Consider the following 142,528-nt stretch of genomic DNA (forward strand, 5'->3'; position numbering starts at 1 on the left):
GTAATAGAGTTATTGAGAGGGCGCAAACATTGATTGATTTGTATTGACTTGCTCGGCAGACAGCCTCATGTGGTTGTGTGGGAGTAAAGGTTTGGGACAGGGGATCATGGATAAGGGACAGGGACTCACTGGCTACTTACTGGGCACCCCAGAGCCAACCCCACTGACCTGTCCTGGAAGTGCAGCTGCAACGTGCTGGGCCACATCCCTGCCACTGGCATTTGGTTGCTGGCTGTGAGCAGCAGCAGAGCCCAGTGTGGCCCTGTCCTGGTGGCACTAGCAGCTACTCGTTGTCAGGTCTGTGTGGGCTCTGCCTGGTGCCACTGGTGCTCAGTGATCCCCGAGGCAGATGCATGTGCCTACTGCAGCTAACCCACACCAGATGGTGGCCTGCTCTCTTCATTCCAGCCATCCAAGGCGATCACAGAGCTGCTGCCAGTGTGTGGGCTAAAGGGGCAGTGCTGGAGGGAAACTTGTGAACATATTTCTTGCCAGCATGACTGATGGCAGGACTAGTGCCCTGCACATCTCTGCTCCCACCACACAGCAGTAATGAGGTGGATGCAGAACTGGGATCACTGTCAGCAGGGCCAGAGGACAGGAGCTGTGGGAGCAGCCAGCCCAGCTGCCACAGCAGCAGCCAGCGAGGGAAATGCCTCCTCAGCTGGCAGTTAGGGGCACGGGGTACGGGTACAGGCTGGGCTCCAGCAGCCCATCGCCACCTCCTTCCCAGCAAGGGCCAGTCAAGAGCCCGTGAGAGAGGGCGAGGGGTTGAGTGGGTTCAGGGGACCCTGCCCACCACACCTGGCTGCACAGGGCCATGCAGAGCTGCAGCTCTGCCTTGCCCTGTCCACAGCAAGAGGGGACCAGCCTCACGCCAACACCTGCAGTGGCAGCCTGCTCGGATGGGGACACCCCCTGAGGGCAGTGGGAAGCTCCTGGGCTGGTGGGTGGGCTGCCCCTGCTCCTCTGGTGCTCCAGCATGTGCTGTGGCAGCTCCCACTGAGTGGCACCCCATGACATAATTGAATTCATACTTGGGTTTAACTCATTATCCTGTCAAGATTTTGGCATTTCAAATGATTCATACTTGCTTCAGTTGTAAGAATTGGGGTTTTTAGACAATTCTACCCACCCTGCCTTCCACCCATCCCCTGCCTGGTGTTCCTGGCTGCCAGGTGTGTAACCCATCCCTGCTCCAGCCCCCCGGTCCGAGGAGGGTCTCCCCTGGGATTCAGCCCTCCCTCTTGTCCCCCTCGCCTGCCTGGGCATACTGAGTGTGGCCCCTCGTGAGGGCCCCATGGCTGTGGTGCAAGGTGCTGCTGGGGACCTGAGTGGTGCAGGCACTCCCCTTCCATCCAGAAATGAGCAGCATTCACTGAAGGCAGCATCCATCCTGGAAGTGCCCTGCAGACTTGCCAGGAAATTAATAGCTCTGTTTCCTCCTTCTGTGGTGCAGAATTGTAATTCTTCTGGCACAATGAAGAGCTCTGCCCAGTGGTGCAGGAGGGACGGATCGGAGCAGGCTCTGCAAAAGGACATTTAGAACTGAACTCTGGAAAACATTTATCAGCAGGAATAATGAATAGCTCCCTGTGCACATATGGGACAGGCAGGAGATGAAAGCTGTGGACAGCCCCTGCACGGTACTGGGAGGTGCTGTTGGAGCCCACGGGCAGCTCTCGTGACCCCCTGGGATGGAGAGCAGTGCAGGGTGTTGGAGGGAGGGAGGGCATCTCCGTGCAGGAGCTCCCTCATTCTCCTTTAGCCACCTCACATCAATCTCCCAAATCCTCCCCACAGATCCCACACCTCTGGGGCCTTCTGAGGGCACGAGATCCTACCTTGGTCTGTGATTATTTTATCCAAATCACCAGGTTGAAACTTGAGGCTTATAAGTACCCAGGACCAACTTTGGAGTGTTTAAATGAGGAATCAAAAAACAATTGCTAGTTAAGAAACAGTTACAGCATTTGCTGCTTCCTTGATGTTTTAATTAAATTCCTTGAAAAGAGCCTGAACATTTCCTGCCTGAATATCACAATTTGTGGCCTGGGCAGTCATTGGTCCCTGCTCCACAACCTCTCCCTTCCTGTAGGAGCCCAACTTTGGGTCTGATCAGCCCCAAGCCAGGAATCTTCCTCCAGTCCCCCTGAAATCACTGCAGGGGGGTGCAACCAGCCCCAGCAGCTTCCGTGCCCTGGGCCAGGGGCTTTGGTGAGCTCCAACGCACACACAGGGACATGCCCCAGGCAGGCAGGAATACAGGCTCTGGGGCAGTTTAATGCCAAGCTCATTTTTGGGTTTTATTCCTTCTTGCCCATGTTGCCCCTCCCTTTCCGTGCTCTGACAATATAAACCTGCATCACAACTCTACACTGGGCTCTGAAAGTCATCAGTCAAAAGCGTGTAAAATATGTATTTGTAACAGGAACACAAATTCATCATCTTTGTAACAAGTAAATACTTTCTATTTTGAGTTCCATGACAAAGTGTGCATCAAGACATATTACGTGAAATGGACAAGTTAAATTCAATTGGGCCTGAGTTAACATCAGCATTAGAAACTTGACTTCTGCAATTCCAAGATTTTGAAATTTCCAGTCCATAATTTCACTGGTGAGGTCACATGGAAGAGATGGCTGGTCTCGCACCTCTGGCAAATCGAGGAGCAGTTTCATGCAGCATGTCCTGCTTCTCTGGGAACAACAGAGACAGCTTTCTGTAATCATAAAGGAATGCATTCTCCTGCAGACTGTTAGCTCAGACCCCGTGGTGAAAGTGTGCTCGTTGAAATGCATCTCAACTCTTTAACAGAAAAGGTAGAAATTCCTCTGCTGTTCATCTTCAATGTTTATATAACAAACTGCTGAGCTCCAAGCACTGATCTCAAACAAATACTTATTCAATACTCAAGATTTCAACATTACTTTTGAAAGCATAATTGTTATTTTCCTTTTTATACTTTAGAGAGGCAGAGAGAGGCAGGGTGGCTTTTCTGGCCTATACCTAGCTTCACTGTGGGCTGTGCTCCCACAGGGCTCATCCTGTGCCCAGCCAGGACCAGGGCTGTGCTGATTTTCCCCTCCTCAGTCCCTGATCCACTGCCAGCATGTGGGGTCACTTCTCAGTGGGCAGGCCAGCCCTTGCCTGAAGCTGAGAAAGGGTCCAGACAAGAAGTTTTGCTGCTGCTGATTTCAGAGCAGAGCTGGGGATGAGGTGAGGGCTGGGACCTGCTCAGAAGTGAAAAGGCTTCAGCATGGTGGATGCTCTAACTCATGGTGGGGATTTTGGAAGCAAGTTGTGACATGCAGTTGGTCTCAGCTCTTCCAGCTGGCAGACACTGAGTGGCACCTGAGGATAGTCCATAAATGTCCAGGGTTTCTGTGTTGGCTTCTGAGGCATGCACAGAACTGTGTGAAGTTCCACAGCCTCTGGAGCTCAGTGCGGAGCTCTCGCAGCCCTGTGGTGCTGGCAGTGGGGCAATGGGGGGTTCCCTGTGAAGCTGTGCCCTTGCACAGCCTGGAGTGCTGTCCCCAGTGTGCAGCTCCACCACTGCTGCCATGGGGTCTGGGGCTGCCACTGGCACCCTCCCTGCAAGCACCCTCACAAAGCAGCGGGCAGCGGAGCAGCTGAGATTCATTTGGCCTTAAATCCTAGCAGAGCGCAGACAGGAGCGCAGCGTGTTTGTTTTTGAGCAGGGCACATGTCACAGTAAATGCCAGCGGCCTTGGTGCTCAGAATAATAAATGTGCAAACAGCAATTAACAGTTGCGTCTTCTGCGCACATGCAAAGGACATAATTAGCCAGTTCCATCTGTTAATTATACCTGCCGTGGTGCAGATATTCATATCCCAGCCAGAACTCAGAGGAGGAAGGTGAGCTTGTGCAAGCAAAGCTCCTCTCATCCAAACATTGGATCCTTTGAGCCTCTCGTGTGTGTTGCTCAAAGCAGGAGGGCAGGAGCTCCCATTCCCTGCTCCAGCCCCTCGCTGGGGCTCTCCTAGTGGCATTTCTCCACTTTGTGAGGCTCCAGCAATAGCTTCTCACTGGAAGTACCTGCAGAGCCCTCTGCAAGCGTTTTCCAGAGATAACTTTGCTCAAAGCCCATCCAGGGTGGCTTTGAACTGGGAGGATCCTGTACTGCAGCAGAAGGTCTGGGTCAGAGCCTGGGGACTGATGAGGCTGTGCCCGGCTCAGGCAGAGCAGGAGCATTACACGGTGCCCTGGCAGTGCCCCGTGTGAGCTTTTAGCTCCAAGGAGCTGGAGGATGCCTGTGGCCGTCCTGCCACACGCCAGCTGTGGGTGAGGGTGGAGGCAGCGCTGGGGGAAGGAGTTGGAGACCGTGCCAAGGAGCCAAGCTTCAGGGATGCTGCCTGGGGGCCATTGCTCCAGCTCCCACCCCTGCCAGCTCTACCATTAAGAGTAGCTCCACTTTCCAGTGGGGAGGGCAAAGACCGAGCCCTGGCTCACAGCCCCATTTCTGTGTGCTAATTTCAAACAGACTTGCAGGATGTGCTCTCATGGATCTAAGCAAGCAGCAGAATCTTAACTATCAGAGCTCCTTGCTGGCTGATAAAATATGGATAAAGGAGCCATCACTTCAGAGCAGCAGGAAGAAAAATAATTGCCAAGGTTGGCTCTCATTTGAATATTGTTAAAACCCTTGTAGCGTGGTGATGGCTGCTGCAGGTTCATTCTGCTTCTGGGAATAATTTTGCCAGACAAGATTTCACTTGGCACAGAGCAGTGGTAACAAGGGGTGCCTGCTAATTGTCCCAGCAGCCCCAAGTGGTCTGCCTGCTCCAGTCAGGTCCCCTCCACGCTGGCACAGGGGAACCTCGGGTATCACAGCCCCACGCACCAATTGGGAGGCAGCCCTGGCACTGGGCAGCAGCAGGAAATAGTGTGAGCCATGGAGGAATGAGCCACAGAGAGAGGAGCCGAGTTTTGGTATAATTTGGTTTGGTTTGAACAGGCTTTTTAGGGCGGGTTTTTTGTTGCTTTTTTCCCCTGAGCTGGTGCAGAGGCTGACAAGGACGGTAAAGTGACACTGACTAATTGAATTCTGAACTAGCAGGAGCAATGCAAATATCTGACAAATTGATTTAATTGCATTCACGTACAATAAAGTTGAGATCTAAAAGGTCAGCTAGAAAATGGAAAGGGTCCCTGGAGTACTAACAGGAGGAAGCTGACTTTAATACACATTCATCACATTTTATCATCTAATTAGTTCACACAATGCCAGACTGATAGACAGAGGCCTAAACAAAAGTATCGATTGATTATTAGCCACATATCTATCATATTGCCTGGAGCTGGCTGTCAGCACGGCTGGCAACTCCTGCCCAGTGTATCAGCAGAGGGGGGCATTTGATATATAGTTTTTCTATAGCAGAATTTAGACTCTGGAAAGTGTTTTACACAGACACTGAATGATAAAGATCCCTGCAAAAGCTCTCTAGCAAAACCACCATCAAAACCCAGCCAGTCTTGCCTGCATTGAGAATATTTATGAGTGTGTGGGCAGCCAGCCCTGCTCGGTGAGGAGTGTCCAGCCCCAGCATTGCTCAGCACCTGCTCTGCGGTGCTGGTACACTGCTCTGCCCCCTCTAATTCCCCGCGGTGCCAGCAAACCCCCGGGACACCCGAGCTCCTTTCCCGTGCTGGTCCAGAGCCAGCGCTTCACCTTTCGTGGCTGGGAGCCTCCCTGCAGAGCCGGGCAGGAGCGAGGGCAGCTCCAGGGCCAGCTCGGCATCCGCAGGTGCTGCGGGGCTGAGCCCAGCACGCGTCCGTGTGCTGCCGGCAGAGCCCCTGCTCCGCTCTCCCGGCCCCTCAGCCGCGCTCCCCGGGACTGTATTTACTCCTGATTAGTAAAACGGCAAACTTGTAATTCCGTCAGGAGCGGGAGTGGCTCCAGGGTGGCCGGAACCGGTCCCTGTCAGCCGGGGGGAGCTCTGGCATCGCCGGCAGCTCCGGCCTTTAAAAACCCACCCTGGGGCTCGGGCAGAGGCGAGGGGATGACTGCCGACAGCGGCTCTTCACTCCCCGCTCCATCCGCCACCCACAGCTGGCTCTGGAGCCACCAGAAACCGGTTCTGCCGCAGCCCAGAAGCCGCTTTGGAGGTGTGAGGGGACTCCTCCGAAAACATCGCGCAGAGCATGGGCAAACCAAGCACTGAACCGAGTCTGCAGAGTCACGCTCCAGTCCTGCCGCACACCTAAACCTGCTTTTATTTGCATTATTTTTGTCAGAACATATGGGATGGGACCTTGCTACAGCGGCTCGTTTTCCCTTTTCCTTTTTCTCGGGCTTTATTAATTTGTATTCAGGATTATCTAATCATTTGGGCTTTAAATATCTACAGTTAGAAAAAAGAGATTTGACTATGGCCTGATTCAGAAGAATTAGCTTCTGCAAAGATTGACGTGTTCAACAGCTGCCAAAATAACATCAGACTTGCAAAGAAAATGTCTTCACTTTTTATTGTTAAAAAGTGAGTGGAGTTAATAATGGGGATGGGGGCATTGGATCTGCGCACAGACTGTGCTGGATCCAGTTGTTAATTAGGCTGAGATCAGACCCCAGAAGCAAAGCAGCTCTCAGTGTGAACGTTCAGCCGGAGTGGGGTGCAGGCTGGAGCCCTGTGGGGAGCCCTGGTCACACCTGGCTCACCTGCGGGGCAGCACCTGCAGCACAGCAGCCACGTCTCGCTCCCGAGCCGGCCTCAATGCGGGGAAAACCTTCCCTCGGAGCCCTGCTCTGCAGCAAGGCAAGGCTGGCCAGGGAGCATCCCAGAGGCTTTGGGATGTGCTGTGCCCGTCCCCCTGCCCGCAGGCTGGACTCCCGTTTGCCAGCGGCGGAAGGAGCCCGTTCCTGGCAGCCCTCCAGCCGTGCTGGAGCAGCAGCACGCACCAGCCTGCACCAGCATTTCATCGGCATTCCCAGTGGCTCCAGGAAGGGAGCAGAAGAGCCTGGGCACAGTGTGATGAGCCCTAGTGTGGCTCTGGCCTGGAGAATGCTCCCTGCATTCCCCTGTTTAGCCTGACCCTCATTATCTCTCTGAACAGACTACAGCTAATTTATTTTGAACAAAGCTAGAAATAAAAGGATAATCAGGTTATCCCAAATGACAGCTGCAACATCTGATCTAATCTAATACAGCTGCAGCATCTGTATTTTCTGATACACTAGCACATTTGTTTTACAGAATATTGTAATGAAGCTGAAAAACTTGTCAATGATATGTCTTTTGTCCCTTCCTTCAAGGAGCAATAGTTGGCTTTCCAAAAGAATATAAATTGATGCCAAATGTGGGAAACTGGGTTTTTCTGCAATAGCTGTCATTTATTCCTGACTTTGTGCAGAAGCCCCCTCCCTGCAGCAGTGAGCACTTGTGGCCCCAGCCTTTCCCTGGCTGGTGGGCAGCATCTGGAGCTGCCTTCTGGAACCTTCACATCCCCAACAAGTTGAGCTTCCAGCCAGAGCCTCTTACTGAGCTGCCCGCAGTGCCAGAGCTCAGCACTCGCTGGCCCAGCCCTTCGGGGGGGTCTCATGCCCAGACCCCCTGATGGAGCAGTGGATGTCACAGTGCCACAGCAGCCACAGCCACCCACTGGCTGCCCACAGTGCTGGCTCCAGCACCGGGCACACATTGCACCACCGAGGCTGTTTGTTTAACTGCAGGAAAACGGATAGCTCTGTCAGCTGGGGCGAGGTGCCACCACCACGCTGTCCCCTGCTCAGCCCTGCCTCTGCCTGCGAGGGTGCATCAGGGCCTCTGGCTCTCCTGGGGGCCCCTACAGGACCCCCTTCTGTCCTCTGCTCTCCTGGCCACGTGGATCATTTCTCTGCACACACAATTCCCTTGTGGCACCTTGTGAGGCCACCCAGAGCTCCTCATCACCCAGAGCATCCCTGACAGGCATGGGCAGAGCCCCTTGGCCCCTGTGCCCGAGGTTCTGGGTGCAGGATCTGGCCCCCAGCCAGGGTCTCTGTGCGGGTGCTGGAACAGCTCCCAGCAAGTAAAGCTGCACAACAATTGCAGATTTTCTATTTATGCTCTTTTTTGCTTTCAGCTCTTTAGCTCTGCTTATTCTGCAGGGATTACGTGCTACTCACTGCTGGCCTATTGCTTCAGTATTTTAATTCCCTTTTTTAGCTGTAAACCCATTTTCAACACTCTTTCAAGGAAAGCAGCAGCCACCACCGATTGCTGCTACTGGATTGAGGCCAAAGGCAGGGCAGTGTGTTCCCAGCTCCAGGGCAGGAACTGTGCAGGGGCCCTGGCGCCAGGCAGTGCTGGCTTTGCCAGCTGTGACAGTGGAGACTCTTCCTGAAGTCGTGATGAAACTTAGGGCAGCTCGTGTTACAGGTTTTACTTTCCCAGGCATGTTACTTTTATCCCAGTCAGGGGCTGTGGCTCCCTGTGTGCCTGGCTGTGGTTGTGCCAAAGGGGACCCTGCCAGTACAGCAGGAGGTGCTGGCTTGGGTGACAATCCATAATTCCCCAATTTTCATTTAAATCGAGCTTTGTGCTGCCTTGATGAGGGAATGTATTAAAGCCAGGATGGCTGATGGTTTTTAAATAAATTCCAAGATGAATTCCACACATATCCTGCATTAATGTAGAAGGTGGAGATAGAGGCTGGGGTGAGCTGAAGCAGAAAGTATACTGTAAATTGAGGCTTGGCACCGAATATAAATGGCAAAGGTTGCTGACTGCCAAGAGCAGTGAATCAGCCTGAGCAGCACAGCAATAAGCAGCGAGGTGGGTTGCCTCCTGCCCTGGCGGGCCGAGGGGACAGCCCTGGCACTCAGGAGCACTGGGCACACGGTCTGTGCTGGCCCTGGGGGGACACAGCAGTGCCACACGGTGCCGAGGTGGGGGTGCCCAGCCACACCTCCCCTGGAGCTCGGGAGAGGCTGAGGCCCTGCAGGTGCCTGCTGGGGCAGAAACGCAGCGGTGAGCGCAGCGAGGCTGAGCTCAGAGCTGCTGGCACGGGAGGGCACACCCAGAGGGGCTGGGGGGCACCGGGCCCAGGGCGCTGCCAGCTGCTGCCAGCTGTGGTCCCACACAGGGCTCTCCGTGCCAGGGAGACGCTGCTCTGCGGCAAACACCACCTTGGTGCCTCGGCAGGAATTTTAAGTGTCTCTCCTGAGGACACACCATGTGCCATGTGCACAGGGAGGACTTCCCTGTGCCTCTCCCATGGGAAGGTGCAGGGGGGATTAAGGAGTTTCTGAGGCTTTTGCTCTCCCAGACAGCCCAGGTAAGGAAAGGTGATTGCATCAGCAGCAGGAGAGGAGAGGGGAGAAAAGGAAAATCACCACAGAAAGACAATTCTGAGAAATGAAAAGACAAATCAGAATGTTTTTATAATGAAAAAGGAACCTGTACAAAATTGGTTTTGATTAATTGTCAGTTAACTGAACTTATTAAATTCAAATTATTTTTCAGAGGGCCACATGAGAGCTGGGCTAGAGAGCAGGGAGGTGTCAAACCCGCATTGCTGGCAAAGTTTAGTGTCAGGTCCACCCAAGCAGGGAAAGCAAGAGAGAATTCTGCCCAGCCTTTGCTCAGCCACTTCCCAGGGGGCTGTTGGCAGATAACAGTAGTGTTGGAGTGGGGTACTCCAGTAGAATCTTGTGGTAAATTACCTGCACACCTACCCACCTCTTCACACAGGAATGCTGTGCCACTGGACCCCGTGTTATCACACCTGTGCTCACCTGGCACCAGGCTCCCCATCTTCCAGTGGCAGAGTGAGCTGCCCAGGGACAGGGAGGCTGCCTCAGGTGATCGCCTGCTCAGGATCACCCAGCGCAGTTCTGCAGCCCTGGGAGAGGCCTGGATCGATGTTAGCAAGGTGGGACAGCAGCTCTTGACTGCCAGGACTGAGGCTCTGAACTGGCTCCAAGCTCCTCCAGGAGCCCCAGCTGGAGTGGGGTGCTGCCAGTGATGCTGGGCTGCAGCATTTCCTTCTCAAAGGCAGAGAAGCTCCAAGGTCACACACAGAGGAATCTTCAGGACTTAGCGCCGGCGCTAATCCCAGGTCTGAGACTCAGGAACAAGTCCTGGTTTGTAAAAACATCCCCCAAATCATCCATGTCAGCACACTCTTCCCAGGCTGTGTTTTGCCATGACAGCAGCCTGATTCCTCTGACCTGGAGGATTATTCCAGATTTATGCTGGGATGTGAGAAAACCAAGGACTGATCAGGCCTGATGGGAACAACAGAAGGCAAATCCCAGCTGTCTTCCTAACATGTCCCTAATAATTAAAACCTTTTAACATAATAATTTTGCAAACAGATTTATCACAAATGGTCTGACAGCCAGTCTGCTCCTGGAAATCAACCCTCCCATCCCCAGCTGGGAGAAATCCACAGTACAGGGCTTTTGTGACGGCCAGTCCCAGTCCCCTTGGCTTGCTGGTGCCTCTCCCAAGGACGGTGAAGTCAAACAGATTCAGGCACTTCAGATCCTTGGGGCAGGAATAGCCCCAGTCTCCCCAAGATTTAGGTGGGCAACTTTCAACCTGCAGAAGCTGTTTTCCAGGAAATGATGAGTACTCACTGAAACTCCATGGGAGTGCCACTGCCTCAGGTCCTTGAAGATCAATTTCCCTGTGGATCACTCCAGCTGTGCTCTTGGCAAGGTGATGTGATTCTCTTCTGTGTAAACAGCCATAACTTCAGAATTACCCAGGAAAGACAAGAGACCCCAAGAGATGTGTAAATGACCAACTGTCTCATTAATCAGACACAAATGCAAGCCCAGCAATGGCTCTGGTTGCTGAGCTGGAAAATGCTTAAATGTATTTATTGAGACAGCGGGAATACTGGATCCCTGCCCAGGACTATGAGGTCCAAGGGCTGGGATGTGGCCATGCTGGCAAGTGGGTCTGGAGTGCTGCTGGCCTGGGCACCCATGTCCTGCACTTGAGTTTGTGCCTGCCTCACCTGAGCCACGGCTCTTCCACCAGTGGGAGTCAGAGCCCAGGAGCTGGACCCCGCATTTGCCACAGAGCTGCTCTGTTTGGGATTGTGGCACCGTCTGCCTTGCACAGGCACGGAGCAGCCGGGATGTGTCTGCATCACTGAGAGCTACAGCAAGGCTGTGCCATCCATCCTCCCGGGTTGCCATGCCAACGAAGAGGAGACAAGAACCGATGTAATTTGCAGAATCACCCTCTTGACACAAAATCCAAGCAGCTTGTGAGAAGTAGGGTGAAAGATGTCAAGGGATCAGGGAGAGACTCTCAGTGCCTCTCTGCATCCTGCACGTGGCTGCGTTCCATTTCCCAGAAAGGATTCTGACACCTCTGCTGCAGAGCTGGCAGTACAGGACCCAGACACCAGCCCATGGGAAGGTCACCTGGCAGTGGGATCCCATGGGAAATCTCAGCACAATGTACCTCAGCATGTGGTGCTGTGATGACCTGGGTGGGTCGCTGACCCAATGCTTGGAACTGCCTCAGGAACTTCAGTCTCCTTCCCCATTGCAAGGGGAGGAGGGAGAGAAATGGTGAAAACTGCAAAGCCATTTCTGCTCGTCATCCTCTTATTGTCATGCTTGAAGCCAGCTGGGACTGTGGATGATGAAGACTCAGCATTGTTCCTCTGACCAGCTTCTGCCCGAGGAGGTTCTTTCCCTGGAGAGATATCCCGGGGGCTGGAAGTGACTGCCTGTGCTGAAGGTCTTGCTCAATAGCTGATCGCATCCATGAAGCACAATCCATCAGGCCCAGTCATCCCTGGAGCACTCCAGGTTCGTCTTTCTGAGTGCATATCCTATTTGTATCCTACACAATGACACTGGAAACACTGGTGCTCCACGCTGTGCTGCCAGGAGCGGGGCCTGCCCAGCTTTGTTCCACAGGCCAAACAACCCACGCAGTGGGGAACAGGGCACGGGGCTACCTGTGCCATTTCCTTGTGCCCAGTTGCGGGTGTCCCCCGGCCAGGGAGGTCACAGAGGTAAAAAAGAAAAAAAAAAAAAATTTCTTCAAACATCCTGTGGTGATGCTCCATCTTCCTCTGCAGCAGCCTCAGCTCCTCAGTTTCTTTTCACCCCTGTGCAGTTGCCACCCTGTGCCCCTTGCTCCAGCCTGGGTCACACTCACTGCAGACACCTTGTCACCTGCCATGCGTGCTCTGTGCCATGGCTGGGGCTCTGCTCCCACCTGGGGTCTTTCCTGCCAGTGTGATGGACGTGGCAAACGACTCATGGGGCCTCAGTGTCCTGAACAGCTGCACAACATTTAATTCCATGTTCCTGCTTCAGCCTCTGATCTGAAATATGAAAAAATACAGATTGCTTTTGGAAGGGGTTTTGGGGTTTTCATGGCTCTCTGGAGCATCTGGGATTCCAGGATCAGGTCAGAGCATCTCAGCACTGGGCTGCCATCATCACCAATCAATATCCCAAATTACCTCTTCACACCAAAGGTGCTGTGCTGATTTTCATGGATCCCCTGCATTTCATGCCCTTGGTGTCCTGTCATGCACTGGTAGTTTTAGCCCACAAGCTGGAGTGCAATATGCTTATGAGTAATAGCATCTTATTGGAGTGTAAAGATGTTCCTATTTCGCTGATTTATCCTGCACTTAAACTAATTCAGAATTCACTTACTTCAGAAGTACTGGAAGCAAAATGCTCTCTGTAAATAGCCTTGCTTTTCTAAACTGATATCGCTGAATGGGAAGATGGAATAACTCGCACTATCTATTTTCCCTCAGAGGGAGCATTGCTGTATTATTTTGACTGTTTTCCATAATGAGAGCTATAGTTGATTCTTCTCTAAGAAAGGCTCATGGTCTGGGAAGGACTATTTGACCTTTATGGCGGAGTTTTTAGAAGCTCTACTCAGGTGAAGCTGAAGTTTGTTTCAGGAGCATCAGGCATCCACTCTGCTCCCAGCCCCCCTGCACCATGGGCCGAGTCACACAGCGCCCGACTGCAAGCCCTGAGCCCCTTGCTTTTGGCATCATGAGGGCTTTTAGCTTTTCCTTTCCTGAAACATTCCCAAACTCTCTCAAGTTTATGAGCTACCCCTTCTCACATCATGGAAGAAGATCTGCACCTGGCCAAGAGTGGTTGCATTGCTCAGCTACTGGAGAAAGTGGCACAGCTGGAAAGGAGGAAGCAAGGAAGGGGCAGGGGATGTTCCCAGCACAGAGCTGGCCATTCATGGGACAGGGACAAGGAGAGCAGGTGGGGAAGGGCCCAATGATCCCTGCACAGCTATTTCCACCTCCATCACACTGTCCTTTGCCCACCCTGTCCTGAACTCTGGGCAGATACATCTGCCTTTCCTTCTGGGTCACTGCTCCAGTTTGGAGCCAGTCCAGGAGCTCCCCAAAATCCATGCTGGGGATTGGAGAGGTCTGAGAGCTGAGTACCACAGCAAGGACAAACCTGCCCATGCTGGCCAACCTGCTAGAGTTGTTGGAAGAGGGACCAGACCCACAGAGGGGTGTTGAGGGCTGGGGGCTGCTGTCTGGTCCTGCTGCCACAGCCCTGGTGGTGGCCAGCTGCCAGCGAGGCCAAGCCCTGCTGTTCCCAGCCAGTGGAACAGAGGAAGAGAGAGGTACAGGGAAACACAGCAGGGCAGGGGGGCAAGTGCAGCCTGGTTGTGGCCCTGACAGCCCTGAGAGGAGGTGGTGTGAGGACACGGGGGCTGTTCCCTGAGATCTGTGGGCTGGAACTGCAAGTAACACCCTGGCCTGACATGCACTGACACCAGCTTGCCCAGTCAGTCCCTTGGCACACAGCAAGGGTTTTCTGCTCCCAGATGAAGCCAAATGTTTTTTACATTAGTTGATTCTACCTGGAACTCACTCCTGCAGCTGGACTGGATCACAAACTGAATGCATTTGCTGTGTTCTCACAGCAGGAGATAAGCTCAGGTTGCAGGATTCATCATACATGTGGCAAACACCCATTTTGTTTCCTGGTCCTTCTCATCATCCCTCAATGTTCTGTCCTCCAGAGCAGGACTGCTCCATCTCTGGCAGCTATGGGATGGGAAATATCATCTCCAGGGAATGCTTTCAGACTCAATCCCAAGTGAAATAATTCAAAATCCTGAAAGAATCCCTCAGGAGCCAAGAGAGCAGACCCCTGCCAAGGAGGTGGCATGGGTGTTTCTGAAGAATAAATCTTAGTGGTAGCACACTGGGTACCTTGTTACCAGGCAGAGTGATAAATTAGGCAGCTCACAGAAGAGCTACAGAAATTATGAGGTAGGTGGAGGATCTATCTAATAAGCAGGGATTACATTACTGAAATCAGCAGGGCTTGGCTGAGTGGCAGGTGAGGAGGGAGAAGGAACCATACAGGGAAGGGGAGGGATGGGAGAGAACAGATGATTTACAGGGACTCATGCTGGGTATTGCTGTTTCCAGCAAAGGGCAGTAGTGACTGTCTTTGCTCCATGGCCCAAGAAGGCCGTGCATGAGAGAAGGAAAGGGAGAAGAAAAGCACCTTGGCTGGCGCCCAGGGGGAGCTGAATCCCTTGAACACATGGCTGCAGAGGCCGGACTGGCCGTTCCCTCTCGGAAGGCCACAACAGTGCACGAGGAGCACCCCAGAGCATGGCGTGAGCCAGCTGCCCGGCGTGGGGCCGGGAGGCTGCACCCCTGCAATGGCATCTGGGCACACACACTCCCGGCTGGCCCGTGAGGAAGCACAGGAGGTGTCCTGCAGCAGGGGATGGACTGGCCGGGCTGCAGCATGTGGCCCATCTCCTTGGGCAGCCAGGCAGTTCTGCAGGGGCCCATGCAGCTGCTGAAGGGGGCATTTTAGAAAGCACAGAGTATGTTGGTGAAACATTTCTAATCCAGCCTCCTGATACTAATGTGGCCATGCAGCAGATGAGCTGTGTCCAAGGTCCTCAGCTCTGCACTGTTTGGTAGGTACATCCCACTTCTTCCCATTTCAGGATTTCCCCCAGTGCTTCAGGGACTCTTCCAGCACTGAGTGAGCAGGGCACTAACAGTGGGAGTCACAGAGGTCAGGTGGCAGGGAGTAGGGAGGCAGGTGGTCTCCTGGCTGTCCTGTTAGAGGTTTGTCCTTGGCTGACTGGCTGCATGGTGTCTGATGGCTCAGAATGAGCTCCCTGCAGCCAGCACTGTGCAGTCCATGCCAGCAGCAGGACAGGGCTGTGCTTGAGTCACAGCTGCCCTGGAGGCAGCCCTGGCTGTGAAGCTGAAGCTACACAGCTGGGGCTGATCTCTGTGTGATGCAGCTTCTGCAGCCTCTGCCACCCTCTACCAGCCTTTGTCAGCCTTTGCCAGTCTCTGCCAGCCTCTACTCCCCTTGGCCAGTCTTTGTCAGCCTCTGCTACCTCTGCCAGCCTCCATCAGCCTCTGCAGCCTCCACAGCCTCCACAGCCTTCAGCCCTGGGTGTCATACCCTCATCAGGGCTGGGATTGGACAGTGTGACTTCTGAAACTGGAATCAGAGTCACTCTGTGACCACAGGTGACCTCTGCCTCCCTCCCTGCCTCAGTTTCCCTCCCTGTAGCCAAGCACTCAGATACTCTGCAAATCGGAGACAGCTTCTCTGTGGATGCTCTCCTCCCTTTCTGACTATCATCACTGCTTATCCCAGGATGGAGACAGCCAGCTACCACCGTGTTGAGCACAGACTTGGTATGTCATCCTGTCGTGCAGTCAGCAAAGGGCTGCCTGTGCAAGCCCTGGTCTTCGTTCTGTAAGAACCGAGATTAGAGTGGGAGATTATCTCCTGATCCTGTGCAGATAGAGCCACTCACCCGTTTACACCGCTGAGTGCATGACAGATGGGGCCATGGAACGGGTGCTGCAGCGCCCTTCGCATGGGGAGAGCAGCCAGGCCCCTGCTGAGAGAGATGCAGGGCATCTGGGAGGGCAGCGGGGGCTTGGACCTGAGCTTGCAGGGAGGGATCAGGCTGCTCGGGGGCTCTGACCTTGAGCTGCAGCCCCCTCAGGGGGGCACTGGTCGGGTTGAGCCCCGTGCAGCCCTCCTGCCAGGGCTGTGTCCCTGGGGGTGCTGCCTGCGCCAGGCTGGGCTCAGGGGGAGCAGGGTGCCACAGCCTCTGGGTGTCTCCATCTGCATCTCCCCAGGGAAACACAAGGCTGGCTCTCCACAGCACCACAGGGATCTGGGTGGGCAGTGGCTGATTGAAGGAAAAGTGGGGAGGAGGAGGGGGAGCTCCAGAACTGCAAGGGGAGGTTTAGAGGGAACAGATCTGTAATTCAGTTGTTCAACAATGGACAGAAAAATTCCTGGTTTCAATCTTTTCTTGATTTTCCTAAGGGCTTGTTTGTCCCAACAGTGACAGAAGGAACCAAAGATCCTGAAGCTCCTGCATTCCTCGTGTTTGCCATAGCCACTCTGATTGCTGGAACAATGGGAGCCAGGGGTGTTCAGCACCTTTGAGTGTGCAAAGGCAGACTTCAGGAGCTGGTGGGACCTAGAGGGACCATCTGTGTCACCTGTGAGTGCCCCTTTTCTCCCCTCCTCTCACCTCTGCTAGCACACACCTCTCAGGCTGACTGGCTTTCCCTCTGGCTCCACTTTCAGGACTATGCACTGGATAAACCACGTTCCACAGCATATTTGTGGTACATGCATTTTTCCAAGTCCAAGAGCTGTTCTTTTTTTCATAGCAGCTCTGAACAGCATATCAGTGAAACAGTGGGTTTGATGCCTGAGCAGCTTGCCCAGCGATGTCTTCTTCCACACTTGTAATTTTAGGTCAAGGAAATGAATGTAGGTTCCCAGACTGGGCCATTTAGATCACAGGAGCTGCTACTAACAGCCATCAGAATTACCAATGATTCTAAACCTGAAGCTGTTTCTGTGAATGGGAAAATGGTTTGACAGAGTGGAATGCCGCTGCAAAACATTTTGAGTGCCTTCTTTGACTGGAGTTTAGATGTCTTTGCAGTTTTACTGGTTTTTTTTACTATTCAGTATATATTTACAAACTTTATTCATTCCCTGAAGGATGTAGAGCACTGTGTGCATTAATCCACTTCTTTTCAAGGTGTTTCATTGCTTCTGTTGACAAGTAAATAATGAGGAGGAATTATGGGAGGTTAACCTCTGAAGTTTCCTGAAAAATATATTCCTAGTGTTTGTAAAAGTCAGGAAATTGAGGTGATAATCTCTGGAACTTAGTCCTTAGCAGAAGCAATAATTGGGGTATTGGCATGTAGAGATTCTCAGGCCAGAGACTCTCCTGCAGGGACCACATCCTGGCTCCCAGCTGGGCCCAGTTCTTTGCAAAGAATTCCAGTTGCAGTGTAAAACCTTCCAAGAGAAGTGTCCTGTGATATTCCTTCACAAATTATTACAAAAGGAAATTACTGTCCTTGTTAAAATACACCTTTTTCATTGCACTCAAATGAGTCTAATTCCAGATTCTCCTCAATGGATCTCGTTAAGCCTTTGATAGATTAGAGAGCCCTTCCCTGTTAGAGGGTTCCTGCTCTGGTCGGTGCTTGTGAATGACAACAGGAGCATGGAACTAGAAGGGACAGCTTGGGCCATCAAATCCCATTTCCCTGCAATTGCTGGCAATGATGTTATAAAGTCCATTTCAAACTCAATCTTAAAACTAATTGCATACCTTGCCCCCAACGTTCCTCTCAGGAATCTGTTCCAGAGCAACATTTCTCCCACTGTTAGAAACCATCTGATTTCCAGCCAAAAATTATTTGTGCCAACTCATACCTCTTTGTTTTTGTGCCAGTACAGACTATTATCTGAGGCCATTTTCCTCCTTTCTTGGTGCTCATCTGCTCGTGCATTTAGAGAGCAGGGACATGCTCTCCAGCTCCCTTCTCACTTGGCCAAATATACCCAGGCCCCCCTCAGATGGGGACTCCAGTCTGAAGATGTCCTCAGAGTCTGACTCTGCTCTGCTCCTCTCCCAGTTTCTGTTCCTGGAGCAAAGGTGAGAATACTGGAGCAGATAATCCCATGTCTAAGCAGTGAGCGTGCCAGCACTCAGCCATCTCAGCCTTGTTGGAGTGTTCTGCTTCCCCCCATAAGCCAGGCCACTAGGCTTTGCACAGCACCAGCTGGACCAGCAGCACCTCTGAAAGGGCTTCCCAGCCTGTCATGTGTCAAACACGGCTCTAACTGGAGCCTGGTCATCAGCCTGTGCAGTCAGAGCCTGCAGCTGGTGCAGGAAAGGGCTCTCAGCTGCCGACCATGACGTATTGTCACATGTCCTCATAACCAAGGTTCTGGGGTAAATCTCAGCACTGCTGTCCCTGTGGAGACGAGAGCATCACAGGCATATTGTCCAGGTGGGCAGCCACAAGTCACTCCAAGTGATGGGAACTTAGAAAAAACTGCATGCAAGGGGTAGCTGCTCCAAGGCTGCCCAGATTCCTTTCCCTTTGTCAAAATCAACTGATCTTGATCCCTGCCAAAATGTGGGGCATGAACTAGGTGATCTACCCAACCAAACCACCCAGGCAATTCCCAGCTGGCCTTGCTAGACTGGCCACTGCTGCCTGCCTGGGAAGTGCTCCCATTGCTAATTGATGTGCCTTGGAGAGGCAGGTATGCAGGGTAAATACAGAAGCCTTTAAGAGCAGAACTGTCAAATAAAGTGTTACACTCCATCAGCTCCTACTGCATCCATGGCTGAACAGCACTAGCCAGCATTGGATAACACTCACATCTGCCCATGGATGCGTTTGACATCCATGCAGGAGAAATACACACTCTGTGATGAATCAGGAGCTGGAGCCCAGCAGCAGGCATTTAAGGATGAACCATTTGTTTTAGAGGGCTTCACATTCCGGTTATAAAATTTCCTCTGGGCTGGAAGCTGGTGCCCGAGAAGAAATTGTCTCTCCGTTCTGTGTGGTTTGATGTAAATCCTGTCAGTCTCCCGTGCAGCACGTCACGGGAGCCGGAGCCACGGGGATGTCAAGCTGGGGCATTCTGCTAAGCACTGCAGTTTGGGTGTGTTCTCAGTGTCAGAAAGACCAAAGCACTGTGAATTCATTAAATATAGTCTAGTTTGAGGTTTATTTTATTTTGGAAACTGAAAACTATTTGGGTTTTGGCTTGGGTTGGGCTAGGGTTTTTTGATATTGGGGAATTCAAGAGCAGGCTTTTACCTGCCAGAAGGCTCTCTGTGGGTTCTCCAGTTTGGAATAAACGTATCTCCGTGTATGAGAAGGATTCATCTCTCTCAAGGTAAATCCATACATACCAGAACAATTACACGAGGGGCCATGTGTGTGTGCTAAGCAGAGCAGCCAAGCAAAGCTGCTCTGCCAGGGCCTCCTGGGAGTGTCCGTCTGTCCCCAGCCCTGCCGTGTGACCCACACTGCACCTACTGGGATTCTCATCTAGGCTTCAAGCCTGATTTCCGAATTTGTAGCAGCCTTGCTTTGGGCTCGGCCAGTCCAGACAGGAACTGTGTTCATCCTGGTCAGCGCCTGAGGGACGCCCGAGGCCAAGTGGTGCTGCCTCTGCAGCTGTGCCACTCCTGCAGCTGTGCCACTCCTGCAGCTGTGCTGCTCCTGCAGCTGTGCCACTCCTGCAGCTGTGCTGCTCCTGCAGCTGTGCCACTCCTGCAGCTGTGCCACTCCTGCAGCTGTGCTGCTCCTGCAGCTGTGCCACTCCTGCAGCTGTGCCACTCCTGCAGCTGTGCTACCCCTGCAGCTGTGCCGCCCCTGCAGCTGTACCACTCCTGCAGCTGTGCCGCCCCTGCAGCTGTGCCACTCCTGCAGCTGTGCTGCCCCTGCAGCTGTGCTGCCCTTGCAGCTGTGCTACCCCTGCAGCTGTGCTGCCCCTGCAGCTGTGCTGCTCCTGCAGCTGTGCCACCCCTGCAGCTGTGACGCTCCTGCAGCTGTGCTGCTCCTGCAGCTGTGCCACTCCTGCAGCTGTGCTGCTCCTGCAGCTGTGCCACCCCTGCAGCTGTGACGCTCCTGCAGCTGTGCCGCCCCTGCAGCTGTGCCGCCCCTGCAGCTGTACCACTCCTGCAGCTGTGCTGCCCCTGCAGCTGTGCTGCTCCTGCAGCTGTGCCGCTCCTGCAGCTGTGCTACCCCTGCAGCTGTACCACTCCTGCAGCTGTGCTGCTCCTGCAGCTGTGCTACCCCTGCAGCTGTGCTGCCCCTGCAGCTGTGCCGCTCCTGCAGCTGTGCTGCTCCTGCAGCTGTGCCGCTCCTGCAGCTGTGCTGCTCCTGCAGCTGTGCTGCCCCTGCAGCTGTGCCGCCCCTGCATCTGTGACGGTCCTGCAGCTGTGCTACCCCTGCAGCTGTGCTACCCCTGCAGCTGTGCCGCTCCTGCAGCTGTGCCACCCCTGCAGCTGTGCCACTCCTGCAGCTGTGCTGCTCCTGCAGCGCTGGGCTGGGGCACGGCCAGAGGCAGCGCCGTGCGCGGGGGACACGAGGCTGCGCTTCTGTCAGCTCCAGTTAGTCCCCAAACATTCACATTACTGTAATGCAGTTGAAAAGGAATCCACAGGTTACAGAAAATGATTTACAGGACACAAGACACTGCATTTCAGAGGTCTCATGTGTGCCATAAAAAAAATATTATGAAGGAATTATCTCCATTGGAACTGGAGCTGCACAGAGAGAATACATGTCCAGCTGAGAGCAGCATTGAGCTTTTGTTCATTATGGGAAACATTGGTGCTTTTCCTCTTTTTTTATGAATACATTTCTCAGCTCTGGGTAGCTACCTAATATTGGCACTTAATTTTCGTTTCCAAATGTTGCTTTTGCAATGCGACCAAGCGTAGCTGGGACTCCAAAGGTGCATTGCTCTGTGGAGCTGGCAGTCCTGAGGGATTTAGGTCAGGCGAAGAGTAAAGTCAGGGCTCTGAATTTTAGGAATGCAAACTGCCAGCTCTTCAAGGAGTTAGTCAATGAGACCCCTGGGAAATTGCCCTCAGGGACAAGGAGCAGAGCAGAGCTGGAAGGTCTTTAAGGGCACTTTCCATAGAGCACAAGAGCTCGTGATCCCCAGGTACAAGAAATCGGGCAACGAAGGCAGAAGTCTGATATGGCCGAGGTGGAACCTGCTGGTCAAACTCGAGGGGAGGTAGGAAATGCACAGGCAGTGGAAACAGGAAGAGGTATAATGGGAAAAGTATAGGGAAACTGCCTGGTTGTGTAGGGATGGAAGCAGGAAGGCCAAGGCTGGAGCTGAACTTGGCAAGGGACATACAGAATAACAAGAAGGGCCTCTGCAGATATGTCAGCTGAAAAGGGAGGTCAAAGAAAGCAGTGACAGGACAAGAGGAAATGGCTTCACACTTACAAGAACAAGGTTAGATTGGATATTGGGAAGAAATTCTTCCCTGCGAGGGTGGTGAGGCCCTGGCACAGGGTGCCCAGAACAGCTTTAGCTGCCCCTGGATCCCTGGAAGTGTTCCAGGCCAGGCTGGACAGGGCTTGGAGCAGCCTGGGATGGTGGAAAGTGTCCCTGACCATGGCAAGGGTTAGACTCTATGACCTTGAAGAATCTCTTACAATTCAAAACATTCCATGATTCTATGTTCCCTATGCAACAGCAAGGTTTGGAGATGGGCTTCCCCTGCAAAACCTGGGCCAGGGTTCATCAGCTGGGGGAGCAAGAGGAAGCTCTGCCAGCTCCCTCCCATCCAGCCTCACCCAGAACATCTCTGTACAATCCAGTAGTTCCCCAGACTGGTGAGTGGAGAAGTGTCTCTGCCTCCAAATTCTCGTCCTGCTCACAGGCAGGAAGAGTTACACAGCATTCACAGATGCACAAGGCTGGGGACACAGTCTGCATTCTCCCAGTGCTGGCTCAGAAGTGCAGCTGTGGCCCTCGTATGTGTGAACAAAGAACTGCTCTGCAGCTTTTGCCACTGGGGTCGGGTGCTGGCTCTTTCTGGGATCTGCTGCCCCCAGGTAGTGCTGGCAGTGCAGGTGCACAAGGTTAGATTGCTGCTCGTTCACCTGTGAGGGTTTTAGCACATGGCTGTGTTCCTCAACTCCTCTCTGTACATGGCACAGCCAGCGTTGTTCTGCTGTGGGGCAGGAGGCCAAGGGCTGTGACATGCCCCGATACCCCAGGGCAATACCCATGATGGAGAGACTCCTGGAGACCCCAGACAAGGTGTAGGAGAAAGCTGAGAGACAATAATGCATTCCTTCCCCTCACAAAATACATCCTAATGCCAAACCTGAGAACTGCAGGTGGGAAGTGACAAAACGTGGAGCTGGAAAGAGGTGATGGCTGCTCCAGAAAACTGTGAGGAGGGAGGCTGTCAGCCCCAACCTGCTCTACCAAGGCTGGGGACAGAGTTCCTGGAAGAGCATCGTGCAAGGGTGTGATTGGCCTCATCTACCAGCGCAGCTCCTGGCACCTAAACTATGAACCCTCCATGCTCCAAGTTAAGCTCCTGCCCACGGTCTGCCACCTCTCCTCAGGATCCCAGGAGAAAGAATGCTGCCCTAAGAAACTGTCCCAGATGCCCGAAAGGCCAGAACCAGGGGACCTGGGCCGTGCTGCGTGGGGCTGTCCCAGAGCCGCAGGCTCTGTGCAAGAGCCACGGGCCGGGGACAGAATAGGCTTCGGGGGAGGCGGAGGGGAGCAGGGCAGAATGAGGGGCCAAGGAGCTGTGCCGCGGTGATTTTTGCAGGGGAAAGGAGGAGGATTTGTAGGGTACAGCTGACACTGGCCCTGTTTCTGGGGCCCTGCGGCGGGTGGCTCTGGGCAGCACATGGGGCAGGGGGGGTGTGGGGCAGCCGGGGGCTGTGCGCGGCGAGCCGGGCGGGCCGGCGGGAGGGACTGCGGCAGCTGGCCCGCCCGGGCCCGGGGGAATCCGGGCTCCCCGGCCGCTGTCCGCGGTGCTGTCCGCGGTGCTGTCCGCGGTGCTGCCCCGCGCTGCCGCCGCTCGGCCCGGCCCGGCCCGGCCCGGCGCGCTCCCCGCGCTCCCCGCGCTCTCGGCGGCGGCGGCGGGGGCGGTGGCGGGGGCGGGCCGGGCCCTCCCCGCGCCGGGAACGCGCTCCCGCCTCCCACCCGGCACAAAGTTTCGCGGCAGGAACTCGGGCGGCAACAGTGCGGAGCCGGTGGCACCGGAGCGCGGCCGCGCGGAGCCCCAGCGCCCCGGTACCCGGCGGGGGCCGGCGGCGACCGTGCCATGCGGGGCCCCCCCCCACCGGCGGCGGCGGGGCGGGCGGGCAGCGGCGCCCCATGCGGCTGGGGCGGCCGGGCGGCGGCTGACACCATGTGCGCCCGGTGCCCGGGGCGAGGAGCGGGGAGCAGCCATGTCCCCCCCCGCCCAGCCGGGGGTGCCGGGCGGGCGCGGCTCTAAGGGGCCCCCGGCGCGGAAGCTCCTCTGCATGTGCAGCCTCTCCCTGTGCCTCACCTACCTGTGCTACAGCCTGATGGGGGGCACCGGCCCGGCCGCCCTGCGCTCCCCGGCCGCGCTCCCCGGCTCGGCGGCCCCCGGGGCCCCGCGCTCCCCCACCGCTCTCCCCGTCACGGTGGCCCCGCGCTCCCCCGCCAGCCCTCCGGGCAGCCCCGGCGCCCCGGCCCCCTCCGCCGCTCCGCCGCGGGCCTCCAACGGCAGCCGGGAAGGGGCGGAGGGCACCTGGCTGCGGACGCGGCTGGCCCCCGGGGAGGTGATCACGGCGCAGAGCGGAGCCTTCGAGAGGGACCCGCAGGAGTCGAGCACCACGGACGAGGAGCTGAGCCGGGCCGGCAGCCCGGGCAGCCGCGGCGGCGGCGGCAGCAGCACCACGCCGGACTACGGGGAGAAGCGGCTGCCGCAAGCCCTCATCATCGGGGTGAAGAAGGGGGGGACGCGGGCGCTGCTGGAGGCCATCCGGGCGCACCCCGACGTGCGGGCCGTGGGCACCGAGCCCCACTTTTTCGACAGGAACTACGAGAAGGGGCTGGAGTGGTACAGGTGAGGGCGGAGGGCTGCGGGCGCGATCCGCGGCGCTGGCGGGGAGGGAGGAATGCGTGTCCGTGCGGGGCGGGGGAAGCTCCTGCGTGGTCCCGGGGGTCCCCCGCTGGCCCCCGGTGGGAGCCGGGGCGAAGGCGCGAGCCCCGGGACCGCCGCGGGGCCGAGCTGCGGGGCCGGGGCTGGCGGGTCGCCGGGGGCCGCGCCTGGCCGCCGTGGCGATGGAAAACGCGCTGTTCTGGTGGGAAAGCAGGAAATCTCTGCTAACATCCTTCTCGGCGGCTCGGAGTGTGTGAGCATACCGTAGCAGTTCAGCTGCAGTTGGTGTAAAATACACCTAAATAGGTCGGTAATTAATAATTACTGAAATAGACAAGATCGCAAGTTATTCCAGGTGCTGCTAGGGCTGAAGGATGCTGCCTTCCTGGGAGCACAGGCTATGCTTCAAAAATAAGGTTTTACTCTTCATTCAACAAGTTCCATGTTAGGAAGTTTTTTTTTTTCCATTGACATGATCTAATTCTGTTCGTGAAGAAGTCTCTAAATACTGTTGTCTGCTGTTGGGTAACATTTTAAAGGGATTTTATGCTAAAAGTCCTGGTTATTAGAAAACACTGGACTGCAGTAAGGAAGTGTTAAATGTCTTGACAGGTTTAGGAAATCAATGGCTTGTGATAGCTCAGTGTTCTTCTCTCTCTTTAAAAATTTCTGAGGAGAATGCAGCACATCAGTAGAACTTAAAAACTCCCAGTAGCTCTGTAGTTCATGGTTCAAAGCAAACCATACTGGTTCTTGACAAAAGGTGGTCTGTGGCTGAGCTGGTGAATTCTTGTTGTGGTTAGCATGGCAGCTGCTTACTTGCTCTGCAAATGAAGCTAAAAATGAGAGGCAGCAGGCAAGTTACTGCCTGGATTAACTGGTCCCTCATTATTAAAATAAAGTACATGGTCTGCATATCAGGGGTATTTAAAGGTGAGAAACTCCAGGCAGTCTTCTGTGGGGATTGTGGAAGGAAAGTCTTCGCAGCACTTGGTGTGGCATTTGCTTGGCTCTGGTGAAATGCTGTGGGATTTTCTGGAGGGATTTCAAGAAAGTGGACATTAGCACTGAGAAAGTGAGGTTGTCCCTGAGAGGGTTTTTGCTGTGCTGCTCTGATGGGGGGAAGCACTAAAGGACTGGATATGGTTATTGTGTTTATAGATATAATTTCAGACACAGTATTTTGTTATACTGAATTTTCTTGGAGGAAAGGCTTACCTTGAAAAGTAAGTTTAGAAAACTAGCTAGAAGAGGATAGAAAGTGGCACATAAAAAGTTTGGGTTTATTTAAAACAGGCAGAAGAAGATCAAGCACTGAATATGATGAGCAGCTGCTTTTTCATCTTTAAACTTATGCTACTAGAAAAGGGCTAGTGAGTGGGTGTAACTCCTCTTGTGGAGTAAGAGGCACACACAGGTTTTCATTTGCAGAATGCAGTTTGGTATTTTCTATCCCTGCAGCAGCTCTCTGGTGTGTGCTGCTCATTTCAAGCCCTGGAGCTTTGCTGCCTGGGCAGGAGAGGTGGGAGAACAGATTGGGACACCCTTGGTGTGCGAGGGTCTGGGCAGAGCAGGCTGTGGGATGGGTAAAGAAACGACTGGTGCTCTGTGCCATTGCAGCCCTGGCTGCCTGACCTGCAGCCATCTTCACATCTGCCCAACCCAAACACATGCTTCTCCCCCCCTCCTTCAAGAGTGTTCAGCCTTGCAGGGGCAGGACACTGCTGGTGGTCTGTGCCTCAGCAGCAGCCACAACTTCCCTGGTGCTGTACTGGTGCCAGGCTGTCGTCATGGGCTGGCTTTTAGTGCCATACAAACACAAACCAAAAGCAGAATGGGGAAAGCTCACCATCCATCCCAGCAGCTGCTTCTTCCTGACCTTCTCTGAGATTACCTGATTGAGTGCACCGGGGAGGCTGACAGCTCATAGCTGTGTCCCAGGTACAGTAATTGGAGATTTTTTTTCCTGTCCACAGAAATGTAAATTTTTTTTTAACAAAGAAGTAACTATTAACAAAGAAGAACTATTGAAGTCATCTCCTTGTGGTGACTTCTGCATTCCACACTGTGAGCTTTTAACACGGTCAGGTTTTTTCTTACATAGTGAAATAAGGGAATGGCAGGCCTTCCAGGTTCCTTGCTTAGTTGTTCAGTCACAAGATTATCTCCCAGTCTCGAGGAGCTGGAGGAAAGGGAAATGCCTTCTTCACCTTGGTTTCTCCTGTAAAATGGAGATGGCACCAGGGCATTGCCATTTCTTTGTGTGCACTCCGTACTGCATTACCTGTGTCTTTGCTGCCTTGAGATTGAAAAGCCCTAAGTGCTCTGGATGTCTGGTCCAGGATCTCTCTCAGTGGCTGGAGTTGATGCAAGCACTGGGCCAGGGGATGCCAGATCTGTGCTGCTGGGGGCAGGGTGGCATGTCAGGACAGCAGTTCCACACTGCCTGCTCTGTTTTTTCCTGGGAACCTGTAGGGAAAGCTGAAGGTTTGTGTGCTGTCTCTGATCTCTTCAGCTCAGTTCATTTGGCAATTGCAAACAGAGGTCTTTCCACACACAAACTGGTGCAAACTAGGCCAAGATTAGTTTTGGTTAGTTTCTATTATGCTGCCACGATTGTATTTGTGGTTGCAGTTTATGATTCTGTCTGTCCTAGTGCTGGGCTGTCTGAAGGACAAGTTCCATGGTACAGCTTTCCTTAAACGACATCCAATCCTCCTCTGCTGTTCCTTCGCAAGCCGTTGTCTTTAACTTGATCCTTCCTTCCCCAGGATATGCCAGCTTTCCTGCAGGAGCTGCTGCTGATTTTTAGCCAGTGTCCAAGTGTCCCCCTGCTCTCTCACGTGCCCAGGCACAGTGATCTCCGCATGTCCCCCACGGCCAGGCTGGACTGCAGGCATTTGCTCTCTCCAGTGTGATGCTCATGCCTCAGTGGGAATGTCCCATGCCATGAGCTCTGCCCTGAACTGTCCTGCATTTGGAAAAGCACTGAGAGCCTTTCTCAGAGCACAGAAAGGGTGGCAGAATGACAGAGAGGCCTCTGAGGCCAGGGAATGGAGATTACGTCCATAAATGCTCATTACAAGCACAAGCACAACATTTGGGACATGTCTGAGTTCCCTGCCTTGGCGTGGATCAAGGGCACTCAGTTGTGTAGGGATATTGTGGATAATGGGAACAGCAAACTGCCTGCAGTGTCCCACACCTGGACAGGTTTGTCTCCTTGTGGTGCTAGGGGCCTTGGTTTGGTCTCAGAGAGGAGAGAGCCCAGGGAGGTGGGCAGGGGTCTGCAGGGGAACCCTGCAGTGGCTTTGTGTGACTGGAGAAGGAGGGGAGGTGATCCTGTTTGAGCTGTGCTGTGGCCACGCTGCCCTGCACCGGCGCTGTGGGCGCTGCACCAGGCTCACCTGTGCCACATCTCGGGATGCTCAGATGCTGCTGGTGACTGCTCTGGGGACTTTGGAAGAGAAATGCTGCAGGTGGCTGTGTGAAGGGAGTGGGAGCTCCCAGCCCTGGCATGGGGGGGCTTTAGTTGTGTCTTTCTTCACTTGGGCACCCTTGAGGTTTTCTGAGCTGAGTGGAACAGCCCAGTGCTCCCAGCCACTGTCCCCAGCTGCCTGCAGGCTCAGCACAGTGAGAGGGTTCAGTTCTGTCATGTTATGCTTTCAAGGCTATCTTGACATCCCGCCTTTAGCAGAAAAATTGGGGATTTGTAACAATATTTTGAAAACAAACTTGTGGTTTTAACACAAATATGATTTCCATAACACAAAAAGAACACCTGATAGTGGTGAGTTGAAACTGAGTTTTAAGGTTTGCTGACTTGGAAGAGTTAAATTCTGTGTGTACATGCATATTGCTTTACTCCTTGCTTCCTCCTCAGTGGAGCCCTGATGGAGAGGCTGCAGCAGTATCTGTGATTAGATCGCATTCCCCTCTCTGCCCTGGGCCTCCAGTGCTGAGCACTTGGACAGGGTGCAGCTGTGTGTGTGGAGTGGCCCCGCTGCAGGAGCAGTCACCATGACAGGCAGTGGAGTGGCTTGCATGTCTAATGCTATTTGCACTGCTTGTCTGGGTTTTTTGGAGTGTTCTCCCAAGCAGTCAGGCCTGCGTGTTATTTGGTGAGCTGCTGGCCTCATACAAATAATGAATAATGCCATGACAGGGAGCTCTTCTCTCAGTAATAAACACATGCTCACGAGTGAGCGGTTCCGTGGAGCCGCTGGCTGTGGCTCCGGAGCTGGCACTCCCATCGCATCCCTGTGGACACTGAGTTCATCTGTATGGGGCAGGTGGCCGTTGTGTGTTGTTATTTCTGCCACGGGCTCTGCTCCCCGTGGGGCTGTCTCACTTTCCTTCCTGTGCTGACCTGGTGGCCGGGGCAGTGGGGCCAGCCCTGCGTGCCCAGGCACGATCCAGCCTTGGAGCACCCGGCTTTTGCTGCTGTGGCTGCTGGCAGGAATTGTGTCCAGGGATGTGTGCGGGGACCCTTCTTCAACATCCCCTAACAGCTGTTGGGCAGCGATAGCCTGGGGCTGTTTCAGCCTTATCCCACACAGTGTCACCTCGCTGTGAGCTGTAATTGTGTTGCTGGCTAATGCCTGTGCTGTTCTGATCAGCTCAGGGCATTCAGGCAATCAAACCCTTTCCATCAGCACTGTGAGCCTGTGCTGACAGCACTGTGGGAACACCTACAATGGAAGGATGGATTGGGGTCTGCTGTTGCCCACAGGCACAGCTGCAGAGCCTGGGAACTGCTGTGTTTCTCTGCAAAAGGCCTTCCCAGAGTGTTGTACCCACTGCACTTCTGGTAACTTAGGGAAAGTGTATTGATTTTGTTTCTGGGCCCTGCTGTGAGTTGGATTTTGCTGAAATGTAGTGACTCAGCTGCCTCTCTCCTCTGTGGATCCAGTGTATTGGACTTTGCTGACACCTGGGTCAGCTCTGAGCTGGGGACTGCAAGAAAGGGTCAGGCTTTGTGCTGGTTGGCCCCCATGTTTCACCCACCTGGGGACTGAGAGGCCATTCCAGCAGTAGGCATGGATTTTCTTCTGCATCCTGCAGCTACTGCAGTGAATCTGCTGTGTGCCAGAGCTCAGGGTCTCCTGGCTCTGCCCCTGCCTTGTGTGCTGGGCCAGAGGAACCCACCCTGCACCCTTCCTGGGCAGCAGTTTTCTCCCTCCTTTCTGCTCTGTTTTAGCTCAAGGAATGGGATGAAGGAATGCTTTGTGTCTATTTGCAGTGTTTTATCACCTGATGGTGGTTATCCACATGCTGCTCAGTTGTAGCCATGGGAATCGCAGCTGCTCTCAGCACCTGCAGCCCCTGTGTGCTGCTCTGGCTCTTCCTGCAAAGAGAGTGAGAGAAGTGCCAGGGCCAACACACTGGCAGGAGGGCTCTGGAGCACCCGTTCCCACAGGGCTTGTCACTGCTTCTGCCTCCGTGCGGAATGTATTTGTGGTTGACTGTGAGCACAAAGTGCTGAGAGAAAGGTGGCAAGAGGGGGAGGCAGCAGGGTGCTCTCTGTGCCCCTTGGCAGCCCCCAGGCACCGGCCCCCTGGCAGGGAGGTGTCCGGCCCTGTTCCCTCAGACGGGTGGGGTGCAGTGACCAGGGCGACGTCCCACCACCGAGCCCAGGGGTTCTGCCCTGCTCCCACTCTGATCCTGGTGTGTGTGAGGAGCCTGGGAACAGGGGCAGCCACACAGCTCTCTTGGGAGGGCTATGGACACAGGGCTCAGCACAGCAGCCACCCATGCTGGGGATGCCTCTTCCAACGACTGTTGGAACATCCCTTGGAGCATGTAGGAAACCGGCACATGTCACCAGCCCTGAAATCACTGAACTGTTGCACTGTAGTCTCAAGAACATCTTTTCTCTAGGATTTTGCTCAATAACCCACTTTGTAAACATGCTGGTGCTTTGCTGCTAATGGTTTAAGTGTTGTTTGTGATGTCAAAGTTTGTGAGCATTGCTCTCTTTGTGAGTGCAGTACTGCTCGTGCATGTAGAGTTACAGAGAACTCAAAAACAGGCCTGGGAAAAAATAGCCCCTGGGAGAAGCAAAAGGGGAAGTGCTGGGTGGTCGCATTCTCTGGTTTAAATGATACACCCGAGCCCTGCTTGCTCCCTGGCTAGCAAGGCTCACTCTGCTCTGTGCCAAGCCCGGACTGGCGGAGAAGGAACAACAGCTTCTCAAAGAAAGTTATGGGCAAAGGCTTTAGATTTTCAAAGTCAAAATTCCAGCACAAATTTGTGACACCTTGTATTGACAAAGGTCAGAGTCTTCTTTTCATGGGTTTCTTTTACCTCTTTTCATGGTGACTCCTTTTCTCTGAGTCATTATTTCATGCACTTCAGCAGAAATTTTATTGCTTTGGGGGCTGGGCTGATTCATGTGGGACATTTCTCACTGCTCAGAGTGTGATACACTGAGATAATTTCTTTAAAATTATTTTTGCTTGAAGTGGTTTCAATGAATTGCGAAGGGTATGAGGATATGAGCGGGAATGAATGACTGAAACATTTGTATGGAGTCCAGGTGAGGAACCTGCATGATCAAACTTTCCAGGGCATCCAGTGTGGGTATTGTAATTTCACCGCTGTGTGCATGTGAGCAGCAGTTCATTTTAGGCTTTTAATCCACTTTAAAATAAGTATTATTTAGGGCTGTATGAGGTTTGAATTGGTTTCCCCTATATTTGAAAAAGTTTAAAGGAAACCCCAGAATTACAAGAGCCTGTTCAATCACAGTGAGAAATTCCTGTTTAGATCAAAGGTACCTGTCGGGGGCATGGGGCAGTGGCTGGGCAGGGCTGGCCCTGACCCTGCCAAGAGCAGCTCCTCTCCCCAGGCATGGCCAAGCTGTTGCCCAGACTCTGCTCCACGATGGCACATGGGCACTGCTCCCCCCATTTGTTATTTAGGTAGCTGCAGTTTCCAACTGAAGGAGAGCGTTGAAAGCTGACTGTAGAAGGCTGGGTAAAAAATCATACTTATGAAAAGGAAGAAGAAAAAAGCCAAAAAACAGCCCTCAGAAAAACCCTCCAACCCTTTTTTTTTCAAAGTCTCCCATTTCCCTCCCCAGTGTCAACACACCAATTTAGTAAATGTTGCAAGGCACAGTATTTCCCCCCTTGTCATATTATACATCCAGGCATCAAGGATGGATCATAAACTTGCTCTTTATGGCTTTAACATTTCAATTGCTAGTCACATTTTATGTAAATTAAGGTATTTACCTTGACAAGCTCTCTTGTGAAGTACAGTACTTCTTTACAGAATATATTTGGCAATATAAACAGGCCAAATGCTGGGGGTGGATGCAAAATTCACAATTGATTTTTACAGCTAAGTAGGATCCTCCCAAAATATACTGGAGTTGTCTGTTCTAATCTTGTCAGTGCCTGGAGAAACTGAGGCAGGGGGACCTGGGGGAAGAGGAAATAGCAAAGGGACATCACTTATAGCCACCGACCTACTAAACAGAACTAGCTTTGGATAAAAATAACTCCATCTGCCAGACTTTATTTTGTATTACAGAGATTGCTATAACACATTTCAAGCCAAAATCTGATTTCCATTCCCTTCAGAGCCAGGCTGGACTGGACTTGGCCCCCTCCTTTATTAGCAGTAATCATTTTGGATCCGAGCAGAGCAGTGCTGCTGTGATAGCCCAGATCTGCGGTTCCCCTTTGTTTTAGAGTGAATTTCCTTTCATCTTGCATTGAGATGGGTACAGTAATATATTTAGTATTAGTGTTCATCCACATCTGCAAATAACTTTATTTCAGCCCCAGCTCTGCCCTCTCTGTATTTGTTCTTGATGGACTCTCACATAATTAAGCCGAGCCATGAGCACACTCGTGGGAAGCCAACGTCAGCATCAGGCCTGGCTGTTAAAGCCTGGCTGGATTGTGCAGCCCCCAGCAGGAGCTGCCACCATCCAGCCGGGGTGAGCAAACCCACCCAGCCTGCGTGGAGCCAACACGGGGCCGTGCACCAGCCCCAGAGGCTTTGAGGCTCCTCCAGGTGCTTCTGTGCCCTGGGAGGCTCAGCTGCTGCCCAGCCCTGAGCCCCAGACATGTGGGAAGGGGTCACCTCCCAACTCAGCCCTGGGTGGAAGGTGCTGCATCACCTGTGCAGGTGACAGGCTGTCAATTACTCGGCTCTGGTCCTGCTCGTTCAACAACAAACTGACCATTTTCCATCCAAAGTGCTGATTCAAGAAATGCGGGTGGCAGACCTATGGATCCTAAAGTCGTTGCTGCTGGAGGTCTTTAACTGGCTGTTGGTTCATCCCTCCTTGGTCTGTTCCCCGGGGAGCGGCACCATCGATCCCGCAGTGCCCCTCCCTGCACTGTCAGCACTCACAGCCTTCAAGCTCATTTTAGGGCTCTTTATTTGTACCCTTTTAATTCCTGAATTGCCAGTCACCACCTCTGCTTCATGCTCTGTGGCGCTGGAGCCTGCAGAGCTAGAGGGTGCACTGAGGGACACTGGTACATCAGGAAAGCGCTCTGGGTACCCTAGGAAAGGGCTCTGCCTCCTCTACGTGAGCTGTTCACCCTGCACAGAAAGGCAAATCCACACTCAGGCATGATCTAGAGGGGCTCTGGGGCACCAGGCCATGTGGTGGGGATGGTGATTTTGCAGCATGAGGGAGGATGTTGGAGCCGTGGGGGGTGTTGGTGCTGAGTTGTGCCACAGAAAAGAGGACGTTACATCTGCCAGGGGCCCGGCCCTGGAGGGATGGCACTCAGCAGTGTTCCTGCTCTTGGTCTTTGTTAATGGCTCCCCCAGAGAAATGGGGATCTGGCCAAATGAGCACAATCCAGGGCACCAGGCACCCAGCAATCGCTGTTGTAATGTGCATGACCCCCCAGGAGCTGGGTCTCACAGGGCAAACCCCGAGGGGCTGGTGCAGTGTGGGGGGCCGGGGACTCCAGGGCTGCACAGCCCCCGGGATGGGGCAGCCGTTGTTTGGGCTGCTCGTCCTGTGCTGCCAATGTGGGGAAGAGGCTGCACAGCTCTGTTGCTGGGTCTGCTGCACACGCTGGGATCTGGAATGATAAGGGCTCCTTACTCAGCTCAAAATCATCTAGGCCCTCCCCAAAAAATTCACACACTGGAAAAATGCCTGAGGCAACATCTTCATTGGTAAACTAAAGCATCTTGCTGAGGATTTCATAGACCCATCAAATCATAATGCAATTTCCTATGCAAAAGGGTTTATCTCTATCTAAATATTATTCTGCACTGTTACTCATTGCAGGGAAGTTATTGCTCTCCTAGGTTAACTGATTGAACTTTGGAAATAGAGCTGCAAGCTTATTGTACAGACAGGAACTTGACTTTTATTGTTCCTAAATTGTAGTGATACTATTAGATGTAAGTAAAACATACACTCCATTAGAAAATATTTAAGTTTGGTACCACTTTAAAATTAAAAAAGATTAAAAGAAGCATCTCTGCAGTCTAGCCCACCATGAAATTGGAGTCTATTTGGTATGTGAAATGTGTGATACAAATAGCCTAACAATTAATGACAAAGGAATACCTGGGATGGATTTATGGCTTAAACTACCCTGGATTTCACAAGGCTGGAGTGGTAGCAAGGGAGATGTGTTATTAGATCATTACAGGCTTTTCTGCTAGAGCCACTGCTGCTAAAGTTACGGCAAGGTGTTTTATTATTACTCTGTTCCCACATTATACTCTGAAGCACTCTCGTCTCGGGATAGGGTCGTCTCAGTGGGCGGCGAGCCACGTCTCTGCTGCAGATGGGTTCCTTTGGAAAACCTGAACAGCAACTCCTCAGCCATTTTTTTGCAGTAGGCAGTGGTGAAGAAGTGCTTTCCCATGGCCAGGCCGTGTAAAGAGCTTGTTCATTAGTGTGTCAGTTCAGAGCTGCTGGCTGTCAGCGGGGTGATGGGGCTGGACTCTGGCTGGTGAGGGCTCCATGGCAGCGTGGCAGGTCCGTCTCTGCTGCCCAGCTCAGGGTCCTTCCCCCGGGTGCTCTGGCATGGCTTTGCCCAGTGCAGCTCCCCCCGTGACTCCTATTAACTTTTTCTAATGCTTGGGGTGTGTTGCAGGCAGAGGTGAGCCTGAGGCTCTTTGCTGAGAGGGTAAGGATTTGGGATGCTGGTGTAGGGAGGAAGGAAGGGCTTTGCAGAGAGGTGGATTTCACCGGTGCCTCTGTCTTCCAGCGAGCCTGGGGAGAGCTGAGCCCCCAGTTACCCCAAGGCTGGGGAGACACCCTCACCCTGCAGCGCTGCTGCTGTTGTTGGGGAGGGTCTCAGTCCACATGTGGCTGTTGGCATCCAGGAGGGACCGAGGCACTCTATGCCCCCACCAGCACACCCAGCAGCCGCGCTGTGCTTTGGGCTTTCTCTCGGGGTGGGAAAATAGATTGAGGTAGGACTGGTGTTTTGTGTGCCTTGGGGTTGCAGATTCAGGGCCTGTGGTGCCAGATGAACATTGTATGGCCCTTGGGAGTATAAACTGCATTTCTAATCCAGCTTTCTCACCTTGCACTTCATATGAGAGTCATCTCCTACTGGTGCCTCTGTGCTGGAGCATGCAGTGCAGTTATGTATCTCCTTCTTCATTAATGGGATTTATATTCTTGGTGTTCCTTGCTGGATGACTTAGTATTGTGATGAAGAACATGAGTGCTGCCTTAATTAAAATGTAACCCCCATGTTAATATATATGTTGCCACTGAAAATTGAAACTCACTGAAAACTGAATTTAAAAGCTTGTGGCAGGTGTAGCTGGCAGCATGTGAACAGGGAGGTGATTTGGGGTGAAGTGCCCCAGCTCGGCAGCCCAGCCTTGCAGTACCATGCTCAGCCATGGCAGGGGCTGAGGTCAGAGCTGCCTCCATAGCCCCCACAGCAGGCAGGCAGCTGCCTGCCCCAGCACCGGCTCTGGGGACACCACAGCTGTCCCAGGGCTGTGCGCTGCCACCCGCCCTGCGCTCAGCGTTGGTGGGAACCTGTGCCAGTCCTGGTGCTCACTCCCAGGATGTTCTCTTTTACCAGGGAGGTGCAAAGCAGCTTAATGAACCAGAGAATTTGTTCCACAATATTACTTAAAAAAAATCTTGTAAATGCAAACATTCCAAGCCTGTCTCCGAGCTGTGCATGCATTGCCATTGGCATATGATCAGTTATGAAGATATTTTGCATTCAAGGGTTTGCGGTTTCTAGGTCCATGAATATTCAGGCTCCAGCTCGCCCTTTTTGTCTGTGTTCCACACCTACCCTTTCCATTCCTTTGCGCCTTTTTTTTTTTTTTTCCAGTGGATTCAATTAGTTCTATTTGCTGCTTTAGCAATAAAACAATTCCCTCTGTGGCATTAAAATGAGTTTCTTTCATTATTTCATTTGGCTTCTTGTTATATGTGGAAGGAAGGTAGGGAGCTGTGCTCTGTGCCCCAGCTCACAGGGGCTGCCAAACCCTGGAGGACATGAGATGTACTTGGGGCAGCATTAGGAATTAATGAAGGGCATTGCTGGTGCAGAGCCGCAGGAGCTGCACTGACAGAGCCACAGTCAGAGCCACCAGGAAAACCTGACCAGCCACAGAGACTTTCGGTAGGACTTTGGTGCCCGAGTCACTGCAGTCTTCAGTGTGCTGTGCTCCTGACCGTGCTTGAGTTGTTGGCTCTGGTCAGTTCTCACGTGGCCCTTGCATTACCTGTTGGTAATGAAACGCAGGGACTGAGCCCCTGTTTGGCCTGGATGAGGCACAAGTCAGTGTGAGCTGAAAGATCAGTTAAACCAGCAGATGGGTTTGTGGAAGCGGTGTGGCTGGTGCGTGGCAGAGGGGCTGAAGCTGGTCAGGGGTCTTGGTCCCATTTCCTCCATAAGCAGAGCCAAGTGCAGTGTGAGGAAAGCACAGAGGCACTGTGGGAGCCAGGATAGCAGGGATCATGTGGGCAGTGTGTACAGAGAATTACACTTAGTGCCAGAACACTCTCTGGCTACTCCTGGAGTGCCCTTTCAGGGGCTGCAATGGCTTTGGGAGTGTGTAGTGCGGACAGAGCCATAAATCATTCGTTTCGCACTGTGCTAAACACAAATCCTATTAGTGCACTGAGGAGTATCTAAGTAGAGAAAAGAAAAAGGCAAGATAGAAAGAGGAAACGAGATTTAAATCTAATTGTTTTTCTGCCTGTGTTTCACCATTGTTTGGCTGGGACATGATGAAACGCAGAGGAGAGCCACACAGGTGGGAGTGGGAGCCAGTGGTGGTCCTGCTCTGCTGCCCTGGACAGCTGACACAGGTGTTGAAGGTCAGCGAGAGGAGATGTGCTTCTGTCTGTTCAAAATTATTTTTTTAATTACTTTTCCTCCTCTTTCTGTGACTGGGGAAGGTTAAAGTGGTTGTGCTGATTCCAGTTGCTTTTTCATTCTGAAGTGAAATTTAGAACCAAATGAGAATTTCCAGGCTGGCGGAGGGGCTGCAGACCTTAGGGTCTGACAAACACCCAAATTTTTGGAAAAAGTGGTTTGTGCCTTTCCTCTCCCCACAGAAAGGCCCACACCCTTTTGGAAAGTGAGCGGCCACTGGTGCTGGCTGCCTCCAGATGGAACTGCAGATTCAGGCAGGATGGGTGGCTGCCAGTGCGATGGGTTAGTGACAGCAGGTTTCAGAGGGACAAAGTAAAAGAGCTGAACAAGGAAAGGTATCTATTAGGGATGGAAGACCATTTTAAAAGGGAGCAAAATTAGAGCATACAGTAGGGTAAGTAGGACTGCAAAGTTCTGTAATTAATCACACTGTTGGAACTTGGAAAGGAAATAAATGTGATAAAAGGATTTGTCTGAATAGGCTACAGGAAAATTAGGGGGGAAAAAAAAAAGGTGGGGTCATCATAGCCATGGAAATTGTGCTCTTCAGAAATCTTCAATCATCCTCACAATCAATTCTGCGTTTCTTTAATAGCACTGTCTTGGATTAACCGCTACCTGCATCCAGACATTAAACGATATATCAAGTATTTGTCTCTCAACAATACGCTTGGAAATTGTTTATTTCCCTACTTGTCTTTTGCAGTGTATTCAGTCCTGTGACCCAAGCTGAAATCCAACCTGCCCAAGGTGCCCAGCACTTGGTCCTGCTGGCTCCCGCCCCAAGGATCGGCAGCAAGGGAGGGTTTTCTCATAAACCACTTGTTTGTTTGTGCAGACGATTACACTGGCTTTGCTATACAACAGTGTGTTTCTCTGCAGCAAACAATCTGCTTTATGGGTTTTCCTAGGAAAATATCAGCTCGCTATGCTCACTAATATGATTCAATTGTGTTGTGTTATCTGACCTTTAAGGAACTTGCAATCTATAATGACATGGTTCTACAGCAGAGCCACTAGTAAAAAGCCCTGGCTCCTGGGGAATTCCGGCTGCAAATAAGCGAAGCCCGGCTACAGACGCAGTAACAAGGCACTTTAACCCCTTGGCTGCTGGCCTGCGGGGGTGGGTCGCCATCCCGCTGGCGAGGGATGTGTGTGTGGGCAGCTGGAGGTGGGAGCGCAGCTCTGTCTGTCCCATCCAGGAGCACCCAGAGCTGGTGCCTCTCACCCCTTTCCCCAGAGGGCACGGTGGGAAACAGGGGACAGGGAGGGGACCTACTCTTGGCCACCAGAGCCGCCGGGGTTGGCTGTGCTGAGCAGGCAGGAGAGGGTCACCCGTGCCCCGTTCCCTGTGCAGCCCTTGGCAGGGGCAGCGCAGGCTTTGCCTGCCACAGGCTTTGCCTGCCACAGGCTTTGCCTGCCGCCTTCGCGCGGTGCCACGGAAATGATTAACGCTGCTGTCACTGCCACCCACCCACCATCCCGTCTGTCCACTTCACTCTGGGCACCCTGCCACTTGTGGAGGCACCAGCACGCTCTGCTGCAGATGGGGGACCCCACATGTGTCCTCTTGCCCTCCTGGTGGCATGGGGGTCACATCACTGCCAGCGCTGGCTCTGCGCTGCTGCTGGACAATGTTGGACTGTCCTGATCTGGCATAACGTCCTGATCTGGCTTCTGGCCCCCACTGCTCCCTTCTGGTCTGCCGAGGTCCCAGGGGAACACAGCACTGCAACCTTCTGGCCTCATGGCCCAGTGGAAGCTCAGGAGGCAAACTGTTAGGTGCCCACATCATCCTTTAGCTCTGGCTGTTCTTTTCCCACTTGCAATTTATCCACAAGGTGCAATGTGGAGGTCTGTAGGTCTTGGTCTCAACCAAGACTGGAGTGACCCCCGAAGTGACCCCCAGATTGTAGATCAAACAGCCTGGTTTTCTCAGGAAGGGATGTGCCAGCCACCAGCTCATGCTGCTGGTCCCTCCCTGCATCTCTCCCAGCATGGCTGGGAGGACCTCAGGCTGGAGCAGGACATGGTGCTGTTGGGGAGGCCTTGGGAAGCCTTGGGGTGTCCGTCCACTGTGCTCTGGCTGTATTTTCAGCCCACTAATCACTGTCTGATCCCTCTGATTGCTTCTGTCTGACCTCCCTCCATGGCTGGAATGCTTTACCTAAGAGGCAATTCAGGGATTTTATTTAGCTGAGTGAAAGATGGGGGATTGTCAGGAATCTGTCAGACCCAGGAAACTGGCAAGAGATAGGGAACTTGAGCAGAGAAACAAACACTCTGGAGATTCACAGAATGATCTGGGTTGGAAAGGACATTGAAGATCATCCAGTTCCAACCCTCCTTCCACCCAGGTGCAGGGTGGTGTGGCTGGAGCACTTGCTAGTGAAGACTGAGACCAAAAGATTTTGAAGGATCGGTTTATCAGAAGCTAAGGACAGCCTGTGCTAGCTTCTAGGTGCTGGGTTTTAAGAAAGTTTCCTCAGTCTGCTGCACCAGCTTTTGGCAGAAATCTTTGTGAAACGACTTTTCCACTGAGGAACAGGAGATCAGAGAACTGTTCCCTTTAACACTTGAGTGTGCATGAACTTGCAGGGATATTGTTTGAAGCTCTGCTACCCTTGTTAAAGGTCACTTTTTGATCCCATCAAATACCCTCTTTACCTGGAGATAAGATTTAAAAATGGAAGACGAAAGAGAAAGGGCTTAAGGAAGAAGGAGAAGCGGGAAGCTGGCTGAGCAGCCTGCGCCTGGCTGGCAGCAGGGGGGAGATTAAAGTGCCCACAGCCGGGAAAAGGGCTCTGCAGGGTGGGGACGGAGAAGAAACAGAGGGGCTGGGGCATCTCCAGGGCTGTGGGGCAGCCCCTCGGCACGTCTGGCGCCAGGAGAACTGCCCACCCTGTGCTGCTGGTGCTCCCTTGTCCTGCCAGAGCCTGCTGCTGCCATTGCCACAGCGCAGAGAAAGGAAACCGCGCTGGGCCAAGGTCGTGGCTGAGGTCAATAAATTATACATGACAATTAATCTTAGAAACCTGTGATTCGGGGGAGAAAGGCGAGGACACTGCGGATCCTGAGCTGGGCTGGCAGGCGGGTGCCTTGGCTCCATGTCAGCCCGGGGAAGTCAGTGAAAAACAAGTCTGTGCTGGGATGCTGGGAGTCGGTGTGAGTCACCCAGCGCGGCTGGCACACTCTGCGTGCCCTTCCCGGCTGGCAGGGGGTGCTGGCTGTCACTGCCCGGGTCGGGGGCTTGTTCCCACTTCCCTGTGGAGTGGCTGGGCTGTGGACCCAGGGTGCTTGCCCATGGGAGCTACTCAGCCATCACACAGGCCATGAGCCCTCCATGCTGGGGGTTCAGCAATTGTTTGCCCGGCACAATCAATTCCCATTTGAGATGTTTTAAAATGTATAACTGTCTCCTTGAGACTACAGCATTCAGCAGGTGGTAACACTCAAAGCTTTTTTTTTAATCTGTAGTAAGGATTTACAAAGGAAACCTTGACTTTTAGATTGATTTTTAAATAAGCATATATTTAGCTGTTAGTGCTTGAAGTACATATTGGATTATATTCTTCTGCAAACAGAATATTCTAATTGATCTTGCTAATAAATAATGAAAGCCAGCCCTGCTACATATAATTCAAGGTTACAATGCATTTTGTATCAGCAGCACTGGGGAGTTTTTTAACACTTAAAAGATTATTTCTTTTGAATAAGGAAAAAAAAAAATGGGGGTGGGGGGTGAGACTAAATGCTGAGTTTTTCTCTAGAATTTCCTTTTGCTGTTTTCTGAACTGTAGTTAGCAAGTGTCACTGTTTGAGACCCTCCTTTACATATAAAGCTAAACCTAAAAGCTTGTCCCCCTCCCCTGTGGCTGTCCCTCAGCAGTGGCAGCAGCCAAGGATGTGCAGCTCAGCCCTGGCTGCCTGCAGCTGGCCCTGTGGCTGCCTGCAGTGGCCCTGTGGCTGCCTGCAGTGGCCCTGTGGCTGCCTGGTGGGTGAGGTGGGGCCATCCCCCTTCCCACGCTGTGTGGTGGGTACAGGTGACAATGGCGAGTGCACAGGAAGCCCTGGGAGGAGCGTGGTGCTGGCACTGGCACCTGAGAGCAGCTGAGGAGCGTGTCATGTTCAGCCCGGCGCTGATCCGAGCTGTGATGGGTCGCTTGGCTGAGCCAGAGCAGCTTCAGGGAGCCTCTGGGCTCAGCGTGGGCCCTGCCAGCCTGGGCACACAGAGCTGCCTCTGGGGCTGGGCTGTGAGCTGGGCAGAGCCACGGCTCCTGGCAAGGGTACAGCGCTGCCCAGGGACAGAACGGCTGCCTGGAGCTGGGGCACGCAGGGTGAGGGTTATTGTGGTTTGCAGATGTGCTGCAGGCTCTCGGACTGCAGAGCAGGCATTAATCACCCAGTGACATCACAATTACCATAGCGGACAGGCATTTATTTGGCATTTAAGTTGTAATTAGGGGAAATAACTATTTCTTCCCCATTCACAGAAGTTGCAAGTTGCAGCTGGCCAGCTTTGTCCTGGTGAGTTTGCGCAGCTCAACTGCATTGGCTTTGCCACGGGGCACAGAGCTCTCTTGCCCAGTGGAGGTGACGCCTGCTGTTACAGGGACATTCACAGCAGCTGTCCCCACTCCATAGCACAGCCTCTGCCTCTGGGGTGGCAGCGGTGACTGGAGCAGTGGAGAAGGCAGGGCACTAGTCCAGGGCTATGCCATGCCACAGGCACCACAGCTCAGGGACACAGGACAGTATTGCTCCCTAATTCCTACAGTATTTCTCCCATCTCAAATGCCCTCAGCCTGAGGACCAGGACAGAGGCCAGGCAGGCACCCAGTGGGGACTGGCAAAGGATAAAGCTGTATGGCTTTGCATGCCACTGGCTGCTGGGGGGACAGCAAGATCTCCAGGGCTAGGGCAGTGGCCCAGCTGGCCAGTGGGTCAGGGCTGAGTGGATGCAAAAGGCTCCATTCTGTCCCACACCTGTGAGACCAGCTCCTCATTCCTGAGAAGAATGCTGTGTACCTCGTGCAGGGACTTGCCACTCCATTGCCCACTGGGGACAGGCAGGGATCCATGGTGGCACATGTGTCTGCTCACCCTCTTGCTGCCTCTCTGCTCCTGCTGCAAGAAGCCATTTGTTTGTGGAGTCAAGAGTGGTGCAGAAGGATGAGCCAGTGCAGGTCTCCCAGGCAAGAGGAGACATTCCTGTCATCCTTTTCCCACAGGCAGCTGGCAATCACTCTGCCACCAGCTGGAGTGACAATATGATCGGCCAGGAAAAGCAGCACAATATTAAAGAGCTGCTGACACCTCATGGGAAATTCACTTTAAAATATTTTATTTAGGTGTGTGTCTGTGGATTTTTCTGCTTCTGCTCTCCTTGCTCCACACCTCAGGGAGCATTCTCTGGAGTGCAGGCACTGTACTGAATGGGGTCCCGCAGATCTCAGCGGGGAGAGGACAGGGACACAGAGCCAAGCCCATAGAGTGTCTGGAAGCCTTATGCCATGTCCCATGCCCCCAGGGCTGCCCCATGCCCAGCACAGCCAGGTGTGGCAGCAGACTGACATGGAGCCGCAGAGCCCCATGGGCTGCCCAGGCTGGGTGTGTTGAGTGGGAGCAGAGAAATGGAGGGTCATGGGATGAGGGCAGATGGACTCTTCTGGGTCTGGCAGGATGAAGGGCTGCTGCTGGCGGTTGTTTATTAGCAAGGCTTCTCATGGTTTTGCCTTTCATCTGTTCTAGGAAATCATGATAAATATGGATTTGAGTGCACAGGGAGATGGGATGGTTAATTAGAGTGGAGTCCTGGGAGTGGGATCTCCTGGGCTGTAATTGCACCCTGGGGAGGGAGCCCATCCTGTAGGGACCCCCTGCACACTGCCAGGCTGTGGGACCTGGGGCTGTGGACTTCCCTCTCCATGGATCTAATTGTAGCTGCCTCACAGGCTTGTTTTGTGAGTCTGAGTTAATTAATGCTCATAAAGCCACTCAGCGTCTTTGGAGAAGAGCAAAGGTATTGTAGCTGCTGTTGGGATTTACTAGGCAATGGAATTAGTTTAATTTCAGAGAGTTATCAGCCAGCCAGCCCTTTCCACAGCCACTGTGCTGTCCCTGTTTACCCACTGCCACAGACAGGTTCACAGAGAGCCAGCTCGTGCTGTCTGCCAGGGAGGAGACAGCAGCACTCTTTGTCTGCTCCTCCTGAGCACCTCTTCCCCCCGGCCCCATCCCTGCTTCTTGCATGATCCCAGTTGTCACTCTTTGTCCTATTAATGGCCTGATGTCATTGTGACCTGTGGCTCTGGTCACAGCAGCCACCAATGCTGTCGTGAACATATGAAGAACAAAAGTCATCCCATTTATCCTCGGCTGTTTACCTCACCATGAGCTCTGATGATGTCAGTCCCTCTCCTCCAGCTACAAAGGTCTCTGGTGACAGCCCCGCCCAACAGCCCAAACTACTGGGAGCCCAGATAAAGGATGTGAATCCAAACTAGCCTGTGCTCTGGTGTCAGTCTCCTTTTTTCGTGCTGCTTCTGGCCAGCAGATGCGTGGGACAAGCTCTCTCTCAGGCTGAGTCCAACCTCTTTTAGTGTTGGAATGTTGCTGTGTCCCAGAGACTTGGAAAAAGCGGAGCATTAAATATTTCTGTCATGGGAGGAGAACAGGGTGAACATGGCTGGGCAGGCGTGGCCCAGCCCAGCCTTGCATGTCTGCAGGATGAGGGTGTATTTATATATACCTATATGTATGTACACGTGTCTCTGTGTGTCTGTATACATTTATTGGGTTAAGAACATGAGGACCATCTGTTCCAGCTTTTGGGGGAAGCTAAAGCCATTTCTGGCATATGCTGAGGCTGTAGGTGATTAATCACAGAGGGCTCGGTGGTTTGCTGCCTTAGAGTGGGGTTTGCTCTGCAAGCCCCAGAGGCTGGCTCCACCACCCCGTGACCTGAAGCCAGGGTGACCTTGGGCCCCATCACCCTCCCTGGCCATGGGCAGTAAGGGCTGTGGTGGGTGGCAATGTCCCCTCCATGTGTTTCATCACGGGGCCACACAGCTCCCAGCCCTCATGGAGGGGAGACCTGGAGCCTCTGAGTTCAGCCTGAAGCAGTTAGACTGGTCACTTCTTTCCAGGCTGCCTCAGGGACAATGTCTGGCATTAACTTTTCTGCCCCACTCTTCACAAACCATTCTTTGTCACCAGCTCTTTTTTTCCTGCCAAGACATGAAAACTGAGACCTGTCGCCTTTCTCTTTGCCTTTGCAGCAGATGAAGATGTCAGAAGCCTGACTGGCTGTTCAAGACATCTGCCATTACCTTTTTCCTCCTCCAATTTTTGAAATCATTTCATAGGAATCCAATTTTCTCTTTCATATTCACTTCTGCAAACAGATTTAAAAAACTCTTTGTTAGTCAGAATCATCTCTGAAATGTACTGCTGTATTTCTTTTTGCTATTCTAATTAGCCTTTTAACTCAGCACTGCTTGTATTTATAGCTGGCTAATCCTCCCTCTCCAGGCCCCATCCTCCTCCATAGCGGAACATTTCCACTGTTAGAAGCCATTTCCTCTTTCCTGTTTTCTGTTTCCCAGTTCCTTTGCTGTCTCTGTTTCAATGCTCCAGCTCTTGACTGAGCTCCCTGATCAGATGCAGGGTCTCCTTTGCTGCAGCACCTTTCCTGGAGCGAGATTCAGCTCCAGGCTGGCACAAGCCTTTGAGCAGCTGCCTTGATTCTCTACTTCAAGATTATTTCAAGACCGTCTATTTTAGCTCCTCAGCTCCCACCATCCGCTCCTGCAAAATGGGCAGCCCAGGGTGGGCACGGATGTAGATGTGATTGCCTTGCCCATGCTGGTGTGGGCAAAGAGCCTCTGGCCCGTTTTTGGTGGCCACGGTCGTGTCCTGCCATTCTTTGCAGTGCACGAGTGTGACCCCTGTGTTCTGACCTCCCCGGGGTCCTCCACTCAGACCAGTTCCTGCATCTGTGCAAAGGAGGCAGTGGAACCACATTTTTGTCCTCATCCATCATCCTAATTAATCACCATAGTGTAGAATACATTTTTACTTTTTGATGCTTTTATGTACTTAGGAGCCAGGAGGAATAATTTTGCTGGAGTATTTTAGTAAAACCCTTCAGCTTAGCACTGGGAAGCATCACAGTTTGCCCAGGGTGGGGGGTGTGGTGGTGTGGTGGTAAATACAGACTTATCCCCCAAAGCCAGGGGGAGAGCACCCCCTAAAAACCCATTTTGCTGTGCGCCTCTAACCCTTGACTTAGGAGCAATTCCCTTGCTAATGCTTTAGCTCTGCATTTATGAAGCTTAAGATAACTCAGAGCTCTTCTGGAGCAGTGCCAAATGCTGGCATAAAATATCAAAATGTCTTGTATGGTGCAGAGCTTTATCTGTGGGCTGGAGCTGTGGGGCTTTCCCTTTATGTGGCCCTCCTGCCAGAACTCCTCAGAGTGGGCTTTCAAAGAGCAAATACGCAGGAGATCTGCTGGCTTAGCACAATTCTAAATGCAGATAAGGCTTAGAGCCTCACACCAGGTAGGAAGATTCCAGCATCAGTTAAATGGGCTTGATTGTGCAAATCTCTGGCTGTGGCAGGGAGAGATGGGGAGCACTGACAGATGGTCTGGCACGGGCAGCACAGGGAGCTGCCAAGGCGCCCTGGATAAAAGACCAGGGTCTGTGGAAGACCCTGGCAGAGTCTGGGATGACCTGGGGCTCCCAACTCCCCATCCCTCTGGGGCTGGACCCACCATCGTGGCCACTGTTTTCACACTCCCTTAGCATGTCATCTTCCCCTGGGGTGGTCTCAAACTGTCTCCACGAACAGCAACCACAGAAGTGTAAATCACTAAGGCTGAGGAGGATCCTGTGCCGAGAGAACACCCCTGGCACAGGGAGTGGGGCTCAGGGCAGCCCCTGGTGTGATGGGACTGGGGCATGTGGGGTGGGCTCTTCTGCATCCAAAGTCCACCCACGGCCTTGCCCATCAAACTCTGGGAGAAGGTGCCCCCTCTCCACATTGGAGAACTGGAGCCCCAGGCCCATTCCAGCATGGCAGCTCCTGTGGGGAGGAAGGAGAAGGTCAAGGAAGAGGAGGGTGCTGGAATACGAGGCAGCACTGAGGGCAGGGTGAGGGGATTGTGTATGTCAGGGACTCGGATGAGAAGTAGGGGAAATCAGAACTTTCTTCCTAATACCACATTTTTAAATGTGCAAAACTGTTACTACTGAATTATTTGCTCTACATAAAATATTAGTTCTTGTCAAGATATATCTTTCCTGTGCATAAACTGTGTAGTTTGATGCCATGGTTTTTCTTATTCAATCTCTCTGCTCCTGAAAATTCATCTACATTTTATCATTTGCTCAATTTTCACATTTGTGTGGCATTTCTGAGATAGTCGTGGCATCAATCCTCTGCTTCGGGAGTCTCAAAGCCCTGGTGGGGAAGAGTGGCCCGGAGTGCCCCCAGTCACAGATCTGCCCCTGGCATCAAGATCCACATAGCAGGGTCTGGCACTGACGGATGGGGCAGGGAGGGCAGATGTTCGTGGGTGACAGCTTCCCAGGGACCCAGGGATTCGTTCCATGAGTGGTGCTGAGAGGCTTAAATGTGGACTGTGGCCAGAGGCACAGAGCCTGGCTCACTGCAGCTCACTGGGCACCAGGGCACAGTCCTCAGCAGCCTCGGGCTGAGGACAAAGCAGCATTTCCAGGTTGAAAATTTGTTTTATTGCATGTAGCACTGGGTCACAGCATAGGAAAATATTAAAAGAGGTAAAGCAAGAAATCCCCCTAGGAGCATATTTACCCAGCAGGATTGGACATGGCTGCCTCAATGTTTCACCTATCACAGCCATCTTCAATTCCAGCTTCTTGGTGTGGATGGGATGCCCCAGTCTCCCTCATCCAGCCTCCATCAGATCTGGAATCTCAGTGCCCTGCTTCTGCCTTTGGGATATGACATTGAGCTGGAAGAGATGGCTCAGGTCACTCCTGACCCTTCCCCAGCCTCCCCAGATTTGCCTCTCAATTCTTCCCCCAAGCTGGCATCCCTCAGCTGGTGTTCCAGGCTCACAGCCTCCTCAAGACCTTGCAGTAAAACTTCACACATCATTTATCATGAGATGTATTAATGGTACAAACAATCTCTTAGCTTCCTTTTATCTCAGCAGGCCCACCATGTGCTTTGCCCATGACTATTAGCAGCACAGATGACAGTTTAGGCAGTGAATGGATGTTTTCTAGTTTCTTTTCCTTACCCCACTGTATTAGTGGGGGTTCTACCACCAGGCTAATGTGAGAGTAGATGAGGAAGTTTATAGCATGCAGGGGGTTAAAGTCCTCTGTGTCATTGGGGTTAAAGTCTTGTGTGTCATTATGCACAGACCAAGATTTCTGTCTCCCAGTCCAGTTGGTGCTTTTTAAGCATCATAAATCTGTCTTCTTGCTGCTGAAGCCAGCAAGAAATCACACCTCGCAGTGTCAGTCTCCAGTTGGTCTCTTGTCCTGATTTAAGCAAAACCATGCAACTGGTGTTACTGTATGGGAATGCAAACGTTAACGCCTCATCTGCGATGCTGCTGGTGGTTCTGCAATCATTAATCTAATGAAACTGGTAATAACTCTTGGGAATGTGGTTCTGGGTGAAATCTCAGCTCAACTAGAGACACGCTGTGCAGCCTGTCCGTTCAGGCAGTGATTTGTCATCTGCAGGACGGAGGCACCTGGAATGAGATGACTCCTGGAAAAACTCGATGCTGCCTCTTGGTGGGGAGCAGGCTGGGAAAGGTTTGGTGATGGAGCTGCAGCACTGCACCAGCAGCCCCGGGCCGCCCCAGGGCAGGGATGGGCAGGTGTGGCCTTTGCAAGAGAACCTACAAAGCCTGAAGTCTCCTTGTCAAACCTGACTGGGCACCTTGGAGCTAGGTGTGGCAGCACCTTTCCAGCAGTGTGAGATGTTCCTCCCGGTGGTTTCACTGTTAGAGGCCATGGGGAAATGCAAGTGCTCATTCTCACTCTCGTCAAGGAGCTGAGAAAGCACAGCCAACAGAGAGGCAGGAGGTTTCTGCTGCCAGGAAAGGGGCTTCCAGTAATTTGCCCCCTTTGCAAGCAAGCCTTGGAAAGGTTTACTCCTGTCTGGGGGTGACGCACCCCGATGTCCATGGTGGCACCCTCCCACTGCTCAGCCAGGGATGTACCCCACGCTGGGGGGGGTCATCGGGGGCCAGCAAGGGCCCGAGCTGCAAAACCCCAGGGACACAGAGCCACAGCCGTGCTCTGTTAAACAACACACCATTCTGTTGTCTTTATGGCTGGAGGCTTTCATGAGAACATGCAGTTTTTGTCTGCACTCCAGCAAGAGGAAGAAGGATGCTTATAATCTGGTGCTGGAGAAATTGGCTGAGAATCAGAGCTCTGTGCCAGCCCCCTTTGCTCTCCCAGAATCTGCAGCAGAGATGCCTGGGAGCATTTCTTAACCGTTCTTTTTGCCACAAAAAAGAAAAAAAAAAAAAAAAAAAAAAAAAAAAAAAAAAAAAAAAAAGCAAAAAAGCAAGCTGCTAAATCAAAACCTAAACAGTTTGCAAACTAAACTTGATTTTGATGAACCTTTGGATTTTAAAGTGTTTGGGGGAAAGGTTCCATTGTTGATAGAACACCTTCTCTCAGCTGTGTTGATGAACAGGCTGGAAAATGAGTCAGAATGTGAAGGCTTAATTACTTCAAGCCTAGCATGTAAAAAACCCCAAAACTAATAGGGCTGAATTCTTGGAAGGCTACATTTCCATAGACACCAAATAATTTACTGAGAGATGATAAGATGTTGGTCTTTCATCTACACAGGAAGAGCATTTCATATTTTAAAATCTCTCCAGGGAAAGAGAACCATTCCTGGCTTGTCTGTAAGCAGGAATTCCTTCCAGACAGGCCCCAAGAGGTGCTCGTGTGAGCCGGGCAGGCTCTGGGAGGGACCAGGAGCTGATTTCAGGCTGGCAGCCCTTTGTGCCCAGAGGTCCCACTCCCCAGCACACCCTGGCCAGGATCCTTGCCCAGGGACCTCTTCCCAGGCAGCCACTGTGGATGTGGAGAGACTCTTAATGTGCAGAGATGCAGCTCCCTTGCTCTGTGCTTGCCCTTTCCTCTCTGCCCAGGCTGGCACGGGGTGAGTGACCGTGGCAGCTCTGGGAGCTCCCCATGAGATCTGCCCAGCTACCGAGCCCTGTTTTAGCTGTTGCCTCCTCAGAGGCCTCTCAGGATGATGCTGGTTATCCCGCTGGTTTTATGCACTTCCGAGGGGGCAGAGGGAGGAAAGTTTATGGCTGCATTTATGAGGAGCTTGAGATTATCTGCATACGCTAGAAAAATCACAGAGGCTATATAAAAAAGGGAAAGTGCCATCCCTCGGCAAGCGGAGTGAATTGGTATTAGCCTGCAGTCAAAGAGGATCTTAAATTATTGTTGTCTTTTTGTATTGCTGTACAGTAGTTTAAAGATAAAAGCCATCTGGGAAGAGTTGAGATAAGTTGTGGGGGGAGCCAGGCGAGCTCAGAGCTCAGACACTGGCTGCACTGTGCTGGAATGAACCCGCTGCCTGCGAGGGTTTGTGCTTCACCTCCCTGGGCTCAGGACGACAAAGCTGGAACACCCAGGGGTAAATCCTACCTGGGTGCTTCAGCCTTCCACACAGCTGCCTCTGCAGATCCTGCTAACTGCACCTGCCTGTTGCAGACACCTGCTCATGAAGCAGCTCTGGCTACAAATAGACTTGCTGTCCTTGCTGTCTATTATCACTGCTCTTTCCCCAAAACAGAAGCTGCACACCCTGGGCTGGCTTGTCCCCATGTCCCTGTTGCCTGTGACATCTTCTCCATCACTGGCACAGATTAGATGAGGTGTTTGTTCCTTCTCTCCAGCACTGAGGCATGTGGCTAGGCATGTGGCGAGTCTCTCTGGCTGTCCTTGTGTGCAGGGGACACAGCTGAGGTCTCACCCAGTAGAGGAAGGGGGGCTGCAGGGTCCCATCCCAGCTGATTGTGGGGATGCAGGTGAGGCCTTTGCCTGTCCCAGTGCTGACTGCAGTAAGGCTGTCGGAGTGAGAAGCCCTCAAATCAGCTGGCCCCTGCCTGGGTTGGTAATTTAAACATGGATTTATCAGAAATAATTAATTTGGCCTGCAGCAGAATGGCGCAGGTAGAGCAGCAGGAGCTGGCATGTGGTGGGAAGGGGAGATGGTGGCACTCGTGCTGAGGAGCCAGCCAGTCTCATGGCAGCCCTGCTCCTCTCTCCCCTTCTGCTGCCACCCATGGCTCAGTCCCACAGGATGGTCTGGGAGCATTGCTCCGGGCTGTGGTCGCTGCCTGAACATACAAGTGGCATTTTGGACTTTTCCTGGGAGGAGGGAGGAGGAGGTTTCTGGCAGCTTTACCCCATGCAGGGAGTGTGTTGGGCCCCATGAATGCCAAAGCAGCAGCCAGGTGTGATGGCAGCCTGCAGAGAGTGGCGAGCAGGGACAGCACACTGCTGGAGGAGTCGCCGTGCTGGGGCTGTTGGGAAGGCAGCAGTGGAACACCCGGGGCTCGTGTGCCAGGGGCAAAGCCTGGGTGGCAGCAGGGGTGGCTGCTGAGCCCCTCTTAGCTGGGGCAGTGGGGGCACGGGGAGCACAGACTGGGCTGAGCGCTTGGTCATGTTGGCAACCCAGAGCACTCTGCTTTCCAGACCTGTCCAGGAGGGACACCCACCGGGAACAGCCCCAGGCAAGGTGCTGGGATGGTGGTGGGCACAGCGGGCATGATCTGTGCTGCCTGTGGGGCTGAGGGCTGGTAATCAGCCCTCCTGGCAAGCAGCGAGGCATTACTGTAATCTAGTCTGCAGGAGATAAAAGCTCAACGAGCTTTGTGGAGTCAGACAAGGATAAGCACTGACAAAGTCTGGAATGTTTTTGCAAATGATAATGGCTCTCCTTAATAAAATGCCAATCACAACAATGGGCAGGGCTGAAAGCAGTGGCAGCAGAGGCTTCATGGCCATCCTGAGCATGGCCACCCCAGCCTGGGAGCCAGCCACAGGCTGGCTGGTGGCAGGGGCTTGTAGATGGCCATAACATTGATCTGGCAGCCCGGAGGCTTGCCCAGCTCCACCTCAGGCTCCACCTCACCGACTCCAACACCTCACCAAGGCCCACTCCCAGCCTAGGGCCCACTCCCACCCTGCAGCAGCTGGGAGCAGCCCTCTCCTGGCAGTGCCAGGACTGACCCTGCTGCTGCCATGTGATGGACAGTGCTGACAGGGACTTCTGGCCTGTGCCAGCCCTGCTGGGACTGAGTCACTGCCTGGGCACCAGCGGGGCTGGAACACAGCTCAAATCCAACAGGACGGGCACAGAACAAGGGAGTCTGAGAAACTACTGCTGATTCCCCAACGGCCTCAAAATATGTCTTTGTGTGGTGCTGCTTTTTGAATTGCTGCACTCACACAGCAGCTTGAGGAGAGTGATAAGGCTTATGAATATGGAAATTTTTCTCAGATGGGGGAAGGGGGTTTGCTGGGACCTGGGGTGCTTTCCTGAATCGCTCCTATCCTGCCTTTCTTGGAGCACATGGAGGTGATGTATGAAGCAGTCCCCAGTGCTCACATCCACCCTGGCTCTTGGAGCCAGCACAGTGCTGGACCAGGCGCCCAGGGAAGGGTGTGGGGGAGCTCTGTGAGGGTAACAAGACATCACCTGTGCCTGTGTATAGACACCCAGTTTTCCAGCAGCCACTGTGGGACTGGGCTGCACACCGTGCTCTGCAGAAACAGGCTCATTCAATTCAGCACACACTGGCCCCCCAGCAGCACAGCCCAGCGTCGTGCTCTTTTTGGCTTTCCAGTTTCCTGGCTTTGAGCACTCCCCACCTTGCTAATCTGCCTGCCAGCTTGAAGCTAAACTTCCCCTTGCTCCCTGCAGCCATCTGCACGCAGCCAGAGCCTGTGGCTCAGAATAGACAGGCAGGAGCCCTGCTGCTGGCGGGGCTCTGTGTGCCCCCAGCCACAGCCTGTGGCAGCATGACTTGGTGTGTCCTGGGAACCCCCACCAATGCTGGCCTGGTTTAGTTCTGCCCAACTCCTCAGGTGGCTCCAGGGCTCAGTGTCAAGAGCCCCCAGTGCCATGGGGCTCAGCTTCCCAGTCCCTGGAGCCCTTCAGCACCATGGTGCTCCCAGTCCTGAGCTCTGGGGGACAAGTCACCACCGTTGGGCATGGGGCTCAGCATGGCTGCTTGTGGCACTGGTGCTGTCCCCACTGCTCCAGCCTGCTCTGCACACTTCCACTGCCTATTGATCGCTCTAAAAATCTTTAAAGATTAACTTCTGGGAACAAATATGACATCTTTATGGAGAGCCAGAACAAGCTGCTTTAGCATTCGGGTGGCTGCTTTGCTGCACGGAGACATCTGTTTGCACCAGGACGCGCAGAGCAAATGATCTGTCAGCATTCAGGGGGCGCGTCCTGCGAGCAGCTGCTCCCCTTGATGGCAGGTACAGGTAACCTTGCCATCCGTGCAGCTGCACGAGTTGTGCTTGTCACGCTTGTTACTACACCAAGTTCCTGGCATGTGCTGTGAAACCAGCCAGAGTTTTCAGTGTGTTCAGCCTCCAGCGTGAAGCCGGGTAGGGCATGGCCTTCCAGAAGCTTGGAGGGAGCAGCTGGCAGCAGCTGAATACATCCCAATCCTTTGGATTGACTTCTTTGCCGCAGCTAGAAAGAGCTTTTCTTGTGGCCACGACGGCAGAGCACACCTGGAAGCAGGGGACTCTGGCTCCCCAGGGGTACAGGCACCACGGTGCAGGACAGTGGAGTCCCCACAGTTGTTCTGCTGCAAGAGGATAACCTGCTGCAAAGAAATAACTCCCCTGGTGCAAAGCCTAGCCTGTGGCAGGGCAGCAGACTGTGTGAATGAAGGCACCTTTATCCAGAGCAGTGAATCATCATTAGAAATCACTCAATGATTTATGTCAGGAAGAGCAAGTCACATATTGGGTCATCCTGCTCATCTCACTAGCCAGCATTTGTGCATTCCCTCTGGGATATTTGCCAGGGATCTCTGATCCATCTCATGCTGTGGAGTTTTCCTCCTTTCCCTGGGATGGCAATTCCCTGATTAGCATGGTTTGCTTCCAGAAAACTTTCTCCAGTATTCAGTCTGTGTTTTCCTTATGTTAATTTCTTGCCTTTATAGCACCTGATTAATAACTCTGTTTATGCCACTGGAATATTTGCAGGCCATTGCCATTGATGTGGAGACACTTAATAGATGTCCGTAAGCCTAATTGCTTAATGAAGGGATGAGGAACACCCTCTGTTCCCCTGGGTTCTGTAGGACAAGCAGATGCTTCTGTGGTCTGACCATGTCACAGCTGATGATCCCCTGGGCTGGCCCCAGCTTTCTGGTCACCTTTGTGTCCCCTTCTGCAGGCTCCTTGTCCCAGGGAATGCTGCTTCCACAATGCAATCCAAAAACAGGACAGGGTTTCTGTATGGGTTCTTACTGTCTTGCAAATTAGGGTAAAAACCCACAAGGAAGATGCCCAACAGTGAGTGCCTGGGGAGTCCAGGTTCCTTGGCCCCACTGTCCAGGTGTGTGTGCATTTGGCACTCCCTACCTGTCAGTTCTCTCTCTGTTTCCCCAGCTCTGGCTGTTGTTTTTGCTCCCCAGCCTGTGGCAGTTCCTCCTCCACAGACACGTAACACTGTGCATCCCCAAGCAGGAGCTGAAATCCAGCCCAGTGTGCATTTCCCAGTTATCCCAGTCTTCCTGTGGCACTGCTGAGGCCAAACTCCCTGTGCAGCCCAGGGTGCCAGCTGGGCAATGCTGGCACCTGAGCCTGCAGATCACTGTGGCTCCCTGCTGCTGCCCAGGCATCTCCCCCTCAGCTTGCAGGAGCTCAGTTCCCCTCCTCGCCTGAGACTTTGGCAGCCTCAAAGTAAAAAGCTCCAAAAGGTCTTCTGACCCCCTGCAAGGCTCCCCAGCCTTCTTGAGTGGAAGGAAAGGATCCATTAATGTTTAACTTAATTTCTGTTTATCAAAGAAAAAAAAGCTTTTGTCAAGCATCAAAGTGGCGATTCAGAACACAAAGCAACTGCTTTGCTCTGGGCTCCTGAGGAGCCTGAGGAAGGAAAACACTTGTTCAAAATTCCCCACTAAAATGGTGAACCTGAAAACCCCAATTTGTTAAAAGAAGAGGCTCAAGAAATTCCCTGTCTGCTGTAAGACTCTCGGGAAGTCTGGAGCTCTATCCAGGTCTGAAGTCCTGGGCAAAAAGATGCTGGCATTGCACCCTCTGGGGATTTGGGACTCCAGGCTGGGCTGAGGCTGGATCTGGAGCCAGCTGTGCACAGAGCCCTCAGACAGACCAGAAAGCCCCAAACAGGCTGAGGCAGCTGCAAGGGAAATGTAAAATAAACATGTGGCCTGAAGTCCGGATGTGCAGTTTATTTTAAAACCTAATAACTCCAGATAATTGATAGTGGAGTGCAGTATTTTCCATGCGTTGGATTACGAGCGTCTGTCGCTCACCAGAAGCTGTAACCTTGAGCTATGAGACATTATTGGCAGTATTTAACACAAATCTGTTTTCCATCATTGTCAAATCCCACTTCAATATGCACCACAGGAAGAAAGCCGAATACTAAATTGATTTCTCTAATGGGAAGTGTTCTTCAGGAGATACCGACCTGTGTGGAGATGCATTAATAGGATTACAATGGAACCTTTTTATTTTGCTTTATTTTTAATGGAGATTTCCCATTCTGACACACCTGTGAGATTCTGCTTGGCCACAGACATGGTGAGTCAAAGGCAAGGCAAGGCAGCGTAGCATGAGGGGAGTGCCTGTCTCTGGAGATGTGGCTCCTGAACGTGGGACTGTTCTGCCAAGCTGTGGCTGCAGGGAGCAACCTGGAAACAGCAGCATTTGCCACAGAGCAAAGGAGAGCTCACCAGGTACTGCTGACTGGGATAAGGTGCTGCATCCTGCTGGCACCTGAAAGCACACAGGACAACCCTCTCCTGACCCAGCAGCCCTTGGGAGGGCCTGGAGAAGCATCTGGAGAGAAGCAGAGGAAAAGAGAGCCCAGACTCAGCATGGAGCTGGGTGTGGAAGCCAGGGGCTCAGCACCAGCCTGTCCCAGTGCTGGTGCTGTGCCCGGGCAGCCAGTGGCCAGAGCAGTGGAATTGGCAGCACTGGCCACCGTCCCCATAAGCACCAGGTGATCAGTCTGGGGATTGTTGGTGCCAAGCAGGCAGGAGGAAGGCTTGCCTTCTCCAGGAGAGTGGCAATTCTGTAAGCGACAAGGTAATTACCTTACTTCAGCATAAGCTGATTGACAGGAAGCTAATTGACGTTGAGAAGTTACTGTTTGTTCTGCCCTGGCTGGAGAGAGCCCCGTGAACTTCTCCCACTTCCTCCTGCTGACGCTGCCTGAGCTGAGGCTTGGCTGGGAGTCCCACGCTCGAGCAATTGAAACCCTGCAGCTCTTCGGGGGTCTGTCCAGTGGGATGAGGAGTCGGGAGCTACACCCACCCCGCAGGGCTGGTGGTCGAGCCAAGCCCTTGAACAGCAGGTTCAGCTGGCAGCTGCTGACTCAGACATAGCTGGGGGCATGACAGCGCCACATTAAAATGTCTGTGTCAGAGTTGTGGGCTTCTGCAAGGTTGTTTACAGGTCTGACTGGCAAAGCTGAACCTTTCCTTGTGATATGCTGAGGATTTATGTCTGTAAATATTGAGGGGAGGCGTAGGAGGCGTGATGAGTAACGGGGCCGTGCAGGGCAGACCCTCCGCAGGCAGAAGGTTCGCTCCTCGCAGCTGCCCTGCAGGGCTGGATGCTGCTGCCCAGCTGAGGGTCTCAGTGGCACACAGGGGCTGGGCTGCACTGAAGGATGCTGTTCAGGCAGGGAAGAGCCACCAGCCATTTGACAAACAAGGCTTTATAGATTGACAGGAGCACATTACATGTTTCCAAAGGCAGTATGGTATGCTCTGGAGCTAATTTGAAGGAAGGTTTTGGATTCAGAGACCATGCTGCTCTGGCATACCCTGACATAAGTGATGCTGTTGCCGTGGCAACACCCCAAATCTTCTCTTCCGCTCTCAAAATCCACCTGGGTCTCCAGCTGCCCTGGGAATGAACAGGGCTAGTGCTGCACACCCTCTCCCTGGGCACCTGCCCTTGGCTTTGGTCAGCAGGACTCATCCTGCTGTCCTGCGGCTCCAGCCCATCAGGCACTTGCACTGCTTTGCTGCAGCTGCCCCACTTCTCTGTTGCTTGAGCAGCACTGGGCCCTGGTGGGTATAAACAAGCTGCCACTGTGATGGATAAGAAAATCACAGCGTCAGTTAGAGCAGATTATACCTTTTTTCTCCCCTGACAGGAAGGAGATGTCTCTCCATACAAGCCTGAGGTTGCTCAGGGCAGCCACAACCTTCATCCATCACTGCTGGTCCCCAAGCACTCCTCAGCCAGAGATGCATTTGGTGGGAAATGCATCCACGTGGGCTGAGGCTCTTAAGGTGATCAGAGCTGATGGAGACCATGCTGCCCTGAGCTCTGTCTCAGGCAGAAAACTTGTCCTGCTGCCTCCAAAGAGGCATGGCCTGTCCCTTCAAGCTGCAAAAGGCACGGTAAATATGGAGAGTCTGGAAAAGTCCCAGGTGACAGTGGGAAAAGTGACTTGGCCCCAGCCAGCATGTGTGTCCAGACTGGCTGCAGCTCTCAGCCCTCTCCCTGCTCTTGAGCCCATGCAGCTTCAATGCAGTGTGAGCACCTGCCTGTGGGCAATGGTGATAGATTCAGACTGAGCATCACCAGCTGGAGCCAGAGGAGCTGGGTCTGCCTTAAAGCAAAGTGTTCATGACCAGTCAGATATCACAGAAACATCTAATGCAATTACTTGTGATGCTGAGAGTGTTGGGTCTGCATCAGCTTCGTCCTGTGCTCAGCACAACCATGAAAGGCAAAGCTGCCAAGTGTCCTGTGTGGTAGAGCCCCTCGAGGGCAAGGGGGTCACACAGGAGCAGCAGCTGAGACTAGGCTGTTAGGGGGTTGTTGTTCCTGGCAATGTGAGCAGGTTTCCCGGGGAGGCTGGTGCCCTGGTGGCAGAAGCTGTGCAGGGAGAGCGGCGCAGATATGCAGCATTGGTGCAGCAGCACACACCCATGCCAGAGACATCCCTCCTCACAGTGCGCCGGCGACACCGGGGCCACTGGGCCCCGGGAGGATGCCCTCCTCGTTGGGTGTGAGCACTCTGAGGGGCACAGCCATGCAGCATTTGCTGGGAGTGCGTCGGAGTGCATCGCCTGTCAAGCAGCATTGATCCGGGTCTGTCCTACCTGAACGAGCCGCGGCCCCGAGCAAGTGCCAGGAAGACATTCCACTTAACAAGCACAATTAGGGCTGTGACACAATGGCAGGAAAGGAGCTCAGCAGCGGTGGTTAATGTTCTCACACCTCTGTGTGCTGCAGTGGGGCTGCACGGCTGCCTCTGGTACAGGATGGCTGACCCCAGCCCTGCTTACCTGCAATATGTTTGCTGGAAACTTTCAAGAAACTTCCAAATACAGAGGAGAAACATTTCCTCTAGGAAAGTCTGTGGAAATGCAGTGCTTGCTGTTGGAACTGGACCTGTCGGTGTTGTCCCTGGCAGCCAGGAACCAGGGCAGGCAGGAGCTCGGGCCAGGGCAGGCGTGACATGGTGCTGCCCTGCAATGACAGTGCGGGGTGGCACTGGGATGGGGTGTGCCACAGTGGCTACCTGTAGCAGGACGGGGCACAGGCTGGCAGGCTGGTGGCACCTGGCGCCACTGTCAGCTGGAATGGAGCCACTCACACTGGAGAACAGTCACAGAACTGTTTCCTGCTGAGGCTGTGCCCATTTTCCTTCCATGTAATCTGAGGCTTCTTCAGCTCCTTCCCAGACATGCTGTCCCAGTACCACCAGCCCAGTGTCTCTGCAGGTCATGCTTGTGGTCCCAGTGCCAGGCCCCTGCTGCTGGTGAGTGCCAGAGAGTTCATTGTCTGTTTGCTAATGGATGTGGGCATTAACATGATTATTTTGCGCAGTAATTGGTGGCATGTGTAGCAAGGAGATCATCATGTGAGGAATGAGAAGTGAAGAGGTTTAGGGAAGCGGGATACTTGGGAGTTGAGACAGGGTGTTTGAGTGCCATGAATCGGTGCTCTGTGGCCAGGAGCCCACCCGGTGTGGGCAATCTGCTTCCAGTGCTGCCCTGGCTGGGGGTTGTGGCTGCCCTGAGCAGCCGGCGCAGTTCAGGGTGCCAGCCCGCGTGACGGCAGGTGCCCAGCGCGCCGCTTGGCATCCGCCACAGGCAACGGCGGGCGGAAGCTTTCCCTCCCACGGTACCATACGGGAAGGCTTCTGTCACTGTGCCACTGCAGAGAGAGGAATTTAAAAGTGTGGCAAGGCAGGTTCCTCTGAACTGCCTCCAAATACCCGCCTAAGAATAGTGTCTCCCTCCAGGAGGGTGGCTGGCTCCAGGCTCTCGTCTCCGCGCGCTCTCAGCGCTCCATCCCTCCTCCTGTCAACCTGCGGGCTGTGACCAGCTGCTGGCATCGATGTGTGAGGAGCGGGGTGGGATTTAGGAGTCACACAGATGGCACAGATCTTCTGCAATGTAAATCTGCACTCCACCTGCACAAAAGCAGAAGTCATGGATTTATTCCCCAGCTTCTTCCCCTGCTAATAGCAGGACCTCTGCTCTGCCTGTGATGTCTGGGCACAGCAGCTTTACCTGGTGATAAACCTGGCTCGGTGAAGCCTGACTTTGTGTCAAACACGGTGATGTTCCCCAAGCACAGCCCCAGCAGTGCGCAGCCTAATGCCAGCCATGCAGCTCATGGGGTTAGGCAGTAGAGCCCCCGTGTCCTGTCAGCTGAGATACAGCAAATCTGGTGTATGTGGCGTGGGAGAGGGGGAAAGAAACTGGCAGGGGCTTCCTCCCTGTGTGCCTTCCACTGCAGACTTTTACCTTCGAAGCAATGTGCTGGAAGGTTTCCTTGCTGATTAAAGCCCAGCATTAGTATGCAGATGAAAATGCGAATCAGCCTAGATGAGGCTTCCTGGGCAGTAGTGGAAGTCAAGGATTTAATCTAGCCTGATCTTCGACATGGTTTAAACTCCTCAAGACAAGAGCACATAACCTGCTGCAGAGGTTTCATTTCAATAAACCTCCCTGTCAACAAGCTCCAGCAGCCTCTGTTTGCCTTCGCAGTGATGGTTGGCAGAGGTGAAGGGCTTGGCATTGGTCCCTGCACCCCGTGCTGCTGCAGCAGTCCCCAGCTGCTGCCAGGACACATCCTGGCATCCCTCCATGCCCCTGGGCTGTGCTGCTTCACTCCAGCATCTGGCCAGACCTGTTCATCTGAAATGCAGTGGTCTGAGCCTTAGCCAGCTCCAGCCGAGCCGCTGTTGGTGGCTGGACCCTCTCCTAGGACTGTGGTGATGAGCAAGTGAGCTTACTGCTGCTGTTCAGGGACCTTGAGACCTCTCTTCTGTCCACCTTCTATTGCTTGTGGGAAAGCCCTGCTTCATGCTCTCCCTGTACCTTTGCAGGACCCCCACAGCTGTTTCTGGGACCAGGACAGCTCCAGCCATGCTGGAGTTCTGCACCTCATCCTTTCAAGTTGTAGTATTTATTCACAAGAAACTAATTGTCATCTCTGTGCCAGGTTCTGGAATTTCTCCTGCCAAATCCCGCATACATCCCTTTGATACAGAGGCCAAAGCTGTGGAAGCGCCAGCTAAGTCCCAAGTTTTGATGAGAATTTGCAGAAGCTGAGATTGCCTTGAGAGTCTCCAAATCCAAAGAGAATTCATGGGCTGCAAAGTCAATGAACTGCCCCTCCTGAGGGTACCTGGGGCAGGGCAGAGCTGATAATGTGTTTGGTGGCCACAGCTCACAGGAGGGCTCACAGCCATGGTGGGCCAGAGAGAGGGGCCCCTCCTCACGGCCCATGGCTCAAGAGGTTCCTTGGCCAGGCTTCGGTGTGGCAGTGGTGCAACCTTGTTCCAGGGGAGCTGTGGGGAAGCAGGGGAGGATGCCCTCACCAGCACTCAGGGATGGCACCCGGGCACAGCGGACCCCAGGCCCCAGTGCAGGCAGGCTGTTTCGGGCAGCAGGATCAGGGCAGGCAGAGAGGGAATGTCTCTGGACAGAAGACCAGCTGACTTGATCAGCGAGCACTTAATTAGTCTCTGTGTTAAAGCCTCCATCCATAGCAGCTGTACACAGGAGCTGTGAGGACAGGAAGAATTCTTCAGCAAGAACAAGCAGTGAGACTGTGGGTTCCCAGACCTTCCTTCCAGAGTTGGAAAGCCTTCACACCAGGAGCACAGCCAAGAACTGCTGGCAATGCCAGGCAGCCGAGCACAGCCCTCACTGCTCCATCCTTGTGCATAAATTACCTCCAGGCTCTGAGCTAAACAAAGAGCCCTGAAATAATTCTGCATTTTAATAAAGTCAGCATTCATGCCACTGTCGTCCTTACAGAAAGAGAATTTGCATTTCCTTCTGCCAGCTCGCCCCACACAGCCCGCTGGCACTGAGGCCGGTGCACTCGCCTGTGTTCACACCAAGGATGACGTTAGATTTTGTTTCTTAATCACTGTGACACCAGAAACAGGGTAGAGCTGCCCAAAGCCCCAGACTAGAGAGCACACCAGTATCTCCAAAGCCCTCCAATGTTCAAGGGTGTCTGGAAAGCAGCGCTCTCCAAAACACTTGTGCTGGTGGCAGTGCATCTCCGTGTGTCCCCCTGGATCCCTCTGGCAGCAGCCTCTGGGCAGGCTCATGCCCCATGGCTCTGAGGGCTGGGGAGGAAGAGCTGGTGCTTGCACTGGTGGTCTGTATTCCTGTGAAAGCTGGAAGGAAACAAACTGCAGTTTCTCCCTCCCAAAGGGAAGGGATCCCCTGGGCTTAGAGTCTGCCACCAGCTGTGCCTCCAGCAGGCAGCATGCAGCGAGCAGATGAGCAGCATCAGAATTCTGTGCAGGTGCTGATGGGTGCTGGGCAGGTGCTGCCCCGGGCAGGCAGAGCAGAGCCATGTCTTCCTTCTCTTTGGTGGGCCTGTCACTCTCATTTCCCTTCTCAGCCCCCTGTGCTGGACACACAGGCCAGGGGTCTTGTCTGCCTTTCCAGCTGGAGCTGAGACTGGGGCCAAAGCACCAAGTGTGTCCTGCTGAGGGTGCGGGGCTGCTGCACCAAGGGGGCTCCTGCCTGCTCCAGGGTTTCCCCTCGTTCTGTGAGGGTCCCCAGCCCACACAGCTCTGTCCCACCAGTGCTGGGTTGCTACGGGCTGAGCAAACCTCTGGCTGCAGCAGTGCATGTGCATCCCTGCAGGGCCCACTGTGGGTCCCTCTCCCACCTCCTGCCTCCATCCCAGTCCCCTCTGCTGGCGCCTGTGCCAAACCCTGCCGTGGGGGATAGCAGTGATCACAGCTTTCAGCGTGTTCAATTACTGCCAGTTAATGATGATTAATTTACAATTAAGGGCCTCTAAAGGGTACTGTGTCTGTTAAATAAATATTGATCTTTCATTTGTGGCCACAGATATATTGCCCCAGTTATGGGAAGCGCTGCAGCAGCAAAGCCAGGCTCTCCCAGAGAGAGACTCCTTGCAGAACCCGAGCTCACAGGACTCTTGGGAGACTGGGGGCTGCCCAGTGCAGGGGACTGGGCTTGCCTCATCTCAGGAGCCTGGGCTCTCAGGGCTGGACGAGGATCATGATATCTGGGGTGTTTCAGTGCTGACTGGAAGTGCTCAGTCCAAGTGCTGTTGGTCCTGTTCCCATTTGCAGAAGGGGTGTGGGAATGGGGATGCTGGAGCTGGTGCTTCCCTATTGCATGACCCTTAATTGGCCTTGTAAAGTAAACAAATCGTCCAGAGGCTCCACTAGCAGCCTGACAACAAACTCCTCACAGAATATACAATGTGTTTTCCACCCCCATTTCAGCCATGCTCTGGAGTCTCTGGCCAGCGTGGCTGTGCCACTGCCCACACATGCATGCCACACTGTGGGCTACCTGACTTCTGTCTGTCTGAGCCCATTCTCCAAGAGGTATTTTTCTAAAAATCCCTTATCAATTACTTTTTAGCCATATGGCTCTTGCCCTTTTCCGAGGCATTGACCTCAAATAAACAAAGGCCATTTCAACCATTTGCCAGAGCCATCCAGTCCTGAATGCTGGAGCTCAGCAGGGATTTCTGCAGGAGTGTAACACTCTTCTTTCTCACCTGTGATTCTTTTCCACATGCAGATGATATGGAAACACCATCCCACCCTACCTCCAGCCTGTCTCAGGCAGTTCCTGAGTGTGCCCTGCTCCTTCTCCCTAGCACAATCCCAATCACTGTTCCCTCGTCTCCCTTCCCCTCTGCAATGCATTCCTTGGAAGCAGACTCACCAGGAGAACACTCTCTGGCTTCCTCTTTTATTTGAGGCATGTGTTTGGAACAGTGCTTTTGTTCCAAACGAGCACGTTGATTCATTCAGAAGTGCAGTTTCTGTTTTTGAATCAGCAGAGCTGTTTATGCTCATAGTGTCCATAAAACTGTTATTTTAGTCCTGACACTGATGCTTATGAATAAAATTTAGATCTCATTCAGAAGAACATTAGCTGTAGCTATTTGGCTTCTCGTTAAAGCATTAATTTTTATTGAGACCACATTGCCAAGCAGCTCCTTCCGCGTCTTGCAGCAACCAAGTACCTTGAAGTGGAGACTTGGGTAGGACCAGATTGCAGCATGTATCCCCCAGACCCCTGGCTCCAACCACTCCCTCTGCAGTTGCTGGATGATGGTGGGAACCTCCCAGTTCCCCCAGGTGAGCAGGGCACATGGGAGCAGGGGGCCCATTCTCAGGGGCGATGCTGGGGTCTGCCGGAGGCGTCAGGAGCTGACACAGTAGTGCTTGCTCGTGCTGGGTGGATCTTGGATGTTCTGGTGCCAATTAGCTCTCCTATGTATTTATTGCACCTTTTTGCTTGAAGCAAGCTGTTAAATGTCAGAAACACTTTAGCATTTTAGCAGAAAGATAATTTTTAATAGATTCCACCTACAAAAAGGAGCTGACTGGCAGAATATTAAACTCAGGGAGATTTATTTTTACTCCGTGCCTCCAAACAGCTTGAGATAACCATTTTTGCATGGCTCCTTGCTGATTAATGCTGCTGTCTCTTGCCTGTCCTCCTCACTTGGTGCTGTGGCAGCTGTGGTCTCTCACATCCCATTAACCTTGTCTGCAGAAGGGATACCTGGCCAAAGCAAAGAATTAGCCCCTGTAATTAGGAATGTAAACATCTCACACTGCCTGCTAACATCCACACATCCTTCCCTCTGTCTGCTACCAGTGCTTGTTAGGGCAGGATACCCCCAGACAGGCTATTCCTATCATCAGCTTCCCACATACCAGCTTTCAATAATTTCTAGTTGAGGAAAAGCCTAAATAAAGCCCAAATCAAACCCAAAGTAGTTTTGATTCTTTGGGGACTAAGGTGGATGTTCTGTCAGTGCTGCTTTTGCTCTCGAAAAGTGCACTGGCAGGTGGTGGGGTTTGCTGGGACTGTGGAGAGGTTTTCTCTTCCTTAGCAGAGCTGATGGGTGCCTGGGATTCATGGCTGGCACTGGCCAAGCAATTGTTGTTAGTGATGGTGATGTCTGTACCCGGGCACTGTAGCTGGTGGCACAGCACCAGGCCAGCCCAGGCGCTTCCACAGCAGCGCTGCCTGAGGTGTTGCAGGGATGTCACCTGTCACCTCTGCCTGTGGCCCAGGTTTGATTTTTGGGTGAAGCTGTATCAGTCTGTTCTCAGCATGAGCAGTGACTCCCTAGTGCAGGATGGAGCAATTGAATCATTGTTCATAATACAGCAGCTTCTGAAAATTCAGGTGACTTTATTTGTTTCTCGGTGATATAATGAGCTGTTTTGAGTGATGCTAGATTTAATGGCTAAATCAATGTGTGTATTTAGTGTTAGCCTTTATTTTAGCACTAAGTGACATGAGATAAGCAGACTTAGAGAGTGTTAATTGGTTTGTGTTTAGCATTTACACTAATCAGACTGTGCAGTGCTGCCCAGAGCTCTTCAACACTAGTAATTCTGTTTATCCAAACCAGGAATTGTTTACTCTATTGACTGGAGAGGCATCAGGCTGTTTTGTCACTCACTTGGATGTTACACTACATGTGTGAATTAACAGAGAGCCCTGGCTAACCCTGAGTGGTGCTGCACACAGCATGTGGGGAAAGGTGGCTGAGCAAACCCTGCTGAGACAGAGCGGCGCAGGGCCCCTGTGCAGGCAGCAGGAGCAGGAGTGCCCTCGGCACAGCCCTCCTGCCTCCGTGCTCCTGCCCTCGCTGCGAGCAGGGCGGGAGGCAAGAGGAGCCTGCACCCCTGTGCCAGCCCTCTGCCAGGTGGAGCTCCCACCGCCCCACTCCTGCACGGAGCCACTGCCGAGCTCTGGGCAGCGGCGTCGCAGCACGCTCTTCCCCTGGACCACACGCTGGAGGGCTGTGCCACGGGGCTGTGGGCTGGGATTCTGGGCTGTGCTGCCCAGAGAGGGGAACTCCCGGCTCTGCCGGGCAGTGTGGATGTGCCAGGACCCTCCTCCGCAGTTGTGGCTGGACTGCCTGGCTGGGCTCACATCCATCCTGTACTGATGGGAGCAGATGTCTGGGCAGGAGCCCACCAGAGCATCCCAGCGACAGCACACTCTGGCCAGCCAGCAGCACACAGCACGGCTGCCTTCAAAATGGCTTGAAAATTGCCTCACCATTGCTCTGTTCCATCACCTGGCTGGTTTTATTAGAGTTGGTTTTGGATCATTTAATTTTTATCTAAACATTCACTTCCCAGCTGAGCTCTTGGAGAGCTCTGGCTCCCTGGCTGCTGCTGAGCCCCTGGAAATGGAACTGCCTGTAGGATGTGCTGATGGCCCTTGCTGCTGCTGGGAGCTGCCTCCTGAGCTATTCCTGGCCCTTCCCTGTGCAGCTCCAGTGCTCACTTTGCTCCTGGGCCCCTGACTCTTGCAGGGCTAGGTGTGATTCACCTGTGAGAACCCACAGTGTACTTCCCCAGCAGGGATGCTCCGGGTAAGAGAGGTCAGACATGCCACAGGCTGCTCGTGCTCCAGGCTGCTCTAGGCTGTGCTGGGAGGCAGAGCAAGATGAATTCCCTTTTATTTTGCAAAGTGCTGTTTCACTGATTTCTGCCAACCAGCCCCAAACTGGGTTGCGGTGACCCTCAAGTGCCGCCCCTGGGGACAGTGCAGAGAACCCAGAGTCACCATTATCTGGAGCTGCAGCAGCATCCTGGCAGTCCCTGGGATGGATGTTAAATCACTGTGTGAGGGCAAGCAGAGGGATGTCACTGGGGCTCAGGGAGGAAGCTCTGCGGTACCGTTTGCACTGACTGTGTGATCCGAGTCAGAATGAGAATCATAAATCTTGATTATTCTCTGTCTCAGCTGATTTGAACCAAATGCCTTGGACAGGGATATAGTTCACATCTTGCTGAAAACTGCAAAAAAACTGATTAAATGTACAAACTGATATCAATAGCACTCTATCTCTGTTAATGCCCAAACTGTCAGAGTTTGGGGAGAGCATCCTGTGTGGGCGGGCTCTGTCCCAGCCCAGATCAGCTTCTGAGGGGTTTCAGAGCTTTCTCCCCACTGTTACTTATTTTGGTACTTTGCTCCTGCAATCCTGGCTGTTATTATGACACTGTCAATTACAGATGGCATCTCTGATTCTGATTGCACTTTGCTTACAATTAAGCATCCTATAGAAAAATGGAAATGCTGGGTCATTAACATAGTGTAATAATAAGGTAAACCATTCAATTATGGAGGAAAAAACACTTTGAATAATAAGGATATTGTATGCCTAAAAGACACTCAGATGCCAGTATATTACCATTCTTGCATACATAATAAATGAACTTAAAACCAAAAATAATCAACAGAAGCAAATAAAAAATAGCTGTGCCCTGGCAGCAGCCTGGCTGGTATCACTCCCTCCAGGGGCAGGGGAGAAGCTCTGGGGTGGGAATGGATGAGTCTTGGATCTGTGTAGGCCTTGGCAGTTGTGTTGGGAGATGCCTTGGCCACTGCAGGACTTTTCTGATGCTGGAACTGACGTGGTTCCTGCTTGCATGGGGAGGAGGCAGTGAAGGGGCTGGGGCACTGGTGTGCATTGCTGCCTGCAATAGCAAGGGGAGCACTGGGGCTCTGCCCAGGGCATCTGCTGGGCCCCAGAGGCTGGATGCAAACACTGCTCCTGTGTAGATGAAACAATGGGAAATTGTGCAGTTGAGAAGCTAATGCAGTTGGGAAGATCTCACCACTCAGTGTCTCTGTGGAGGGATTTGGAGCTGGCTTTGCTAGCTCCAGCAACTGCTGAGAGCCCGTGACCTCCCCACCTGCCCTTCAGCTGCTCTGCCCTGCAGCACTGATGGCTTGCACGGATCCATCTCACTGACAGCTAGAAAAGGAACAGGAAACTGCAGGTGTGAAGGTGCAGAGGGTCATGCCCCTGGCCACCACCTCTGACCAGCCTGGGGCTCCTGTGGCAGCCTTGATGGTGGTTTTGTGTCCAGCCTTTCTATGCTGGTCCCTCCGGCAGGAGGGCAGGAGTCCCTCTCCCATCCCGGCTGCCAGCGGTGCTGGAGCTCCGCACAGGATGTGAACGATTACTGCTGTTTTCAGCCTATTTGGCAGTATCGCTCCTCCATAACAATTCCCAGCCTTTTAGCTGTTGATGGCTTACCTATTACTCTGGCACTGCGTTAGGATAACATCCAGATACATCTGAAGAATAGAATTTATTTACTCTTTTCCCTGAAAAGCTTTTAGTATGATACAGCTGTGGTGCTTTCACTTAGGCAGCCATTATTGCCAGGGTGTTTTTCCTGGTAGAATTAAATTTTCCAGAAGATTAAAAAGGACTCCTCCACAGGATATGCAGCTCCAAACCACTATATTTTAATATTTTATTTCCCTGGCCTTCTTTGGGAAGAGCCCGTCCCGTCTTTGGGAAACTGGAGTGATTTGAACCAGCCGGTTGAGTCGGATCAGTGTTCGGTGTGAGCTGCACGGTGTGCACAGAGCTCTCTCCCCATGAGTTGTAGCTTTCCCACATCCAACTGGCTGTTCCAGGTACTGCAGCCTGCAATTCCAACAGCACCTGTAATTGACAGTCTTGAAACTTCCACAGGCATCGCTTAGCAACCGTCAGGGCTGAGCTGGGTGGGAGCACTCCTGGGTGGGAGCACTCCTGGGTGGGAGCACTCCTGGGTGGGAGCACTCCTGCACGGCTGTCCCTGTGGGCTCCTGTTGCTCTGCTCGAGGCAGGAAGGGCACGGCTGGGGCTGGGGGCTCATCTTGCTGCATGTTGGTGTTGAACTCCCAGACTGGGAATCCCGAGGGGGTGGGAAGGGAGCGTGTGTGATGGCTGCTGCCAACAAGGTGCAATGGATTGCACGCTCCAGAGAGTCTTCTGTCCTGCAGAGATTGCATGTGCACGTGCATTTCATGTAGCTCTGCCCCGTACCTGAGCACTGGCATGGGGCAAGCAAAAAACAGCGGCAAGTGAGTGAACTGGCACCGAGGGGGCTTGAACTCCTGTGTTGAAGGGAAATCTGGACTGGGAGCAGACTAGCTTGACTTGAACATCCTCAGTGAGGGGAGGCAGGCCTCAGCCCTGCCTGCCCGTGAGTCCTCATTCCAGTGCTCTGCTGTAACTGTGACTAACACAGTAATTAAATCCAGTAGACAACGCTAAGAGATTCCAGTGAGTAGAATCATGGCGCTTCTGTAGGGAATGGTTTGGCAGCAGAGGGGACAGAAATACACATTTCCAGCCTTTTTCACAAGCTGTTCCACGGCTGACCGCTGACCAACAATAAATCTTGCACTAAAATTGGAGAGATTGGGCCAAATTTATCCCTGGTCAAACAATGTCACACTGAATACACATCTCCATCCACAGAGCTGAGGCTCCTTTGCGCAGCCAAAGCCAAGTGGTGCTGAGGGCTGTTTGTGTGAGGTGTGTGCCGAGCGCTCCCAGCCTTGCCAGGAGCTGCCCAGGTGGAGGAGCCAGCACAGCCCTGTACCTCCCACAGCTGCTGTGAGGAGGGCGCTGGGGAAGGGCAGTCCCCATCAGGAAGCACATCGGGCACTTCCCCATCAGGAACCCCACAGCACTAACTTGAGCCTATCCAATTTGTGTGAGAGCTGTGCAGGCAAGGGATTTGGGCACAAGGCAGCAGCCATGTCCCAGAGGAGATCCACTTGAGGAAAGAACAGAAGAAAGCAAGATTTAGCATTAGGATCATAATTTCAGATTACATTGTGCACGTATCAACAGTCTATACTCATGAGAGCCTTGGGGAACACAATGCTGCAGCAGCTCTCCCAGCTAGCCTGATCAGTGAGGGCTGGTTTTAATTGCAGCTGAATGGATCTAACCTTGTGATGTCTGTTCACAAAGCATTGCCAGATTAATATAGGTTCCATAGATGCTTCTGCTAAAAGACTTTAATGGATCAGCTTAGTACTCTGCTCCATGATTATAGCATTCCTACCCACCTATCATGCCCGAGCCAGATGGTCCCAGTGAAATCAGAGCATATTTATATTTTTGTCTGCTACTCAGCCACCTGCCCACTGATTTTGTTGCATAGTGGTAGGAGGAGAGGAGACTTCCTGGGTGCAATTTGCTCCCCCCCCGCCCTTTCCCTAGCCCTGGTATCTGCCCCACCTCCTAAAAGGCCCCGGAGGAGCCACAGGCTCTCCCGAGCTCGGGGTGCCAAGGAGGCTTGCCCGGCTGTCTGGAGGGCAGCCACACTCCTGGCCAGCATCTGGCACAGAGACAGCTGCTTCCCCGGGTGCTGGGGGATGTTTCCAGTTCCATTGGTGATGAGAGCCATTAAGAAGTTACAAGTACTAAAGAGGTCTTGAGCGATGCCTATAAAACCTTTGAATCCTTGACAGAATCAATAGCAGGTTCTCAGGAGTAACTTCTTATCCAGACCAACTTAAGCACATGCCAATGAGCCGTTAAAGATTTTGCATTTTGTGGAGACACAGAAGCCCTTTCATTGGGATTTCTGGACTCTAGACTAGGCGATATTGTGAAAAATCACATTAGAAATAGATTGTGCTCCGAAGGACTTTCCTCAGTGTGTCTGGGGGTGTGGCTGCAGTAGTGCTTCTCGGTGGCATCCTCGCTCCAGGCACCGAGGGGTGGGAGCCTGGGCTGCGGAGCCGCGTCCGGGATTTGCGGATTGCTGCGGTGGGCAGCACCGACCCCTGCCGGGGCAGCGGGCCAGGGGGACTGCCAGGGAGGGAGCAGGGGAGCTGTGCCCCATGAAATGGAGGTCCTGGGGTGGCAGCTGAGGTGCAGCCGAGCTGCCGTGGGGTCCCTGAGCCGTGCCAGCAGCCCAGGAGCAGGAGCCAGGGCAGCCTGTGGAGGTGGATCCGCACCCGGGTGCCCGCAGCCCCGCCCGGCGCTGCCCCCTTGCCGCCTCTCGGATACCTCTGCTTTTGACACGGATTCCAATTTGGCATCTCGGTTGCCATGGCAACTCCAAGCTGCCATTCTCTGATCGGCTCAGCTCTCAGTTAGTCAACACGCGTTAGCACCTGCGTTGGTATGGCAACCTGGGACCGCGCTCCATCGGCCGCGCTGCCGAAGGACGGACGGACGGACGGACGGACGGACGGCTCCAGGCAGCCCTGGACGCGCTGGGAGAAGGGCTGGCCCTGCTGAGGGACACTCGCAAGCCCCAGCTGCTTCTTGTTCCCTGGCTGCACTGGGGTCCGGGGCTGCCCCCACCCCGGCTGTAGCGTCCTGGGCTCCCACGTCCTGCACGGCCTGGGGGGAAACTCAGCAGGGACGTGGCACACAGAGCAAGGATGTGTCCTTGCAGCTCCAAACTGCCCCTCACAAGGGTGTTCTGCATAGACACAGAACGGCTTTGGAAACACTGGGAAGAGGGAAAGCTCCTTGTTTTGGAGAGGGAAACCAACGGTAGAGGCAACCACTAATCTGGGGTTGCAAGCCCTGCAAAAGCAAGTCACAGAGAGGGGTGGTTCACCCCCTTCTCCCAGCCACCACATTCCTAACCATTAAACTCTTCCAGTGAGTCTCCTGGGGATAGTTTGTGTTCCTTTGGCCCCCAGTCTGAAATGGCACCCACTTTTCTGAAAGGGCTTTATAATTTGCCTTTGGTGTTTTTTAACAGACACATGTGAGCTGTTTGAATTAGAGCAATGTGAATCTATTAGGCAGCGACAGATGCAAGTTTTGTGTCTCTTATTAGAAGGGATTGGCTTCTGAGGTTTAGTGATGTGCAAAGGATTGGACTTTGGAGAGATTAAAATTATTTTCAGCGTTAAGCACAATATTTCTGAGCTAATGCACTCACTCTTGAATATAGATTCACAGACTGAAAAGATTATAAAACATTAAACCTATGTAAATTCAGCTGTAAATTTATGTTTGAACAAATTCAACAAGAGATTTGACTCGGGGGCTTATAGCAAATGGGTTCTGCTTTTAATGCGTACTGCAGGCTCAGTTGCAATGCCGCTCTCCCCTTGAAAGTCCCACGCCTGCTGAATTACTGGCAGGTCACAGCTGACAGCTCAAGCAATTATACCGGAATGTGTTAATAATAAAAAGAAAAAGGATTCATGTTTGTCTTTGCAGAAGACAAAAGCAGCTGTTTGCTCCACCCCAAGGAGCAGCAGAGAGGAGTTCTGTGGGCAGGTGACACTTGCAGCACCTGGCCATTTCCTCTTCTCATGGCAGCTGTGCAAATCCTTGTCCTCCTCTGTGATTCCCCAAGCCCTGGGAGTTGCTGTGAAGTTTTTTCTCTTGTTGAGAATATGAAAATACAGTTAACAAAGACTCCTTTTGAGTGGGATTGCAGGAAACCTGCAACATGGTGAACAAGCTGCCTACACAGAGATAAATGACAGCTGTGACTGAAGGAATAAACAAGATAATCTGGATTTAAATAAACCACAAGGGGATTTTGGCAACATGCAAATTCGCAAATTTATAAAATGTATCCTTTGAAAATAAAGAGCTTGTTTGAAGCCAGCAGTTAAGAGCAATTACTACAGCACATTTTCCCAATGAGGGCCTCTGCTCCAAGCCAGGGCAGGCAGGAGCCACCTGCCCTGCCTGCCGCCCACAGTGCCTGGGGGCCTTCTATGCACAGAGCAGAAACCTGAAGGAGTGAGAGCAGCAAGCCCCTGTGCAGCTCAGGGGTGCTGGGGGTGCACAGAGCAGTCTGCCCCTCCTCAGCCCCTGGGCACAGCACTGGGGAGTGAACAGGAAAGGAGAGAAATATCAAAAGCCCAAGCAAGTACTCAGTAATATACATTGGATCATCTGCTTGGAGGACGAGGTAATTCCTGGGTCCAAGGCCACCGTGACAGTTTAGTTTTGGCATTGCACAGTGCAATGATGCTGCACCAACAAGCACAAGGGGATGAGACCCGTCCCGTAAGGGAGCAGAGGGTTTGCTCATGCTGTGTCAGCAGAGCTCCTGCCAGCGGATTGTTGTCACTGTTCCCCTTTTTCAGGTGAGCAGTAGTGAAGAGAGAAGAGGTGCAGGTGGGGAGACACCAGTGGCAGAGCCATGAGTAGACATGTCCCGTTCCAGCACTTCACCTGCTGCGCTGCCCTGTGGAGGTGTGTCAGATGCAGTCACTCCCTGGCCATGCATCTTCGGCAACCAGACTGGCCTCGAAAGGGACACAAACACTGCAGGGAAAGCCAAAATGTGTTCCAGAGGGAGCACAGCCCTAGCCCCATGCTGCAAACTGCTCTGCATCAGCCGCTGCAGGAGAGCGATGCGGAGCGTTGCTGTGCCTGCACACACAGAGCTGGTTAGAATTCCGCCGGCACACAGGCAATTAGGGCAGAGCACATGGCAGCAGCTCTGTGAAGGTTAACTGCTCTGAGGAGCATTCCTGCCGTGCCAGAGGCTCGGTTGCTCCAGCTTTAACACCCTTGTTATTCCCAGCAGCAGGAGCCGGCCGTGCTGTGTGCCGCTCTCTGTTTGGCAGCAGTTATTGCATGCCACTGGCTGCATGCAAGGCACCCGACCCTAGGGCTGCAGGCTCCAGCCTCCTTCACCTGCACAGTGCAGCTCGGCTCCTGCCCCACTAGGGCAGCACCCGGGGAGGGATTCTGAAACACAGCAGAGTTTGGGGTAAAGCCTTTCTGTATGTATGTCCCAGAGCCACAGTCATTCCGGGCTCTGCAGGGCCAGGGTGTCTTGAGGACACACTGTGGCTTCCAGCTTTATGCTTAAAACTGTACAGCAAATGCTGAATCTGCTTCTCCTCCTCTTTTCCTTGATCACTGCTTCCCCATTTTCTCTCCTCAGGGCCAGCCCATCCATCTATTTGTCTTTATTGTGCATGGAGTTAAACACAGCCCTTAAATGTGGCAACACTTCCAGATTATTAGCTCTGCAATTTCTTGGCTCCCATTTATTATGGTAACATCATCTGAAGGGGCAGTTGTAATTAACACGTTTGTTCATACTTCTTTTAAAAACCCCCAGTGTGTTTGTTTTATACAAACCAAACCAAACGCCCTGGGGCATCTGGTGCTGCTGTGAGGAAGGAACACCATTGTGGCTGTTGTCCTTGCTGCAGGTGGGTCGCTCCCCATCCTCCCCTAGCAGCTGATAGCCATGGGCTGTGAGATGGGCATGGAGCAGCACTGCTGGTGGCAGCACCTCCCACTCCTCCACCCCCCACAGTACAGCAGTGAGCACCCAAGGGCTCATCTCTGATCATATGGTGGGTCTTGCTGGGTATGCATAGCCATAAAAGCAACTTCCTTCCCACAGGGCTGTTAAATCTGGGTACTGCATTCCCCAGGGAAGCTGGTCTGTAATTCTGCAGCATCTGCAGTCCCCAAGTGCTCCTATCCCTCTTAATTTTCTTCTTAATTTTTTTTCTTAAAGGAATAAATACCTCAAGGTACATAATTCTGACTAAACCTTGCTCTCTTCGTGTCACTGCTGCTCAAGTGGCTGATGCAAGGCACGCATGAAGCACCAGAGTGCTCTGGACAGAAGACAGGCTTGCAGGCCCCTTGCCATTGGGAAGGCAGCTCCAGCAGGACCTGATGCCACAGGGATGGGCTTCCCTATAGAGCCTGGCCACCAGCATGCTGGCCCTGAGACACGGAGTCCTGCAGCCCTGCGGCTGCATTGCTGGTACTCAGACAGACACTGTTCAACAGGAAAGGTTCTGCAACAGGACAGGGGCAGCCACAGGAGCACCAGCCTCTTCACCCAAAATGCTGAGGACACTGGCAGGCCTGTGGCAGCACCAAACCCACCCTCACTCTTGCCTTGGCAGAAGACCCCTCATCACCCCTGTTCTCAGCAGAACAAGCATGGTGGGCTGGATGGTGCCAGCAGTGAATACACAAATTACAGAGGCATTAAAGCCAGTTGAAGCCTTTAGCAGTCAAATATGAGGTGACACTGACAGGCACATCTAGCAGGCTGTGCCTATCATCTGCTTCTGCTCCAGGCTTCAGCTGCATTATTCCTGAAATGGGTCTTCCTGGGGCCCAGCAGTTTGACGTCAGCATTACTGTGGCTGTCGCTGCCCAAGGTGCTCTCACAGAGCCATTTCAAGCCTATTCACGTTATTTCCTCACCATATGTTTGTACTAAAAATAGTTGCAGTACGAAGGGATAATCCTGCAAGGCCATGGGCATTGCCATCCTCCGTGTCTGACACAGGAGATCTGCCCAGTGCCATGAGTGCTTCCCCAGGGCAGCGACCCCATTCCTGTCCTTGGCACTGGGGCAGGGCTGGGGCTGCCCACGGCCAGGGCCACAGTGTGGCTGTGCCACAGCCTCCAGCCCCGGTGACATCTGGCAGCACAACAGGTGTGAACGAGGCTGTGACACTCCTGCAGGGGACAGCTTGTGGGTCCCTTCCAATTCAGCTTATTCTATGATTCTGTGATCACTTAAAACCCTCTGGCTGGCTATGATAATCTTTAACTGGTGGCACTGGGACAAGAATTTACCTCTTCATTTTCTTAGACATAACTGCTATCTCACTGCAGTTTCATTTTACAATATGGTAATATGCTATCCAGGAAAATCTTGCTACATGCTAATTTATCCAGTAGGCAAATTCCTTTTGGCTAATAAAAGTGCTTGCACAGGAAGCTCAAAACCCAGCAGCAATTAATTATTGACAGAGCATGTGAATTAGAGATAAAAGAAAAGTCATTCTTTCTCACATACAAGGTAGTAAATAAATTTAATTATTGTACTAGAAGCAAGGGATCTTATTCTGTATTAAGTTTTATTAGCTGAGACATTTAAAAGCATGTCATCATAACAAAAAGGTCCTGTGTAATCCGAACTGCGCCGCTCCGTACACGGCTCTGGAGTGAATAGGCTTAATTGAGCAAATGGGAGCAGATGGCTCCTGAGCAGGCAGGTATTGTGCAGGTTTAGTGCCAATTAGCTTTGGTCTACACACGCCTATGGCAAAATGTCTGCACCGTGTGTCACCAAGGCTGACTTTACATTTTGGGTGCCCACCGTGGCCAGGGGCTGAGCAGAAACAAAGCCAGAAAGACTTGGGTCTGGGGTCACACAGGAGTGACAGCATCTCTCCTCCTGCACGTCCCTGCACCTGCACAAGGCGCCCAGCCTGCCTGGCTCCTCGCTAACCACCTCCTCTGCTTGTGCACAGGAACGTGATGCCCAAGACGCTGGAGGGACAGATCACCATGGAGAAGACCCCCAGCTACTTCGTGACCAACGAGGCCCCGCGGCGCATCCACTCCATGGCCAAGGACACGAAGCTGATCGTGGTGGTGCGCAACCCCGTCACCCGCGCCATCTCGGACTACACACAGACCCTCTCCAAAAAGCCAGAGATCCCCACCTTCGAGGTGCTGGCCTTCAAGAACCGGACTCTGGGGCTGATTGATGCCTCCTGGAGTGCTATCCGCATTGGGATTTATGCCCTGCACTTGGAAAACTGGCTCCAGTACTTCCCCCTCTCCCAGATCCTGTTTGTCAGTGGTGAGAGGCTCATTACTGACCCAGCTGGAGAAATGGCCAAGGTCCAGGACTTCTTAGGCCTCAAGAGGATTGTGACAGAGAAGCATTTTTATTTTAATAAAACGAAGGGGTTTCCCTGCCTAAAGAAGCCAGAGGATAGCAGTGCTCCCCGGTGTTTGGGCAAGTCCAAGGGTCGAACTCACCCCAAAATAGACCCAGACGTCATCCACAGACTGCGGAAGTTTTACAAACCCTTCAATGTCATGTTTTACCAAATGACAGGCCAAGATTTCCAGTGGGAGCAGGAAGAAAGTGATAAGTAGAACCACAAAATCAGGAAAAAAAATATTTTTTGTTTTTGGGATGTGAATCATCATTTGAGACCCAAAACTCTCTTGGGGCCAGAGGCTCAGCCCTGTGTGTAACAGGCTCTTGTGTTGTCAGGGCTGCAGCAGAAGTCGCCCCACATGTGCAGTTCTGGAACTGTAGTGGCCTGTCACCTCGGGCTGCACTCGGGCTCTCCCGGTGCTGCGCTGGGGGCCAGGGCAGGTGGGAGGAGGAGGAGGCAGGGGGAGCACAGCTCCTCAGGGTGATGGGGCACTTTGTGTCAACATTTCGCTGCTGGTGTCTCCCTTGCAGCCAGGCAGGCAGGTCCAGACCTCCTGCCACGGCAAGGAGGCGAGAGGGTGGCTCCCAAAACCCAGCACTGGGACAAACCCATCGATTTGATTTCTCCTGCCCTGCACTTTAGTTTTGCCCAAACAGCAGCATCAGATCTGGTAAATTCAGGCCTTGTGCACTCACATGCACACTGGTCTTTGTGTGTGGAAGGAATAAAGCCAGTTATGCTGCAAAGGAACTATGTACAGGAACTTCATTTGCACCAAACGTTTCAATTACTACTTGCACTAAAACTAGAATTTACCAAGTGCCACAGACACCTGGTCTCAGTTCTCCTCTGACTGATGGGTGCAATTCCACTGCTGGAAGAGAGTTGTTCCTTCTTTGCTGAGATGTTCAGTGAGATCAGAACTGGGGTCCCCACAGGTCTCCACCCTCCTGGAAGCTGAAAGCACACTCCAGGCTCCCCAGGAGTGAGCCAGGCTCCCACCGCCAGCCCAGCTGCCAAGGCACAGTGTGGTGCCACACGTGTCCACACAGCACCTCGTGGCCAGGCTGTGCCATGCCCTGCTCCATGGTTTGGAGCCAGTATTGCAGTGGGGACCGAGGGGGTGGCTGCAGGTGGAGGCCTGGCACAGCCCTGGCACGGGGTCTGACAGTCAGGACCCCGGGCACTGCCACTCGTTTGCACCTTGGAAATGCAATCCCTGCTGCTTGCTGTGGACAGCTGGGGTCGCAGAACAGGGAAGCAGCCTTCATCTTACTTCAGAATTACAAAAGAGCAATTAATTCCCAGGGCAAGCACTGCTCAGCGCACAAAACCTGTGCTTTCTAGTGGAAATTACCAAGTTACCCAAATTTGCAAATCCTGGTAGAAACTATAGAACAAACCTGTGTCCCCACTCGATCCCCCAGTGTCATGAGAGCTGTTTGCTGGGCCCAGCAGACAAGAGCAGAGCTTTCACACAATTCCTCCTCCACTGCTGCGGGAAACCAGGCAGAGGGGGAGCAAAGGTGAAATGCAGAGCTGCTGAAACGGTCCCTCGCATGGTGATTTCTCAGGGCACTCAGATATGCTGGCAGCTCTCTTTGCTCTGATGAGGGCTAAGACTACCTCCAGCTTGGGGTGTAGCCACACGAGAGCCCCCTCGCATTGGGCAGGTCCCCAGCAGAGGTGCAGGAAGGGGTTGCTGCAGGAGGACCAGGACTCAGTTCTGGTTGAGGTGAAAGAGCTCCCTACAGCTCCAGCTAACCAGATGAAATCTGGTTGCATTCCTTGGGTGACAAGCTGGCCCTGCTCAGGGTTTCAGGGCCTGTTGTGTGGCTCACTGCACCATGAAATGAGCAGTGCCTTGGATTGGATGAGAAGAGCTGAAGCCATTTGGACCATTTACTACGTGGCCCATGCTGGAGGGACACTGCGAGGTCCCTGCTGACATCACGCCAGCTCCCATCAGCCTGGTCAGATTTAAAAACAGCTCCTGACATAGCACAGTTTTCACAAACTCACAAACTTCCAAATTACCTACAGGAAAATTGGAAGTATATAATAAGAATAATCTTATGGTGTTTCACATGCTATTAAAATATCAGAACAGGTCCTACATGAAACCTGTTGTTGCATAATTTGGTGCAAGATGCTGAGTGGAGGACAAGGGGCTCCAGGCCCAGTGTCCCCCTCAGCAGAGGGATGTCTGGGAGTCTCTGCCTGTCCCTGGAGAGCTGCACCCGCAGCGTGGTGCGGGGCTGAGTGCTGGGACTGGCCCTGGCTGCCAGCTGGAGGGGCTCAGCTCCGGGGATGGAGGCTCCTGGCTGGGCTGGGGACACGCTGCGCCCGTGGGCCCCTCCGCCTGCCCCCCACACTCACTCCCATCATTTCTGCCATATATTCAGAGGTTTATTTTTTATACCAGATGCCATCTCCAGCTCGGCAGGAGCTGATGGGTGCCCACTGGGAGAGGAGACCCTGCTCCTCTGCCCTGAGTGCCTGCTCCGTGGACACCACCCCCTCAGCATGGTGGGACAGGATGCTCCAGCCCCACAACCCTCTCCCCAGGTGCAGCTGTGGTGCCACCAGCACTGCAGTGCTGGGAGGGAGCAGGGGCATGCCAGTCACGCTGGGCTGGGGGCATGGGGACTGGGGTGGGCTGGGGGGTACTGCTATTTTGTTTTGTTCTTTGGAAATGCACCTCATGTATGCCCTACTGCAGCTGGGGCTGGATGGGGGGATTATTTTCTATCTGGCCAGAGAGAGGCCTGCCAAATGAGAGTCAGGTTAATAACACTTTTTTTAAAAAAAACTATTCAAATGTCAGCATTAGAATGCACAGGAAATTGAATTTTGTATTTGGTTTCAATTAGCAAAGCATAAATTATATTTAATTTTCTACACAGACTGAGTGATTCATTGTTCTGGAAAAGCTGGTACTTTCTGGTTCAGAGACTGGAAATGGAGAGTGGGTCTGTTCTGAATTTTACTTGCTGTGCTGTCACTGCCTCCCCAGTGCGTCTCTGTCCGTCAGTGTCTCTGTACCTGAACGATGTGACTGTCCTGAACTGAACCCTGGAACCCCCAGCACTAAACAATAAATCATTGTAGCAGCTGCATTTCTTGGCTCCATTTCTCTTGGCCCCCCCAGCAGCACCAACACCCCATGAGCAGGAGCCACAACAGGACAGTGCTGGCCGTGAGCTGCCAGCCCAGCTGGCTGCTGTGACTCGCCCACAGGCCACAGCCCACAGCCAAAAGGGCCGGGCAAGGCACAGGCTCAGAATGAGGACCAGGACCAGAACCAGCTGGGCCAGCCTGCAAGTCCTGGTGTGGGGGAGAGCATTCCCCACTGACCTCTCAGTTTGGGGCACACCTCCCAAGGCCACAAAGAACAAATCCCCAAGCAATACCGGGAAGATTTCACTTGCTGCTGATTAAGGATAAATCAGTGAAATAAAAGAGAGGGATGAGAGAGGGCTGGCTGCCAGGGTAAGAAATTTGGAGGAAAATTTTTTAATCTTATTTTGTGTGCACAGCTTCCTGCTTGTTTGAAAAAAGGTTATTTCACAGCATGACCCTATTGTGTCATCTGATAAAAACCACAGAAAAACTTTTATTGACAAAATTAGGAAGTAGTGAACTATAAAATTGCTAATTATTTTCTAGTAAATTTACTTTTAAATAACTTTAGACACCAATTACAGGCACCATTAAGCACCATTAACACTGGGTATATTTACCAAACAAGGATGGAATGCTTATTCAAATCAAGATCATTTTGGTGTAGATTCTGCTGTTTGGAAAGCAACCCCCTGTCACCAGATATTTAAGAAGCCATCAGAAGATCAATTACACCTCAGGTTCCCGAACTTTGAGTGTTGGTGTGATGCAATTCAACCCTTGAAGGAAACACCTGTGAACAGGAGCTAACGTCCTAAGGAGCCGCGCCGGTGCCGCGGTGCAGCACCGGGCCGGTGTCCCCCTCTCCCGGGAAGCCACTCACATCCAGCGGATCCAGCTGGCTCCGTCCCTGCTCCGAGCAGGGTTAACCCCCTCGGCACGCCCTGCCCCAGACCGGCGAGCCCCGTGTGCTCCTGTGCTGCGGCGGTGCCTCCCGCTGCGGCCTGGGCTGGGGTCCCCGGCTCTGGGTTCGCTGCCGCTCTGGGCTCACCCCGGCTCTGGGTTCGGGTCCCCGGCTCTGGGTTCGCCCCGGCTCTGGGCTCGCCCCGGCTCTGGGCTCATCCCCGCTCTGGGCTCGCCCCGGCTCTGGGCTCACCCCGGCTCTGGGCTCAGCCCGGCTCTGGGCTCAGCCCGGCTCTGGGCTCACCCCGGCTCTGGGCTCACCCCCGCTCTGGGTTCGCCCCGGCTCTGGGTTCGGGTCCCCGGCTCTGGGTTCACCCCGGCTCTGGGTTCGCCCCGGCTCTGGGCTCACCCCCGCTCTGGGCTCAGCCCGGCTCTGGGCTCATCCCGGCTCTGGGCTCCCCCCGCTCTGGGCTCACCCCGGCTCTGGGTTCGCCCCGGCTCTGGGCTCACCCCGGCTCTGGGCTCACCCCGGCTCTGGGTTCGCCCCGGCTCTGGGCTCACCCCGGCTCTGGGCTCACCCCGGCTCTGGGTTCGCCCCGGCTCTGGGCTCACCCCGGCTCTGGGCTCAGCCCGGCTCTGGGTTTGCCCCGGCTCTGGGCTCAGCCCGGCTCTGGGCTCGCCCCGGCTCTGGGCTCAGCCCGGCTCTGGGTTTGCCCCGGCTCTGGGTTTGCCCCGGCTCTGGGCTCACCCCCGCTCTGGGCTCAGCCCGGCTCTGGGTTCGGGTCCCCGGCTCTGGGCTCCCCCCGCTCTGGGCTCATCCCGGCTCTGGGTTCGGGTCCCCGGCTCTGGGCTCCCCCCGCTCTGGGCTCATCCCGGCTCTGGGTTCGCCCCGGCTCTGGGCTCACCCCGGCTCTGGGCTCACCCCGGCTCTGGGTTTGCCCCGGCTCTGGGCTCAGCCCGGCTCTGGGCTCAGCCCGGCTCTGGGCTCATCCCCGCTCTGGGCTCAGCCCGGCTCTGGGCTCCCCCCGGCTCTGGGCTCCCCCCGCTCTGGGCTCACCCCGGCTCTGGGCTCACCCCGGCTCTGGGTTTGCCCCGGCTCTGGGCTCACCCCGGCTCTGGGCTCACCCCGGCTCTGGGCTCAGCCCGGCTCTGGGCTCGCCCCGGCTCTGGGCTCAGCCCGGCTCTGGGCTCACCCCCGCTCTGGGCTCGCCCCGGCTCTGGGCTCAGCCCGGCTCTGGGTTTGCCCCGGCTCTGGGTTCGCCCCGGCTCTGGGCTCACCCCGGCTCTGGGTTCGCTGCCGCTTTCCGACACGCCGCAGCCCGGGCCCTCGGCAGCTGCCCGGCCACACCGCCGCTCCCCGTGCCGGACACTGCCCGGGATGAAGATGAACAACGGCGCTCGGCTCGTAATTGGAGGTTGCCAAGCGGCTGTCAGAGAGCTGGCTGCAAAGCTGCTGCCTGCTCCCACTTTCCTGCTGTCATCTTTGACATCCTCATTATTTATTAACTGCCCGGTACCCAACAGGCTGCCACTGGTGCAGAGATGCTCAGATTATGCAGGTTCGATATGCTGCCTGCCTCCAAGGTCACGTCCTCCAGGATGTCTTGCAAACCAGATTGAAGAGGTACCAGCAAAGATGCAACATGTTCTGTATTGCTGATGCCAGATTTCAAACAGAGCCCTTTGAGTAAGGATGACTTACTACATAGCATCATAGAATCATGGAATTGTTTAAGTTGGAAAAGGTCTCTAAGACCATTAAATCTAACCATTCCCCCGGCACTGCAGAGACCACTGCTAAGCAATATCCCCAAGTGTCACATTTCCATGGCTTTTAAATCCCTCCAGGGACAGTGATTTCATCACTTTGCTGTGCAGCCTGTGCCAGGGCTGGACAGCCCTTTCCATGCAGAAGTTTTTTCCTAATTTCCAATCTAAACTGAGCCTGATCCCTTAGTTGTCTCACACATGCTGTGTGATGGTACTGAAGGCAATCTTGTCCTTAGGCTTCCTCAACACCAAGTCAGACTGACAGGCCTGTAGTTCCCTGGAGGAATTCTGTGCCTTCAAGACTCCCAAGGAAATCTGTCAGCCAGGCTCCTCAACAGCCCAGCCTGCCCTCTGGCCATGCAAGGAGGCAGTTCTGCTGGCCCCTCCTTACTCCTCCAAGAACCCAAATATTATAATTTTGGGTTCTCTGTACCCAAGATGGGCTCTGACCAGATGGTGATATCAGGCCCTGCTGCTCGCTGCTGTCCCAATTCCTGCATGCAGCTCGGAGCATTCTCTGCACCAGCACCAGCAAACACAGGGCTCAGAATGTTAGGTGAGAGCTCCTCCACCAGCTTTCATACGTGGGACCGTGGCTTTGTCTTTACAGCCGAGCCCAGGAGCACGGCAGGGTAATTCAGCTGGGCAGTGCAGTGACCTGTTGCAGCTTGGTCAGCAGGAATCACCCTGACCTTGGCCACTGCCTCCCTGGCACCATGCCACTGCTCGTGACCCTGCACCCTGCAGTGCCATGGCATTGGCACCCTGGGCCAACAGACTGTGACATCCTAGGCAGAAACAGCTAAACATCTTACATCCCAGATTTCCTGGGGCCCTGTGCTTGGGGTTTTTTGGTTTTGCTAACCTCAGAAACTCTCCCTCTATGAGTTACTTGCTGGGAAAAATTTATGATTAGAATTTTTTTGATGCCTTTTAAGATGCTTTTCTAACTTCTGGTACAGGAAGAAATACTTGAGGGTCACTTCACAATTACTTTATGCCATTAGCAGGGATGTTTTGAAGTTTTAGCTGCAATATAAGGACTAATACCAAATCTCAGCACTTGCCCATAAGTACTTTGTGCAAGGACAGAGGCTGACAGATGTACTACAGATTAACAGATCTCTGCTCTCACTTCCTCTGGGGTCCAGAGGGAGGGTCACTATGTGCACAGTCTTCAAGGAAATGGGAATGGAGGGAACTGGATTTGTTGCAGCACCTCATTTGTGACTGAAGTCATTATGTGCAGAGAGACGTACGGGTAGCTGAAAGACAGAATTAATATAGTAAGTAATCCTCTCCCTTTAGCATATCTTTCTGCATGAAATGATGGTTTAATGTCTAACTTTTCTAGGCACATGCTTTTCCTCATAACAAACACTTATACAAGATGCAGCTATTTATGTTTCAAGGCAAAAAGTGTGGAGTGTAATGGACTCTACTCTGACTATCTGGCCATGAAGAAATTTCTTCTATCATGGGAAATGAGGAAAAACATTTTATTTGGAGGCAATTTCTTTCTTTTTAAGCCATTCTTATCTTTCTGCCTTGTTCCGTGTTGGAAAGGATAGTTGCTGGCTCTGAGCCGCCCCTCCTCATCCCCAGCAGGGATGCCCTCGCTGCTCCTGAGCACTCCTCACAGCAGGCACACGGCCTCGGGGGTTTTCCTGATGCCTCCAAGGCAGCGGCACTGGTCTCACAGCTGCGGTGCCTGGCCACGGCAGCCCTGGCTGCTCGGACCTCAGTGAGGAGCTCCTGGCTCCAGGGCTCCTTTTACTTCCCACAGGCTAAATCCAGAGCAGTGTGGGACAGACTGCCCCACACTGGAGCAGTGTGGGAGCAGTGAGGTTTTCCCTGGCAGTGAGGTTTTCCCTGGCACTGACACCGCTTAGCGCACTCATCCAGATGATGCAGGAGATGTCTGTGTAAAGAAGGCAAACGGTACATCTGGCAATTTTCCACCCAACTGACAGAGATAAACAGGTATAAATATACCCCATTAATAGTGTAAGCATCCTTCAAAGCTTTTGTGGAGAGGCTGTGGGGCCAGCGTGTGGCAAGGGCTGGTGCTGCAGCTGGGGACCTGAGGAGCAGGTACGGCAGAGCCACCAGGCCTGGAGGCCCTCACTAGCAGAGGCAAAACAAAGGCTGGCAGTGGCAAAGGCAGACACTTCCCGGGAACAGCAGAACCTGGGAAGCCCTGAGTGCACCTCACAGCACTGCCAGGGCAGCAGCAGCATCTTGTTGGGTGCCAGCTGAGCCATGCTCTCCCAGCCACTGTGGTCACTGCCAGCTCAGCCCTGGCAGGTCAACAGGTGCTCAAGTGTCCCACCCCAGGGACTGACATCGATCCCTCTCCCAGGGGACTCTCTGTAGCAACCAGCAGTGATGAGCAGGTAGAGCTGGCTGGGTTTCAGCCCTAGCTCAACAAGGGAAAGCTAATGGCAGGGTTTTGCCTTGATCTAAGAAAGCTACTGCAGGATAAATTGCAGTTAATGAAAAGAGTGAGGAATAGGGAGGTCATGGGGGTGACCTCACTCACCTCTTGAAGGATTTTTTTTCTGAGAGAATAAACAACTGAGAGCAAGTCCTTTGTCAAATTCAGCTTTTTCCAGGGAATCTTTGCTTTCACATGACACGTGAAGCTGGAGGGCTGGATGCTGTGCCTGCGTCGGAAACCTCTCCCTGTCCAGTGCTGTGGCAGAGGATGGAGAAGTGCTTCATTTTCTCAGTGTTCCAAACTTATCTGTGAAGGACTGTCTCATCACAGTTAATTCATGCTAATTTAATCTAATTTCTCAACACTGTGGCTGTCTGCTCCCCCTGTTCCATGTTTTGGAGGCACGGTGGGTGCTGCTGGAGCAGCCAGACTCCAGACCCAGCCAATGACAGGAGCCACTCACAGCAGATATCTCCTTGGGGCAGGGCAAGTGATTTACGGTGCTTTGCCCAAGTGCTGATGGCTTTGACTGCCCTGTTGGCTGGCCTGTTTGTCCAGCAGGTATTTACTGCCTAGCAAAGGTTTGCTGCTCAGAAGTTTGCTTTGTCTTAAAAGACCACTGCATCCCCTGAGACAATCGTGCCATTTCTTAGTCCAAGCATTGGCACCAGCATGGCCCTGCCTGACATGAGACCAGGCTGCCCAGACACTCCATGAGTGACTGTGCAAAGAGCCTGCAGCTGGAGCCTTTTCCAGTTCACACAATCTGCCAGAGTTCACAGCAGAGGAGAGTCCTGCTGAGAGGGGCTTTGCAGCTCCTGGAAAACTGCAGCTCCCAAGCTGGAGAGCAGGCACAGCAGCAAGCACTTGGCTCATCCATTTGGTCCAGGGCCATCTCTGCATCTCTGTAATGTAGAAAAACAGTTTAACTAATATTTTTTTCTACCAAGATTTGATAATAAAATCATAAGTCTGGCGTTTTCCTTCCAGATACGACAACTTACGTGGAAAAGTTGATTTGTAAGATTTCCAGTATAAGAATTACTCTCAGAAAGGAAAAACCAAACACACCCAAGGCAGCGCTCCCAGAGACATATGCTAGAAATCTTATAATGCCCCTGAGAACTGTAAGTTTTAACCCCATTCTAATATGGAAAATGTCTTTCCATGTAACTTAGAGGGAATGGCATCTGCCACTGGCTTGTCCATCTGTTTTGCTCTCTTTGCAGCAGCAGAACTCTCAGACCAGTCAGTCAGCTCTTGGTACTGTCAAAACTGCAACATCCAGTTATTATTTTAAGCAGAGAAAAGAGCTCACAGCAGTGTGAGCTGCAGCCCTGACCATGCACACAGGCATTCCTGAGGGGGCTACACACACCAGCACTCTGCAACAGACAGGCAACCAAGCCCTGTGGCACAGGAGCCTCTTCCTCCTGCAGCAGGGAGTGAGCAAGCTGAGCTTCACCTTCCTGTGGGAGGTTACCTGTGGAGACAGATCGGTGGCACCGGCCATGTGGCTGCTGGCCCGGTGGGGTGCAGCCTGATTGGAGATGGTGCTCATGGCCTGATAGCCCGGTGAGGCCAGGCTGGGGGCCATTTACACCATGGGCTACAAATAAAGTGCTGTTGCCACCTTTCACCATCACCAGGCACACACCAGCTGCTGAAGCCTTCCCCATACCACTAGGGAATGCCACCAGGGAATCTGGCTCTCTCCGTGGGCACAGCTGCTGGGACTCAGTCCACACAGCACCTACAGTTTCTCTGCTATTCACCATCTTGTTTTATGTTTAGTGAGTTCATGTAACTTTTTGTTAAGCAGCGAGGAAATGTTTTCCAAGGAAGCCACTTCCAGCACATCATCTGTGTGTAGGTTGGATGTTATGGAACAGTGGCTCTGTTGAATTCATTAACATACAGCACTTCACTTACTCACCTAATCTACATATTTTTCTCCAAGGGTGAGGAAACCTCCAGGTGCTGATAAGAAGCTCAGGTGCCTGGGGCTCCAGCCCCGAGGCAGGTGGGCATGGGCAGGTGTGGGGCAGAGTGCTGTGGCTGCCCCATGCCGTGGGTCTGGCAGTGGCTGAGGGCCCTGACTGACCGTGTTCTCCAGCCAAAGCACAGTAAATAGGACCTGCATGAGGCAGTGCTACCTCCTGCCAAAACTCTCACCTTCACCTCCTGCCTCTGCCCAGGGCTTGTGCTGCCCCATCAAGGGGACCATGCCAGCAGTGTCCCACCACCCTGGCCCCTGAGAGGAGGATGAGCAGAGCTGCCCCACAGCTCCCTCCTGGGCTGTGCTGACAGAAAGACACACACATGCTTCTGGACCCAGGCATTTTTTTCATCTTGGCACAGAATTCTTCCAGAGATGATTATTTGAAAGATGAGTCACCAAATACAATAGCAAAGACACATCCTTGACTTACTGGCAGAGAAGGGATGTGACCAGCATTAAGTCTCCATGCAACGTCTCCATCACACAGTGTCTGGCATTTATTCTAAATAGCTCTCAGTCTTGAGCAGAATTGTTTTTTCACATCAGAAATCCAGCTACTTTTTCATAAGAAATGTTCCTTAATGAAAGGAAAACCAGACAGTGTTCACGGATGTAAAAATCATTATAGCACAGCTATGTATTCTCTGCAGCTGCTGCCTGTTACAGCCTGTTTGTAGAACACAGGCATACATGGAGATGCACATCAGTATCCCTGCACTGGGGGTAGCAAGGCTGCGTCCCTCAAATGGGGCATAACCAAAAGGACACCTTGGTACACGGAGTCACACGGAAAAACCAAGAGGAAATTGGTTCCAGTTCCTCCCAGGGTGAGTCCGTCTGGACACAAGAGGCAAATTTTTCACAATGAGGACACAGACACAGAAAAATCTCCCCAGGGAAGCAGCCCCTGCTTGGCCCCTCCCGTGTGGGAGCAGCGGGCAGAGCCGCAGCAGAAGCCCCTTCCCTTGGCCAAGAGGGAGCAGGGGCTGGGTTTCACTGCCCCTCTCCTGAGCAGGGGCTGCTGTCTCGTAGCCTCCTCCAACTCAGCAGAGTGTCCTGACCTTGATGATGTTGGTTTAACTAGGATATGAAATGCAAATATAGCCTAAGCTCAGTAATTCTGGCACCCAGCAGAGAGCCTGAAGGGTGGAACTCTTCCCAGAAGGGTCAGCAAGAGCAGAAAAAATTATATAGAGCAAATAAACAGAATAAAAGGCTTCTCACTTATCCTGGTGCAGAGGGCTGCAGCTCCAGGGGACTGCAGGAGATTGTGCTGCTCTGAGGCTTATCCTCAGGGACAAACTGCTGATCGGGAGACAGAGGAAAGGCGAAGGGCAAGGAGTCAATTTGTTTTAAAAAACTGCAAGCCAGGAGGAAGTCACCCCCCCTTCTGCTTCTTGGCCGATTCTCTGTCACCCATCACCTCGCCCCACAGCCAAGGCAGTACCCCCAGGGATTTTCCAGGACCTGGGGCCAGACCTTTGGAGAGGGGATAATGTGGACTAGCCTGGGGAAGGGAGGGCAGCCCTGTCAAACCTACCTCCCCCTGCTTAGAGGAGCTGCCACCACCAGCCTTGTGGGGACCTGAATATACCCCAAACTACTGCTACCAGACACAAAAAACCTCTTGAATTGTACAGATTAAAATACCTATTTTCAGATGGAGGTGGGGCTTGCACGTTGCCAGTAATCTTCAGCAAAACCATTCAGAGTGCTGATCCTGACTCTACATCTCCCAAGAAGAGCAGCTCACGCACTGTAAGGTGTAAGGGCCAGAGCCCGGGGTGTTTTGGCCCCATGGCCATGGGGGGACACTGTGCTGCCGGCTCCGACACGGAGCAGAGACAGCAGACAGCAGCCCTTCCAGCTGGCTGTGCTGGACACACCTCCCAGGTGTGCAGCTCGGAGCAACCCCCGAGCAGCAGACCCAGGGACGCACACCTGAGACCTCGCTGCCAGCCGGCCCCTGGCACTCCCTGGGTGAAGCCCGGAGGGGACACGTCTGGATTTGGGCAGGCTGAGCTGAAATGAAGGGCATGCCGGGGGCACGGGGGGAAGAGCCAGAGCAGGGAGGGAACTGGCCAAGGTGCAGCCCTGGGCTGGTGCTCCTGGCTGCTGCGGGGCGGCCCCAAAAGGCACCGGGCAGGGGGAGCCCAGCGGGGCTGGAGGCTCAAGCCGGGAGGAGCAGCCTCATTTAGGCATCATGACTTTATTAAACATTTAAAACACAAAGTACAACATTTATTGGGAAGAATCACTTTCCTACCAATTACAGTTAATAGGGTAAAATTAATGTACCAATTAATATGGCTGCTTCTAAACTTGGTCTAATATGTTAAATACTGTTCCTATCTCTGTAAATGCAGCAAAATAAAGTGATGATCAGGATAGGAGCTAATAAAGTTTTGCTTCTCTGTACTTAAACTATTTGGCATCACTGAGTTAAGGCACAGGAAAAAGGAGATTATTTAACATTTTAAGGTTTGTAAGACCCATAAATCATTTCATACATGCCATATTTGTTGAAAAGGATAGAATACATTCAATTTTACAGTATATTAAACTTCATCTAATTTGAACGTAAGAACAGACCAGCAAAATAAATGACCAATTTCTGAAGCAGAAATTACCATTTGGCTGCTGCCATTATGAAGCTGCTGGTATTTTATCATGTTCTTAACATAATATTGCTTGTCTATTGATGCATAGTTATAGTGCTAGTCCAAATTGGAAGGCGGTGAAAGAGGACAGTGCAGAGGGTTTTTTTAATAGGCATCATTTGTCAGATGTTATTTCAGAGGTCTTTGCACTGATGATAATATGCAGATTAAACCAGAAGTAAATAGAAAAAAAAAAAAATTAAAAAAAAAAAAAAAGAGAGAGAGAGAGAAAGGAAGGCAGAAAAGGAATGAGAATTTCAGCCCATTTTGGCTGCAGCAGGTGGACCAGCCCCTGTGGGACCAGATAGCAGTAATTAATCTGGGTTTTAGGGTTTCTTCTGAAACCTCACAGTACTTGACAAAAAGAGATTTCCTTCCTTGCATCCCAATGCTGTGGGAGCCACAGGGAGAGTGGGAGCGCTGAGTGCCAGGGCAGGACTGGGAGTGGAGTTCATCCCACCCAGCACTGTCCCCCCCTCCTCACTCTCCCTGCACCATCCAGAAACCTGAGCGCAAATAAAAATTATGTTTAGTTTGCAAAACAGGAGGAAGGTACCTCCATCCTCTAGAGTTCATTGTTCTGCTAGACTTGGTATTATAGTGGCAATATATTACAGAGAAGAAAAATCAGCTGGCTGCTGCCTCCAGAATGACAATGGAAACCACAAACACGCTGGAGCTGCAGCTGCCCAGAGGGGATCTGCCAGGGCTCTGCGGGCACTGGGGTACCAGGCAGGATGCTTATGGGGAAGAGGTCCCTCCCAGTCCCATGGGCACAGCGTCCCGTTGGGACAAACAGACACCTCCCGTGCAGCAGGGATGGCCACGCTCCAGGACAGGGCGGGCAGGGACCCAGCAGCCCTGGTCACTCCTGCTGCTTCTCAGCCATCTCAGGCTCTTCAGGCAGCAGCTCCTCTGCCGGGGCAGAGCACCCTCCCAGGGCAGGGTAGGGCACTACCCAGAGCAGGGCACTCCACTGGCACCAGGATCAGCCACACCCACAGGCGGAGGCAATCACTGACCACTGACCACTGACCACTGACCACTGACCGCTGACCGCTGACCGCTGACCACAGCGCCTGTCCCAGTGCTGCCCAGGGGCACAGCTACCGAGCTGAAATCAGCTTTATACCAGGCCCACCCAAACAAGAATGAACAAGGGGGTCCATTTGTGTTAAGGACAATCGTCCTGACCCCTATCCTCCCACTCCCTCTCCGCAGGGCTTCTGCTGCCTGCAGGCTCCAGGAGCGGGGCAGAGCAGGGGCAGCAGTGCAGACCTGCAGAGTGCTCTGCGCTGGCAGCTGCTGAGAACCCCCCGAGCCTGAGTCTGCTTAAACCAAATGAATTGCTCAGATATTAGGAGTGGAACTGGGTTCTGTGCCTGCAAATCTGCACAGGGATATACTGTGCTTTAACATAGATTTCAATTACTTCCCAACCTTCAGTGTGATGATGCGACATTATGCTCTACTGCCAGGGTTTGCCAGCATGCTCCTACTTTTATTTCTCCTGTTAAATATGGTCTTTGTTGCGCTTCATTGATCTCTGAGCATATTCTGCTGTTTACAACTTTGATAATCTTTGTGTAATCTTCAGGGGTAATTGAATTCTGACAAACATAGCTGAATTTTAAACACCACACAGATTTCAGTACGTTGAAGAGCCATGATATGCAAGTCAAAACTGGAAATGGGGAGCAGCATTTGCTTTCAGCGTCTGTCCTGAACAACAGGAGATGAGCCAGGCTCAGAGCCCAGGGACATTGAGAGCAAGTTAGGAGACATGACTGGGGGTGGGACCAGACCTAGCCCAGAGCTTAATCCCAAGTAGACAATATAATGTCATTTAATAACTTTTTAATATACACCCCCAAGACACTTCTGCACTTGCACAAAGTCCCAGAAATCCCACTGGGTCTACTCTGCTAGGATAAGATACAGTCAGCAGCTACCAATCTTCACTAAATACCTCGGGAATTGCCCATGTACAAATAAATTATTGTTTTTATGGGCATATATTGTGAATTAGACAAGGGGGAAAACGTTGCAGTTGGATTTTGATGTAGAAGGTTTTTTTGCAGAGCCCATGGGGCACATGCATAGCGCTTCCATAATCATTATTGTTATTTATTATTTGCCAGCACCAGGAACGTGCCCAGCCCAGCAGAGGCCAGACGGAACATGGCTGCTGGGCAGCACTGTCCTCCCAGTGCCCACAGAGCTCGGGCACCCACCCAGCCTCCTGTTCCTCGCCAGGACACCAGTGCCACGTCCCTTGCCCCAGCCTGTCCTCCTCTCCCCCACACCGGCCCCCAGATGCTGCAGTAAGGCACAGCCTCCCTTTTGGTGTCTGGAAAAACAGCTGTCTTGCTTGAGGACATCAGATTTTTGATGCATTTTCTACAAACTTTAATTTCCCAAGCCCTCCTCACTGAGGATGCAGGGGGACTGCTCAAGCACGCTACAAATTAGTATGCCAGCAGAGCTGCTGCTGGAAGGAGGATAAGCTCAGCCAGACAAGAAGGAGCCTCCAGAAATCTCAGCGCTGGAAGGGAAAACTTGCTGCTCTCCTGCTGTTTGTGCTGGAGCTCTGTGTCTCCAGTTTATTGCAATAGCACACGACAGCCTCGGTGCAGCAAAGATTTTCTGCTGAAGGGTCTGAGCTGCACAGAGGGTCCCCACGCAATCGAAAGAAAAGGAATTAAGGGGTTGTCTGGTCTGAGAAAAGGGATATTGAATCTAATCTGAGATGGTGTAATTTGGAAATCCAATTGCAGTTGTCCATCAGCAAAGGCAGCCACTGGTGAGAGGAAGCAGGAGGCTGTGGAGCACCAGAGCAGGGAGGGCTTAGCCCCACAGGACCCCAGGAGCCCCTGGGGGAGTGCAAAGCCTCCGTCACCTGCCACAGCCCACAGCCCTTCCCAGGGCTTTCACACAGCGAAGCACTGGAGCCCCGTGCAGGGCACAGTGCTGCGAGTGGAAAGGAGCAGAAGGGAGGCGGCTCCGAGCTCTCCCCACCTTCCCTCTCCTTCCCGGGAGATGGAGCAAGGGAAACGCTGGCAGCACACCCAGCATGGCTCATCCCATCCCCATCCCACAGCACGGCTTCCCCTGCACCTCCCTGCCTTGGAGGTGTTTCAGGAGAGACCAGACACTGATCACAACTGATTTAACATTTTCTGCTAGAGTTTAACTCCTCACATTTCGCTTGCCCGGGGTCATTACACTGATATTTCACCAGAAGCCTGACAGTTTTTTAAGCTCCTGGATGGACCCAGTGACCAAAATGAGGCCAGAGTCCTCTGCCAAGTGGCCCTTGGCTAAAGGCTCCTGCAGACCACCTGCAGCTCCCTGCTTCCCTCCTCAGAGAGGATTTCAGATGCCAAAGTCCGTGACTGCGCGCAGGGCTTGGCAGTAAGGACACAGTCCCAGTCTGATTGCAAGCCCAGCTGTTCCCTGCTGTGCTGGGTGCTGCCCGTGGTGGGCAGTGGGTCGGGAGGCCCCTCACCAAGGACGGTGCTAGCTCAGCAGCCACCAGCCTGCTGGGAATTGCAAGGGGAGTGAGTGGAAAGGAGACACGTGAAGATGCATCAGGCCCGCCTGTCCCCTGCCCACCAGCTAGCCCCTGCAGCTTCCACAGGTGAGGAAAGGAGGGCAGAGAAACAGACTCGGGCTCAGTTGTATCTCCTGCAGGACTTGAGGGCCCTGATGGAACCTCAGCATTGGCTCTGCCCTGATGGAGAGGTGGGGAGCAGATGAAACCTCCCTGCAGCACAGCACTGAGCATCCCCCCAGCAGGAGAGCTGGAGCAGAGCTGCTCTCAGCTATTAGCTCCCCACATGTGCTTTATTTCCTGAATTAAAGAGCAGAATTATAATGAGACTTGACGTTAAATTCCATAAAAAGTCAAGCTAATCAGTGACCAAACCTGTAATTGATTCTTTTGCTAGTTCAATACTTAATGCTACATGTTAAGCAATAGGATTTTACAATTTGCTAGCACTTCACTTACAGAGAATTAAGCAATAAAAATCTATTCAGAGTACAAGCAGCAGGAAGGGAACCACAGCTGCTAATACGTGAACAAGCCAATAAAGTGGTTCAAACACTTGCATCAGTATCTTGTTTTTCAGGGTACCTACCCCTGTTCGATAGTGAAACCTCTTTAACACATGCGAGGGAGGTGTGAAACCCCCAGGGGGGTGATGCCGAGGCGGGCCATGCCGTGGATGAGGCGCAGGTGGCAGCGGATCCTGCCAGCCCTGGGACTGGAGAGCCACTCCAGCACGGGCAGCCCCCGCAGGGCACTCGGGGCTCAGCCCCGAGAGGAGGAGAAGCCACCGCGCTGTGGCTGCGCCCCAGGTGCACACCCGGCATGGCAGGTGCAGCTGTGCTGGAGCAGAGACTGGCACCTGTGCCAGGCACCCGCTGCCCGCACAGGGAGCAGAGCTCCTGCCAGTCCTGGGTCAGGAGGCAGCACTGGAGGGGACAGCACGGTTGAAAAATGCTGCTTTTTAGAAATTTTTTTTCAGTCCCCTTGCACTATTTGTTTGATGTTATTCAAGGCAAAATTCAGACCAAGGAGACAGCTCCCACAGCCTTTTCCATAGACAGGTATCAGAATTCAGTTTCAAACAGTTTGTGTTTTAAAATGCAAAATCACCCACATCCCTCTTTGCTCAGTTTGCCCACCAAGCTTTCCTCCTTTGGGCCTTTCTTGTGTTTCAGCACAAGTCAAATCCTTGTCTGAAGCCACATGGTGCTTCTGCTGAGTGTTTATCCCCCAGCAGTGACAGCAGAGCCAGTGACACCACATCCCTGGGAAGGGAGCACTATCACCTGCCCACCCCCAGCTGGACGTGTCCTGCCATGCCCTGCTGGTCTCAGCAGTGCTGGGGCACGGTGGGAGCACAGCATCCTCCTCAGCACCCCTGCCTTTGGCAGCACCTCAGCCAGGCCCCGTGCAGTGAGGCAGGAGAGATGCTCTGGAAGCACAACCATTATTGTGAGGGGAAGGGCTGCGCTCCTGGTCTCCAAGGGGGTTCAGCTTCCTGCTACAAGGATTCAGAGAATATGCTGAGGCAGATTTTATGAATTCCACTGAAGCTGTGGACCTGCTGCATCAGGCAAACACCTTGATGATTGTCAAGTCAGCCCCTCGCTGTCAGAGCTGCTCTATGCTGCCCAGGCCAGGGACAGCAGGTGCTCATCAGTAGACTGCACATCCTCCACAGCTTTTAGTACTGGCCCTGCACAGCTGCCCCAGAGCCCACAGCAGCACATCCTGCAGGCCCAGAGCCCCTTTCTGGACTCTCTTCCAGAGCATCTTTCAAACATATGCAGATGTCCTAATCTGAGCACCCAGTGCCCAGCCACTGGCCCCTGACTGCACCAGCTGAGCCAGCACACACTGCTGCTCCTCAGGGAAGCGAGAGCCGAGCAAGGAGAGTTGGATTAGGACCAAATCTGCCTCAGATGTGAGTGCATGGCCCTGCAGAGTGTCCTGCCAGCAGACCTGAGCCAGGAACACTATGCTGTAGAGTTGAAATTCTAAAACATGGCAAGGAAAGAGATCTACAGCCTGAGAAGAAGCTTCTGAATGAAAATTTTAAGTAATAGTAAATCTCATTTTTAATAATGCAGATTAACACTGCTGAGAGATGTCACTAAAAAAAATAAAATTTCTCTGGGCTGGAGGAGAACACCGAGAAGTCAAACCCCATCACTAGGCACAGCACCGGGCTGGGGGGCTGTGGCTGCAGGGAGCCCCAAGAGGGGCAGCAGGTACAGGATGATGGCACAACAGAGCCCCAAGGAGCTGCTGTCACCACTGTCAGACTGCAGGCAGCACTGCTGGGTTGTGGAGATTATATCTTCAAAATATACCTGGCTAAAGGATTCATGTCTGACAGCTTCAAGTGTTAGACAATTTGTACAGCACAAGAATGTGTCTGAACACTTGTCACTGCAGACTTGTACAGGGAGCTGTGGCCACACACTGGGCATGCCCTGCATCTGTTACAGGTGCATCTATCTCTGTCCACAGGCACCATATGGAAATCACTGTGTACCCAAGAGATGTGCTGCTGCCACCCCCACAGTGAGGACACCTGGTCTCCGTGCCCTGGGTGCATTCCTGCCCCTCCACAGCCCTGCTCCAGCTATGCTCTGACTGCTGGCAAGGATGAAAGCCACAACTTCGGATGCAAGATTTCTGCTGTCTCCAGGTGAAGCAGAGCAAGCAACTGGAAATGCAGGTGCCTGTGCAGTTGGGAGGAAAGAATTGCTGTCTGTGCTGAGCCAGGAGCTCTCAGCAGCAGACAAAATCATGATCTCGGGTCAGTTCTGGTGGACATTTGGAGACTCAGGGCTGTTCTTTTGTGCCCAGGCTGGGAGCAAGAGCAGAACCCGGGGGTGTCAGTGTCAGGAGAGGTGGGCGCCCCACCTGTGCCAGCCAGGACCCAGAGAGCTGCGAGCCCCCGGAGCATTTCTCCAGATGGGATGCCTGGAGGGGCAGCAGGTCCAGCTCTACCATTACCAGAGCTCAGGACACACACTTGGTATTTGGGGCTGAGCCTCTGCTCAAATGCTTTCCACACTCCTGTGTCATTTCCCCAACAACACTGAACACCTCATCACCAGGTGTCTGCCAGAGCCTTCAACCATGAAATTATATGGCTCTACCTTGACCTCAGACTTCCCACAGTGACCATCTCCTGCAGAATACACTCTGCAGCTTGGGGGCATTTCTCTGAATCAGCCAACAAAAAATACAGCCTCAAAATGTGCGTGTCTGCTAATTCACTAGGATGCCTCCCGTTTTCAGAGCAGCCCCAGCACAAGGCCAGGAGCTGGCTTGCTGCAGCAAGGGCTCCAGCAAGGGCCCTCTCCTGCCCTCAGCACCTGAGGCCACGGGGGATGCTGCAGACATTGCTGACCATGCACGTGGTCCCAGATGGCTCCAGTGAAGGCTGATCCCAAAGCTCAACTGCACTTGCTCCCAGTTCACACCAGTATCCCTCCAGCTAAATGTGTGTCTCTTCCTCCCACTGTGCCTGCAGAAACAGGCACCACCTACAAGGATCTAAACATTTTTATTTGCCCAACTTCTTCCAGAGGATTTAAGAGATATTCATCTCAAAACTAAAAAAATCCCTAACGTGGTGTGCCGCAGAGGAGGAGGCAGAGGGGACCCACAGTCCTGTGCAGGGACTGGGCTCAGGAGGGCTGGCACAGAGCTCCCAGGGCACTGTCAGCTGGGAAGCAAACTGCATCCCACAGGATGCTCCTCTGTGCCAGAAAACCGACACCCTTTCACCACCCAGGGGGAGAGAAGAGCCAAGACAGACCCCCGAGTCCCCACCCAGGCAGAGGGGCCTTAAAAGCAATGCCCTGGTTCCCTGGGGAGGAGAGAAGCCACTTACTTTTCCCACCACTCTCAGGTTGCTCCAGCAATCAGAGGCATCTGATCTTCCAGGAGTCTGATCGAGTGAGAATGCCAGCGTCATTACCAAGTTAATTAGAAAAACTCAAATGGAGCTTTAAACATTTTTATAATACATTTGGGTCTTTTTGGCAGGATTATTGCAATCTTTTGGGTTTCCATTTCCCATTAAAGCATTCTCAGTAGTACACATATAAAAAACATGTGATCTTGGCTCCTTGCTGCCTTTTTTCCTTCCCCCCCCTTTTTTTTTTGGGGGGGGGGGGTAAGATTTATTAAATATTTTAATCAGTTAAATTCTGGCAGCTTAAACATTTTCTTTAATAGCCTTGTTAAATGTGGATTAGATTTAAAATCCCTGCCTCTGAACTCTGAAGCAGCAGTATTTATATGCAATGTTAAAAAAATTAAAAGCTTTACAAAGCAGTAATTACTCCTTTGCTGCAGGAGGAGGAGAGATTGACTTTCTAAGTTATTTTTAGGCAAGTTTTCCAGTCTCACCGTTCCCAGACAATACTACACAAGTATCATTTACTCTTCCTGAAGGATTCCCTTCAAGGAATGTCAAGGTGTGGCATGCCTTCGATGCAAAGCCCACACCAGCAGCTTTGGTTTGGTTTTGTGCCAGCAGGAGCAGCCAGCAGTTCCCTGATCCCTCTGAGCACCCCCACACAGCAGCCTCTCCCAGGGGAGGGGGTGCCCAGCACCGGCCAGGAGCAGCCCAGCAGCACGTCAGGAGGGGCCCCCCTTATCTCCCCCGTTATCAGCCGAGCCCAGCAGCCCCTCGTAGCCCCCAGCTGCTCCCATCAGGTGCAATGGGCCAAAGCTGCACTTCTAAGGCTTTTTTGTACCTGGGTGATGCGTGCCCTGACCATCACCGCAGCTCCACGCTGTGCTTGCAGAGGACACAGAGCCCTGGTTTAGTGCTACTTGAAGTCCAGAAAAAGCTTCACGTGCCATTAAGAAAAGCTAAAGCAGAAGGGAAGTTCCTTGTCCCCTGTTTTCCCTTCGTTCCCCCTCCCTGCCTCAGTGGGAATTGCCCTGGGGCTGGGACAGACCCTGTGCGTGCAGAAGCTCCCAGGGAAGGCAGCACACTCTGTCGGGAGTAGGGGCAGCATCCATCTGTCTCTCTCACAAAGGCATGGTGGGCTGGGGAGGGCAGGGAGGGTAAGCAGTGATTTACAAAACGTGCTACTGGCAGCAGCTCGGGCGTGCAGGAGCAGAGCAGCGCCTCAGGAAGGGCCACGGGGCAGCAGCCACTGGGCAGGACACACATGGGCGCCACAAAGCAAAGCCACACAGAGGGGAGGGTGGCCTGACTGCCCCTTACATCTTCTGGAGGAGCTGCCCTGGCTCCTGGGAGTGGGCTGGTTCAGGGCAGCGTGTCCTGCTGGGACCGGGGCAGGTGACAGGACAGGGCAGGGTGAGCCCCACGCACAGGACTGCGAGGTGTGTCCCAGCAGGTGTGCCCAAGGTCAAGGTGTGTCCCAGCAGGTGTGCCCAAGTCAGCAAGGCTTTTCTGGGAGAAGCTGGGACTGCCCCTCTGGATGGTCTGGAAGGCAGCTGGAGGGTCCAAGGGTTCCCAGGGGGTGCTGAGAGGAAAGATGCCAGGCTCGTAGGCAGCACTCTGAACTCTGGGGAAGCAAAACCCACACGAGGGAGGGAGAGCTCCCCGAGCAGTGCTGGACAGCCGAGCATGAGAGCACAGAGGAGCCCACACACAGCCCTGCCTGGGCAGCACTGAAAGCCCTCAGCACGTGTTGTTGGAAGGATGAGCTTTGCTGAATATTTCTGAGGAACAGTAGGTACCTTTGGGAGCCTTACCTGGGTTTTAATGAAGCTTTTTGCCATTGAATGTAAGTCAATTTTCCTGGAGTGATTGCCCTATCTCTGGAGGGTATTGTAAGAATAGGTAAGACCTAGAGAGAGACAGGAGTACTATCAAGGACTAGAACAATTCTCAAGTAAGGAGAGACAGAAAAACAAGTTAGAAACAGAATGAATAAATAATAAATGGTCTTCAAGAGACAGTCTGGGAGCTCCTCTTATCCCACTCCCATAAAATAGAGGAAATATGATGTTGAATTAAAAGGTGGAATAAAAGGTAAACCTTTTCCTCATGTGAGCTGTAAGAAGTGCATGGGGCTTGGCATGATCCCAGACACTCTCCAGGGAAATCAGCTCTGCCTCACAGGCTTCGGCCCTGGGATGCAAAGAGCCTGGGATCTACTGGTGGCTTTGGTCCAGGTGGCAAACTGGCTCCCTCCTGCAGCAGAGGCATCTCCCTGAGCTGATGAGAAACTCAGAGTTGGGGTTCTCAGCTGAGGTCCCTGCAGCTGGATGATGTGTGGGAAGGGTACTCTGCCAATGCTGCCCTCCCACCCTGGGGTGCCAGCTTCCATCCTCTGGACCCGCAGCTGGTCCTGCAGGGACTGTCATGAAGCCACAGGTAAAACAGGGGAGCAAACAGACTGAAGAAGTGCTCATGCAGGAAGAGGCCATGAGCAGACTCTGCCTGCCTCAGCCAGCCCTGTGAAGCTGGCTCCCGGGGACGGGACTTCAGGGAACAGAAACTCCTTTCAGTTCTGCACCAGAGAACGAAGACTTTCTCCTTTTAAAATTCATAAAACAACCCAGACCGTAAGCTACAAACTGCGGAGCTCCTATTTACATATATCACTGCAAGAACACAGTGCTCGTTATGAATTATTTAGCATGATGCACTCTCACAGCAGCCCTGCTTGCTCCGTGGCCTCCTCTCAATTAGGCCTTTGTGGCAGAGGGGTCAGTAATAACAGGTCACTTAAGTGTAAATAAAAGTGACACTGGGAGATATGCTGGAGTATTTATTTGTACTGTTGTATTACTGTAAAACTGTATTCATGGAGATCAGCTCCTCACACGTTTACTTGTCATGCAAAAAATGTGTTTAGCACAATGCAGCTGACACAGCTGGCGCCCAGCAGATGTGGCTGTTCCATGTGGCTGCTCCTGGCTGGGCACTGAGCTGCCGTGCCCCCGAGCTGGGGCAGCCTGGGGGCTGCTCACCCTGCCCAGGCCAACTCGGCGCTGCATCCAGGCTCAGGACAGGCACCATGCAGGCATGGGAGAGCTGCCAGGAGCAGTTTCTAAAATGAAACATTTTGTGGCAAAGAAGCAAATTTGCTGACAGTGAGTTTGGTGTGTCAATTTATTTGGCTTTCAAAAGGACAGCGTTTTAAGGAATTTTGGTGCTTGTCCACCTGATGCCTTTAATGTTCTTAGAAAGAACAAATTCAGTAAGGATGTTAAGTTCTTCATTTTGGACCAAATGAAGCACTTCCCCATACAAAAAGGCTGCCCTTTGTTCTGTGTTTTATGGTACTCTCTGCTTTGTAGAAGTTTTCGAAAAGTAATTTAATGTCAAGTTAATGTTTCTGGGCTTTTTTGAGCTGCAAGCAAATAGAAAAATCAGGTTTTTACTTCCCAGGAAGTAAATCAGGTTTTTATTTGCCCAGGAAGCTCTTTCCAACCTGGCAGCCCCTCCTCACCTCCCTGCCTGGCACCCTCCATCCCTTCCATCTGCCAATCTCCCCCAGCACAGCTGCACTGCAGCTTGCCCCTGCTACCTGACACAGGGCCATAGTGGGGACCCTGTGGCCTTCATCCAGGCAAGGGTCACACCAGCCTTGGTCTGCAACAGTCCACAAATTCACGTGCCATCAGTGGGATCAACCTGCATCAAAAATTAAACTGCTGCCTAGCGGAGCTCCATTGTCAGCAGGCGATGCTCCTGGGATCATCCTTGGTGCAAGGGGATGGAGAGGAGCATGGGATGAGGGTCCCCAGTGCCCAGCACGTCCCTGTAGAGATGTACCCCTGGTCCTGTGTCCCCAGAGGCTGCAACCAGCCCAGCCTCGCTTTTCTCTGTGCCTTTGCAAAAGGCTCTTAATCCCAAATCCCATGGAGGGGCAGCAGCAGCACCTCCCTCCAGAATGCCAGGGTTGGCTGCTGCCTCCCTCCCTGGCCTGGCAGGACAGGACAGCGGGGCTGGGGGCTGCCCTACCACTGTGGAACAGGGCTGGGATCCCTCACATCCAGCAGCAGCCCCTACCCAGTGCTCAGCATGGTTTTTCCCAGGAACTGTTATTAGCTCAGTATGGGAGGTGATAATAACAAGCCATTAATGGGAATCTGTTTGAGTGCCACTGTGTGGCAAGATCGTAAATTAATGGTCGTTTCATTTATTGTCATTTTACCCATAACAAGATGCTGATTTTCCTCCTGGGACAATGAAATTGATCTGTAAGAACCATAAATCCTCCCCCGTGGTGTGGCTGGAGCAAGGTGCTGGATTAACAGGCTAATGGCAGAGACTTGAAAGCTCATGAATCACGTGGCAGCAGGAGGAGAGGGCAGCTGTGCTGGCATCACACTGGCTCCTGTGCCAGAGCTCCCTGCAGGCTGACAGCGAGGTATTTCAGGCATCAGATCAAGATGATCCAAATATTCCTCAGTGGCTTGTATTTTCTGTTAATAGAACATTTTTAAAGGCAAACCAAAATGGTCCAGGACACCTTGTTGCCTTCACCCCATCAGGGGTGTCCCAGACAGATGCTGCCCAGCCTGCCTGCACACCAGCAGCTCAGGATCAGCCAGGAAGAGGATTGATGGCTTCTGTAGCCTTTACCTGGAGCATAAAACAAAAACACATTGAAAATTTATAGCACGCATTGAGCTGAAATGCTTCCTTTGCTTTGTGTTCCCTGCTGTTCCCAGGACCCCCAGCCAAGTGCCTTTACTCACTGGACAAGTCTGGCTGCACAATAGTGACGCCTGGGAGAAAAATTAAGAAGAGAAAGTTTCTCATAATTAAGTCTTTAAATGGGAGAAGGAATTGGAGCTGTCAGGGTGATGAGAGCCCTCCTGATCCGGCTGCAGAAGCTCTGCAGAGACGCACAGCTCGCTCTGTGCCTGTCCTGTGCTGGGCTGCTCACTGACCCACCCAGCCACTGCCCCGGGGGCACTGGTGGGACCCCCCTTCTTGCACCCCTCAGGTGCTTTAACCACCTGATGCCTGTTGGAGCCCTCACTCCTTACCCTTTCCCTTTCCTCATCTTGCTCTCCCCTTCACAAAATGAGACAGCCTTGCCCGGCTCAGGGCAGGATGTGGCGCCAGGGCTGGCTGGGCAGAGAGTTCCCTACCCAGAGGGATCCTTCAGCAGAGAAAGACAGTGGGGAAGACACCCCTGAGACCCTCTGCTGCTCCCAGGAGCCCTCTGCAAACCTCACCTCCTATGGAAAGGTGTTTAGAAGGCCTTACAGCTATCTGGACTTTCTCCTTGTGTAATTCAGCAGAGATATAATTTTAAATATAGCTATTTTTCTCACTCAGATATGAGAAATATTAACTGGCCAAACTTTGCTGTGGCTGTCACCATCCTTTTAGCAGTGTGATTGCCAGCAGGGATTTATTGTCCTCCCCACACCTGGGTTATTTGAGTTTTGCTTTGCTGCAGGGCCAGGGCAACAATAAATTTCCTTTTCCCCTGGAACATGCTCTAACCTCTCATTTTCTAATAAAGTGTTAAAGCTTGGAGCAACCACACTGGCCTGGTGCTGGAGAGGAGTGGAGTTCCAGCTAAGCCAGGGAACTGCCTGTTGTGGGCAGGAGGGCACCCATGGGGGCCAGGACGCCTCTTCCTGCGGTGGCTGTCATGAATTCCCTTCCTTTTCCTGGAAGAGCCCCCTCCCCAAGCAGAGGCCGTGTCCTGCCTCTCCCTAGCAGCCACAGCCAGCAGGGGAGGGTGCCTGAAGGCACCAGGGGAGGGTGTGCAGGCGAGCCCACCCAGCGAGGGCTGCCCAGGACCGTGGCAAGGGGGAGCAGCCCAGGAGATCCCCCACCCCACAAACGGTGTGTCCCTGGTGCAGCCCCTGCCTGCTCCAGCCCACGCTCCTGCACACAGCAGGCTGGACCTCAGCCAGTGGTGGGGGGCAGAAAGAGCTGCTGGCAGCACGGAGCTCATCACCAGCGCAGAGTTCAGGCTGTTAAAGGGGTCCCAGCCAGCAGCCCCCACCCCCAGCATTCCAGCCCTTCCTGCTCCTACAGGGCTGCAGGAGAGGCTGACGGGGCAGGAAGGGTGATGGGTGGGTGGGTGCTGCATCTGCTGCTGGCCTGTTACAGAGGCAGAGGTGACTGCAGCCCCAGGTTCCACTGGCTGAGCTGGTTGGTGAGTTATGGCAAGGAGCTGTGGTGTGGAGACACGGCTTTTCCAATATATTCTGTTTGGATTGGCAAGTTGGTCTCACTCTTTCTCAACTGACTGATAAAGCACTAGACAGGGGATTAGTCCTCTTGGAAGCTAAAGAAAGAGGTAATTTGGGTTGTTTATAGCCTGCAGGGGTAGAATCAAAATGTACAATACTGAGAGAGTCAAACTTTTACAGCGTATGGCAGAGCCATAACTCAGAGCAAGTATCACACATTACAGTCCTGTGAAATGCATTCCTGTGACAAAAGGCTGGAAAGGCAGAAAGAATGAGAGGAATTAATCTGTTCTTGGGACAAATATTGTAATGAAGACAGGAAATGCCAAGAAAACTAACCCCTGCCCGGTTCAGTGCTGGAATTAGAGTGTTTAGCCCAGAGGTCCTGGCTCTGTGCTTTGGGCAGTATTGGAAACAGCCCCAGCCCCAGTGTCTCTGCAGTGTGGGCAGAGGGGAACCCTAGCCTGACCTTGGCTTTTCTACACTAAAGGAGTAACAGCTTTCCCTCAATTGGGTTTTGCTGGATTTCCATAGCTATTAAATCTAATTGCTGAGATAGAGTTATAAAATTATAATTTTAACCATGCAATTTAGATGGAGTAACCGGTCGCCTATTTCTGTGATTATCCCTGATTATTAAATGAACAGCTGCCTCCAAATATGTTTGCAACAAACTAATTCAATGAATGCATGTGCCTGAATATTCATGGCCCTTATTCGCAGCACAGACTTTTTCACTGTGACTTTAAAAGTTAATTTATCCTGGCAATTTAAATAAATCCACTTCCATCAGCCTTGGTTCAAGCTTCAGACTCTGACACTGAGTTTGGCAGCGAGGAAGGTGTCCCAGCCCCTGCCTCAGCACACACACCAGCCCAGTGTCAATTCCAGGCTTCTCCCGTGTCTTGTTTGCGGGTTTGACAACTCCTCTCTGCGCAGAACTAACACAGTGTGACACTCCACAGTCTGTTTGGTTTTGCTTTTCCACTAAAATTTGCAACCATGCCAGGCAGTCAGGAAATAACCCGCCCTCCCCAAGCACTGAAATATGGGTACAGCTGGCTGGCACGACAGCCAGCCGCAGGCTGCCCTGGCTCCTGGGCCAGTGTCAGCTGAGGAATGGCTCCCAACAACTAGCAGTCATCCTGCTATCTGGAATTTCGTTTTCCTCCTTGCAAAGGAGGCGCCTTGCATTGCCACCAGCCAGAGTGAGGGTGCAGGGGCCAGGAGCATCCCAGGCAGCCAGAACTGTTTCTGGCCTGCAGTGTACCAGGGGTGGCTGTGGAGCAGCCCCGGGGCAAGGCACCACAGCACCACAGCACCACAGCACTGGGGGGCAGAAGAAGGCAATGGGATGGGACCAGTGCCCTGCGGCACCTGGCCACTTTGGCCACCTCCTGTGACCCCGGTCAGGGGCAGACAGCACAGACTGGGGCAGAGCTGTGCCAGGGTCTGGCTCCCTGTGGGATAAATGCTACTGTCCCCAGCCTGGCCTCCGAGAACACTAAATGGATTTCTTGGCCTTAAATCTCTGTGCACTCTTCAGAGCAAGCTGCACTGCTACTGACCACAGGAGCATTTTAATAATAGCCTCAGCATGATACAGACTGCTTAGAAACCTGAAAGTACTGCCTGAGTGAGTGCCCAAGAACTGTTATTTCATCTGATGCTGTTTGTATCATGAAGCCCTGGAATTCCCCCTGGGGTCTTCTAGCCATAGTGGCAGCATGCAGCCTCTGGACCCCAGCAGAAACCTCCTGCACTTGGGAATGTGCTAAGCTTTACATACTTACTGGAGAGAAACAGCAGCTGCTGAGGAGGCAAGCTCAGCTCCCAGGACACATTTCTGAGGTGCCTATTAGGCAAATGCTGGCAGCACATGCCTGGGTTCTCCAGGCAATCCATCCATCCTGCCCCTGTGGAAGATCAGCAGCCACTCCACTGGAACAGGCACGCACCAGCCTGGAACACCAAGCCTAGTTGGGGCAGTGACTTGTGCAACCTCTGAGTGCAAAAGCTTCCTCATATCCCCACTGACATGTCCTTTGGCAAGCAACCACCTTAAAAAAAAAGGTCTGTTTAAAGCTTTCATAAAAAATCAAAGAAAAAAAAAAGAAAAGAAAAATATGTTAAAGCATTTGAAATGTAAAGTAGGGCTTTCATTTCAACAGCATCCCTGCTGCCTTTTGTCTCTTCCTGTACAGAGGTTTCACAAAAAGAGCCACAGTTTGACAGATGTTCCGATAATATTAAAGAGGGCAACATCTGATTGTGGGGGAAAAGAAACAGTTCAGCTGAGCCAGGCCAGAGCTGTTGGACTGTGACCGGCTGCTCTGCAGAACCAAACACCAACACGAAGGAGGTCTCAGAGGGGCCTGGCAGCCCCTGCTCAAGAGAGGAGAGCATTCCACAGCCTTCCCAGCTCCTCGAGCCCAGCATGTCCTCCCAGGGGACATCCCTCCATCAGTGTGTCCTGGCCCCCCAGGTGCAGGGTCTGGGTCTGGCTGGGGGTCCCCCACCTCTGTAGTTCCCATGGCTCAGACAGTGCTGTCTCCCCAGTTGTTCTGAGGGTGCCTGTCCCTGGGCGCTGAGGCTGCACCCCTTGGGCTGTTTGCTGTGGCTGGGCACAGGGACAGGCACCTGCTCCAAGAGATCGCCCTGTTGCTGGGCTCTGCTTGTCCCAGGCATCACCTAAGGAAACTTCCAAAGGTCCACATGGAAACTCATCCCTGTGTACCAGTCCCTTTGGGAGAAACAAGACTTCTCCTCAGCCCCTGTGTGGCTGCTCTCAGCCCTGTGTCCCTGCTCTGTGGGGTTGTCCCCATGGGCAGGGCAGCAGCAGGCCCTGCCCTGGGACCAGGGGCTTTGAGTCTTTGCCCTGGGAGAGAGGTTCGGCAAGGATGCCACTCTCTTGCAGCTGGGGAGGCAGGAACAGGCACCAAGGAATGCTCCTGCTGTTCTAACAAGGAACAATAGATTAAAAAGCTAGTTAAAAATTCATCCAGGAGAGGCAGAGTTTCCCAAGCATATCAGAGTTAATATTTATAAAGGGGATTGTTGCTCAGTCTCAATTATCCTAAAAGCTTGGTACAACTGATGCATTGGAGAAACCACGAACACAGACTTGTCAAGGGAAAACCATTCCCTGTGACCGCTAACAAAATGCAATCAGATCTACAGCATGTGGAGCCAATTGATTTTCAACAAGACCTACAATGTAAACAAATGATTGATTCTCAGCACTTTCATTTCTGAGCAAGCAGCCAGACATGTCTCCAGCTCCCGGTGCAGGTGAGGCTGGAGGTAAACGCGACTGCAGTGGGGCGGCTGCAGCACTTTCATCACCAGAGAACAGCAGGAGCTTTGATTTTTGTTTCCCCGGCCCCTCAAGCAGCCACTAAATAATGAACAATTACTCATGTAAGCAGCCCCCGATCATGTGAAATCCTTCTGCTGCCAGTGGTCATGTCAGAGCACATTCTGCCTTCAGTGGGAGTCAGGAGTTTTTTATTGCTTTTGCATTTTACGTCCTCTGATGTTTCCAGGTTTGCTCTGATTTACTCAAGGCAGATGAGACAGGAATATCTCCAAGAGCTTTATCACTGCTTTGTCAGTGGCTCAGCAGTGCGCTGGTGTGTGTCTGTGCCAGCCGTACAGAGGCTGCCCAGACTGCTCCCCTCTCCCTGTGAAACCAATAAGCCATACTCCACTGCACAGTGGCTGCTGAACCATGCCCCTGGGTATGTCAAATTAAACCTCAACCCAGCACGGGCAGACTGCCAATATCAGCACCTGGCCCTGGGCAGGGGTGGGCACCTGGGAGCTGGGGCTGCAGCTGCCAGTGCAGCACCCAACCCCAGCAGTGGAGCCACAGGACCCCAGGGTGTCAACCACTGGCACATCTCCTTTCCCCCTTCATTCACGCCCCTGGTTGCCCCCTCCAAACTGTTCTGGTGCCATGGAGGCACCAGTGCAGGGCCTCCAGGTGCTCCCCTGCCCTCCAAGCCCTGCGGGAATGCTGTTAGGATTCCTGATGGAGTAACGCAGGGGAAAAGTCACACTTCCATGAACTGTGATAATTATTGCAGCAATAGGTATAAAACTGCATTTCCAGAGATCTATGACCTGCCTGTTTCTGCCTCGTGTGCAGAGGGATGAGCTGCCTGGTGCTTCTGCAGCACAGGGCTCCGAGGGTCCCCTGGGAGGAGGAGCCACTGCCCCATTCCCAGAGCCCTTGGGAACAAGGGCCTGGAGCTCTGCTCTCCCAAAGGTGCCAGCCACCTGATACCAGCAGCAGAGAGCTGCCCTCGGGGCTGGGGGCCTGCAGACAGCCACGTCTGGGTATGCAGTTCCTTCCCTTCAGAGTGGGAACAGTGTGGGGCTGCTGCTTTGGATGTCTGTCTTGGGCTACAGCTGCCCTCTGGCCACAGAGCCGAGTCCTTCCCAGAAACAGCCTCCTCTTTCCAGATCTCTCTGGGACTGGGCATTCATGACCCCCCCGGTGGGGGCTCCCAGAGGTGGCAGAGCTGTGGGGTTCCCCACCTGGCCACTCCAGTGGTGTAAGTGGTGGGACATACGCTGTGGGGAGGGTTGGTGGCACCTGTGGCATGCCAGGGCTGCCAGGCACAGTGCCTGCTCCTGGTGCCAGGGGCTGGCACCATTCCCCGTGAGTGGGTGCAAATTCTTCCTAAAACACAAACAAAGAAGGAGGCTTGCGTGGGCACTGACAGATTCCTGCGCATAGAGGGACTCCAACAGGGCCAGGAGTGTTCCTGTTTAAAATTAAAATGGTCTTTTCAAAGCAAATTAAAACTCGTGAAAGCAACCACGAACATCTGTGATCTCCTCACAAAGGCCTTCCTGGCTATTTTAGAAATTACCCTGTGCCCATTATAGTATCAGCATAATTCTGCCTCTTTATTTCAAGCTTGCAAGATATTTATATTTCAAATAACTTTTACATAGTTCAAATGTGAATCACAAGCTGGTTTTTCTGCTTATGTATTAATTACATGTGTGTGTCCAGTACTAAGTCTTATTGCCATGTAATTTGTACAATGTAATTAACCATGTAGAAACCATATTATGTTGTGTTTAGAAGTGTTACATCCAGTTAATCTAATTGACTAATAACATGTTTTCATTTAGCAGCACGTACTGTATTTCCAGTGATTGAATTAATGTCATGTTAACGGCTGCTTTTTGCAACAACATTTGGCATAAATTGCATTAAAAATTGATGTTCGTACAAATGTATTTTGAATACAGCTCAGCATGTGGCCTGGGAAAACACTGCTGCTGTTTATAAAATCAGCTCCACTTACGAGCGCACTCCGAGGCACAGCACCGCTGCCCTGCCCGTGCGCTGGCACCCCCAGGGCCACTGTCCTCCCTGGGCCATTGTCCCACTTGGGCCACTGTCCCCCCGTCCCACCCCGTGTCTGAGCCACCCCAGCTGTGATACAGATTCCTTCCAGCTCCTTGGGCTGGCAGTGCCCAGGGCTGCAACTTCACTGCCTGGGCTCGTGTGATGGTTTTAAAAGGACTCTCTGTTGATGAGGTTGTGGTGGGCAAGCTCCAGGCACGTGCTGGCAGAGGCAGACCCAGAGGCAGCACCTGCCAAGCCCTCAGTGAGCGCCCAGGGCTGCACCTGGCCAGCCCCTGCCTCTCCCCTGGCAGCCACGAGGACAGGATGGGCACGAGCTCCACAGCCATCCTGCCCTCCCGGCCACGTTCACACGTGGTCCCCAGGGAGGTGGCTCAATGCACCTGTAGCCAGGAGACTCTTGCTCACCTGGAGTCACTGTGGGAAACAACTGGAAGCGCAATGCCCAGACCACTCTCCACAGCTACCCCCTCTGCAGGGGCCAGGAGAATGGGCACGGGCAGGGCCCATTGCACACAGCCAGGCCAGTGGTGTCCAAGTCTGCAGCCACAAGCCCAATGAAGGAGCCCAAGGCTCTCCCTGCTTCTCTTTGACAGATTAAAAATCTTAATTTTTTTTATTCTTTATCCATCAGTGTATTCTGTTTCTGCTGGGATGGAGGGAGTTGGTTTAAGATACTTGTGAAAGCAAAGCTAAAAAAGAACAGGAAAATTGTTGGTTGTGGTGGCACTTGTCCAAAGCCAGGAAAGCAGGAAAACAAGGCACAGATATATTTGTGCAGATGGCAGCTTGATGTCTTGTTTCCTCACAGACATTTGGCATGCCATTGCAAAACCGCATTTTCCCCACCTCTATAAGCACCACTCTGGAAAACTGGAGGGGCTGTAAAAGACACCACAAGTGGTCTGTGAGCCAGGGAGAGTTCACAGCTTTGAATGTGAAAGTTCAAAGGGGGAGGAAGTTTCCCTTCCTTGCTTTGCTGTCTTCTTTGCAGGCTGTACAGGCTCCATTCTCCATCTCCCCTACAGTCACTGCTGATCAGCTCCGCGGGTGAGCATCCTGTGGAGGGCGACTTACTGGAGCCCCACTCCTGCTGCCGATATGCAGCTGTAACCCTGCGGCATCCACGTCCCGTGTTCAGCAGCAAGGAACCACCACAGCTGCCGCGAGGGCAGCGGCGTCCTGCAGACCCTGCTAGAATGGGAGAGGCGTGGTGCAGAGGGCAGCGCTGGGCGGGACAGCGCAGGGCAGCAGGGAACAGCCTTTGCCTCCCTGCGCGGGGCAGCTGTGGGATCAGTTCAGCCAGGAGTTCACCATTCAGCCAGGAATGCTGCTCTCAGGAGCCACTCCTGTGGGTTTCAAAGGCAAAACATGGACTCAAGCTCCACTCTAGAATCAGGACGAAGAGGAGTGACAGCCTTGACTCGTGGCAATGTACCTCACTGGACCCCAGTGTGTTATTGCATCCCACCGAAGATCTCTGAGAAACAAAACCATAACCAGAAAGAAGCTTAAATCACAGGACCTCAGAGCAATTAAAAGTCATGTTCATACAGAGCCATTAGCACTGATTCTCACACTCTTTACATAGGAGCATAACATAATAATAATTTCCAATTAAATTATGCTTCTCCAAGGTGCATTAACCACTTTTATCCATCCGATTAATTGGATGCATCTCTGCTGCATGGAGCAGCTACACCGCTCTAGAGGAAAAGCGGACAGTTAATAACACCTGCTGCTATGGTGCTAATGCAGGAACACTCTGCTGTCAAACCCACGGGCACATTCACTGCAGACTGTCCACCCAAACACAGCTCTGTGGCTCCCTGCTCCCTGCTGTCCTGTACTCTGTTCACTCCTGCAGTGTCACAAGGGGATGCACCAGTGCCTGGGCTTCACACCAGCACTTGGATCTCGTGCTGCCTTCCTCCCAGGACGTGGCACCTGGCAGTTCTGTGGAAAATACCGGCTTCTGTGAGGAAATTGCAGAGGGCCCAATTTGTGCAGGGAGAGCTAGCCTGCTGCCATGACCCAGGGATGAGAGTTTAGTTACTTGAGAGGGATGTATGTTTCCATGCAAATTCTTTGGGCACCCAATTCTTCAGACTCCTCAGTGAGAAATGAAGGCAGATTCCTTGCATGCAGCAAAAGCGATGTTTGTGCAACACAGCAGCAGCAGCAGGGCAGCACCTATCTGAAATACTGTGAATGGGACACCCAAACGTGTGGTGGCCTGAGTGTGTCTGCAGAGAACTCACAGACACGAGGACAGCTGCACCTGGGATGGAGCCCCAAGGTGCCTTCCCACAAAGAGGTAAGAAGAGATCTTTAAAAGAATTGTCTGCTGACCTTGAGGCTTTGTAAATCGGGTCAGTACGGTTCCATACCCCCTTCTCATGATTGCAGTTCCTCTGTGGGATCAACCACTTGGATATCCCTTGGGGATTTAAGTAATTCTCCTGTGATAGGAGGCAGTGCAAGCATGGAAACAGGCAGGTGCACCCAGAGCAATGCACATATGGACCCCAGGTAGTGACACTGGGGAACAGTGAAACTGGTTGGGAACTGGAACATCACCAGGGTCCCTAAACCACAGACGTGTTGAAATGAGCAGGAATGGGACAGAGGCAGCCCAGGTCTGAGAGGCAGAGGTCTTTTCCATGGAGGCCGGATGAGTCTCTCACCTGAGCTGGAGGGGAGGTGTTGGGATGGCAGAAGTGTGTGTGTGCACGCTCCCACGTGCCCGTGCCCACACTGCAGGGATAGCAGCATTCCTACTCATTCTCTCTGCAGGCACGGATAACATACCCTCAGGAGCAGGCAGTTATCAAAATGTTATAAATTGCTGCCTTTTAAATAGTGTGGTAATTTGCTAGTCCATTATAGGAGGAGTTGTAGGATACAAGGAGCATGCTATGAAAAATTAAGCCTTCTGCGTCACTGCTGACCTCCACAGCTGAGGTGCTCTCAGAACTGCTCCATTGTGTCACCCTGCCCTGAGCAATTAGCCACCCGTCAGCACTCACCAGCGTGTCACCGTGCCTCAGAGGACAGCGGGCCTTGCAGGTCCCTTCCCCGAGTCCTTCTCAGGTTCCAGTGGCCCTGCACCGCCCGGCAGGGAACCACAGCGGCTCCACAGCCACCTCTCCTCTGCAATTAGCGCCTTTGTATAGACACCACTGGGAGCTGCACCACCTCATTTTAGCCCAGCAGTTTCATTCTCTAAATTCCTCAGACTCGGGAGCAATCCTTTCTTGTGAGAGGCAGTGTTTTCGGGGGCAGTGCTGCTGCCCAGTGCTCCCCATGCAGAAGGCAGCCTGCTCCAGCATGGCAGCACTGATGCTTCCCACCTGTACGTGTTGCTCTGGGGCTCGGATAGCTGTGCTCCCCATTCAGTGTCTTGCTGGCAAATTCAGCTGGACATTCAGCTCACACCAGGAGAATTATGTTCATTATACCAATTTTGTGCAAGGCAAAGGGATATGTCTCCTAACCCATGTTTAATTTCTCAGCAAAAATCCCTCTGAAACTAAACTTCCCCTTCTTTTATGTGTTTAGATATTTTCTCACAAGCTGCAGGTGAAATCCATGTCCTGGCACACACATAAAAGCAAATGCAGGAGGGATATGTCCTGGCAATATATGCGTCATCCCTGGAGATATATGTTTTCTTGCTGGGGAGGAAATGCACAAACACCAGCTACTATTTTTTCTCAATATATATATACACCTCTCAGGACAAAAATAAACATGTGAACACAGGACATGCTACTCCCAGGCTTTCTGCCCAGAGCCAAGGTGACAAACAGCAATTCAGAGGAAACTTGCACACAAGTTACGCTCAGCCAGCTCATTAAAAACACATCAGGGAACCTCCAGTACCCTGGGAACCCCAGCAGCAGTTTCTGATCCTATCACACAAAACACAGGCTGCTGCCATTTTGCTCTAGCAAAACCCTTCAAAACAGGAAACTCAAGAATGGGTGGCGACAACATGGGGCCAGAGGCTGGCACAGCCCAGAAGGGACCCCTCAGGCCCACCCACCATGCCTGGGCACACAGTGCACCCGCTCTCCTCCCAAGGATGAGCCAACACTTCCACCATGGGTGGCTGTCCTGGTCCTTGTTGGTGCGGGACAGCTGTGAGCCAGGGCAGGACCTCACTGGTTTGCATCCTCCACATCACATTCCTCACAGGAGCACCATCAGGGAGCTTTGTGGGATCGTGAATATGAATTGCTTTGACCTCACTTAGTCTGATATGGTAGAGTATTAAATCTCTATTTTTCAAGCATTAAGCCTGTGTAATAGAAGGATGCTGTGAGCAATTTGCAGTAAGATGAAGGGATATTACTGTCCTGGGAGACAGACAATCCAACCACATCCACAAATTGATAACAGAGATAGTGGCTTAGGTTCATGCTAGCTATTAATTAAGGGCATGTTTTATGTGGAAGACAATAGCAGCTTACACTGGCAGGTACTCGCTGGCCTCCTCTCCCCTGCAGTGAGCGGCGCTCCCGGAGCTGGAGCGCAGCCAGGTGGGTTCATACCTTGCTGAACCGCAGTTCACATGTGTACATTTGAATTTCTGACAGGCAAAATTAATTTCTCAAGCCTTTAGCATTCGCAGCTCCAAGAGCAGCTGTTCTGGCTGAGGAGTGGTGGGCAGCTGCTGGAGCTGTGCCACCAGGAGCAGCGTGCTAGCCCTCCTTCCCGGGACAGCCAAAGGCTTGGCCAGCCCAAAGAACCAGGGTGCTGAGAGCTGTCACATCTCTGGCTGCTAATGAGCACTAACCATGTCCCAGGCTCCTCCTCTGCCCTCAGAACTCACTGCCTGGTTAGCTGGCTGATCCACAGCTCTTAGCAAATAAGTCCAATACCAGGTTTCACTCCTCTTGTCTTGGCTGTGGCAGCATCCCACTCAGCTGTCACCCCTCTCCCACTTGGTGCTCTCAGCAGGCTCGTGCTTCCTAGTCCCTGTGGCAGGACTCTCATCTCACATCCACTGATTAACTTAGGATGATTACACAGCCACTAATTTTGTCCAAATCATCAACAGAATATTATCCTTTAACAATCTTTTCCTCCTCGCCCTAGAATTTAGCAGCAAGCCTGCAACATACCCTGACAGCTGACCCCCATGCTGGCACAAAAGACCTGCCGTGGCTTCAGCTTCGCTGAACAAACTCTCTCCCCAGCCTCAGACAGGTTCCCTGAGCAGGGCAAGCCCGTGCAGGGATATTTGCCCTTGGGAGTTCACAGCCATCCATGGGACAAGGAGAAACTTTAAAGAGGGCAAGAACCAAGAGACCCCAGCCAGTATCCTCAGAGCCTGTCCAGCTGCTGGAGCCAAGGTACACAGCAGATCCAGAGCACCAGCAGTGCCACAGTGTCCAAGTGCTCTTCTGGAGAAGGTCTTCCCAGCAGGATGCTGCAAAGCCAAACAGTGCAGGTCAGCCATGGAAAAGAACACGGATGAACCAGGGGGCTGATGTGGGGGGACAGAAGAGGTTGATTTTTTTCAGAGGGGACTAGAGAACAGCTGGAGAATTGATGAGGTAGCAAGGACAGGAGATGGCACCAGACTCCTGCCAACACATTAGAGCCCCTGTGCTGGGCCACAGGCAGGTCACACACACCTTTCTGGAAAACTCTGTTTAGAGATGGGGGCAACTCTTGGCAGGAAGCAGCAACCCTTACAAACCATGGCAGCTCCCTTCAGGCTCTCCTGATAAAGTGTCTCCTGGCCACTGGCTCCCAGAGACATCTGTCAGATGTAGGGTATTTCCATGGGCTGGACAGAAGCAGACCAGCTCAGGCATCCCCAGCTGAGCAGAGCAAGGACAGGCAGGCAGGGACCTGCCTGCCTGGGTGGGGGCTGTTGGAGAGGGGAATGCTGGTTAGTGGTGAGAAATGGAAAAATGAACAAAACAAAGGGAAAGAAGGACAAGAAGGCCACTGAGGACGGAAGGAACAACCCTCATACAGTGAGAGTTCACAGCTGCAGACATATCTGGCCACAGGTTCACCCTGTCTGCAGGGGCTCCTTTAAAAGCTCAATGCAAATGTCCTTATGAAGCCAGAACATGTCCCATGCTGAAGTGACCCTCCACCCAGCAAGTGTGACACACCTGGCACCTGTAGCCACATCCCCACCCTCTCTGGAGCCAGTATCTGCACCACACCCAGCATCCCAGGCTGCCTGCTGCAACCCAGCTGCATGTCTGATCTTGGGTGAGAAATTTCTCTTTATACCAGGCTGTCTATTCAAGTCATAAAAATAGGCTTTTTTTCCTTCTGTAAGTGCAACACTTTTCATATTTTTACTTCCAGCTGTCTAGATAGTATTTCACTTTTTTCATTTCTAGTACTCGCTCTCAGTTATTTAATGTGAATTTCTAGGGCATGGTGCCCTTAGCAGACATCAGAGCAATATAACACAAGGAATCAGATATACACTGTTCTAGGAGAAGGCAGGAACAAAAAGACAAACTAGGCTCTTAATACATATGGTGCTTTTGATTCATGGAATATAGAAAATTGTATTTGATTATATCTGTAATGGATCCTCATAACTTTAGATTAGGCTTATGCTGATGGCCCAACTAATGGCCAGTTTATTGCAGGAATAGATTTCATCCTATCATATTTTTTCCTGGTATCAATTACTTGGAATGTTTAAATATCTCATTTCTGTGGATGTTTATTGCTTAATTTTCCTTTCTAAGAAAAGCCTACACGCACACAATGTCCTGGTGCTCCTCTTCTAAGGGACAAGGAGCTACAGGGCTGTGCTCCTGGAGGCCAGAAACGCCCATCATCTCTGGCTGCACAGGCCAGGAGATCCACTCGGGAGGTTCACAGCTGCTGGCACCACTGTGACACTAAGCTGTGAGGGAACACAGCCAAAGTTCCCTTAGCAGCCAGGTGCTGCTATGGGGAAAAAATAATTAAAAATTAAAATACTTATTAAATTAACCTGCCTCAAAAGCCAAAGGACTGTGTGGGATTGCTGCCACAAAGTCAACAGCAGAGCTGATGATGAGAGAGGTTGGAAGTAAAGATGGTTTGGTGGAGAGAATCTCATTTGCACTCAACTGAAATGGTAATATCATTAATAACAATAACAGTAATAATAATTTCAACAACAATTATTAAATAATAATATTATGAAACCCTGAAGAGAAATGCTTGTTTCCCAGTAAAGAGTTTAGGAGGCTGTTGAGGCACCAGGGATGTTACCTATTGATCCCAGAGCCAGAAGGCAAAGAGGCTAGTGGATTTTTTTTTTTTTAATACTTTGCCTAGCTGTAATCACACCTAAAATCCTATCCAAAAAAAAAAAAAAAAACAAACAAAAAAAAACCAAAAAAAACCAAACTGAAACAAACAAACAAAAACCCCCAAAGAAATATAAAACCCCTCAAAACATAAAAAAACTTCTAAGCAAAGAACAGCAACAGAAAGATCCCAAACTACAAAAAAAACCCAACAAACCAAATAACAACAGCAAAACCACAAACAACCCCCCCAAAAAACCCCAAACCCCAACAAAACAACCTTGCAGAGAAACATGCCACCTTTGTCCCACTTCAACTACAGCTGTTTGACACCAGTGGTACCAGAATGATCCCTGCTGTTTACACAAGTGTGCCTTGCTTCACTCCAGAATTGATACCTGCCAGCCAAAGGAGGGCCATGAGCTTGATCTCCCTGAAGGGGAACAATCCCAGATCAGGAACAGACACTGAGCATCACGGGCATCTGTCAGGGCAACTGGCATTGGCAGGGAGCACAAGCTACACATCCCAAAGGGTGCCCAGCAATGGGAATTTTTACTTTTTTTAACCTTTAGCTGAACTCTTCCATTTGCCCTGCATGCTGAGAGGGTGCCGGGGCTCTTCTGTCCCAGCGGGTTTTGCTGTCACAGCCCCTGTTTCTCGGGGAAGAAAGAGCCTGGCAGCAGGGACACACGATGCCCTGTCGAGGAGGGCAGGGTGGCGTGCTGGCCGCAGCAAGAGGCATTTGCTGCTGTGAGCTGGGATCACTGCTGCCTGCTCCTGGAGCCTTTTCCCCCATGCTTAGTGAAGCCCCAGCCTGAGCTGCAGCCCCCACACACAGAGCCAGCCTGAGCATGCAGGCTGCTCAAGGACACGGGGAAGGGAGGGCACATTGCCTGGGGACAGTCCCCCACAGGACTGGAGCTTGCGAATGCCAAGCCACCTCAGCTTGCTCAGCTTGCTCATTCACACACAGGTGGCATGTTACTGCCACTTCAAGAAGAGAGCTGGCTCCACTTATTTTTTTTTTCATTAAAATGCAAATTAATTTAATAAAAAGTGGAATTGTAAATTAATGAAGCGCTTTAAAATTCTACATAATACAAGGCTAATACTCTACAGTATTTCCTCCAGTTAATACCACTACTAACTCCCCTGAGTGGCACGAGCTCCACCAGTCTCACTGACTGACATGGGGTCAGAGCTTGCAGAAATGGGCACAGTGCCTTCATACACTGGCCCAGCTTCCAGGGTAGTTCCCAGGCTCCCTCGTGCTCAGGAATCTCACCTTGCAGTACCTGCCTGCACCCTCAGGGCCAAGGCACTGAGAGCAGAGATGCTGCCTTTCCTCTATAAATAGCAATGGATCCCTGTAATTTACTGCAGCCCAGCAGTTCACATGGAGATTGAAGGGGTTGCTGCCCAAACCAGCCCTCCCAGCATGGTCAGCTGCAACAGCAACCAGGGCTGCCTCGGGTGCTGAGCACCCACAGAAAGGTTAGGCATATTTGAACTTAAGAGAGACTGTGGCTCTACATGTTTTTCTTTTTTGTGTTTTTTTTTTGTTTGTTTGTTTGTTTGTTTGTTTGTTTTTGTTTTTGTTTTTTTTGTTTGTGTTTTGTTTTGTTTTGTTTTGTTTTGTTTTGTTTTGTTTTTACCCCAATACAAAAAGCCAGGTTCAGGTATTGACTCCAAATCCAGCCCACTCTGGGGGCTGCTCTGCACACAGGGCTGCAGCCAGACAGCCCCACTGTGCAGCCGTTGCATACCACCATGAGCTGCTCACGGATCCCCCTCACATCTGGCCGGGCTCTCAGTGACCTCTCTGTCCCCACAGCTGCTGCCCCTTCACTGCAGGAGGGAGCAGAGAGACAGGAGAAGGCACCCAGGCAAGGCTGGCAGGGGGCAATTACTGCTCAGGACCACCTGTCTTCAGGCCAAACCTGGCTCAAGGAAACATTACCTTGAGCCAGGTAATGTTCATTACATTGAACATACATGTGCAAGGCTTGTTCTCTGCATCTTCCCTTTCTAACACCTACTTGCATGGAAACACTGTAGGAGATCCATCCTTAGAAAATTCATCCTTAAAATAAAGTAGAACCAGGGAAGCACACTAGGAAACTATTTGGCAAAATGAATGAGGTATTTCCAACAGGATCTATCCCTCCTGACTTACAGGTCCACATCTGAGACCATCACCTTCTGCTTTTTTTAATAGCAAAAGGAAAGAAGAGGCAATTCTGAGAATAATTAAATTAATCCCCGAATAAGCATCTCAAGTAGGTCGGTAAAACACCAAAAACCTGCCCTTCCCTCTCTGCTGGTGATGAAGTGTTCAGGCAGAATACTCCTGGAGATGTGGCACTGGTACATCCAGTACTGGGCAGCAGGAGTCCTTCCTGTCACCTGTCCTGGTGGGACCCTGCTCACCTCCCAGCAGAGCCCACAATCTCCTTTTCCTCTGACCACACAGGCTCCGCGCCGCTGTTAATCACCCACCACACTCCTTTACTGCCGTGTGTACACCACACATTATCCCTTAAATAAAGCTCACCCACCCTATTATTGTAATGTCAACCCTGAACCTGAGATAAGCCCTACAGACAATTTATAATTACACAGCAATAGCTCTTGTACGCTGCACGGAGGGGCCATCGAGAGAGGATTTAGGTCTTTCACGGAGCCAGCGTTTGACAGGTCTCTGCTGTTATTTCATCCTGACAGCTCCTTGCCACCCGACTCCTCCTGCGACAGCACACTCGGCCTTTGTTGTGTGATCTCAGGTGAAGAGAGCACGTAATGGGCAATAATTGCGGGCGATTACTGTTTACTTGTTAACTCTGCTTGGCAGAGCAGCTGTGATGGACACAGGGACTGGAATATTCCCTTTTATCGCCTGTAGGACTGAGAGTGAACTGGTGCTTAATTCAAAGGCTGAAATCTATAAAAAATAAGACGAAACCCATCATTAAATTTCTCTTAGTGACTATGTGCATAATTCATCCAAACACCATCAAATATAAATGTCCTCGTGTCAGGCTGAGCGGTGCAGGCACAGCACAGCCGCTGCTGCAGGAGCCAGCCCTGGCCGTGATGAGCTGGCCCTGTGCGAGCCCCGGGGCTCCTGCGGGACACGGGCACCGAGCGGGCACCGAGCGGGCACCGAGCGAGCCCCTGCTCCTGCCAGCCCTGCTCCCGGCTGGCCAGGCACCGTGGGCTGCATCCACAGAGCCCTGTGCCAGCAGCCCAGTGCAGGCTGCTCCTGATCCCCAATCTCGCTTGCTGGCATGCCATTGACTAACATTTTTCCCCCCTCTACAGTTAAAAAGGCTTGCATAGATCACAATATCCAAATTCTTTATTGCTCCCTGCTAGGGTCTGAGCTTTGATTAGGAGCTGAATGCCCTCGATTTCACCAGCCACAGCCTGGTACACAGCCCTCATTCCACACCGCAGATGTCAATCTGCAGCTGTTTAGTGAAGGCTTGCAACAAGTTTTCTAGAAAGTTTTTTCCAATTATTTGAAAAACACCAAGTTCTTTAATAAATCACAGAAAGTTGTTTTGCAAAAGTATCCTTTGAACCATTAGATATTATTTTGAATGCCAATTTTTCTTCCCACCTTATGGCAGGATAAAGATACCCCACTCAATTTTCATCAAAAGCACATGAAAGCAATTAAGGCTCCTGTAGTTTCTATGGAAATAAGGGATGCAAATTGGGATTGTGTGGTGCCTTTTTTCTTGAATTTATCCATAAAAATGCAAATATTCTTCAACAGATACTGAAATATTTGCCTTGTTTTAAGGGAGCAGAATACACAGACGAGGCTCTTTTGTCCACTGGCTCTTCTGGCAGAGGTTTGACAGCCTGTGGAGCACAAGCCTGCAAAAGCTGAACGAGTTCTGCCAGAGCACGGATGGCAGCAAAGCTGACTCCAAAAGATGTGAGCCCAGCCCAGAGGACTGGGGCTTCCCCTCACAGCTCCTTCAGTCACCAGCATTAGCAAATGGCTTCTCCTGCCTTTTCCCTCAAGGTACCCACCTTGAGGTACCCACCCACACCCACAGGTACTGCACTGATCCCTGCCCATAGTGCCAGGTCACCAGCCCTGCGGCACTGGATTGGGATAGTGATGTCACCTCCTCGGTGTAGAAAGCATAAGCCAAGGGACCAGCACAAACAAATCACATTTGATTTGATGCATCTGCTTTACTTTCCTGCCAGACATTTCAGAGCAGAGCATCCAGTACACAGCATCCTACTCTGTTGCTGGGACTCATCTTGTCCTGCAGCAGGGATGGATCAAAACCCTGCAGCACGAGGTTTAATTAATTCCCTTTCAGACTGGAGGGTACAGAAGAGTTAATACTAGCAAAGGTCTCTGGATTATTCCCCGAAGTGCCATCCAGCTCTCTCCGCTCTCTGCAGGCTGAATGTAGTGAGCATCACAGAGCATTCACTAATAAATAATCCAGCATCCTGAGGAGCTGCCAATCTGCAGCTGGGCACCTCATGCCTGTCAGCTCCGGGTGCTAAGTGCCTCCCATGTAGGAGGCTGGGGCTCCTCCCCAGCGTGTGCATGCTGCCTGTGGACTTACCGATGTTGAAAAGGTCAACGAATGCTATTTCAGATCACTCCTGTTTGCCAGAATTGATGACAAACCCTGGCAACTCAACTAGTAAAACTCTAAGCATGAACTAGAGCATGCTGCAACTGCACAATTATCAGCCTGCAATTAATTAATTGTGCTGTCACTATATGCACCTGAGAACAACAGTAAGATCAAAGAACTGAACAGAGATCAAAATGATTTGTAGATCACCTTACTTACAGCTGAAAGTGCCAATTAGATACAGAAAAGACAGAGTCTGGCTTAGCTGCTTAACAGCTCTGGGAAAGAAAAGTCACTCAATTGACTGTAGGAAAAACCCCGTGAAAGCTGGATTTCTTCCAGCCTGGGCAGAGGGGAGCAGTGATGGACTGTCCATTGACTTCCCCTCTGCCAGGTACAGGATATCTCTGTGCCTGTTACACTCGACACCACCCACACCTTGGGCTGTGCTGCAGTGAGCTGGGCAGTCCCAGCTCTGCGCTTCTGAGACGCAAAGGCCTTTCCAGCAGGTCCAGGAGCCCCAGGAGAGCCAGGAAGAGGAGCCCAGCTGCTGGCACATCCTCTGCTGAGGACCCTAGTGGGTGGTTGCCTGCAACCATCACCTGCCCTCCCTCAGGACTGTGAGGCTGAGCCATGCAGGCAGGTTGTGGAAGTGGCTCTGGTGACAATGCCCAAGGTATCAGTGTGCCAGTAACATTTCCCAAGGTGTCAAGGGCTGACCCACAGCACCATTCTCTCCTGCAATCTCTGCAAGCTGCTCCACACTGACTGAGCCAAACATGGCTGTAGTTATGGTGTTGATTTATAATTTTCTGTAAAATTATTTGGAAAACACATTCCAGCTGCACCTTCCTAGCCTCCAGGAGGGACTTATCCTGCCTGTAGACAGCCTCTCCCCTCTGCCAGCACACTGAGGGCAGCAGTGAGGAATCCTGCAGATTGTTATCTTTCAGCAAGCCACACTCTAGCTCACCCAAACACACGAGCTCCCTGGAGGAATTAATAATTAATTTCTGGCAACATGTTAACCTGGATGCCATGTTTGTGACCACAGAGAGCAGCTCTGACTACTGGGATGGTCTGTCTCATCTCTGAGCTCCAGGCTGAGATGATGCATTAGGCTGAGTTCAAGGGATGCTGCCCTTCTGGGGCTGGCTCTGTGAGTCCTTCAAAGTCCCCACACTCCTCACCAAGCACCCAGCTCCTGAGGCCAGAAAACATCTGCCCAGGTGCCCAGAGGAAAGGGATGTGCTGGACTCTGCTGCTGGCACAGGAGAGAAGGTGCCAGGAGGAGAAAACCCTTAAGAAGTGGGTTCTGAGTCTCAGGTGCCAGCCCCCCAAGAGACAGGTCCCACGCCGCAGGGAGGTGACTGCAGAGGCGCGGGGAAGGCACCTGTTCGTGTGGCTGCTGTACTGGGTGTCCTTCCTTAGATGTGCCAGCTTTGTCTTCACTCTCTCCTGTTTATCACATTGTTTAATTCCTCTTTTTAATTGACTTGGACATTTTTTAATTTCTCTGTTTAATTGGTGCAGACTGAGAGGCTGCAGGCAATGTCATCTTCACATCATCTCTCAGAAACCTTGCCAACATGAGGGTGACATCATTGGCCATACCCAGCAAATTGTGCAGGACTTACAGCCTTTCCCAGCTGGGGCCAAGGAGCAGGAACAGGGAGCAGATTAAAATCATGGATGTCTGCAGGACAAAGGTGATTAGCAGGGAGCTGTCCTGGGCTGAACAGGAACTGTTTTCATTTAACATACTAGTGGGATGGCAGGCAGACAAGTCAGCCTCGAACACAGATGACACAACTATGTACACAGTTCAAACCCAGAAGCTCATGGAGGGAGCTCCTGGAAGGAGCTTCTGAGGCATCTCAGAATGAGGTGAAAGCAGGTAAAGACAGTGAGCAACAAAATCCTGCCAAGACGTGGTCTTGGAGCAGAGACTGCAAGGTCTATTTAAGCCACATGTTTTTCTTAAGCAGTAGAGATTCAACAGATACCTGAAAAACTATTGAACAAATGTTCCTTTGTATTTCAAAATGCCTTGAATCTCACGTCTTGTATTTTTCCAGTCACATTAATTACTTGAAAAGATGCGTTTATCTCTCTGGGTTCAACAGGGACAAGCCAACGGCTGCTTCATCTCCCTGGTTTGACAAAGCCAGGGGCTTCAGGAGGTGATTTTCCACACAGGTTTCTTTTAGTGGGTGCTGGACAGGACTAGAAGAGCTAGAGGTGAAAAATGCAAGTTCTGACTTTCCCTGGAAAGCTGTGAGTTTTTGGAGATATACAGCACTGCTCACTGAAAAGATTTTTAATAGCTTTGACCTTTGTGGGGTCTGTACAGTCTCCTTTTGTCAAAAAGTGTATGTGGAAGAATTGTGGGAAAGAGCTGAAGATAATACACATGTTCTGCAGACTGCGAGGGGATTACAGAGCACTCCTTACTTGCTTGGATTATTGTTCCCAAGTTTAGGCCATCAGCATCAGCTGCTGCAGGTGTATGAGGATTTATCATCAGAAAGGGCAAACCATTGCTGGTCATGAAGCAATATAAATATTAGTTATTGCAGATGACTTATAAATAAATAATTTGAAATTACAAAATTAATCAGACAATTCATATGACAAATAAGTATTTGATCAGCTCTGTCTGAACCACTGTGGCCAGCCAGGCACTCTGTGAAGAATCCCTGAAATTTATGGGAAGCAATATCCCTTCACCTCAGGAGGCACAGGCACAGAGAGCAATGGCCTGAACATAAACTGTGGGACTTGGGCACTGCAGACAAGGCAGGTTCCAGAAGGTTCCGGGGGGAGGGGGGAGATCAGCCACAGGACACATCCCTGGACTCCAGCACCCACCAGGCTGGTGGGGACAGCGACCCCTGCAAGGACACATCCACACACAGGGTGTGGCCCTGAGGTTTTGGGCAGTGAGGGGACTGTTGCCAGCCAGGTGCTCACATCATTTTCTAACTGTGCCAAGCTAACTTGAGCAGGGGTTTATTTTTTTTCCAAACCCACAAAATGAGTGTGTGTCAGTGTAATAGCTCTGTGTATTCTAAGCCTCATCTGTATTCAGCACATCATCAAAATGAGAGGAAGAAAATAGCCCCTGAAAATAAAGGTGTGAGAGAGAGAAGGAGACACGAGCCATTAAAAAAGCAAAAAGCTCCCTGCATGTGCTCTGCCAAAGGGGGTGCTGGACACAAGTCCTTCCTGCTTACGTTCCACATCTCCAGTGTCTTTATCAGAACCATAAGCACTGATGTTCCCTTGGGCTGGCACATTCTGAGGAGTGAGGATCCCTTGAAAAGGAAAGATTTCATGTCCCATCTGAGTATTTTAAGGGGAAGCTTCCTGTAAACTCACACACAATTTGTAATTTTCCTACAGTCTCCAAATCCCCAGCTGCTTTCAGCTGGCATAAAGAAAACCTGTTACATATTTTACAACTCTTGCACGTCCCCAGGATGGGGCGATTATCTGAAGCCACGAGGAAGGTCAAACTTCTCCTGATATCCAACAATTTCATGGTTGATTTTTTTACGGGACTTCTAATGTCGCAAACAAAATAGCAGCAACCTTGCCAATAGCAGTGCCACCACAGTCCCCATGGCCCGTGGGACAGGGACACAGCACTGGCTCATGCTGGACAGGCCCCACAGCAATGAAGGGGGGGACCATGGCTGGTGAGACCCTGCCAGGCCAGAGCCACCCTCACCCAGGGGCTGTGTCAGCCCAGCACTAATTTGGCCAAAGCCTGGTTTGGACACGTCTGTGTTACCCCGCAGCACGCTCCTCTCCCTGGAATGCCAGGGCTGATCCAGGCTGGATGTGGCAGAACTTCCAGGACTGATGTGGATATTTTCTACTCTGTCAACCTTTTATTTAAATGACATTTGGCTGCAGTGCTAGAAGTGTGATATTGAAAATCAATAGCTGGAAAGTGTTTGAAAGCCAATCTAAATCAAATATTACAATATGGTGAAGTTAATCATCTGAAATTAACCTTATAACTGCTTGAATCGCTCTAATCTATAAAGAAAATCAATATAAGCATATCAAACCCTGCTGTGAGCTGCTGTCTGTTTGAGCTGACCACGCAAATGGAAAATAATAGCCAGGGGAAGTTTATTGCTCCCTGTATGTTAACATTTCCTATAGGGCTGAGATGGGTAGATGGATTCCCCAGGGAGATGTGGTTGTGAGATGCAGGCAAAGGCTCCTACACCAAAGAGATCCAGCAGCTGTGAATTCCCTCTGAGCCACCCTCCCAGAAGTGGATTTCAGAGAGCAGTGAGTGACAAACAGGCTGTTTCATGAGGAGAATTGATTCTCCCTGAATGAAAACAATTGCCCATGCACAGCACCTGGCACACCCTCGGCTCCAGCTCAGCTCCAGGTTACACCACAGCGGCGCTGGCATCCTGCTGGTGCCTGGACTCAGCTCTGGGCACCAGGTGAGGACACAGCTACACGGGTCCCCAGAATGACCAGCAGTCTTCCACCCAGTGAGCAGCATCCCCAGCTGTGCAGCTGCACTGTGCCCACCACAATGCTCTGCCTGCGTGTCCTGGCCATGTCACAGCACAGTCCCACTGTGACAGGGATGTCTGGGAGAATTCACCCCTGTTGGAGGCTCTGCTGGCTGTGTCACTGCCTCCCAGTGAGCAGCTCCAAACCAGGGGTGGTACATACACACCCTGGTGGGGGGGTGGGGGGGCACAGGTGACAACCCACCTTGTCCAGCTGCATCTCCAGAGTGGCCATCAGCAGGCATTTACTGCAGGCTCTGGGGTGTGACAGTGATAAGCACTTCAATAGCAGACAGATATCTATAAATAACAACAGTTTCTCTCAAACCCCTCATTTTAAAATAATGAAGACATTTTGTAAAGTGACAAGTGTCTCAAACATTGAGAGTAAAAGCTCAGAGAGGCTCTTTTTGAAGTTTGGGAACAGCTGGGAGGAGTGAGATCCCAGCAGCAACTTGCATGGCCTCAAGAGCCTGGGACTAGTCAGAGCCAAGGAGATCAATCACAGGCTTTTCCCGATGCTCTTCACGGGCACCAGATTTGAAGAAGGGTGAAGGTTTCTGAGCAGATGCCATTGTCCAGGGAGTGCAGCTGCTTCACACCACTCCTGCCTGTGCCAGGGTGAAGACAGTATTTGCCTCCAAGGTCTGCTTGCTGAGGAACTTCCTGAGCTGCCACAGACCCCAAGGTGAAATTATTTTCTACGTTACAATAAAAAGAAAAAAATAGTGCTAATTTTTCAGCTGCCAATCTGGCATATGATGGCTCCCATCTCGGTCTTGGGCCAGTGGTGTGGGCAGGCAGACAGCCAGCAGCAGGCACGTCCCATGCAGAGGGGTGACAGCTGGACAGAGTGTGTGACACCAATGACACACGTGCAGTCCATGGTGCCCATGCAGCTCACAGCAGCAGCTTCCTTGCTGCTCATGATTTACCTTTTGCTCAGTGTCCATTCCTGAGGTATTTCCTGCATTCCAAGTGGAGATGTGAGCGATGTGGATGATGTGCTGCCCTAGGGAGGGGCAGGAGAGCAAAGGTGGAAGTGGGCAGCAGCTGTCCCAGAAGTGAACACACCAGCTGGGAGGCTGAAGCTGCTGTTTGAAGCAGCAGGTTGCCAGGGATTAGGAATGGTCCTTTGATATTGGAAACGTGTTTTAATGAGTTTCCTGCAATATATGCATCACTTGGGTTCCTGTGGAAAGGTGTCGAACAATTCCCCCTTTTCCTCACCCAAAGGGACTTCAAACATGTAAAAAATACTTCATTTTTTCATACTTTAAGCCAAACAGGTTTTAAAGAACTGGGAGCTATCTCAGTGCTTAAAAAATTCTTGCTTTCTTTAAATTAAAAGGACAAGCTGCATTTTCAGAATCAATACTCTGAATGTACAAACAGCTCTCCAGGTGAGGAGGCTCAACAGCAGAGCTGGGCTCTCAGAGGTTGCTCAGTGGTGAAGCTTTCTGTCCAAGCTGTGGAACAGGGCAGCTACAGCCCTGACTTCAGTAGAGCCAGGCTGTGACACTGGCAGAGGTCATGACTCCAGCAGAACTTGGTTCTCCACAGCACAGGAGCCCCTTATTTTGCATTATAATTTATTTTAGAGTTTGAGCTTTCTGAGGAAGGGACTGTATCTAATTTAGTGTGGAGAGAGTACACACTGGCCAGGACAGAAAATCTGTGTCTGCTGAAGCTGTGAGCTCCTGCACAGTGCAGAGAGTGAAGTAATGGCAAACATTAACATTAACATTAACATTAACATTCATCCAGGGGTCTCGCAGCAAGAGCTCAGGGCAGGGTGGCACAGTGCCACCATGGGGAGAAGGGGTTTGCTGCCCTCATCCTGACTCTGAGCCTTCACAGACCCTCCAAAGAGGAGCTGGGATAAAAGCCCCTGGACCTGGTACTGCTGTGAGCTCCTCCTGCAGCGGAGTGTCCTCAGTGACCCATGAGAGGGTCAGGCTCAGCAGGGTCCCTCTGCCTCACCCAGTCCGTCCCTTCCACTCTGCCGGGAGCATTCAGGGGCAGGCGGGGATGCACCGGCGGGTCAGCAAGTGCACAAATGTAATGGAGAAGGCAGGCTTTGCCCAATGTCACTAACACCACTCACAGCCTATTGGAGGGGACAATTGTCCCATTAAGAAACCCAAAGACATTCTGGATTTCTTCAGCCTCAGGGCTTGGAAGCAGAAAGCATTTACTGCCTAATTAAATTTTCATATACTGGCAGAGTACAGCTCTTCTAGTGAATCTGTATTGGACAGTGTGCCAGATTTTGCAGAAAAAGAGCAGGCTCGAGTTGCCTGGGGCTGCCGGCGTCAGCTCCCGGCTGGTGTGAGAGCCTCGAGCCCCGCGGTCATGGCATTACCGGAGCTGCCGTCCGCTGCAGCTCATGGATGCACCACCCACTCTCCGCCGCCGGCTAGCAGGCGGCATCTCAAGCCAAGTGGCTTTCTCCTTCTAGCAGAAGAAGAACTCCTCTGGTGGCTTCTCTGCTCGTTTTTAAGGGGCAGATAGCAGCCGAAAGGGCTGACCCTGCTCCAGGCAGAGGTGAACACCGTGCACCAGCTGGCAGTGTCCTGGGCATGTGCCAGGCTCTGGGTTGTTGCTTTCTTTGTGCTCCCACTTTGGCCCCAGCAGCACCCACCGTTCAGCACATGGGCTCCTGCACCTGCAGCTCTCAGAGCCAGGGTGGTTCCTTGCCTGTCCCCACTATGCCAGGTCAGAGCTTCACACTGGGCTCAGCCTTCCTAAAAAGACTGCTCCTGACTCTCCTGGTGTCTGCTCAGCTGCTCTGCAAACCAGGACACAGATGGAGAGCCCAGCAGACAAGCTTACTGCTCCTGGATGCCCCTTGTTACCTCTGCCGTGGCCCCAGCCCTTACCTGATGCCCTGATTCCTTGTGGCAGGATGGGGACAAGGATCCCAGTGCCATCCCCACCTGGACACAGCCCACCGCACAGCCGTGCACGGCCAGCACGGGGCTGGGACTACTGCCACACTGCTGAAGGTGCCCAAGGGCCGTGGTCCCCAGCCCTTATTTCCCTGGTAAATAAGTGCCTGGAAAGCACCCAGCAGAACCCAGGGACAGGTCTTTGCACTAAACCTGTCGTGATCATTCACAGGGCAACTCATACATTCTCCTATGCCACAGCTCCGCCACCATGAGCTGCTGCAGGAAACATTCCCACAAGACTTCCAGAGCACAGGGCTGAAATAAGGTGCTGTCAAAACAACCCAGGTTTGTGCAGCTGCTGCCAGGAGCTGTTGCTGTCGTATTGTTCTTTAGCAGAGAGACAAGCATTGGAGCTCAGACTGTGGCAGGCGTTTGTGGCGGTGCTGGGGCTGTGAGGGAGCTGGGAGGGTCTCCAAAACAATCCAGGGCTGCCACAGGCACCAGGCAGGTACCAAGGGCAGAGCTTAGCTCTCAAGTAGAATAACACAGAGCATTCCCACTGAGCAGGTCACATCCAAACATTCTGTGGGCATATAGTGCCAAGTTACAGACCCCCAGCTCTCTCCTCCCAGACAGGGACAGCACTTCCTCTCCACACACATCCATCCACCCATGCCTCCCTCCCTCCCTCCCTCCTCCTGGCCACGCATGGGGGTCCACCACTGCTGCCACTGGCCTTCAGCTGGGGCTGAATGCAGCTGCACTGTGCAAGATGTCAGCCACACACATCCAGCTCCAGAAGAGCTGCAGCTGGAAGTGCAGGAGGGTGAAACAGAGACAGCAGCAGCCACTGTGCACTGCCCCACCACAAAACATATCTGCACACACACACACACATGCAAACCCTCTCCAGAGCTGCTGCACACAACATGAAATCCTGAGCAATTAAGTAGTTGAAATGCTCTGCTTCAGTTCAGCCAGGGAAAAGCCAGTATTTGATCAATATTTTCCACAACAACCACTTCCATGTGATAAATGCAGTTATAGGGAAGAGGAGCAAATTAATCTTCTGGTTCAGATGGCAACTACTGCCTGGGAAAAAAGATGGCTCAATTCTGCAGGGAAGCAGGGAAGGGCCATGCCAGAATTCCTGCAAAACTGACCAGTCGAGGCAGCATCTGGAAGGCATTAATGAAAATCAGCCCAGGAGCACACACCCACCTAGCTGTACAGGGGGAAGGCAAAACCAGTCACTGAAAGTGGCACCTGCATGACTCGGAAGAAGCTGAACCAGGAGAAAATATATGAACTTGGGACAGGTGATAGATGAAGACAACTGAGGAACTGAGCTGCAGCACCGTGAATGTGGGAAGATAAAAGGCATCTTAGAAAGTGCTGCCCAACATCAATTGTTCCACCGGTGACAAATTGGCTGGAGTCAGGGTAGTTCAGCAGCCATCTGGATCAGAGATTCCATCACGGATTTCTCAACCACAGGCAGCTGGATGCAAATGGCAGTGAGTGGAAATGTGCAAAGGGTGCATTGTGTAAGGTACAATGCACAGGACCAGTGCGGCCCTGGGAAAACCAGGAGCCTGAAAAGTGGAAAGATGAAAAGGCAATTGCCCTTGCTAGGAGAGGAAAGGCAAAACCAGTGCATGGCAAGGCCCATCTTTGGCCATCCATAACTTGCTCCTTAGGCCTGGAGAAGGCAAGGCAGACTTCCCAAACAGAAAAAGAAAAAAAAGAAAAAAAAAAAAATCTAGAGAAAAAGATCAGAAACCTCATGGGGATGAAGACATCAGTTTCTCTCTGACCATTCAGGTTACATTTACTCTTCTCCCAGCTGTAAATGTGGGTGAAAAGATGGTTCACTGCTCTGCAATCTATCTTGAACCTGATTTTGTCTGTATCTGAAAGTAACCTTGTGCTGTGTCAGCCTCAGCATCAGAATACAGCAAGAAGGATTCTGTGGAGCCTGGTCCATGAGCTCTCCAGGAGCTCTGTTTTCCTTCTGAACCCCATCCTGCTCCTCTGTCAATGCCAGGCTGCCTGGCTTCGTGCTGCTGTCACTCTTGTTGTGGGGACACCACCACAGGCTGCTCAGGAGCTGGTCCTGTGTAATAGCCCCCTAGACTGGCTGGGGTTTTTCTATTAGATCCAAGCAGATTTGCCTCCTGGAATGAGTGACAAATGCAGCTGTACACTCACATCCTGTAAATGCCTCTCTGCCATCAGCAGTGAGCAGCCCCAGGTGCTCCACAGAAAAGCCAAAACTGTTACTACAAAGCACTGCTGGGAGGAGGCCCAGAGCACCTGCACTGCACAGCATAACCCTGCTCTGCTCCAGGGCTGACACCCTGCCTCACTTGAGTTTGCCTTCCAGGCAGGAGATCCTGACCTTCAAGGTCTGAATCCTGCTCTGGAAAAGGTGATCAAGGAAAATAAAGGATCACATGTGACCTGGTAATGGTGAACAGCAAGGCAGAGGGGTCATAACATTTTGCTGAAAGAAGATGAAAGCCTGTTTGTGTTCTGGCTTCCCACTGAAACAAATACACAAGGCATGAATTTGCTGAAAATTCATTAATGTTCTGCATATTTCCAGGAATTTAATTTATCAACTAGTAACTGCATAAATAGAACAGGCAAAAATGCTGAAAGTAGATTAAACATTGATGTAAGTATATATCGATTTGAACATTTCTGTGCCTTTGCTTGTGACACATCAATAAAATTAAATAATATCTTAATAAAATGTCTTGGTAATTATGTCTTTTCCCTTGTGTAAGTGTGCCCTCCAGCAATGTAATTAAAATCAAAATTACATTAACCCTCCAGTGACCATTTGACAAAAAAAATTAAGAGTCTAGAGATTTCTCTGAGCTCTCCCACAGAGCCAGATCACTCTTGGTCACACAGCTTGCACACCCCACTTCCATTCTGATGGCTCTGATCGTGCTCACTCACAACATGTGCTGAGTGATATCCAAGCAAGTCAGAGAGCTCTGCCTAGGAGAACAAAGATGGTTCAAAGGTCCATGCAGGCTCTGGGAGAAGCTGGCTCTCGTTCCCTGCAAAGCATTCCCATGGCACTCGAGCAGTGATGAGCCACAGGCCATGGTGCCTCCCTGGCACAGAGCAGGAGGCACCTCTGGTCTCTGCCACTGCCATGGGACCTCTGCTGTGAGGACACCCAACTGACTTCTCCTGTCCTGGACGCAGAGAACCATGGCAAAGCTAGAGCTGCCTGGATTTGCCCACCTGTTTGGGTGGCAAGCCCATGCCTGGGGTGCAGAAGAAGCCCCCTCCTACCCAGCACAGGGGCACCTGCCACAGCTCTGAAGCAGGTCTCCAGAAATGTCACCAAGAAGCTTTGCTGTTTCCAGGAGTGATTGGAGAACTGACCAGTGAAAGACCTTATCATTCCCATTTTTCAGGGGTGAATGGCCATTGTCCCACTGTCAGAGACACTGACAATGTGGCCTTTCAGGAACCACCCACAATCTGTTTGCTGCAACTTTGCTGTGCCACACTGTCAGCTTGTCACCTAAACTTGCCATTCATATAACCTATTAGTTGTCCAATTTTTCTTTCTGTCATGGTCCATATGATGCTCAGCACAGTGACTCTGTGCATTTTTATTGCTCTCCTTAGTTAATAAAGCACAGCTTTGGAATTTCAGGGAATTGAGAAGACATCTCTGTCACAGCACATCCCTGTCCTTGGCACCCAGCATGTCCCACCATCCTGTGGCATCTCACCAGAACAACCCATCAGGACAGGAACAAAACTGCCACAGCCTTGATAGGGCTGCCACACAAAAACACCTCCCAGCCTGCTCAGGACACCTGCTGAGGCTGTCACAAAGGCATCTGCTCTTGCCTAAGACAGAGCTGGGCATGGATTCCAGCACCTCCAAGCAGAGCAAAAGGTCCAGAATGAGACAGACCCCAGCCTGGCTTTCATACCTTCTGCTTCACTTCTGGACTGCAGAGTGAGAAGGGATTGCAAGTGAGTCCTGCCTGAGGAACAGAGCGCTGCCGGCTGTGTGGATGGAGGGAGGCCAGGGGATACTGATCAGCTCCAGTGCCAGATTCAGCAGCAGATGTGTATTGCAGATAGGGACTTGGAGGCTGAATTGCATCAGATCAGAGGCTTCTCCTCCTGTACTGATGCTGTGAAGTGTTTGTGCCAAGTAAATGCATCTGTGTCCCAAACACTGTGTCCAGGACATTGATGCATCTCCACTGGGTGCTAGACCCACAGCTTCCAGGACTGAAGGCAAAACCTGCCCCTATCCCCGGGAGATGAACATAGCTCCGTATCTGATCTGAATCAGCACAGCAAAGCCTTCAGGTCCTGGCTGGCAGCACACAGCATCCTTTGAGAGGTGACTGCACCCTCCGCTGTGCTCCTGTGGGTATTTCATCTGAAGGACCTGCAGAGAACTTTGTAGCCATTCATTAGCACAGAACTTCCTGGCACCATCAGCTAATGAGAGAAGAGAGACAGATGAAAAAGCTGTTCCTAAAAACCAATATCAATCCTGAATTCACAGCAAAGCTTTTTCTTCCACTTATTAGGTTTGGAATGAAAACAATTTGGCCTACTATTCTGCTACTCTGCATATCTAATAAGCAGACATTTTTCTATTTAGATACAATTACAAAATAAACCTTGAGTTGTACAGCAAAGAGTACACCTTTTTATAGAAGTCCTTGTAACACTGTGTGCCATACTTCAGCAGGCAGTCAAACACCATAGTTAAAGCCCCAGTATGACATTTTACACCTGACTTAACCAGCGCTAGATTATCAGCTGTTGGCACAAGAGTGCATTTTTTACAACTAGCTAGTCTCTGAGCTTGTATGAAAGGGTCCTGGAAGCCTAGTGGGACTGAGCAGGCTCAAGACAGCGCTGGTATAACTTCGCAGCTCTTGGTGTGCTCACACAGACCATTAGCTGCAGATGTCCTTCTGAAGATCAAGAGCACTTCAAAGTCTTTCAAATTCCTTCCTAAGCTCAAGAGGCTTGGAACATTTGCACAGCTTACACCAGCTGACCTCGATTCATGAGGCAGCACTCAGATCCAGACCAAGACTTCTCCTAAAAGTATTTTAAATGTCTCCCATTCTCTGCAATGAAATAATCACTAGACCTCATTTTCACACATTTGAAAAGTTACATTTACAACAGTCTACCTTGTCTGCAGGCAGTTGCCTTCACAATAAACTCGGAGGAGACTCCCCCTTCACTCTGTCTAGGACAGCAGTGGAGACATTCCTGTTGTTCCTGGCGCTCTTTGGACCAGGCAGCAGTTGGCATTAATATTTGCAAGTTCACAAGGAACACTGAAAATAGTTCTGATTTCTGAGGACTATTGTTAGCTAATCTGCAAATATTCTAGTGAATGACAAGTGCCTTGGAATTTGAGGATCGCTGATGACTCCTTTTGTCTGTGCTTATTGTTGTAATATTAGTAGCAAAATAACTCAAATTCAGGTGATGTAAATGCTTCATAAAAGAAAAAGCTTTGCCAGCCAAAGATCAGGGTTATGGACATTACCCAGGGAGGCAGATACTCAGCCTGTACCTGGAAATTTGGAAGGATGGGAATCCCTGGCACAACAAGCTCATGCTCCCTCTTTCCTCTGAGGACCTCCTGATTTACTGGCATGACAAGGATCATTCATTTCAATGTTTTTAAGAAAATGAACCAGGCATAGCCCAAGCAGGACAGTCCACAGCCTCGGAAATAAGCACCACAGTGTTAACAGAGACCAGATGGCCCACACACGGCAAGTGGTAGAGCAGCATCTGTTCCAAAGGAGGAAAACCAGCACAAATAGCAGTTTCCATGGCCTGGCAGCTCCTGCCAGGGATGAGTTCACAGTGGAATTGATCAGGCAGGAGTCCACTCAGCATCATCAGGGATGGTGCTCTATGGAGATTGGTTTCTCCTTTAGCACTGTCTCCTCCAGTGGATGCTGGCTCTCTCCATAGTGACGGGATGTGCTGATGGCTTAACGAGCTGCCAATGGGATTATGCAGAATCATTTTGTGGGTTCAGGAGCTGTGGGAAATGGCATATGCTGGAAGCACAAGACTGCACAGCCCTAACTGCAAAGACAATGAGATTTGAGCCCAAAGCCTTGTCACAAAGAAGAAAAAACACGCAGAGCCTGAACATCTTCAGTATTTCAGAGCAGAAAAGTCCAATCCCTGCAGATGGTGGGCATCTGGGAGCTGCTGGGTTTTCTAGCACAGGCAGGGATTTCTGCCACATGCATGGCAGAAACTGAGAGCACCACAGCGATGAACATCCTGCAGCAAGAGCACCGGAAGGCTGGTCAGCCCACTCGTGTCCAGCACCACTCTCTCCCACAGGAGGGACACGCCCAGGAAGAGCAAAGGATGGTTCCTTCATGACCTCTGCTGCTGTCAGGACCCTATAACAAGAGCTCAGGCCCTCCTAGCCAAAGGTGAACAGCTTACCTAACTTAATTACAAAACCAGCAACATTCATTATTTCAGCCTTCCAGGGCAGGCACAAAGATAGATGAAAGGAATAAAGGCAAGCTAGAAACATCAATAAATTACTGCATCTTCTTATTGGCTGCAGTATTCAATAGTTTCAAATGTTTTCTGCTGCCTTTGGCAAGCAGAAGGTTTGCAAAAGTGCTGAGCCTGTCACCTGTAACATGTCACCATCACTTATCCCTGCTAAGTTGTGTTTTCTCTCCCTTCCCAGGGAGTGCACATGACTGCAAAAGGCTGCAGCAGTGGACTTGTGACAATGGCTCTGAGCTAACAGGGCTTGCTGGTAACAGGAGGACAGTCTGAGATGAACAAAAGCAACAGAGCTGAGTGAATGCAAGCTAAAACTACAGTTTCAACTACAGTCACCAATTACCTACAAGAGTTGGACATCTTCCTAGGTGAGAGGACCTGCCTGCCCACACACAGACCTCCCCAGCCTGCCTCCCAGTGTCCTCCAAGAAGGACACTGCTCCCCATGAAGACTGACATATCCCCAGGCAATGATGTGCCCTGCAGCTGGGGACTGAGCTCCTTGTTCTGTTACTGCATGGGAAAGCAGAGGTGAAGGCTTAGTCTTTACTAATGAGTCACAGATCCCGTTCCTATCACTTGACTTGCTCAGCTTAGTAGCTCCTGAGCAAGCTCAGGGATGCCCAGCCACGGGCACTGGGGCCACACTGCAGCTGTGGGGCACTGGGCTGGGGAGCATCCTCTGTCCAGTGAAGCATGCCCAGCAGCACTGACCCCTTTACTGGGAAAGAGCTCTGCCTCCAGTTGTGCACAGAGAGCCCATGGAGAGCCCACACATGGAGGGGAGGGGATGTGACAGACATGGCCTGGCCCAAGGAGGCACACAGGGTGCCACAGGCCTGGAGCCACTCACAGGCATCCTCACAGCAGCCCGTGGGGAACCAGTCCAGTTAAAATCATTCCTGCATGACCTGCTCCCTGACAGTGCCATGTGCCTGCACCAAGGATTCTCACAAGTGTAGGAGACTACACCACGTGGCTTTGACTGCTGTTGAAAATATTTAATAAACTCTAGAATATGAATCACTATCAAGGACCCTGAACATTAATTTCAGTCACAGCTGGCCACATTCTATCACCCTATAAACACCTCTCCAGTTTCAATTAACATTTTGCTATCTCCTGTCTCCCTGAATATTATATTTAACTAATTTAAGAGGATTGGTAAAGATAGTTTTCACACTTCACATGAAAGCATAATGAAATAATGATACCTGTACCCACAAAAAGCATGAGGATACTGCATAAAGAGCTTTAAAGTCATCTGAAGCAAAAACTTTTCCAGGAGACCTTCATTCTAGCTTTGGCTACCAAGGCCTCCATGCAGGTGTGTGCCACCCTTGGCACGGTGTCCAGCTCTGCACCCCAGCCCTGAGAAGCCACAGCTGGCTCAGCCACAGTATCCCTGCATTTGGGTTTCCCCATGTTGTAACAAATGCCTTTGGAAGGAGCAGGCACTTCCCATGGCAGACTCAGAGAAACTGATTATTGTTTGTCCTCATCTAAAACCTCATTTCCAGAAAACCAGTACTGCAGGTTTTCAAAATCATGGAAATTTAGGCCTAAGAAGGACAGAAGACAACTGAATGCTGGCCGTTGTGCAATAACCTTTCCTCTGTTTGAAGACTGTCACTTTCCCACCTCTTATTTTCCCATTTCAGGTAAACAACATTCAATTCTTTCAGCCTTTCCTCATGAGTCATATATTTTGGATCTTAGCATCTCTCTCAAAATTTTCCAGTACTTCACCAACTTCTCTGTATTTTTTCTTAGAAGAAATATATATTTCATTATTTTTAAGAGATAAAATATTTTTATTCTCTGATATTACATGCAGGGTGAATGTTTATACCTGGGCCCATATAGGCAACATTCATGTTAATGTGTCCTAAAATAAGGCTTTGCTTTTTGGCATCGTCACACCCACACCCTTCCTGCAAAAATGTTGCTGTGCCAGATATTTCATATATCAAAAGCAGAATATATAAATACTTAAGTATGTAATCCTGCTTTTTCGTTCTCCTTTCTATGCAGAATGTGGACTTTCTGTATCAATGCAGGCTACTTTTCCTATCCTAATTGTGCCCCAGGGACAGTTCAGACTCTCATCTACATGACTCAGGCCAGAGTTACAAGGTTTATAAGTATGTAGGCTCTGCCCTCATCCCCAGCTCGGGTTTAGCAGACCTCCCAAATTCCTATATTAAACAAAACAATTTTCCAATAACATGTTTGCTTCATCTCTTTTCTGTGCAGAGCAGAAGCAGCTCCCTGTGGGAGCACAGCTCTACCTGGCTGCCACACGGCTGGAGGGAGACGTGGAGAATGCTCCTTGTAACCACACCCTGCTAACAGCACTCATCTCCCCCAGCCACCCTGTGTTCAGCACCCCAAAACCACGCTCGGGCTGCAGTGGGACCTCACAGTGCTGGGAAGGTCCTGGACCTACTCCGTGAGGCTCCAGCCTGGGGCAATGCCCCCACTCTGGGCAATCACACCGTGGCTTTTGCCCCAGCAGAAACCAGACTTCTGAAGACTTCTGTAGAGCAGAAGCACCAAGATGACCCAAAAATTGTCACCATGTTTTTTGTTTTCACCACCACTAGGTCATATTTCCCCTTGCAATAGTGGCAGTGGACATAGATTACAGGCGTCATCAATGCAGTTATATTTATTAGCTGGAAATTAGCCTAGCAGGAATTAAATTCCATTAAATTTCATTATTTTGGGAGGGGAAACTCAATGCTGATTTCAGAGAACAGCAGCCACAAAATCTGCAGAAAGGCTCAGAAAGCCTAGAAAAGGAAATGCTGCAGGAGAGGGAGGTAGGAAGAAGGTGATGAGCCACCTCAGCACCCTGCCACCTCTGCCCAGGAGAGCAGATCCCTGTAGGGCTGCATCATTCCTCCTACCAGTACCTCAGTGGTGGTGCCAAAGCGTTTTTGGGGCACACAGCTTTGCTAGACTCATGCTGTACACAGAACTTCCTCCCCCCACAAACTCCTTAAAGCAGTGAAAGCGCTTGCTCTGTTTACATTTCCTCATTCAGCACTGCTGTGAGCTTCCCATTGAAATGCATCATCCTTGAATGGGATTGATCACTCCGGATTTCCACTCCTCACTAGGTTGTCCTTAAAAACAGTTTCAGAGTGCCTGATAATGAGTACTAATTAGATGTGGTCACCTAGGAGACAAGGGGGATTCCCAAACATCAGCACCAGAAAATGTGGTAATCCACAACTAATTAAAAAAATAATTAGATAAGCCTGTGTGTTTGCAGTAGTGCAATTAACGGCACAGTCACCTACCTGAGCTTCTATGGGGTTAAAACACTCTGCATAGTGAGGTGGGATTCCAACAGTCCTGTCCTCACCCCAGCCCATCACGGGCTAAGCAGCTTCCTGACCAGAGCCAAGCTGTAGGTTCAGGTTCAGATATGCTAGAGATTATTCTTGTTGATTAATCTGAAGTTCAGTTACATGGACCTGCAGTCTTGGTTTCTTTGCACTACACAAAACACCATTCACTGAGAGGACTGTTGGAGCTCATGGAGATCTTTAAAAGAGAGAAAGATCACCCTCATCCTATCTGGGTCTTCTCCATCCTTACACAGCTCTGCTGATTGGAAGCCAAAGGCCCTGGAGCCAGGCTGGTGCCCAGGTCCTTCACCCAGTGCCACAGCACTGCTGTGCCAGCACGGCTCCCACTGGAGCCGGGGATGTTGCACTGCTCCTTCACAACTGCAATGGCAAACACCCGCAAGACTTGGGGAAGATCTATGGCTCAGAGGCCCTGAGCAGCTCAGATCACTGCATTAAAGAAATGAAAAAATATTTTCCTGGTTAGCTCCAACACTCTATTGAATAAAGCTTAAAATCCTCACCCTGACTCAATCCATCTGTTCAGGTCTCATTATAATTCCCCATTTTAAGTTTGGAGAGGAAGAAAATGTAGGGGGAGCAGATATAGGAGTTGCCTGATTTGAATTTCACTTCTACCCCATAACTCTTTACAGAGGTCAAGGAGAAAATGACATGTGGAAAAATGTTTATTGGAATCAGCAGCTGGAGGTTTAAGATTCATCCTCCAGTGTGTGTCTGCAGACAGCAAGAGAAGAAGAACAGGGCTTGGTGACTGAAGTGGCAGCACGGGAGGTGAGAAGTGAGCCCAGTCTGGCAGGACCGGGATGGTGCAGGGACACAATACTGACACCAGTCTGGAAACATTTCCTTCCAAACCTGATTTTAACGTTATGGAGAAAGCTCCATCTTGTCTGCCAAACAGTGAGTAGTGAGTAGTGCCCAGTGAGTAGTGCCCGAGGCAAACCTCAGCCCTGCAGCAGCCCAGGGCTCATCCTCTGCCCCTACAAACAGTCCACATGGAGCCACACTGGGACCTGCTCCATAGCACCTGGGCACAGGTGCACTCCCAGGAGCACTCCCAGGATTTCCAGGCACCCAGCTACACAGTTGTTTTCTGTGTGAACAGAGCACCATTTTGCAGTTTCTGGGAACTGTAAATGAACTTAATTCACTTGTCATCCATCCCAGAGATTTAACAAATTCAAAAGTTTTGTAATTAGATAAATCTCGTCCCTGCACAGAGCCCTGTATATTAATAGAGCACTTCCTCAAAACAAATGAGGAGTGACTGGAAGCATCAGAAAAGGAGGACAGCAGCCACCAATAACTCCCCTACACAAATAGGACTTGGGACTTACCTATGCAAACATAGGTAAATGTTGTCATGCTCTGTAACCACAATCTCCCAGTCAGGGAGCTGTGAGGGGTGTTGGTTTGGGAAGGGAAGCAGGTGCATTTGCACTCACTTGCCCCTGGAAGCTGCTTCCAGCAGCAGCTCCCTTCGCTTGCTGCAGAAGCCAATATTCCCATAAGCTCTGACAGTCCCAGAGCCACAGCTCAGCACGTGCAGCTTGTACTTGGTGTAGGACAGACTTCCTGTCACACCTCTCAGCGCTGCTTACTCAGCCCCTCCACCCACATGGCCCAGAGCCTCCCCAGGATTTAGAAGGAGCCATCACAAGGCCTTGTCCTCTCTCTTCCTTTCATAAACAGCTTCTCCAGACTGTGCATGCATATACAGATACACCTTGCTGGGGCAATGTTGTGCTGAGGATGTTTTGCATCTACTTCTGAGCACAGCCGTGACTCTGGCCCTGCAGCAGCTGTGACCCCTCTCCCCCAGCTCTGTGTGAAGCAGAGTCCCACTGGCTGCAGTTATGCTGCTGCTCCTGCTGAGCTGTCACCAAGTTGAGGTCACTGTGTCTGGGAGCACTGAAGGGAGGAGCTGTACAGGCAAATGGCTCTACCAGAGGGGACAGGCACTTCCCTCCCAGCCACCCCATGTGCCATCACCCCCTCTGCTGTTTTCAGTCTGCTTTTAGACACTCCATGGCACAGCAAGTCCTTTCCTGATGGTGCATAACTGCATAGCTGCACCACTTAATGTTGTGTGTTTTAGCCAAAGGCAGGAACATGTTTGGCTGCAGGGACAGGTCAGGCCTCCACAGCTTTTTCAGGGCTCTAACACAGCATGTGGCCACAGCCACACACCCCAGGCACTGCTCCACCCGCCCCTCCACCAGCTCAGGAGCATCCCATTCCTCCTGGTTTAAAGCTGCTCCTCAAACCCCCGGGCTCCATCCTCATGTGACCACGTGTGCTGGAGCTGTGTGTGCCCACCTACACACGGCTCACTCCTGTGCCACTGGTCCATCTCCCCACGGCACCTCTGCATGCCCTTCTGCAGAATGCCTTCAGCCACTGAGCTCGTGCTGCAGGCCCCCCCACTGCATTGTTGCTGCTGACAAATCCCCCGTGCTCCATTCCTGAGAGGTGACAGTGGCACAGCTGGGTCTGTGCAGAAAGTCTCCCACAGCACCGCTCAGCCTGTGAGGGGTTTCCTCTATCCTTCCCCAAGCACTGACTGTAGAAGCCAACAGTTTAATGTTGTCATTTCCTTTAGACTGCAATGTTCTCATTTTAGCACACCAACTTATTTTTTACGGAGTTTGGAAAGATTTCTTTTTGTATGTCCTCACTTCTACTCCAAGCATGTTTGCTCTCAATTTATTTCTGCTCTTCTTATCTTCTCAACAACTACATCTCTTGTTCCTAGTTCTGCTCATTTTCTGCTCCATATTGTGATTTTTCTTTAATTTCATCTTGTTCCCACTCTTCACAATCACACATTTCATCACTCCTGCTTCCCTATTGCCAACAACATGTGATTTCTTTATCTTAATTGTATCACCCAGTCATCTGGCTCCAGGATGGCATCTCTTTACCTCACAGTGCCGTCCCTTTAATCATTACTGCTTTTGGCATGTATAATAATAGTTGAGACCAGCTGTTAGCTTTCACTTTCCAGTTACAGGCACAAGGGTTTTTTTTTTCTTCCATATAAGTCCTAATGACAACACAAACTGAAACCATCCAAACATCACTTCACACAGGCTGCAGAAATAAAACCAGTGCTCCATGAGCTCCTCTTCCCTGCTCCCAGCTAAGCAGCAGGGAGCTGCCCAAGACCAGCCCTTGAGGAAACAAAGCCTTTCTGAAGGATCAGACTCACACCCTTGCAAGGAGCCCATCAGCAGGAGTACCCGTGGCCCATGGGCTGGTCACAGATCCCATTCCTGCTGTTTGCTCCCCACGTCACTCCCAGGGGTGTCTCCATCCCATGAAGCCTGTGCTGTATCCAGATCCCTGCCGGGGTTCTGGCAATGGGCAGTGGTCTCCACGGAAATGCAGTCTTCCCCCACAGCACATGGGACCCTTTTTCCTCCTATCTGCCAGGCTGCACCTCTCTGATGCCCACCAATCCACCCACGAGTGACAAAGCTCCACATCATCGGCAGCCAGCCTGTTGCCCAGCAGAGTGGGCTCCCGCCCACCTCCCTGTTAGAGGGTCCTTCTCCCACCAGGCTGGGGGACTTGACACCAAGTGTCCTTCTCAGTGCATGCAGATGTTGCAGACCAATTTCACCGCCTGGGGTGCTGTCCTTGTCTGTCTCCAAATGCGGGAGGTCATGCCCCTATGATGTGCCTGGCACTGTGGCATTCTCTAGATAGCAGGTGACACAAGCTGCTATAGACAGTGCCCTCTGTACCTCACATCTCCATCCAGCTCCTCAGCCTGTAGTATCAAGAGCCCCTCCCTCCCCCAAAATAATTTCAAATGGCTGATTCATGTTCAAAGCATCTTCAGCATTTGGGGGGTCCTGCTCAGAGCAGGCAGTGACAGCTCCTTTTCAGGGAAGCAGAAGGGAAATGGAACCACCAGCCCAGGCTGGGAGGAGATACCTGTGCAGGGCTGTCAAGCAGCCAGAGTGGAGGCACTGCCTCAGGGGTCCAGCAACTGCCCATTCCAGATGAAAATTCTGCTGTCTGGATCCACTTGTCCAGCTCCAGGAAAAGGCAAAGAGCCTTGAATGCATCACAAGTTATCAGCAATAAGAAGTTTTACATGGGGGTATAGGGAATAAAAACTGATAATACAAGCTGCTTAAATGCCACTGCAAAAGGCAGCATGGCACAGGAGTCACTGTACGGGTCTAACTCAACACCTCTGTCTGTATCCTGATCCACTCGTGCTGCTTGGAAGGTCAGCAAGAGCCAGGCTTCTGCACAGAGACACATTTTATATCTGTCAGAGGGTGCCGTGGTGCCAGCCATGAATCAGCACAGGAGAGTGTCTGGTCACCTGATTTACACAAAGGTAGAACTGAATTGGAGCTTGAATAATACAGGTCAAACAAAGAACAGAGTGGGGGATTATACAGCAGGAAAATCTGACAAAACGACTTATTTGGTTGGGAAAAAAGCCATTTACATGGGGCACCATGCTTTGTCAATGTAAAGCAATCCTTGCTGATCTGTCTCTACACAGGCCCATGCTAAAAGTCGGCAGCTCAAGTGGAGAAAGAATGTGCTCCATCAGCACTTGGGGCAGAGCAAGGCCAGGACCATGGCAGCCAGATGTGGCCAACACAATTACCTGTTCTAGCACAGCGGGAGAGTCAGTCAGAGAAGAACCATCCTGTTCCTTGACTTTGCTAGGGAGTTGATTTATCCCCTGGAGCAACTGTGCTTTCAGGGTTCAAACATTTAACTCATCATAGGAGTCACAAAACCTGGGCAGAGACAGAGCATGGAGCAGGTGTGAAGCATTGCCAGAACCAAAAAGTGCATGAGCTGTTCAGGATGAAGAGCTGCATGTAGGAGAGAAAAGGAGAGGGAGCTTTTACCAAGTAGCAAGAAAGCAGATATTGTGCAAGGGCTGGAGCAGGATAGCTTTGCTGACCTAGATGTCTGCATTTACCTACAGGGAAGGAAAATGCACGAAAAACTAAACAAGGCTCTAGAGTAACAGAAATGTGTTTAAGGGTCCCATAAGCCTTCCTGCCTCTACTCCTGCCAGAGTTAGAGGAGCAGGCACAGGGATGCACAGGTTCAGAGGGCAGCCACAGGCTGGTACTGAGCCTCTGCCTGAAAGGCTTTCACAAACCAAGGCGAGTGAAAAGGTAGCATGTACAAACACAGACAAATATGTACAAAAGGACTATCAAAAGAGATGTTGGCAACTGGCAGAGATGAGGGAAGGTGCTGGACTGGTCCCTTGGAAGCACCAGGTCAGCAGACACTTGCCCACTGCTTCACCATTCCAGGATGTGCCTGAGGCAGCAGGAGTGTACATGGAAACCTCCCATTCAGTCCCCAAGGCTTCACACTGCTCAACTTGACTGAAAGAGCTGAGTAGCAACAATACTGCCTTGTCCCTCCTTGCTCCTGTACACTGAACCTGCACACTGTGTGGTTTAAATCTTAGATATTCAAGGCATGTTGATGTATTCAAATATTTCTGCCATGCAAATAAGACTCTATATAATCCATTCTAGGCAGCTGTAACCTAAATTGACAGCTGAGGGAGCCCTGCCACAATCATGACAAACACAGATAACAACCTTTGAGGGCAGTACCCCAATAGTCAGCCGTGGATGGATGGGGAAAGCCCTCCTGGGCACTCAGGTCAATAAAACCACAATTCACTACATGGGTTTGGGCTTATTGAGCAAGTCAGTGTTGACATTTTGATTTCTCCCCCTAAAAAAGAATTGCTGAAGGAAAAAGAAAATCAACAAAGAATGTCATCTGAAGCAAAGTCTCAGAGACTTCTTTGAGTGGAGCTCTTTGAGGGCACATTTTTCCCAAGGAAGAGCAGCTGCCCAAGAAGCACACACAGCCCAAGGTGCTCCCTGTGCAGCCCCCACAAGCAGACACTGCAGTCCCCAGACCAGCTGCTCTGCTGTTTGGTCTCTGCAATGTTTAAAGAACCTCACACTTGGCTTTGACTGTCACCAAAGCCCTCGCTGCTTCCCCAGTGCCCACTCCACCCCTGCCAGGCCCATCACCAAGACCAGGGCAGCTCCTACTGTGTTTCTCCAGACAGCTCATTCTGACACTGCCCACCCTGCTGCAGCTGCCCATCTGGAGCCCTGCACTCCAGCCTTGCCAGGCTTACTGCAGAACCATCCCACATGCATATACATTTGTGGGCAATAAGGCCAGGAGGGACCTGATCATAGAAACATACAATGGCTTGGCTTGGAAGGGACCTTAAAGCTCAACTAGTTCCAATCCGTGGCCATTGGCAGGGAACCCTCTATTAGACCAGGTTGCTCCAAGCCCCATCCAACCTGACCTTGAACACTGAGAGGAATGGGACATCCACAGCTGCTCTGGGTAACAGATGCAGCTTTTCTTCCCTCATGGGGAAGATTTTCTTCCTAATATCTAATCTAAACCTACTCTCTGACAGTTTGAAGCCACTCCCCCTGGTCCCGTTACTATATGTTCTTGTAATAAGTCTCTCTTTTTTGTCAGCTCCCTTCAGGCCCTGGAAGGCCACAATTAAGTCATTCCAAAGCCTTCTCTTTTCCAAGCTTCTCTTCCCAATTCCCTCAGCCTTTCCTTTTAGGAGAGGTGTTCTATCCCTTGCCTCGTTGGCCTCCTCTGGACTTGCTCCAACAGCTCCACATCCTT

General features: G+C 52.0%; 1 protein-coding gene across 1 annotated transcript; it reads left to right on the forward strand.

Moving 5' to 3' along the window:
• Positions 1-23,239: 23,239 nt before the first annotated feature.
• HS3ST4 (heparan sulfate-glucosamine 3-sulfotransferase 4) lies at positions 23,240-77,690 on the forward strand. Its single transcript, XM_053992491.1, has 2 exons — positions 23,240-23,913; positions 74,149-77,690. The coding sequence occupies exons 1-2, from the start codon at positions 23,270-23,272 to the stop codon at positions 74,783-74,785; spliced, it is 1,281 nt and encodes a 426-aa protein (XP_053848466.1). The 5' UTR covers positions 23,240-23,269; the 3' UTR covers positions 74,786-77,690.
• Positions 77,691-142,528: the final 64,838 nt, after the last annotated feature.

Source organism: Vidua macroura, chromosome 16 (genome assembly GCF_024509145.1).
Source record: "Vidua macroura isolate BioBank_ID:100142 chromosome 16, ASM2450914v1, whole genome shotgun sequence".
NCBI lineage: Eukaryota > Metazoa > Chordata > Aves > Passeriformes > Viduidae > Vidua > Vidua macroura.

Bases quoted from the DNA above. Each gene is read 5' to 3' on its own strand.
- HS3ST4 (XM_053992491.1), top strand. From the start codon at position 23,270: ATGTCCCCCCCCGCCCAGCCGGGGGTGCCGGGCGGGCGCGGCTCTAAG. The intron at 23,914-74,148 runs GTGAGGGCGGAG...GCTTGTGCACAG, and splicing joins AAGGGGCTGGAGTGGTACAG to GAACGTGATGCCCAAGACGC.